Raw genomic sequence first — 123359 nt, 5'->3', positions numbered from 1 at the left:
AAAAGATAAGAAATAACAAGTGTTGAGAAATTGCTGGAGAAATTGGAATGTTCAGACATCTCTGGTAGGAATGTAAAATGATATAGCACCTATGAAAAACACTTTGGTGAGTCCTCAAAAATTTAAACAGAACCACCATGCTGCTGCTGCTGCTAAGTCGCTTTAGTCGTGTCTGACTCTGTGCAACCCCATGGACAGCAGCCCACCAGGCTCCCCTGTCCCTGGGATTCTCCAGGCAAGAACACTGGAGTGGGTTGCCATTTCCTTCTCCAATGCATGAAAGTGAAAAGTGGAAGTGAAGTCGCTCAGTCGTGTCCGACTCTTAGCGACCCCATGGACTGCAGCCCACCAGGCTCCTCCATCCACCATATGACCCAGCAGTTCCACTCTTGTTACTGAAAGGTGTGGGGTCTAGCTGCTCGCTACTCAAAAGCCAAAAATCAGGCCAGGTTGGTGGAAAGGAAAGTTGGCTTTGTTTCAGATGCCTGCAACTGGGGAGGAAGGCGGAATCTGTCCAAAGGCCTACTCCCCTTCCCCTCAACAAGCAGGGGGTGAGAGCTTTTATACATGGAGTTGTCAGGGGGGTGGGGGGGTATTACATGCAGAAACAGCACAGTCAGCCCTGACAGTCATTTTCAGATTGGTCATCGGTGGTTTGACCAGCGTCATCTTGATTCTTCTAGGTGCAGTTAATCATCAGTTCCAGGGTCCATTTGTTCCCATTTTTTTTTTTGAGGCCAATTCTTGGAATTGTGGCAGCTCATGTCTAGGGTCCCTTGGACTGCAAGGAGATCCAACCAGTCCGTTCATTCTAAAGGAGATCAGCCCTGGGATTTCTTTGGAAGGAATGATGCTAAAGCTGAAACTCCAGTACTTTGGCCACCTCATGTGAAGAGTTGACTCATTGGAAAAGACTCTGATGCTGGGAGGGATTGGGGGCAGGAGGAGAAGGGGACAACAGAGGATGAGATGGCTGGATGGTATCACCGACTCGATGGATGTGAGTTTGAGTGAACTCCGGGAGATGGTGATGGACAGGGAGGCCTGGCATGCTTCAATTCATGTGGTCGCAAAGAGTCGGACACGAATGATCGACTGAACTGAACTGAACTGATGTCTAGGGTACAGTCTGGTCATCAAGTAGTTAACTTGTTCCACCTGGTGTTTCAGCATCTATAAGACAGTTCACAGGACATGGCTCAGAATATTATGCATAGCCCTTGAGAAGGAGCTAAAGGTCCTTGACTATACTTAATGAGTACTCGACTGTTTTCCTTTTATTTCCACATATTCTCATTTCTCTGATTAAACTTAGTCTTTGACTAAAGTTTTTCACAGACAAAAGGCAAGGCAGAGGGCGTGGGGGGAGGACCTCATGGTCCTGTCCTGTGTCACTCTTCTGTAAATACCAGAAAGAGCTGAAAACAGACTCACACAGACACTTGTATGCCAGTACTCGCAGAGTATCATTCACAGAAGCCAAAAGGTAGAGACAGTCTGCGAGTCCATCAACAGGAAGCCATGACAAAGCTCGGCATACACATACCGTGGAGCGATACTCATACCGTGGAGCGATACTCATACCGTGGAGCGATACTCAGAATAAGAGTGAAGCTCTGGTGCTACAGCATGCACGAACCTTAACAGAAGCTGGGGAAGATAACCCAGACCCCAAATGGCATATATTATCACACGGATATGAAATACCCAGAAGAAGCAAATTCATAGAGACAGAAAGTAGATTAGAGTTTACTGGAGGCTGGGCGTGGAGAAAATGAGAAACTGCTGCTTAATGGATCCAGAGCTTCTGTTGGGGGTGGGGAAAGTTTGGAACTGGGTAATGGTGATGGTTGGGAGAAGGCAGTGGCGCCCCACTCCAGCACTCTTGCCTGGAAAACCCCGTGGACGGGGGAGCCTGGTGGGCTGCAGTCCATGGGGTCGCTAAGAGTCGGACACGACTGAGCGCCTTCACTTTCACTTTTCACTTTCACGCATTGGAGAAGGAAATGGCAACCCACTCCAGTGTTCTTGCCTGGAGAATCCCAGGGACGGGGGAGCCTGGTGGGCTGCCGTCTCTGGGGTCGCACAGAGTCGGACACGACTGAAGCGACTTAGCAGCAGCAGCGATGGTAATGGTTACACAACACTGCAAATGTGCTGAATGCCACCAAACTATATAATGTGGTTAAAATGGCAGATTATCTTATGTACATTTTACCATCATAAGAAAAAGTACCAAAACAGTAAGTTAGCATCACATATAATTGCAAATCTGATTTTAGAGCTCAGCAGTAAAAGCATTTAACTCTTTTATTAATTTTTTTAAAAAAGAAATGCTGCATGAACAGTGCTTTCGATAACATAGAGAAAGAGTTTCTGTGAGAAGTCACAGACATGGACAATCTTGATTTGATTAGTGATTTAGAAGTGGACTCAAGGTGCCAGAGTTTTAGGATTATCTTCACCAGTGTATTTTACTGTTTTTAAATGGGTAAAGAGATTGAGGTATATCCACATGGTGGAATACTGCTCAGTCATAAAAAGGAAGAACTATCAACACATATAATAATGTGGATGAACTTCAGAATTATTATGCTGAGTGAAATAAGCAAAACATGAAAAGAATGTAAACTCTATGATTCTATTTACACAAAATTCTCTATGGAAAACTAACCTGGAAAGACAGAAAGCTGATCAGCAGTTGTCTGGGGATGCAAGTAGAGGGAAGAATGGACTACAAGGGGCAGGAGGAAACTCTGAGGGGAGGGAATGGAGATCTTTATTATGTTAAGTCTACAGTGGTGGTTTCACAGATATATATTTATGTCAAACCTCATCAAATGGAATACTTTCAGCATGTGTACAAGTTAATTATACATCATTAAAGTTGTAAAAAATCATTTCCTGTTTTTGCTTTATGCTTTCCAATGCCTTGTTTTCCTAAGTATTTTTACCAAGCTTATTCTTGGCCAGTCTCTTCCAATCATCTCACTTCAGATAGTAGATGTTTATCTTCGTTTGACCGAGGTTCGTTTCTCAGGTGGCTCATTAGTTTGGTCTAGAAGCTCCCGGTCCCCTGGGGCAGCAGCTCCTTTGTACAGCAGTGCTTTTAGCGGGAAAGGCTGAAGAGCAGGCTGTAGTCCATGTCTGTCCCTTCGGGTTTAAGGAGAGAGGAGGGGACACGCCTCAGATCACAGAACGCCAGGACCCGCCGAATCAGTCCCGATCTCTCTGGTCTAATCCCACCTCTTCTGGTATGGGATTTGCCCTTACATAGTAAGACTGGGCGGAGGCGGCCTCTCTGGGACATGGAATCTCTGGTTCCATTGTTCTCCTTGGGACATGGACTCTCTGGTCCCATTGTTCTCCTCGCTGAGGCTCTCTGCTGCCCTGATACGCTACCCGTGCTGCAGGTTCCTAATGGGAGGGGCAGGCAGTGTTTATCCAAGATGACCCCTAAGGGAGGCAATATTCGACCTCAAAGGCCTTTCCTCTGGCTTGTCCTTTCTCTGCACCCTGCGTCAGCCTTTCCTCCAGGCTGCAGGTGCCCACTCCGCACGCCCGGCTACTCACACCAGGTCCAGACAGACTCTGTCTCCCCACAGCCTTCTTCTTATGTTTTATAAGTTCCTCAGCTCCATCTTTCCATTTTGTTTAAATAATTTCTCCAGAATGGATTTTGAGAGAGAGGAAGAGAAAACCTAGTGTGAGTTTACGACCTTAATAGGGACCCCATCTTTATTTGATTTGATTTAAAACCAGAGGAGGACAGAGGAGCCTGGCAGGCTATCGACCATGGGGTTGCAAAGAGTGGGACACGACTTGGTGACAACAAAAACGACAACAAATACCACTTAATATTCTTTGAACGGGTAGTCCAGATTTGAAAATCACGTTCTGAACATCATAAGAGAACACTACAGGTAATAAGAACTATGGAAAAGTGGAAAGGAGTTTGCTGATGCAGAAGCCAGGAAAACAAAGAACTTTTACACATCTTTTGACAAATTCTTGAGAACTATATCCATTGGAGTTAATATTTTGTGAATGTGAGTGACTGACATCACCCTGTTCTGAGTGATGGGAAAACTTAAATACAAAGCATTCTGCTGCTGCTGCTGCTGCTAAGTCGCTTCAGTCGTGTTCGACTCTGTGTGACCCCATAGATGGCAGCCCACCAGGCTCCCCCATCCCTGGGATTCTCCAGGCAAGAACACTGGAGTGGGTTGCCATTGCCTTCAACAAAGCATTCTACACAAGCTAAAATCAACCAATCCCACTGGCCTCCAGGCTGTATTCTGAGGGTACCTGGTTTTTTGTCCTTTGGAGTCTTTGTTCTGATGGTTCCATTTACCTAAAACGCACTTTCCAGATCTGTATTGTTTCTGCTCCTTCTCAGTACTTAGGACTGTTCTCAAATTTCACTTTTCTAGACAGTTTTATGACCACTCTGTCTCTTAAACCCCCATGCATGCATGCTGAGTCACTTCAGTCGTGTTTGACTCTCTTTGTGACCCATGGACTGTGGCCCACCAGGCTCCTCTGTCCATGGACTTCTCCAGGCAAGAATACTGGAGTGAGTTGCCATGCCCTGCTCCAGGGGATCTTCCCGACCAGGGATCGAACCTGAGTCTCTCCCATGTCCTGCACTGGCAGGCGCGTTCTTGGCCACTGACCACCTGGGAAGCCCCTGACTCCCATGTCCAGCCCCCATTGCAGTTGAACTCCTCATATACAATTTTTTTTTCTTTTTGGTGCTTGAAAGTGAAAGTGTTAGTTGCTCAGTTGTGTCCAACTCTCTGCAACCCCATGGACTGTGGCCTGCCAGGCTCCTCTGTGGAATTCTCTAGGCAAGAGTACTGGAGTGGTTTGCCATTCCCTTCTCCAGGGGATCTTCCCTACCCAGGGATCGAACCCAGGTCTCCTGCCTTACAGGCAGGTTCTTTACCATCTGAGCCACTAGGGCCTGGGGATAATTCCTTTCCTTGGAAGGTTGAAACATAGTTTTCCAGGCTGGAAGCATGGGTTTCCAGACAGTGGTCCTGAGCTTTGGCGTAGATACGAAGTATATACAGACTTGCCAGGTGATGCAGTGATAAAAGAATCTGCCTGAAAATGCAGGAGACGTGGGTTCGATTCCGGGATTGGGAAGGGCCCCTAGAGTAGGAAATGGCAACCCACTCCAGTATTCTTGCCTGGAAAATTCCGCGGACAGAGGAGGCTGGAGGGCTGTATAGTCCATGGGGTTGCAATGAGTTGGACATGACTGAGCAGGCATTCAGTTACAAAGTATATAAAGATCTTATTAAGAACAGAAGATTCTGACAACTAATTTCAAGATAAACCTGACAACTGATTAAAAAAAAAAAGCAACAGAAGACTCCTGGGCCTCATCCCACTAAAATCAGTAAGTCTGGTTAGGTACAAACTTCTCGAGTCCTGGGCTTTTATTTAGGCTTTGGAATGAATGGGTGTTGGAGGGTGAAGCTCTGAGTAGGATACAGGACTCTAGGCTTAAGGGCAGAGAGACATGCATTGGAAAGCAGCTCTGCTACTAATTATCTGTGTAATCTTGGGAAATCCACTTAATCTCTCTGCTTCTCAGTTGTCTCATCTATAAAATGGGGTCAGCCATAGCTATCTCATAGTATTGCAGTAAGACTATGAATTGTGCCTAGTTACCATGCATAGCAGTTGGGAGCTCACTCAATAAGTGCGGGTTAATACTATTGCAATAACTTGGCAGACTGCTGGCTGTGAAAACGTACAGTGTATAACAGACTCTCGGCAGTAGTTAGTGGCCTTTAAACACTGCGAGACCAGAAGAGGAAGCATCCTATCTGTTCCCTATTGATTACTAGTAATCCCTATTGATGACTGTAGCCTGCCAGGCTCCAGTAATTGGTATGTTGAAAATGTCACAGCAGGTACTCACAAATAGCTCTTTGTCCTATTTTTAAATATTTATTGATTTATTTGGCTATGCTGGGGCTCAACTGGGACACATGAGATCTTCAAGCTTTGTTGTGGCGTCTTTTATTTGCAGCATGCGGGATCCCATTCCCTGACCAGGAATCGAACCCAGGCCTCCTGCATTGAGAGCGTGCAGTCTTAACCACTGGGCCACCTGGAAAGTCTTGACCAACAGCTTTTAAATGGACGAATGAAGCGCTCATCTCGCATCTCTGCCAATGTCAGTGTTTGTCTTCCCAGTGCTTATTTCCCTGTCAGCACTGGTTGTGTTGGAAGTTTGGGGTGTGAGTGTGTGTGTATGTGTGTGTTTTATGTTACTTTGAGTCCTCCAGACACCTTTTGTTATGTAGTCACCTCAACATGGAATAAGTTGTTAGAGATCAAATTGTTTTTAAAAACGTGAGGGAGTTGTTGCTGAGGATCCATCCTGCTCTGATGTGTTAGGATTCTCTATGGCTAAGAATTGATGCTTTCAAATTGTGGTGCTAGAGAAGATTCTTGAGAGTCCCTTGGACTGCAGGGGATCAAACCTGTCAATCCTAAAGGAAATCAACCCTGAATATTCATTGGAAGGACTGATGCTGAAGCTGAAGCTCCTATACTTTGGCCACCTGATGCTAAGAGCTGACTCATTGGAAAAGACCCCGATGCTGGGAAAGATTGAGGGCAAGAGGAGAAGACAGTGGCAGAGCATGAGATGGTTAGATAGCATCACGGACTCCATGAACATGAATTTTAGCAAATTCCAGGAGATAGTAAAGGACAGGGAAGCCTGGAGTGCTGCAGTCCATGGCGTTGCAAAGAGTTAGACTGAACAACAACATCTGATTCAATGTTTTAAGTAACACCTTAATTAGACATAACATATGTGCATGTGTACTGAGTCACTTCAGTGGTGTCTGACTCTTTGCAACCCTATGAACCATAGCCCGCCAGGCTCCTCCGTCCATGGGATTCTCCAGGCAAGAATACTGGGGTGGGTTGCCATTTCCTCTTCCAGGGGATTTTCCCGACCCAGGGATCGAACCCACATCTCTTATGTCTCTTACATTGGCAATCAGGTTCTTTACCCTAACACCACCTGGGAAGCCCAACATAACATACATTCATTGCAAAAATTTGAAAAATACTAAAGAGAAGAAATAAGGATGTGAAAATCACAGCTTACACCACTCACCCACAAGAAACACTGTTAACATTTTGGTGAATATTCTTCAAGCCCTTTTTTATATCTCTGGATAATTTTAAGTCAAAAAAATTAGAATTAGATACTAAAAGAAATTTTCATATATTGCACTGTGGGGAAATAATTCTGGTTTATTCATGAGTTAACTTGAATTTTATGCTAACTGAAAGAGCCTATAGGTGGCCTATCAAACATATATTGTACATCTGCTTTAATTATTAAAGAAAAGGACACAGTGACCAGAAGGAAAGAATGTCACTTTCAAAATAAAAGACTAAATGCCTCTTCCTGGGACATCAGTGCTGGTGCTTCCCTGATGATGAGACTCCCTTCCCAGGTGCCAAGACCGTGCTGAGTCAGTGTGTGTGTGTTGATCTGCTCTTTTTGAAACCTTGAGAGAAATATTTCCCTCACGTATTTGATGTCCTTTGGTTTTGACAAGACATAAAACTCTGCTGACAACCATGTTTCTCCAGCACAATTCCTTGGAGTAATCTGAGAGATGGTCTTCCAGGCTATAGTTCTCGCTTTGGCTTAAGTAAAACTCTTCTATTATAGATTATTTATTTGTTATTTTCATCAACACAGACTGTATACACTCTTTTGCAATGTGTTTCTCTCAGTATTGTTATATTATCTGAATTTTCATATTATTAATGTTCTACAAAAGCATGATGTTTTTAGATATCTCATAGCTTTTTTAAATTAATTTTTTATTGAAGCATAGTTGACTTACAATGCTGTTAATTGCTGCTGTACAGCATAGTGATTCGGAGAAGGCAATGGCACCCCACTCCAGCACCCTTGCCTGGAAAATCCTATGGATGGAGAAGCCTGGTAGGCTGCAGTCCATGGGGTCGCTAAGAGTCGGATACGACTGAGCAACTTGACTTTCACTTTTCACTTTCATGCATTGGAGAAGGAAATGGCAACCCACTCCAGTGTTCTTGCCTGGAGACTCCCAGGGACGGGGGAGCCTGGTGGGCTGCCGTCTATGGGGTCGCACAGAGTCGGACACGACTGAAGTGACTTAGCAGCAGCAGCAGCAGCATAGTGATTCAGTTATACACACATATATATTCTTTTTCGTATTCTTTTCCCTTATGGGTCATCCCAAGATATTTGAGTATAGTTCCCTGTGCTATTCAGTATGACTTTGTTGTTTATCCACATAAATCTATATCCACATCTCTGAATTTTCCTCCTTAAATGTGAATAGCCTTTGAGATGGATCACCAAACTGCCCTCCAGAAAAATTGCACACATTTACATTCTCATCAGTAACATTTGAGAGTGTGACTCTCCACTGATTCCCCATTGTTGGCTACCTTGGTTTAAGAAAAATCTTTGCCTGTGTTTCAGATGAAAAATAGTATATCATTTATTTTAATTGTGTTGTTTTATTCCGGTAGAGTGTAAAATTGTATAGACATTATTTTCACAACTGTGCAAAAAGATGTGTACATATCAAATGTGAAAGAAACCTTGGAGAAATGGCAGCAGCAGTGTTATGGGATTATGATATCATTCCATTGTTATAGGTTTTTTTAATTTAAAAAAGCTCTCTAGCTGATCACTATTTCTTTCCCCAAATCCCTCCTCTGCCTCTTCCTGGGCAGAGCAGAGACTCCGTTTCTGAGCCTTGCACCTGGAGGTGGCCATGATTCAGTTCAGACTAGTAGGATATAAAAGGAAGTGATGTGCAAGTTTTCTGAGTCATCTCCACTTAAGCTCCTCATTTTAGATGTTGGCTCCTTCCTCTTTCCCAAGAGTAGCAACCCAGCTTTGATTAAGCAAATGATGACCCCCTAGGGGACGGCGGAGGAGCAGGGGACCCGGTACTATTCATAGCAGAGTCACCTCATCAACCCAGCCTGTCTCACCTGCTTTTGTTTTTTTTATATATATAATTTTATTTATGTCTTTATTTTCGGTTGTGCTGGGCCTTCCTTGCTGTGCGGGCGTTTCTTTAGCTGAGGCGAGCCGGGCTGCTCCGCCTGTGGCGCGCGCTTCCCGCGGCCGGGGCTGCTCTCGTGGCGCCGGGCTCCGGGCGCACGCGCGTCTGTCCTGGGCGCACGCGCGTCTGTCCTGGCCGCACGTGGCCTCGGTAATCACCGCGCCGGGGCTCCATCCTGTGCCGCACAGGTTAGTTGCTCTGGGGCATGTGGGATCTTCCCAGCTCAGCGACCGAGCACGCGTCCCCTGCCTTGGCCGGTGGATTCTTCGCCGCAGAGCCACCAGGGAAGCCCTGTCTGATCTGTTTTTAAGAGAAATGAATTTCATCATGTTTAGGCCACTCTGGAGTCTCTTTGCTGTAGCAGCTTAGCTGTGACCCTAACAAACACAACTTCACCCCCGCCACACACAAAAAAGACTGGGGACAGTTTAGAGGTCAGTTCACAGTTCATGGAGGAGGCAATGGCACCCCACTCCAGTACTCCTGCCTGGCAAATCCCATGGACGGAGGGGCCTGGTGGGCTGCAGTCCATGGGGTCGCTAAGAGTCGGACACGACTGAGCGACTTCATTTTATTTTTTCACTTTCATGCATTGGAGAAGGAAATGGCAAGCCACTCCAGTGTTCTTGCCTGGAGAATCCCAGGGTCGGGGGAGCCTGGTGGGCTGCCGTCTATAGGGCCGCACAGAGTCGGACACGACTGAAGTGACTTAGCAGCAGCAGCAGCATCACAGTTCATGGAGCTGATTGGAAGCTACCGTGCATTGTACAGAATACCATAAAGTATTGGTCTTTTCTATTCCTTCATATAAACTTTGACTTCTCAAAAATTATCTATTTAGTATATCTTAAGCTTAAGATGTTTAGAAATAATACCTATAATCTGTTGTTACTTATTATTACTTATAACCTAAGATATCATAGATAATAAATATAATCTAAGTGTGTTGATAGAACTCAAAAATAACATTTACAGGGAAGGAATGGAGACTTAAAGAACAGACTTGTGAACACAGTGGGGGAAGGAGAGAGTGGGATGAATGGAGAAAGCTGCAAAGACATATACACTACCCTGTGTAAGTAGATAGCTGCTGAGAGGTTGCTGTGTAACACAGGCAGCCCAGCCAGGCACTCTGATGATCTAGCAGGGCGGGGTGGGGGCAGGGCAGGGGGGCTCAGAAGGGATGCGGTATATGTATAATTACAGCTGATTTCTGTTGTAGTACAGCAGAAACCATCACAGCATTGTAAAGCAATTTTCCTCCAATTGAAAAATAAATTTTAAAAAAGTCACAACTAAAGAGACACTGATGTATAGAACAGTCTTATGGACTCTGTGGGAGAGGGAGAGGGTGGGAAGATTTGGGAGAATGGCATTGAAACATGTAAAATATCATGTATGAAACGAGTTGCCAGTCCAGGTTCAATGCATGATACTGGATGCTTGGGGCTGGTGCACTGGGACGACCCAGAGGGATGGAATGGGGAGGGGGGAGGGAGGAGGGTTCAGGATGGAGAACACATGTATACCTGTGGCGGATTCATTTTGATATTTGGCAAAACTAATACAATTATGTAAAGTTTAAAAATAAAATAAAATTTAAAATAAAATAAAATAAAATAAATTAAAAAAAATAAATAAATAAAAAAAGAAAAAAAAAGTCACAACTACACACATACAGCCAACATCCTCTATAGGGGCTAAATTTTTTCCCATGAATATTTTGAAGGCTGCATATTCATCATTGGTTTTGCAGCATTGTGTATTCTTTTTTAAAAAACTTTATTTCACTGAAGTATAGTTGACTTACAATGTTGTCTTAATTTCTATGATTCAGTTATATTGGGCTGTATTGAGGTATATTGGTTAGACTGGGTTTTTCCATAACATGTTGTGGAAAAACCGGAATGAACCTTTTGTCCAATCCAATATATGTATATATATTCTTGTCCATATTCTTTTCCTTTATGGTTTATCCCTGGATACTGAATAGAGTTCCCTGTGCCATACAGTAGGACTTGTTGCCTATCCCTTCTATATAGAGTAGTTTGTATCTGCTGATCCCATCCCTCCCCCCTGCTCCTCCCCCTTGCAGTCTGTTCTGTAGCTCCATTGTGTGTTCTTAACGGCGATGATTGCGGGGTGCGCGATTTGACAGTGGAAAGCATACATTGGAAGAGTCACGTGGTGGGTTGGGCTGAATGCACACAGTTGCTGCCGCTGAGTGTCTGTGCAGCCACTGCTCTGGACGCACAGTGTCAGGCAGCACAGGGCCAGCGTTGTCCCAGACACTGAGGGCGAGCAAGGGGCTCCAGCACAGCACAGAGGTTCACAGGGTCACATGTCGCCATCGCAGTGCGTCACCCACTGCCACAGCACAGACGTTCACAGGGTCACATGTCGCCATCGCAGTGCGTCACCCACTGCGTCCACAAACGACTGGTCCCAGAGCCCCAGGGAGACCTGTATCCATGATTCTCATCACGGTTTTATAGCCAGCTATGGCCCACCCTCTGACAACCCCGTATCTAGGGAGGCAATGTGACTGCTGCTCCCTTGTCACTTGGGAGGAAAGCCCTCCCTCCGCCCGTGAGTGCTCCTCGCAGGGCAGCTGCAGTGAGACGGCAGTGGTCCACAGCCTGCTCCTACTGGAAGCAGCCCGGATCCTGTTCATCTCGGTGATGTGGCAGAAAGGGGACTCTTGTGGCCAGAGGGCTTGGGTATGCTTCCCAGCACCATGTCTTGCTATTTGAGAACCAGTGTGGGCAAGGGATGCAGTTCTGCATTTTGTTGTACTTATTTTAACTGAAGGTCATCATTAGCAATTCACTTGGGGCTCCATTGCCTTCATAATTAGCATTTTTGCTGACTGTATACTATTTCATCAGATAAAAGAATCTGTCAAAATAGCTCCTTATTATGGACTCTTTAAGAAGTTCCATTTTGTGTTACTGTAAAAGTTGCTTCAATCAATATCTTTGTCAATGTAACCTTTTGCTTCAGTTGAATAATTTCCTTAGGAAATGGGGTAAGTTTTGACTACCTCTTATGGAAGACCAGAAGGATGTTGTGATGACATTTTTTTTGTATTACCATTTTGTACTAGCCAAAAATGGGAATAACCAGACCTATTGTTTTTTTAAAAAAAAATTCTTTCTTTATTGCCATGCTGTGTAACATGCAGTATCTTAGTTCCCCAACCAGGGACTGAACCCATGCCCCCTGCATTGGAAGAGCAGAGTCTTAACCACTAGGCCACCAGAGAAGTTCCAAGACTAGAACTATTCTTAAGTAATAAGTGCTTAAATAAATTATGTTACATCCAATCAGTAGAATACTATGCATTAAAAAGAATGGGGATTATTCATAATAGACAAAAAGTAGAAACAATCCAAATGCCCATCAAATAATGAATAGATAAACAAAATGTAGTCTGCTGCTGCTGCTGCTAAGTCGCTTCAGTCGTGTCCGACTCTGTGCGACCCCAGAGACGGCAGCCCACCAGGCTCCCCCGTCCCTGGCATTCTCCAGGCAAGAACACTGGAGTGGGTTGCCATTTCCTTCTCCAACGCATGAAAGTGAAAAGTGAAAGTGAAGCCGCTCAGTCGTGTCCGACTCTTAGCGACCCCACGGACTGCAGCCCACCAGGCTCCTCTGTCCATGGGATTTTCCAGGCAAGAGTACTGGAGTGGGGTGCCATGGGATCGCAAAGAGTTGGACATGACTGGGTGACTGAACAACAACAACAATTAAACAAAATGTGGTATAACATCCATACCAGGGGATCTCATTCAACCACAAAAAGGAGTGGAGTTCTGATCCACGCTGCAACACAGGTGAATCTTGAAAATAGCATGCTAAGTGAAAGAAGGCGGCACAGAGGCCTCAGGTGATCCCATTCATAGGAAATGCCTAGAATAGGCAAGTCCACAGAGACAGGAAGAGGCTAAGTAGTTAACTGGGGGTGGTGAGAGGGGAGAACGGGAATGATTGCAAATGGGCGCGGGTTTCTTTGGGGGATGATAAAGTTGTCTTGGCATTAGATAGTAACGATGGTTGTACAATCTTGTGAATATACTAAAACCCATTGAATTGTACACTTTAAAAGAGTAAACTTGGAAATTCCCTGGCGGTCCAATGGTTAGGACTCTGGGCTTCCATCGCAGGTGGCACAGGTTCAATCCCTGGTCAGGGAACTCAGGTCTCACATGTCATGGGGCAGGACCAAAAAAAGCAACTTGCAAGGGAGGTTGGAGGGAAGCTTAAGAAGGAGGTGGTATATGTAAACTTAGGGCTGATTCACGTTGGTTTATGGCAGAAAACAACACAACATTGCATAGCAATTATCCTCCAGTTAAAAATTAAAAAAAACAAACAAGAAAGAGTGAACTTTATGGGATGCGAATTCTGTCTGAACTAAAAAAAGAATGAGGACGATCTCTATTGACTTTGATGTATTATTCTTTGAAGAAACTTGCAGAACACTGTCTAAAATATACCATTTGGGGGCTTCCCTGGTGGTCCAGTGGTTAAGACTTTACTTTCCAATGCAGAGGGTGCAGGTTCAACCCCTGGTCAGGAAGCTAAGGTTCTAATGCCTCTTGGCCAAAAATCCAAAACAGAAAACAGAAGCAATATTGTAACAAATTTAATAAGGACTTTTCAAATGGTCCACGTCAAAAAAAAAATCTTTAAAAAAATAAAATATACCATTTCGGTGAAAGTCTTTTTCTCTATAACGGAGGAGTATGTCCATGCTGCCTGATCCTATAATAAGTTCTTGTCCCAGAGCAGCCCCTTTCTCTTAGAAGCAGGGCACCTGCTGTGTGTCCAGAGCTGAGATGGTGTGTAAGGACTTCTATATAGTGTATCATTATTCCCACTGAATAATAGGAAAAATAATATTTTTTTCAGATAACAAAACTGAGAGGGTAGAGAGACAAGTGGACTGCCAAGGTTGAACAGTGAGGAAATTGGCTCCCAAGCCTGTGTAACTCCAGAGAAGGTGGACCGGAGGCTCGGACACCTGGGGGCCGTCCTCAGCTTCATTTATTCTCTGTAGACTGGCCAGCCAGAGGCACGGAGGCTGCTCCACTTCACATAGCACAGATTGTTAGAACGCGGGTTTATGAATTTACACGAAGTCAATTAGGGTCCTTTATTTGAGGACAGTAGAAAGGGGATTTCAGAGTGTCATCTTGCCCCAGCCAGTTCGCTTATTTCTGAATGGGAATATTTCAGTAGTTCCTGACTGGTCCTCTCATGCTCCCTGAACATCCATTGCTCCTTCACAAAGCTGCCCTGACTGTTGTTTCTAACTAGAAAACCCTTCCTGCCCACCAGTCATTCAACAAACGCCTACTTACATGTCAAAACCCAGCTTAAAAGTCCCTTCTGTTGTTTTCTGCTTAAAAACACCACTTATAATTGCCACTCCTAGAACCTTTACAATAATACTCATAATATTAACATTAGTCATTATCGTGCAGTGAGCCCCACTGTGTGCTAGGCAATTTTAACTATTGATGTACTTTGTCCTTTTCATCCTCCCAGGAATTATGCAATACAAATACCATTGTTCATATTTCTTTCAGATGAAGAAACAACCTAGCCACGTTAGGAAAGTTACCTGAAGTCGCACAACCAGGATGTGAGGAAACAGATCTTTCCAACTTCAGAGTTCACACTTTTCTCCTTTCCCCACACCCCCTGTCTTGACCAGTCACTGAGAATTGCAGATGCTGCTTGTCGCTGTCCCCATCATTGCATGTGAGCTCTAGAAGGAAGCTGGTAGCTTTGATTTCAGGACTGTGACCCCACTGCAAAAAGTACGGGGTCTGCTCCCAAGTGCCCTGTCCTAAAAATGTAGTTAGGAGGGAATTGTTCCACTTGGAGAAACCCAGCCTAGAGAGTAAAAGCAGTGCGTCTCTCCAATCACTGCAGATGGGCCCGTTCCACTATCTCCCCTGGAAAGGCGATAAAGTCACAGGTCTTGCCTCCTTGAGGACTTGCAGATGTTTCCTGAGGCCATGAGAGCAGTTTTGCTTCTTGCCAGCTCTTGTGGCTGATGGGAATCTAGCGCCAGGGTTCTGCTCTTGGGAATGTCAGCAGCCACCTCAAGCCCAATTTCTGGAAATTGCTTTGAAGTAGAAAGGCCGGTGGAGGCCCACAGAGGATGGAGGCCCCACTGCCCAGTCTGCTGGCTTCTTGCTGAAGCCCAGAAGGAGCTTCGAAATCAAGAGGGTAGGCCCTGGCGATGGAGGCCTCCAGCTTCACAGTCTGTCTAGCTTTGAAAACCATCTTCATCTCTTACTAAGTGTGTGGCCCAGGGGCAAACTTCTCAACTTTTCTAAAGCCCGATTACTTCATTTTTACCAGGGAGGAATTGCCTCCTTTTCAAAGTTATAAGTAAAAAGAAATAATGTGAGCTTCCCTGGTGGCTCAGGGCTTCCCTGGTAGCTCAGTTGGTAAAGAATCCGCCTGCAATGCAGGAGACCCTGGTTCAATGCCTGGGTTGGGAAGATCCCCTGGAGAAGGGATAGGCTACCCACTCCAGTATTCTTGGGCTTCCCTTATGGCTCAGCTGGTAAAGAATCTGCCTGCAATGTGGGAGACCTGGGTTCACTCCCTGGGTTGGGAAGATCCCCTGGAGGAGGGAAAGGCTACCCACTCCTGTACTGTGGCCTGGAAAATTCCATGGACTGTATGGTCCATGGGGTCGCAGAGTCAGACACGACTGAGCATCTTTCACTTTCCCTGGTGGCTCAGTGTTTCCAATGCAGGAGACAAGGGTTTGATCCCTGGTTCCTGGAAGATCCCATATGCCACAGAGCAGCTAAGCCCATGTGCCACAACAGGTGAGCCTGGGCTCTGAAGCCCGTGCTCCGCAGCAAGAGAAGCCACTGCGATGAGAAGCCCCCTCACTGCAACTAGAGAGAAGCCCGAACAGCCACAAAGACCCAGCACAGCCAAAAATAAATAAAATAGAGAAAAATTTTAAACCACAAAAAACCATGCATGGAAACCCTTACCACCAGACCTAGCACAGTGTCCTCAAGTAACAACCATGACACTAATGATGAAAATAACGATGGTTATTATTAAATGATCTGCAGTAGACGTTTGCTGTTTGTGGCTAACTCTAACTGATACAGTTAAGGCTCTTACTTGGGGTGCAGGGCCGTGTTCAGGAGGACAGGTCACTTGAGCCAGAGGGGCAGTTTCCCCTGGTCCAGGACAAGCTTGCCTGAGAAAGTGATCGCCCATCCTTTGCATGTGAGCATGTGCTATTCCTTCTTTGCATCCCAACTCCCAGAGTAATCTGAGAAGGGAAAGACCAGGTCAAGGTTCCATCCCCACTCTTCTGACTCCCAGGTAGCAAACACTCACTTTTCTATCCCAGCCACCTAATGCAGGATCGAGCAATTAGCAGTTATTAAATGATGTTTTACTTTTTCAAGAAAGGGAATCAAAATTTTATATTGAAACATACTTAAAAGTCAGAAAACATTTTCACAGGGATTATTTTATCTATCAATCCATTATCCAAGGACACAGTTCAGTTCAGTCTCTCAGTCATGTCCAGTTCTTTGCCATCCCATGGACTGCAGCATGCGAGGCTTCCCTGTCCATCAGCAACTCCCGGAGCGTGCACAAACTCATATCCATTGAGTCAGTGATGCCTTTCAACCATCTCATCCTCTGTCATCCCCTTTTCCTCCTGTCAAGAATCTTTCCCAGCATCAGGGTCTTTTCTAAGGACATAAATACCCATAAAAAAGAAGACAGGCTTTATTTCAATTCTTAAAAAATCTTTCTTCCAGTTTTCATCTACAGGCCTCCAGTCACCTCCATATCCGAGGATGGGGAACTTGCAGATTCAGAGAGCCAAGTGTACATTGAGATTGGAAGTGGCTGTTTTTTATTCATCCTTGCTGTGAGGCCCAGTTCACATGGGGAAATGTCTCTCTGAATTCAGTCATTAACAAGAAGAAACTAGGGACTTCCCTGGTGGCCCAGTGGCTATAACTCCAAGCTCCCAGTAAAGGGGACCTGGGTTCTATCCCTGGCCAGGGAACTAGATCCCCCATGCCACAGCTAAGACTTTGCATGCCACAATTAAAAGAGAAGAATATTGCAGTGGAGACCTGGTGCAGCCAAATACGTTTTAAAAATAAAATAAATATTAAAAAAGAAACTAGCACATTGGGCAGTCTCAAATCCAGGAGGTGGCCTTTCTAGAGCACAGTGAGGAGGTTTAAAAAAAAAAAATTTGATAGACGTATACAGTTTGAATTTCAAGCATGTTCCCTGGATGTTCCCTCATGTATACTTTCCTATGGCTGGACAAGGTTTACGCTTGTCATTTGTAAGCTTCTTGTTGTATTCCTTCCAGTGGATGGGCCAGAGTTTGTTCGTCCAGCTGTCGTTTGGTGCCTATGTAGCTCTACCTGCTATTATATATACAATCAACCTTTATTAAAGCAAGACTTTTAAACCGTCTTTAGAAGTACTTCTTTGGGATAAATTCCTGGAAGCAGATTGAGAGCACAAAGGCAGGAATAGAGTTTCTTGGCCTTTCCTGAAGGTTAGATCATTCTGATAAAAACCCATTCTGATAAAAAAAGACTGCCCATGTGTCCTTCCTGGTCTGAAATGGAAAAGAAATACAGAGGCAGTGCCAATAAGGTAACACGACAATTTGCTGAGCCAGGCAGAACTTTCTGGAAGGGGCTGGACTTTTCTTTTCCATGAGAACATCCTCCACTGATATCCCAGTCCTCAGTTTTTTGTTGTTGTCATTCAGTCACTAAGTTGTATCTGAGTCTTTGTGACCCCGTGGACTGCAGCACACCAGGCTTCCTTGTCCTTCACTGTCTCCCGGAGTTTGTCCAAATTCATGTCCATAGGGTAGGTGATGGTCCTCAGACCATCAGGCTATTCAGGACCACTCCCCTTCACAACTACCTCTGCTAGAATCGTACCTCAGCAGTTAGCACAGAACCGGGCGCTCTCTGGAATCTCCCGTCAATTTCCAAGAGTCAAAGGCCTGTGTTGAGCGGGAATCAGCATCTTCCTGGAACAAGGCAACACGGTGGAGGCAGCAAGACACGCGCTCCCTCCACCATGGAGTGGAGGAGGACTGGAGCGTGGGTGAGGAGCCCGTGCTCCAGGCAGGGCCCGGCCATCCGCCTGCTGACTCAACAGGCACTCCACCCCCTGGAGAACCCAGGACTGCAGTTAGACAACTGCAAGAGCGTTCCTTTAGCTCGGGACTTTGACTCTTGATAAAACACAGGAGAGGTCACACCCCGTTTACACCCCAGGGTGACTGATGTCATCATCTGTGGATCTGAGCGCAGACCTGATGGGAAGGGAGGTGAAGAGTCCTGCCCCAGGAAAAGGATTCAGAGTCCAGCCTTTCACAAAAGCTCTTAAAACTAAGCTTCCTTCTCTGCTGCCTCTGACCTGTGGGGCTCCCGCAGGAGCGCAGTGCCCCCAGGACAGTAGCAGACCAGGCCCCCTCTGGGTTGCTGGGCTCACACAGAAATCGGGAAGTTTCCTGTTGGATTTGAAAACACAGCCGCGGGTGCTGGTGGAGTTGCCTGGGGCCCCAGCCCAGCCACACCGCACAGTTCTCCTCACAGCGGTGCCGTGATTCCTACTGTGTCGGGCTCTGGTACTCTGGCCGTGGACTCAGCACCCTGATTTAATCTTTTTTAGAAAAATTTTATTTATTTTTTGGCTGTGCTTGGTCTTCATTGCTGCTTGCGGGCTTGTCTAGTTGCAGAGAGCGGCAGCTGCGCTCCAGCTGCAGAGGAGCCGGGCTGCTCGTTGCCGTGGCTTTCCTCATCAGGGGGTGCAGCGTGCACAGGCTTCAGTAGTTGAGGTGCACGGTCTTAATTGCCCCTCGGCATGTAGGATCTTCCCGACCCAGGGATCGAACCTGTGTCCCCTGCATTGGCAGGCAGATCCGTAACCACTGGACCACTAGGGAAGTCCTCCATGATCTAATCTTAACCCCAGGGCAATACGCTGCGGCTCAGATCACAGTCACCTCTCTGATTTTATCTCTGCTCCCTCTCCCCCTCATTCTTGGCGTCCTGCCCGTCTGGCTTTTCTCTTCCTCAACCACACTAAGCTTGCTCCTGCCCCAGCAACCTTGCATGCACTGTTCCCTCTCCTCAGATCTTTCCCTGTCCCCTCTGTGTCCTCATTCAGCCTTCAGCTCAACGGGCACCTTTTCCAAGGGGTCATGCTGCCCCCGGTCCTGCCTCTATTTTCTTCTTAACAGTGTCATTTTGGAGAAGGGAATGGCACCCCCACTCCAGTATTCTTGCCTGGGAAATCCCATGGACAGAGGAGCCTGGCAGGCTACAGTCCATGAGGTCACAGAGTCAGACATGACTGAGCGACTATCACTTTCTCAAACTATCTTCTTTGTTTATTTAGCCACAGACTGTCTAACTCCCTAACCAGAACATCAGCTCCACGAGGGCAGGGTCAAAGGCCGTTCTGTCCTCTGCTCAGACCTGACAGCGACAGGGGGATCCGCCCAAGAGTCCCAGACGGAGCCGCCCTCGCTCTTCCTTATCCGGCTTTCTCCTTCTTCTAAGTGGGGTAAGGCAGGGGAGAGGGCCCTGGATGGGCAGCATGCAGAGCAGGCTTCCTGTCTAACTCAGCAATTTCATTTACCGGGTTAATTAGGCTTCCTCCTCTCTCCAAGTCTGCAGAAGGAACAGACTGGACCCATTGAGCAGAAACTCACAGAGACAGACTTGAGATGGATGTAAATACTTCTGAAGCCTTTTGGAAGGACTCATTGGAAGGACTGATGCTGAAGCTGAAGCTCCTGTACTTTGACCACCTGATGCAAAGAGCAGACTCATTGGAAAAGACCCTGATGCTGGGAAAGATTGAAGGCAAATGAAGAAGAGGGTGGCAGAGGATGAGATGGTTAGATAGCATCATCAACTCAATGGACATGAATCTGAGCAAACTCCAGGAGACAGTGAAGGACTGGGAAGCCTGGCATGCTACAGTCCGCGGGGTCGCAAGAGTCAGACACGACTGAGTGACTGGACAACAACACAACAGCACAACAACACATCAACACAACAGCACAACAACACAACAGCAGTACTTCCGAGCAGAGCTGTCAGCGACCGGAAGATAATGCTGCTGCTTACCCGGGCCAGCTTTACACTTGGTTCATCCTTTCTCGGCCCATTCACCTCCCTCTGCCTCTGTGGGGCCTGACTGCCAACCTGCAAACCCACTGGGCTCACAGGTTCTTGGAACTGGTCCCAGGATGGATGCTAGGGACTTTGCATGGCTGAAGGAACTAGATCAGACTGTCTTTGTGAGCCATTTCATCTCCCATTTCAGGGCCTTGTCGGATAGGAATTTATTTCTAATCCTCAGCCGGTGGCCTGCAGGGCCTTCAGGGAGTGACAGACTGGATTAAGATGCTAATTGTGTGCCAGGGTTAACGCTCGGTGACCCAGAGTGCCAGCACACCGGTGACTCACGGCGTCCCTGACACCTGCTGTTTGCTTTGCGCTGAAACCTGATCGTCTGAATCAGGAATGCAGAGCCTGGGGAAAACACAGGCCTGGTCCTCTTGCCAGCTTACTGCTTGAGCTTGACTAAGTTCTTTCCTTCTCTGAGCCTTGGTGTGTATTTGTGGAAAAATGAGACTGTTTGGATTCGACTTAGATGCTTTTAAGGGCCTCTCTTGGCACCCTAACATTCCAGGAGTGAACCGCAGACCTGTGGTCAGGGCTTGTGCCAGCCTACAGTTCTTCAGCAGGACATCTTTCTTGGTGGACAGCCTGGCGGGGAATCAAGATTCCTGACCTCCATCATCGGAAGGTCAAGTCTTTTTGGCGTGTCTAGGTTTAGTCACAGCTCTGGCTGGGCAGAGGACGTTGGTATGGGAGCTGTCACTGGGCAGAGCCCAGGATGTCCGTCAGGAGAGAGATGAGCTGAATCTGGTCCAGAATCACCCTGGAGGTTGTCCCACCATCACCCCTGACCGGGCTGCTCATCCAGAGGGCAGGCAAGGGACTTTTTCTTTTAACTGAAGTATAATTGAGTTGGGCTTCTCTGGTAGCTCAGCAGTAAAGAATCTGCCTGCGATGCAAGAGACCCCAGTTTGACGCCTGGATCCAGCAGATCCCCTAGAGAAGGGATAGGCTACCTATTCCAGTATTCTTGGGCTTCCCTGGTGGCTCAGACAGTAAAGAATCTGCCTGTAATGTGGGAGACCTGGGTTTGATCCCTGGCTAGGGAAGATCCCCTGGAGGAGGGCATGGCAACCCACTCCAATATTCTTGCCTGGAGAATTCCATGGACAGAGGAGCCTGGTGGACTACAGTCCAGGGGGTCACAAAGAGTCAGGCACAACTGAACGATTAAGCACAGCAGCATAATTGATTTACAATGTTTTGTTAATTTCTGCTCTACAGCCAAGTGACTCAGTTATACACGCACACATATATATATATACACTTTCTTTTTAAATGTTCTTTTCTATTATGGTTTATCCCAGGAGATTGGAGACAGTTCCTTGTGCTGTGCAGTAGGACCTTGTCATTGGTCCACCCTGGTAACAGTTTGCATCTGCTAACCCCAAACTCCCGATGCAGCCCTCTCCCTGCTCCTTCCCCCGGCACCCACAAGTGTGTTCTCTAGGCCTATGAGTTTGTTTCTGTTTTTCAGGTAAGTTCACTTTTTTAGAGTCCCCATTTAAGTGATAACATGTGATATTTGTCTTTTTCTGACTCACTTCCCTTGGTATGATAATCTCTAGTTGCATCTGTGTTGCTGCAAATGGCATTATTTTGTTCTTTTTTATGGCTGAGTAGTATTCCATCGTATATATGTACCACATCTTCTTTTTCCATTCCTCTGTCCATGGACGTTTATGCTGCCTTCCTGTCTTGGCTACGGTGAAAACTACTGCTATGAACACAGGGGTGCGGTACACATACCTCTACAATCGCAGAGCATAGATTCTCAGAGGACTAGACTGTTCATGATACAAAAATCTTTCAGATCACTACTGAAAGAACTGATACACTGGCTGTAAGAGAATACACCTCTCCTGTTTACAAAATTAACAAATACTAAAATTTAACAAATGAAGAAGACACAGTCGGTGCTCTCAGAGAGTTTGGATAAATTCGTTTACGTCCTTTAAGTCCCAGTCCTGCAAAAAGGGGTTTATATTCCCTGTCCACCTTTTTTTGGTAAGCAGATGAATGTGACCTCTGAAAAAATGGCACACTATTCACTTGACCCAGAAAACCCCACAAAATCATGCAAATCAGGAGGTTCGGAACTTCATGTTCACTTTAAGAACACTCATGAAATTGGCCAGGCCATTAAGGGTATGCATACCCGAAAAGCCGCCAAGTACCTGAAGGAAGTCGCTATAAAGAAGCAAAGGTATACAGAGGCCAAACAGTAGGGGTTGCACCCTGGGTTGATGGCCCCAAAAGATGCTGGATGTTCACTGCACGTGCTCCAAGAGGCAGGGAGTGATGCTGAATTTAAGGGCTTAGACGTAGGTTCTCTGATCACTGAGCACATCGAGGTGAACAAAGCCCCCGAGATGCAGGCGCAGGACTTAGCAGAGCTCGCGGTCGGATCATCCCGCACCTGAACTCTCCTTGGCACATTGAGAGGCTCTTGACTGGAAAAGAACAGATTGTTCCTAAACCAGAAGAGGAGGTTGCACAAAAGGAAAAGATACCCCAGAAGAAACTGAAGAAGCAAAAACTTATGGCCCAGGAAGAAATGCCTCAAAAAATAAATGCAAATAAAAGTAAAAAAAAAAAAAAAAATCCCTGTCCAGCATTGTTAGACTTAGCAGCAATCTCAATTTCAGATAAACAATGAATAATATTTTAGCATAGATATGTCCTATGCAATATGTGGGATATACTTACTATAAAAAAGAAACTATTTATTATTGTTTATCAGAAATTCAAAATTGACTAGCATCTTGTATTTTATCTTGCAATCTTACCTCTGTCCAAGGTTGTTCAGAAATTTTATGAGGTGCAAAAAATAGTATGTGAATTAACAACGTATAGAAGTACTTTACAGTTTACAAAATTCTGTGTCAGCAGGATGACTTGGGGTTGTACTGCTTTGATGGAAAAGCTTCTCTTGCAGGCCCGTGAATCTGTTCTCAGAAGATGTGGGGAGAAAGATTCTGTCTGCATTCAGATGAACACTTTTTATTCCAGGGTGTGTCCATGCCAAGTCACTTCAGTCGCATCCAACTCTTTGCGACCCTCTGGACTGTAGCCTGCCAGGCTCCTCTGTCCGTGAGATTCTCCAGGTAAGAATACTGGAGAAGGTTGTCATTCCCTTCTCCAGGAGATCTTCCCAACCCAGGGATCAAACCTGAGTCTCTTGCATTGGCAGGCAGATTCTTCACCACTGAGCCCCCAGGGAAGCCCTTTCTAGGGTGAGTGAGTGTGAGTGTTAGTTGCTCAGTCGTGTCCAACTCTTTGAGAGCCTATGGACGATAGCTCATCAGGCTCCTTTGTCCATGGGATTCTCTGGGCAAGAATACTAGAGTGGATGGCCATGCCCTCCTCCATGGGATCTTCCCAACCCAGGAATTGAACCTGCATCTCTTATGTCTCCTGCCTTGGCAGGAGGGTTCTTTACCACTACTGCCACCTGGGAAGCCCTTCTTCCAGAGCAGTGGACCCAAACCAGTAGCACAGATGGAGCCTGGAGCAGCACATGCGAAAAGGTCCCAAGAATTTGCTTCACAGAAAACTCAGAGCAAGACCGACTCGGATACAAGAGCACCTTCTGGCTGCATCCCCAGAAGTGTGCTTTCTAAGAGGGTGCCACTGCTTCTCAGCCCCCCGGCAGATGAAAAGGGGTAGGAATGGCTGCATTGGAGGAGGGGGAGGGTAGAAACCATTGTCCTGGCTGGAGGGGGGCGTGGTGACGAGAAGGGTTTAACTCAGAGGTCTGTGGACTCGGGAGACAGCAGCCATGGCTTCTCATCCAGCATGGGTCCTGCTTTCTGGAAGTGCCACGGCCATCCGAGGTGGCATTTTTGCTTCAGTCAAGGGCTCCAAGCAGACATTCCTTTTGTGTCAAGAAGCAGGGCACCAACAGTGCCAGCAATTGTGGAAAATGTGAAGGCTGGGCAAGCCCGCGGGACCTCCCACCGCTCCCTCCTCCCGTCTTCCAGACGGGGACCCTGAAGACGGGCTGAGAAGTGACTCGAAACCACGGAGCAAGTCAGGGCCAGACCTGGGACTGGAGTCCGAACCTGTGCCTCCCGACTGAGGGTCAGATGTAGTATCTGTCCCATGGAGTTCCCCTCTGTTGGGGCAACCCCCCCGCCCACAAGGAGCCACTGTCCCCCAAGACCAATAATCCAGAGACACTGCTGAGAAACCCTGGTCTCTCAAACCGTTTCACCATAGTGGTGATCTTCCGCTGCAGGATGGTACGTACCAGTCTGCAAAATACTTTCATGCCATCTACCTCCCCTTCCACTGACTTCTGCCTTCCTATGTCCTGTCCTCTCTGCACTTGTCAACTCTTTAATGTGCCCGACTCTCCCAGGGAGAGGCAGTCCGTGTCACGGTTGGGACATGGTCTCTGGAGCCAACCTGCATGACCTGGAGCTTGGTGTGAGATGCTGTGGCCTTGGGCAAGCGATGGAAGAGGCGTTCACTGTGCCTCAGTCTCCTCATTCATGACGTGGAGATGATTATCACAATGCCTACCCCGCAGAGTTCTCATGTGAGGATTAAAGAAATTAACTGGTACTTTTTATTATTACTTTATCATTTTGGCCATGCCCCTCGGCCTGTGGGACCTTAGTTCCCTCACCAGGGATTGAACCTGGGGCCTCGGCAGTGAAAAGCTTGGAGTCCTAACCATTGGACCACCAGGGAATTCCCTTTACTTGCACTTACAACAGTTCCTAGCACACTGTTAAGGGAAGAACTGGTGGCTCAGTGGTAAAAAATCTACCAATGCAGGAAGCCTGGGTTCAATTCCTGGGTTGGGAAGATCCTCTGGAGGAGGGCATGACAACCCACTGCAGTATTCTTGCCTGAAAAATTCCTTGGACAGAAGAACCTGGCAGGCTACAATCCATGGGGCTGCAAAGAGTTGGATACGACTGAGTGAATAAACGACAACAAACCTTGCTGTTAAGGCTTCACAAATATCACTTATTGTTGCTGTTATTGCTGCTGCCCTGTTAACTTCAGAACTCTCTTCCATGACTCCGCCTCAGTCCTGGTCCTTCTCCAAGACTCAGCTCAAATTCCCTTCCTCCAGGAAGACCTCTTTGATCCTTTTCCCTTAGCAGAGTTAGATGTTCCCTAACATCTTCCAAACTCATTTAAATGCCTACATTTGCCTGTTTTCTGGTCTGCCTGCCTGACTAAGCATGCTCTTCATCCCTGTCTTTATCAGCAACAACAAGGCACATCTATGTGCTTCATGGATGCTTGTTCAATGACTGACTGCATTGATCTCCCATCTAGGAATCATCTTTTTTTTTTAACCTCATTCGCTCACTTCTGGCTTTATTCTTTTTTAAAAATTTTATTTTTAATTGGAGGGTAATTGCTTTACAATGTCTTGTTGGTTTCTGCTATACAGCAACATGAATCAGCCACAGGTATACACATACCCCTTCCCTCTTGAACCTCCCTCCCACCTCCTGGAATCATTCTTGTTTTCTTTCTTTCCCCCACCCCACACCCAATCTAATAGCAAGTCTTGACATCCCATATCTAAGATCAATCGTGAATCGCCTTTAGGCCAATGCAGGCTGCCGCCTTCTCACCTCCGAACCACTCAGTCTTCTCACTGTGCTCTTGCCCTTGTTGCTTCTGATTTCACCTCCATCCCCTCCGTAAAAGGCTCCCGGGACTTCACATTTCTCTTAGAAGAAAATCCCGTCTACTTACACGGCTACGTCTGTGCATGCTAAGTCTCTTTTTCAGTCGTGTCTGACTCTTTGCGACCCTATGGACTCTAGCCTGCCAGGCTCCTCTGTCCATGAGATTCTCCAGGCAAGAATACTGGAGTGGGTTGGCACGCCCTCCTCCAGGGGATCTTCCCCACCCAGGGATGGAACCCGCATCTCCTTTGGCTCCTGCGCTACAGGTGTATTCTTTACTGCTGAGCCATGGGGGAAGCCCTACGTGGCTACAGAGCTCTGCATTTCCATCACCCACCTCGTTTTGGACCACTTCATGTGCTCTCCCTCACTTAATACACTCTGCCTATTCTGCTTCCTTTCAGACCCTTTCCCACCTCATGAGTGCACTTGCTGCTCCTTGCAGTTTTTGCAGAACTAGCTTCTTCTTTTGATTTCAGACTGAATGCTACGTCCTCAGAGAGGCTTTCCTTGACCACCCCAAGGAAATGTTTCCCAGTTTCTCTTTGTCACAGAACCCTTTCTTCTGCTTTGTACTATTTATCGTAGGCTGTAAATACCTTGCTTACTTACATGCTCATTAACAGGTGTTAATTGGCTATCTCACTCGAGATATTGTAAGCACCACAAGGGCGAAGTACTCGCCCTTTTTTAAAATCTATTCACTAGGATATCTCTTAATAAGTATTTAATACGTTTCTGCTGAATGAATGAATGATTTAATCCTCCTAGAAGCAGAATGTATAAACCAGGCATTATATACTCACTTTACAGATGTCCAAACTGAAGCTTAGAGGGGTGGATTCTTGCCCTAATGACATAGGCTGGAAGTAGTATAGCCAGGCCCTAGATCATGTACTTTTCCTGCTAGACCCTTTCACCCTGAAGGGAGATAGACTCTGGGTGGGGAACCCAGCTTGTCTGATTCATAATCTAATTCCCATGAGACCAGAGAGCCAAGATTCCAAAGTTCCTGTCTGTAAAGAGGTGTCTGTATGTGGCTAAGGATTGCAATCAATTCCAAATTCCAGGCTGCATTGATGCATACACCCAATACAGTCAATGATCACAAGAAAAGTGCAGAGACTGAGGAAGAAAATCAGACCCACAGGCCTGAGAGCTGGCCTAATGTCCCAGGATCCTCTTCAGAGCTGTTCTAATTTAGGCCTGATGGAATGGGAAAGATGTTGTTTCTAGTTCCTTTAGTTTAATGTGGCCTAATTTGGAAGATTTTGCCATTTTGAGGTCTCAACTACCGCCTTAGAGCAGCCCTTGGTTATTTATCATCTAAAAGAATACTTTGGCTGTCGGTAGAGAGCTAGCAGCATTTCTTTGATTCCAGGAGGAAAGTTCCTGGTGAGGGAGCCTGGTGACATAAAAGGCCCTGGACCAGACACCAGAAGGGCGGTGCTGTGGGCGGGAAGGCCCTGGGCTCCCACCGGCAGACTGTTGGCCCCTCGCCGGCTCCCAGCTTCCTCCTCTGTAAGGAATGATGCAGGTCTGATTGTGGCCTGAGAGTCAGGGGGTTTGGATCTGACCCCGGCTCTGTCACTAACGTGGAGCATGGGATCCAGTTAAGGCCCTTTCCTTCTCTGGGTTATCGGTGGATCATTGTTATGAGTTCAGGTTTGGCAGGGTGGATTCTTAAGTTCTCTTCCAGCTCTGATATTTACTCATTCTGTGGCTTTTTCAGGGAAACATATTCTCCCCCAAGAACTGGGTTTCCTTATTTTCCAGCCTTTAGAAATCAGCATGAGATCTACATGGCCACCTCAAAATAGTTCAACCAAGAGTCTTAGTCCCAAAGGCCTGGGTTTCTTAAAAGTACCTGAGGAATCAAGTGCCCACTCCTGCCACTCTCCCAGCCCTAAACACCAATCCAGTGACAGGTACCCACTCCAATGAAGGAAGCCCTTCAAGAAGGCCAAGGTCATGGAACAGGTTGGGGAGTATGAATCCACTGAGAGCCTAGAAGCTCTGGGCATTAACCCCCAAGGTCATTGTATTCACTTGGTCTTGACCCACTGTGTGAAAAGACAAGGTTCAGGAAAGTCAGATATGTTCCAGCGTCTTCTGAGTGTTTACTGTGGGGCAGGCCTCGGCTCAACACTTGTACACACTGCTTTGTTCAACCTTGACTTGGGAGATAGATATTATGATCCTCATTCTACAGGAGATGATGTTGAAACATGGAGCTAAAGTGAGTTGTCCAAAGTTATACAGCTAGAAAGACCAGGGCTGAGCCTGGTACTCTTTACTGCTGCGCTTGTTTCTCTCCTAACAACAGAAATCAAAAGTAAAGTTGAGGAAGCTCAGTAAACTGTTGTGGAAATCACTCTGGACTTGAGGACTGAAAAACTGGTTATGAACCCTAGTTCTTCTATTTACTATCTGGACTTCCCTGGAGGCTCAGGTGTAAAGCATCTGCCTACAATGCGGGAGACCTGGGTTCAATGCCTGGGTTGGGAAGATCTCCTGGAGAAGGAAACGGCACCCCACTCCAGTACTCTTGCCTGGAAAAATCCCATGGACAGAGGAGCCTGGTGGGCTACAGTCCATGGGGTCGCAAAGAATTGGACACGACTGAGCAACTTCACTTTCACTTTCTTCCATTTACTAGTTTGGTGGTCCTGGGTAAGTCATTTGACTTTTTTAAGCAGCAGTATACTGATCTATGGGCTTCCCTGGTGGCTCAGATGGTAAAGAGTCTGCCTACGATGAGAGAGACCCAGGTTTGATCCGCGGGTCTTGAAGATCCCTCGGAGAAGGGAAAGGCACTCCACTCCAGTATTCTAGTACTCTTGCCTGGAGGATCTCATGGACAGAGGAGCCTGGCGGGCCACAGTCCATGGGTCGAAAAGAGTCAGACACGACTGAGCAACTAACACTTTAACTATATGGACCTAGAAAGTGGGGATAATCACTTCTATCTCACAGTATAAGGTTAAAAGGGAAAATGTGCATGAAGGGTTTCAGCATGATGTCTGGCGTATAATAGGTGGTCAGTAAACGGTAGTCACTACTACGATTAGTATACTGCTGCTCTGACTATTCCTAGTGCAATATACTCCTACTGTCCCTGCTAATATCACGGCCACCTTCTCTCCAGAGTGGTCCCAAAGCTCAAACGAGACAATGACTGGGAAAGCCGTGTGTGTTCTGCACCTGTCAGTAATCCCCTGTATTATAATTATAGCAAGCTAAGGGAAAGAGTTATTTGTGAAGCCCTGACCCCATTCCTCTCCCAAATGGTTCAGATTCTTTGCTCTGCAGCCAGCGGTGATGACGAGCGAGGGTTTGACTCGGTGCCCACTGTGAATGACGTCCTTCAGTGGATCGCGGAGAAGGACAGCAAATGCTTTTCTGAGCTTATTTTAGCATCAGAAGGACTTTCAGGCAGGATTTCAGCATTTCGTTTCATTGGGGAAGGCGCTTTGTCATTAATGTGAATTTACAACTTAAAATGTTCTCCTCTTCATCAACTTAAGAAGAGATAATATGGAAGCAGATCTAGGATATGGCTGGCAGACATATCCCCAGATCCAAATGAGTTCTAATGTGGGTTATTCCTGATTATTTAAGTAACGTGTGTTTATTGTAAAAAAAAAAAAAAGGAAAAATGTGTAAAAGTATGAAGAAGAAACAATCTAAATACCCATAATGCAATCATTCAGAGACTAAAAGTGTTAATATTTTGTTATATTCCCTTTTAGACTTTTATTTTGTGTCTATATAAAATGTTATATTCATATAGATAGCATATAGAATTAGTAATATATGCATATATTATTTATACTATGTAAAACAATACATGAATATAGGACTTCCCTGGTGGCTCAGACGGTAAAGTGTCTGTCTACAATGTGGGAGACCCGGGTTCAATCCCTGGGTCGGGAAGATCCCCTGGAGAAGGAAGTGGCAATCCCCTCCAGTACTCTTGCCTGGAAAATCCCATGGACAGAGGAACCTGGTAGGCTACAGTTCATGGGGTCGCAAAGAGTCGGACACAACTCAGCGACTTCACTTCTTCACTTCAATAATATATGAATATATTCATATATTTACATAATTGAGATCATAGTCTAAATAGCCATATAAACTATTTTTTAATAAAGCTATTTTTTATTGGAGATTTTGGGTTCACAGCAAAATGGAGCAAATGGTATAGAGATTTCCCATCTATCCCCTGCCCCTCACGTGCAGTGATAAAGAAACTGCCTGCCAATGCAGGGGACATGGGAGATGCGGGTTCGGTCCCTGGGTTGGGAAGATCCCCTGGAGGAGGGCATGGGAACCCACTCCAGTATTCTAGCCTGAAAAATTTCTTGGACAGAAGAACCTGGCGGGGTATAGTCCATGGAGTCACAGAGAGTTGGACACAACTGAGCGAACACACAAAGCTCACTCTTAACTTCCCCCACCAGGGTGGTACCCTTGTTACACTTAATGAATCTACTTTGACACATCCTATTCATTCAGCCTGTTACGGGTCACTCTTGGTGGGGTGCGTTCTGTGCGTTTGGATAAATGGATAATGCCATGTAGCCATCATTGTAGTATCATTCAGGGTATTTTTGTTTGCCCTAAAAATGCTCTGTGCTCCACCTGCTGCTGCTAAGTCACTTCAGTCATGTCTGACTCTGTGTGACCCCATAGACGGCAGCCCACCAGGCTCCCCTGTCCCTGGGATTCTCCAGGCAAGAACACTGGAGGGGGTTGCCATTTCCTTCTCCAATGCAGGAAAGTGAAAAGTGAAAGTGAAGTTGCTCAGTCGTGTCCAACTCAGCGACCCCACGGACTGCACCCCACCAGACTCCTCCGCCCATGGGATTTTCCAGGCAAGAGTACTGGAGTGGGGTGCCATTGCCTTCTCCGCTTACTCATCCCTCATCCCCCTACCACACCCTGGCTACTATAGTCTTTTAACTGTCTCCATCGTTTAGCCTTTTCCAGAATGTCGTACAGTGTATGAACTTTTCAGATTGGCTTCTTTTCTCTGTAATATGTATTTGTTTCCTCCATGTCTTTCCATGACTTGATAGCTCATTTCTTTTTAGTGCTGAATAATGCTGTTGTCCGGATACGGACCGGGTTTATCCATTCACCTGCAGAAGGGCATCTGGCTGCTTCCAGGTTCTGGCAGTTATGAATAAAGCTGCTGTGAACATCCTTGCGCAGGCTGTGGGATGAACAAAGGTGCTCAACTCCCTTGAGTAAATACCAAAGGACACACTTGCTGGATCATGTGGTAAGAGTATGTTTAGTTTTGTAAGAAACCACCAAACTGCCTTCCAAATGGCTGTTACATCTTGCCTTCCCACCAGCAGTGAATAAGAGTTCTCTTGCTCCAGATCCTCTCCCACATTTAATATTGTCAGCATTTTGGATTTTTGGCTATTCTAAGAGGTATGTAACCTATTTTTCCATAATTTTATATTGCAAGAATTTCCTTCATGAATATTGTTTTTTAAAGATGTATAGGGTTGCAACATAGGGATGGCATAGAGCACAAAGTGTGTAATCCCTCCCTATTGTTATCTGTTTGTTTATTTTTTTGGCTGAGTCACGTGGTTTGTGGGATCTTGGTTCCCTGACCAGGGATTAAACCAGGGCCTTTAGCAGTGAGAACTTGGAGTCCTAACTACTGGACCACCAGGGAATTCCCTGTTATCTGTTTAGACTTTTCTAATTCTCAGTATTATCCATAACATTCTGATGAACATTTTTGTATATAAAGCTTTATTTACGTCATTGTTTATTTTCTCTAGGGCTGATTCTTAAAAGCGAAAGTAATAAGTTAGAGGACAAACACTTCACATTCTCATCAATTCTGTGAGGCGTTCCCTAGCCAGCAGCAAGTATTACCATTTTTAAAAGATTCTTGCCAAATCAATAGGCTAAAAAAAAAAGTAAATTACTGTTTCAGTTCGCAAACCTTTGATTACTTAAGTTGAATACACAATATTTCATGTATCTTGGCCATTTGTATTTTCCTTTCCGTGAGTTGCTAGTGTCCTTTGCTGAGCAGACTTTGTTCATAGTGGCCCCAATCACTAAAGTTGTCTGCAGATGATGCCAAACTTTGCATCTGGCCACATCTGATAGGAGCCTAGGCTCCGGCAGGATTAGAAATAGTCCATGTCAGCATTGCTGCTTCAATGAAACCAGAAAGGGGAAAGTTTCTATGTTTTATTGGAATCCGAGAAATGAAGTTATTTTTGCTGATTGTATTATTATGCCTTCTTTTCTTACTCCCAAAGCTTCTCTTTTTTAAAATGCTGCTCTAGCAGGAAGGTTAGATTTAGTGTATACCTACTCTTTCTTTCAGTGTGTGTTCACTGACCGCCTACTATGTGCAAGGGCCAGTGCCCACAAGGATGGCTGTGGAGTCTGAGAACAGTCTGGGTTTTGGAGCTGGGCAGGGGTTGGGCAGGGGCTTCCCAGGTGGTGCTAATGGTCAGGAACCTGCCTGCCAATGCAGGAGACATAAGGATGCAGGCTTGATCCCTGGGTTGGGAAGATCCCCTGGAGGAGGGCATGGCAACCCACTCCAGTATTCTTGCCTGGAGAGTCCCATGGACAGAGGAGCCTGGCTGGCTACAGCCCATGGGGTCACAAAGAGTCAGACATGACTGAAACAACTTAGTGCGCATGCACACACACACACACACACACCCACACGCACACACAGGTGTTGGGCAAGTCCTTTACCCTCTCTGAGGCTCTCTTTTGCCTTCTTTCAAGCACAGGTGATAACCCTACCTTTGGGGAATAAATGGGTTACAAATGCAAAACTCCTGGAACGGTGTCTGCCACATCACAAGGCCTCATTTAGCTCAACAGAAAATTCTTGAGCTATTTCTTGTTATTTGCCACTGTGCTAGGTGCTGGAGAAGGCGATGGCACCCCACTCCAGTACTCTTGCCTGGAAAAATCCCATGGACGGAGGAGCCTGGAAGGCTGCAGTTCATGGGGTCGCTGAGGGTCGGACACGACTGAGCGACTTCACTTTCAGTTTTCACTTTCTTGCATTGGAGAAGGAAATGGCAACCCACTCCGGTGTTCTTGCCTGGAGAATCCCAGGGACGGGGCAGCCTGGTGGGCTGCCGTCTCTGGGGTTGCACAGAGTCGGACACGACTGAAGCGACTTAGCAGCAGCAGCGGCAGTGCTAGGTGCTGAGGATCCGAAGAGGGGTCAGCTCTCGCTGCCCTCTGCTGCTCTGTTCATCCCTCCCCCCAGTTAAGTCCAGTGGCCCCGGATGCCAAGGATGGGTTGACAGCTCTCTTTAGAGCCCTGGGCCTTAGCTGCAGTTCTGGAGCCACAGGAAAAGTACCAAACAACATTGTGAGACACAGAGAGTCATAGCCATGATTTTTATCTTCTCTTTTCTTAACATATTATCAGCATTTTCCATTGAGAGCCGAGTTGTTAAGGGTGCCGGCTAGAGTGAGCCAGCCTTAGTTTGAATTCTGGCTCTATCGCTAAGTAACCTTGCAAGCTGTTTAACACTTCTATGGTCTAGTTTTCTTATCTGTAAAGCGGGGATATTAATAGATGGTTAGATAGCATCACTGACTCAATGGACATGAATCTGAGCAAACTCCAGGAGATATGAAGGACAGGGCAGCCTGGCGTGCTGCACTCCGTGGCATGGCAAGGAGTCAGAGATGACTTAGTGACTGAACTATAACCAAACAACAATAGTATCAATACCTACTTCCTGGGGTCTTTCTTAGGATTAAACAAAAGAAGCTGTATGTAGCTTTTCGGGTAACATGCAGCGCACAGTAAGAGCTCAATGGTCGGTTATTAATATTTCCATAATGTCTTCATAGCCACCATTACAATGACTTTTTATGATTAAAAGAGATACAACACCTGTCTCTGATGTTGGTATTTGGAGCGCTCCTAATTTTTAAACACAAACGTAAAATATCATTCCTAAGAAACCAACAAAAAGTCATCTTGCAGTTTAGAGATAAAGGCAGGACAAGAAATTTAAGTATTCAGTGGGGAGTGAATCCACATCAAGACACTTACATCACTTTTCCAGAAAATGCAACACTTACTATACATGTCAACAGGGAAATTAACTCATTTTAGAACCTGCAGTGGGGGTGACCCCTGTCCGAGGCAGGGAGCTAGCCTGGATTACTTTGGCAAAGCCTTCTAGTCTTTTCTCTGTGATTCTCCAGGCAAAGAAGCTGTATCAGCTTTTCTCTTGTAGTGCCAGAGAATCTCTGATATAACACAGCTCAGGGCCAAACCAGAATTTTTCAGCTATCACTTGGGATATCTGGTAGGGTGGCTGTCAGGCCATGTCACCCGATGGAGAAGTTGTTTCTGGTTGTGGTCCTTCAGCCAGCCAACAAGTCTCAACGTTAGCACTGGCATAAATGAGACTGAGCACCTTCTGCATGCCAGGCTCTGTAAAAACATTCCCTTCAGGCCTCAGCTTAACTGAGGCAGAATTCACTGGTCCCATTTTATAGATGAGGAAACTGAGGCTCAGGGAGGTCAAAGGTTTTTCCTCCAAGGTCACACAGCTGGTAGAGTCATGACCCGGCTCTGTCTGACTTTAAAGATACAAACTCTTCCCAGGGCACCACAGGGTCTCTTTGCAATGTAATTCAAACTAACCAGCACGGATTGGTGCTCGCATGGGTTCCCCCTGCTAAGCACTGAGAACAGAGAGAGCAGCCTAATAGAGGAGAGCCAGACACAGAAATCCCAAGTTCTAGTATCCCACTGATGCATGCCTGTGAGAAGTAATAAAGCCACGGGGGCAGTTCAATTTACCCTGTTGTATACATTTCTGAAAGCCGTCCTTAATCCTTTCAGGAAGAGGCAGGGAATAGATAGATTGAGGCAGGGAATAGATAGATTGATAGATCAGGGCTATAATCAATGAACAAAGGGCAGTGGGAAAATAGGGAGAGAGAGATGCATTCCCACTCAGAGATCCAGAAAATTCTCTTAGAGGATATGGCATTTGGGCTGGGGTTTGAAGGGTTCGAGTCAGCAAAAGACTATGGGGGAGGGGCTTGACCTATCCCCTCCCTTCCCTAAGAGAAGTAAAAACAGAATCTTGATTTGTGCTTCTTAAATATTGGTCTGAAACCAGAACCCACACACACCCCTCCCATTTCACTCCCTCCCCTTACATACATAGAGGGACCTATTAAGATGCATTCATGTTGCTGTTGTTTAATTACTAAGTCCAGTCCAAACCTTTGTCATCCCATGGACAGTAGCCCACCAGGCTCCCCTGTCCATGGAATTCTCCAGGCAAAAATACTGGAGTTGGTTGCCATTTCCTCCTCCAGGGGATCTTCCCAACCCAGTGATGGAACCGGTCTCCTGTATTGTAGGCAGATTCTTTACCATGTGAACCACACATAGGTACAAATGTAAAAATACACAGAAAATACACATAAAACACACACCAGTGCACGTGCAGATACTTAAAAACATACAATATGCAAAAATAGATACCAGCTCCCATACTTATAAGATCATACAAATATACACTTATATACATAGACTCACAAACGTGTTTATGTTTCATCACACAAGCACATACATGCCCTCTCCCCACCCACTCCTCATTCAGGTAAACAAGTGCATTTTTAATTACATATAACAGGTTCGCACGCAAATGTGATCGCCCAGTTCTGGTTGGAGGCCGGTGACTAATGGGAAGCCATGCACAAAGGAAGTATCACTCAGGGGAGGCCAGGAATGGGCTGGCGGTGGGGCTGGGATTAAGCCCTGTCAGATGACAAGCGCTCCGGCCCGGCTGCAGCGCCTATGCGAGCTCTGAATCCTGGGTGACGGTGCGAGGCTGCGCATCGGAATTCCAGCCTTGCACAGGGTTTAGTGTCGCCCAGGGTCAAGCTCTGTGGTCAGACCCACCCCTAGCCCGGCAATAGGCAGGCGGCTCTGAGGACACGCAGGTCTGCGGCGTGGGGCTTGTCCTAACACAGTACGCTGAGTGTAGGCAGCATTAATGAGGATTTACTGTGGGCCGGGCACTGCGTTAAGCCCTTTCAGGGCATTACTTAATTCTCACATCAGCTCTGTGAGAGAGGGGTGGGCGGTGGGGATGTTAGCTGCCATCAACCCCATTTTAGAGATGAGAAAACGGCACTCAGTTTTCCCACAAAACCACTCAGCAGGAAGCTTGGAGCTGAGGTTCAACCCTGTCCGATCTCACTCTCCCGGGGGTATAAGGTGAGCGTGCGTGTGAGCCTGTCACCTTCACGCAGGAAGCTTGCACCTTCGACTTCTGACGGTCTCTAGAACCCCCGTCCTGCCAGGTACAGCGCCTGACCCAAAGCAGGTGCCTGGTGAGGGCGTGGGTCTTGGCTCAGTAAGGGCCTCAACAAGGGCCTCAGTTTCCCCATCTCTGAAATGGGAATGCAGCGAAGACCTCGCAGGGCAGGGCTGAGGCCGTGCACTCTCGGGCTGCAGAGGAGGTGCTGCGCTCTACATCCTCGCTGCAGCCACCCTCGCCTATCGCGGGGGTTCCAGCTCCGTCCCCACCCGAGCCCGGGAGAGGCGCTGGCGCCCCATTGTTTAAGAGAGCGGGGAAGCTCCCAAGAGCCGAGTCCCCGTCCCGGGGTCGCGCTCGCCGCCCAGTGGAGCAGACGACTTGGCCCGGCGTCTGCCTCGCCGGGCACGTCCTTTGTCTGCTCCCCGGGGCCCGGGGCCCGGGGCCCGCGCCCCGCTTCTAGGGCAGACAAAGCCGGGGCTGCCGCTAGTCTGACCGGCTGGAGCGGCGCTCGCTCCACCCACCTCCCACTTTAGTACCGCCCCCTCTCCTCAGCGCCCTCTGATTGGCTCGTGGAGCCACAAAGAGGCCGGGAAGCGGGCAGGTCACGTGAGACGGCGTGGCCTCCCATAGGCCTGGCCAAGCTGCCAATCAGGGAGGGCGGGCCGTCCGCGCTCGGCCCGGTCGCTCCCTCCGCTCCGGGGCCCGCCCGCGGGGCCGGCCGCCTGTCAGAGGGAGGTGGTGATGGTGCGCCCGGTGGCGGCGGCGGCTGCGGCGGCTTCCCTGGTCCGAGTGCAGCGAGAAGATGACTGACCGACCGGCTGACTGACTGAATGAATGAATGGCGAAGCCGAGCGCGCCATGAGGAGCCTGCCGAGCCTGGGCGGCCTCGCCCTGTTGTGCGCCGCCGCCGCCGCCGCCGCCTCAGCCACCTCGGCGGGGAATGTCACCGGTGGCGGCGGGGCCGCGGGGCAGGTGGACGCATCGCCGGGCCCCGGGCTGGGGGGCGAGCCCAGCCACCCTTTCTCTAAGGCCACGGCTCCCACAGCCCAGGCCCCGAGGACCGGATCCCCGCGCGCCACCCTCCACCGACCCCAGGCTGCGTCTTCCTCAGCCCAGCCCCCGGAGACCACCCCTCCTCCGACCACCGCCGGGCCGGCTCCGACCACCGCCGCCGGGCCCGCGCGGACCACCTCTCAGGCACCGCTCGTTCCCTCGCGAGTCACACCTCCTGCGGTGGAACGTACTCCGACTACCCCTTGGGTGACAACCAGACCCGCGCCGACCACCCTCTCGACGACCACTGGCCCGGCGCCGACCACCCCTGTAGCGACCACGGTGCGGGCGCCCACCGCTCGCCCGAACCCGACCTCGGCTGTCCCCGGCGGCGGCGGCGGCGGCGGCGGCGGCAGCAGCAGCAGCAGCGTCCCGCCCACCCCACCTGCCACCGAAGCCCCCTCTCCGCCTCCCCCAGGTGAGTCCCATCGCCTCCTCGGCCGCCGGACCCTCCCCGCGGCTGCCCGTCCTTCTAGCGTTGGGCTTCTTGGCTGGAATGGAGCATTTCTGGCCCCCGAAAGGTTCCCCAGATTTCGACTTCCAAGGGGAGGTCCAAGCTCTAGATAGCCTGCCCCACCCCCCTCCCCAGTCCCCAATCTGGAAAGCCTTTTGTCCCCCACTTGGGCTGTGCTGAGTGCGCTCCCACTTGGGAGCGACTGCTGCGTGGATAGCATCGCACCTCCTTCCAAACAGCGCTCTCTTGGCCTTTGTCAGACGCGCTGGATGGGCGCAAACTTTTGGGTTCGGTTCGCTCACCGTGCCCCTCCGCCTGGGTGATCTGGGGAAGTTTGAAAACCAGCACAGTACCTCCTGCGACCAATAGATCAGAAATTGAAGGGATTCCTCCTAAGGCTCCACTTGCCTTGTTCATGTAAATATCAGACGTGCATGTGACAGGTGGAGAAGATATTGAGAGGATTTTGTTTACAAACAGTAGTACAGACCACTTGAGGCCAAAAGCAAAAAGAAACTGTAATCCATGTTTTCCCTGCAAATGAATGGATTCAGTAGTCATTTGGGACAGGTGTATATCTAGGCTGAGCACATTTATAAATTAGGTTAAATCCCTTCCTTGCACCGTTTTTTTTTTTTTTTCTTTTTTCCTTCCTCAGTTACAAGTCAGTATGTTTGGGCAAATACACAATTTAAGCAGGGAGGCCCATTTTTTCCTCCTTAAGGGGAATGTTCAGTTTTGCTGGTGTTGATAAAAGCCAATTTCTGTCTGAGTCCTGGTAAAAAATAAAGCTCTTCTTCCTGCTGATTGAAAGTCTTCAAGCAAAGTTAGAGACAACTTCTGTTCTTTTTCCTCTTGAGATCTAAAGTGGGCCTGGAACTAAACAAATAAAACCTGCCTTGTCAAGATGTTAGACAAGAGTTTCTGAATTCCTTTGCTTTGAGTTGGGGTTTGATTTGTCCAAACCATTTTGCCTTTAGCTGGATTTATATTAATGGATCTCTGACCTAATTCTTAGGCTCAGTGATTTACTGTGGGGTCAGGTATGGACTTTGGACTATAATTGAATTTGTAGAGAGTTTTCCCACATGATTATGAGTCTTAATACAGTCCAGTCTTGGGTTGGAGCTTGGCATTGACATAAGTAGGAATGCAGATTATTCACCCATAAAAAGCCAAGTTGGTATTTCTTCCAGCTTCAAGGAGTGTGCTATCTAGCTGGATTTTGACTGTAACCTCTCTTGGCCTCCCTATGGAGAGACCGACATGATACTGAGAGACGGGAATCGTAGTGTTTGAGTGTATGGACTCGAGTCCATTCTTGGTTTGAATCCTAGCTCTGCTGCCTTTTATTAACTGTGTAATTTGGGCAGGTCAATTAACCTCTCTTCATCTGAGAAATGAAGATAATAATAGTGTTTAGCTCATAGGATTGCTGTGAATCCTATGAAATTTGCTGTGAAGTCCTGTGAAAATTAACTAAGTTAGTGCATTTATTAGCACTTAGAACAATAGTTCTGGGTGCAGAGTAAATTAGCTCAGTATGTATGTTAGCTATCAGTATGATAGTTTTTTTTTTTTATTTTAATGGGACAGAAAGCATTTGAGAAACCTGATAGAGACTTGTGATGATTTTTATTTGTTTTAGTAAAGTGTAATGGTAGTATGTGTGGTCAGTCATGTCTGACTCCTTGCGACCTTATGGGCAGTAGCTTGCCAGGCTCCTCTGTTCATGGGATTTTTTCAGGCAAGAATACTGGAGTGAATTGCCATTTCCTCCTCCAGGTAAAATGTAATAGAAAAGGATAAATTAGATTTTCCAAAGTTCGAAGCACACAGTAGTGTGTATGTAGGAAGATTCCTTCTTTTGAAAGGTTAGTATATCATAAGTCTGTGTAATTGATGTTATTTTACCTTAATAATTTTTGCATTGTTATTTTTAAATCACAAAGGTAAACTTTTTTCCTTTTATGTTGCTTTTTCTTTGTGATAAAATATACATAACATAAAATTTACCATTTTAACCATTTTTAAGTGTACAGTTTAGTGGCATTAAGCACATTCAAATTGTATAACCATCACTACCATCCATCTTCAGGACTCATTTTTTATTTTCCCCAACTGAAACTGTATCCAGTAAACAGCAACTCCTCAATGGCCAGCCATCCACCTTATTCCTAGCAACCACCATTCTACTTCCTGTCTCTGTGAATTTGCTTATTCCAGGTTCCTCATGTGGGGAACTCATAGCATTTGTCCACAAAGATAACCTTTACCTGCAAAAATTACCAAGAACCAGAAGTCCACAAGTAAAGAGTGAAAGTCCCCCCCCACCCACTCTACTACTTCCCAGCTCAGTCAGTCCTTAAATGTTACTACTATTAGCAGTTTGGTCTTTTCTCAGAGGCAAGTTGTGGCGTGCAGGATGCGTTCCCTCACCAGGGATCGAACCCGTGGCCCCTGCATTGGGAGCACAGAGTCTTAGCCACTGGACCACTAGGGAAGTCCCTAAACACAGGATTATTAAAAATAGTTTTTAAAAGCTCAAGATGAAATACTATATAAATTATATATATTAAATATATTAATTATGTATATATACTGCAAGCCATAGAGTTTTGCAACTTGCTATATCCACTTAACTGTGTATCATGGTCTTTTTTTTTCATGTCAGTACCTAAAGAGTACCTTATTCTTTTCAGCAGTTGTATTTTTCATCATAAGAATATATCATAATCTATTTAACCAATCTCTTGTTTATGGATACTTAGATTGCTTCTTGGCTTCACTTTAAAAAGCACAGAGAAGAATGTGTTCTTGTTTAATCCATCATATTATATTATTAGTCCATCATATTATATTCTCTAGTACCTTGTCTGGAGTTTTGTAGACTCCAAATCGATTGTAAGTAAAGCAAAGATGGATTGAGTAATATTTGCCATTGGAACTGTTCGAGGCCTTTAGTAACTTCCATGGACTACCATATACCTATGTCTATGATGGTCTTCGGGCAACAGAAATTTTAAGATGCTCAATTTTGGTAGCTCTGCTGTGTTTTAGATTTTCTGCAGCATGTAGTTTTCTGTGAATTCACTATGGACTGCCTCTGTCTAGTTCTCAGCAGCTGAACTGCCTTTGTGGGCTTACTGCTTTACTGGGCAATTTTAGCTTTACAATAATGTGATTGAGTATGGTCTTTCTATCTGAACATGGGTTCTAGTCTACTTTAAACAGTAAATACATCTGCTTGACAGAGGAAAGAGATTTGAAAGACCTGGTACTAACTGAATTTGAAAGACCTAGTTAGGTTGGCAAAATTGGATTCTCTGGCTTTTGGGAAGATGAGTACAGGGTGTTTTATTTTAATGTTTGTATAAAACTGAACACCATTGATAATATATTATGTGTCTAGATGGATCTTCCGGCTGCTCTTTGAATTAATAAGAATTTCTTCCATGCAGATCTAGTTGAGAGCTCTTGCCTACCCCTCAGTAAGGGCCCTCTTTTGTTTACAGGGACACTGATCTGCAAACTGAAACTAATTGCCCAGCAAGCAAGCATTTTCCTCCCACGGTCTTGGCAAAACATTTGACTGATTGGTTGGCTGGGTAGGACATTTTACGAAGGGTGAAGGGGAGGCTGTGATACTAGAGTATAACAGTTATCGATAGTAAGAGACTGAAGTGATGATAAATGTTTGATTTTTAAAATTATGGACCTTCAGGGCTAGATAGGACTTTAGAAGCCAGTATCTCCTAACGTGGCTCTTCATTGCAAGAAATGCTTCCATGGACTTAGCCGAAATATTTCTCTCTGTGGTTAACACCAGCCGGTTCTGACTCTGCCCTTCGGGGCCACGCAGAACAAGTCAGCTCTCTCTGTACCCTGACAGTTCAGGGATCTGTGGGCAGTGATCGTGTTCCCTCGGAGTCTGGACTAAATAACTTCAGCTCCCTCAACTGTTCTTTATGTGAAATGGTTTCAGATTCCCTTAGACTCTGCTGGTTGCCCCTCTTAGGGAATTTTTCAGTTTTTCTGTGTCTCTCCCGGAGTGTGGAGCACAGAACTGAACACATCGCCCCGATGTGCTCTGGCCTGCTCGTGGTAGAGAGGGCAATTGCCTCGTTCTTTCTGGATGCTGTACTCCTGTGGATGCACTTAGCTCCCGATCACAGGAGCTTTTCTGGCAGCCGCGCTACGTTGTTGACTCATTGAGTCCATTAAGATTCTTAAGTCTTTTTTTTTTTTTAAACACATACTAGATGAGTCTTTCTTCATTCTGGACTTAGAAACTCTTTGTTATCCTCTAAAGTGTAAACTGAGACAGTTGCCAAGCATGTAAGATGTACTGTGTTAGGTTTAAGCCATCACTTTGGGCCTGCGGTCTGTCAGCGTACCCCACCTAGTCTCTTCACGCTCACCTGCAGGGTGTTCCTGTGCACAGAGTCCAAGGACACGTTGAGGCAGGCCTTCTTACCTCACAGGAGAGAGTACATTTAGGGATGATAAAACAGTTTGGAAGGGGAGAGATCGTGGTTTAGATTAGTTCTTGAGGGTCTCTTCCAGCTCTACAGTTCGGTGATGAGTTGGTACCCATGATTCAGGGCACATGACTGCCCCCCAAGGAGCCTTAATCATTTATTTGTGATCTAAGTTAAGAGACGAGGCTTTTTTTTTTTTCCCAAGCAAACCTTAGAGTTTGAAAGCTCTGACTACTGTGGCGTGTAAATAAAATATTATGAATGGATTTTATTTGAAAGGAACATTCTGGAAATCAGGGCCCTCCTGTCTGTACTGGGAAATGTTTTCTTCATCCTAAAATTCTGTACAGCTAAGTTCAGGGTGTTAATTTGCTTATGGTTATTCAAGAAGATACCATTCATTTTAAGGACACAGAAATTGTTCAGATGTCAAAGATAATGTCTGTTCATAAACTTTTATTGAAAATCTGTGGGGCTGGGTGTGTTTCAGAATTTAGAATTTTTCTGATTTTTAGGAAGTTAATAAGTACACCCCAGTGAAGTCTAGGACAGCATCCTGTGTAATCAAACACGTGAAGGTATTTGTAGCAAAAATGTGTGTATATTCACACTGAATGGGTTTTTAAAAAGGCTATACATAACCTTGTGTTGGTTCAGGTCAGGTTTTGCTGCCAAATGAATAACAGAAAAGCTTTCGGTTTTTTGGATCTTCTGGTATTTACATCAGCTCTGAGTGACTGTGGACCACTGAAATAGTGCTTACACTCACATGTAGTACTCCCTGTGCTGCAGATACTGTTTTAAGAGCCTTGCATATATTACTCTACTCAATCCTCACAACAGTTAGGTGTAATCGAGTTAGGTGTTATTATTATCTTCATTTTATAGATAAGGAAACTGAGGCTCAGAGAAGCCCAGCTGTGAGGGAGCCTGCATTCAAACCCAGCCTTTCTGGTTCCGGAATCCATACTATTGGCATTTAAAGAAAGAGTTACATAGAAGATGAGAGAAGGAAACTATTTTGCTAAAAATATTTGTCCTTGAATACCAGTCTGAAAGATTTTCTTCATTCTCTTATGTGCTATTTATTCACCTCAAATCTTCTGTTTTACAATGTTTTACAATTAGAGCTCCAGTTCTTCCTTTGATTAGGTTCTAATATGGTCTGTGATAGAGAGGATTGTCTGTAGTCTTTAGGGCTAGGCCCAGGAACTTCTGAAGTTTACTGTCTTATTCCTGACCCAAATGCCTAGATTTCTGCAGAAATTCCTTAGTGTGATTAGTTTCTGGAACAGCATAGTTAAACTCCAGAGCATTAGTTTCAAATCTACTGAATTCTGTCTCCAGGAAGCCTTCTGGCTAGTTGAAATTTACACACTGAAATAATCTGATTATGTCTTTTTATCTTGTTTTTTTTTTTAAAGACTCATAAAATTAAAGTGAGCATTACTTTTCATCTCAGAATTTCTAAACATGTATATATTAACTTCCAGACATCTTGGCACCCTTATAAACAGAATGGAAGAAAAACATCATGGTACTGTTTTTACTGATGGGTAAATTATGGGTAGAGCGATTCCTGCTCTAGGGCACTTAATAGATCAGAGGAGAATAGAAGTGTAAGATCTTGTTTGGGAGAAAGACTGTTAGATGATAGTTTTAGTTAAAAATAGCTTCAATTCATGCTTTTTGCCTTGATCTTTATTTTTGTGTGTTTTCTTTAGATATAATATAAATATCCTTAATAATAATGTTGAGATTATGTTTCAGGTATCTCTTCTGTAGTCACTTAGCCTTTTTCTTAAGTATGTGTTTTGGTTTATCTGCTTTTCACTAGAAACAACTACCCTAACTGCATTAGTAACTTTGAGGGGAGATTTTTTTTTTTTAATTGTCATGAAAAAGATAAAAATTATGTCTGGATACATATGTGTTTGAATCACAGTAAAGGTTTACTCAAATCTTTTTACCTGTATCTATTCAAGTACATGTGATAAATGTGTGTCAAAATAATCCCTCTAGTAATGCCACTGTTCCACAATAAATATTATTGTCAGAAAAATCTTTTCCTGTTACTTTTTCTTCACTAAGATAAAATCTTTCCTCTATACTCCTTGCTCATTTTTTTTTTTTTCACTTGAAACTCCTCTGTACGTCCCACTTTCTCTTCTCGCTTCTTCTTAGACCCATCCATTCTTTCATGTTCTTTAAGGAACCAAATTATCGTCTCTACTTAACAGATTCCCGCTTTGTCCTCCTTCAGTGCCTCCTCAAAGCCTAATTCTTCTAAGAAGTGTTTGCCGGGGAACAAAAGGTCCTTGAAGATGTCCTGGTAACAGGGTGCACAAGGCTGAACACTTTGCACTCAGAACAAAACCTGTCTTTCTCTGTGACTTTGACTTTTTTCCTATGGATCTGCTTTTAAAGTCTGTTTAACTTAGATTATTAAGCCCACTTGTAAGAAAATGTCCTAGTTCATACAATATTCAGGATATGGTATTAATTCTTTCTTTTTTAAAAAAATGAAGGAAGAGATTTTATTTTTGTTCTGTATCTTCTTTATTGCCCAGCTTTCCCCCCGCTTCTCCTGAGGAATAATACAGAAAAAACAATTATCATAGCAGACGTTATCTGCCTCCAAAAAAAAAGCAAAACCAAAATTCCAGTACTTTAAATAAGTAGCAGATTTCTTTTTTTGTTTATGAGTAATATGAGTTGTTTTTGTTAGGTAGATGGATTTGGGCTAAATAGCAATGTAAATGGTTTAATTTGGTTGAGAAACAAATGTTTGATTTTTTTGAATGACAGAATTAATTAATCAGCTTCTCTCTCATCTAATTTATACATTGGATTTGTTTTTTCAGTAGAGATTTTTGAAATAGGAATTTTCCTACTCTAAAATTCTATAATAGATCAGATCAGTCGCTCAGTCGTGTCCGACTCTTTGTGACCCCATCTATAATAAATAAGTTATGGTAATCTCCAAACCATTATGCATCTATTAAAATGCTTACATTATGTTAAAAGCAGTATACATAGGAGGAGGGAAATATACCAAAATAATTAGGTGGCAGAAGCTAAGTAATGCGAGTATGGGTCGTTTTCATCTCTTTGTATTCTTCTGGATTTTCCAAGTTTTTTTTTTTTAATCAGTGTACCCAGTTTTATAGTAATAAAAATAAATGAATAAAATATAAAAAATGAGTAAAAAGTTATGATACACTTGATGAGCCTTCAGTTATATGTGATCAAGTCAAGCGATGTTACCCTGGGCCGCTTAATTATAATTTCTGTGATGGATTCATCAGCTTTGATCTACCTGAGACGTTTTCTTGGCCTCAGTGAGTTGTGGTTCTGAAGAAAGGAGACTGCTGAAGACGGTACCCAAGAAAGGAAGCTGCTCCTGACACCCGCCAAGTCAGGGTCGTGATGACACAGCCAAGGTCTGGTACCTTCAGGGAAAGTTTAACTGAAATCTTAACAAAGCCTGAAAACAGCTGATTCTTTATCCATTTCACTCTGTCTAGGGAATTTAAAGCACAAACTTAAAATTAATTAAAGCAGCTTATGGAAATAGCTTTTGTTTAAATTGTGCAGAATTTGAATTCATGACATTGTCCACAGCCTTTACCAGGAGAAGATCTTCGGTTATCTCTTCCTCTAGAGATACAGAGCTCCCAAAAGTTTGGTTTCAGTCTGTGCATATGTTTTTCAGTCAGATCAGATGGGATTGCTTTTATACTGGTAATACAACAGCTGCTCTGTATGATATCCTTGCCAGGGAGACGGCACTGAGGGAAGGGGAAATTTATTCAGTTGGAAAAAGGAATGTATCCTGCCCAGTCACAGGGCAAATGATCAGGCATAGGTATGTTTTCAGCCTGGCTGGAGAATGTTCAATAACCTTTCTTTAGTAAATTTTAGACTCTTTAGATAACTGATTTTGGAAATTTTTGTTTCAGTCTTGCATGCTTAGAAACTGACATATTACCAAGGATCTTATTAGATTTTTATTTTTAAAAATCTGTAGTTTTTATTTGATGTGTGTGAGCAAAAAGAAGAGGTTAGGAGTTAATCACAAGGAGAACAGCATGTTCTCTAGTTCCTCTAGTTCCTTTTTGGAAATGATCTTTTAAAGTGAAATTCCACATGGAAGCAACCTAGATGTCCATCAGCAGATGAATGGATAAGAAAGCTATGGTACATATACATGATGGAGTATTACTCAGCCATTAAAAAGAATACATTTGAATCAGTTCTAATGAGGTGGATGAAACTGGAGCCTATTATACAGAGTGAAGTAAGCCAGAAAGAAAAACACCCAATACAGTATACTAATGCATATATATGGAATTTAGAAAGATGGTAACGATAACCCTGTGTATGAGACAGCAAAAGAGACACTGGTGTATAGAACAGTCTTATGGACTCTGTGGGAGAGGGAGAGGGTGGGAAGATTTGGGAGAATGGCATTGAAACATGTAAAATATCATGTATGAAACGAGTTGCCAGTCCAGGTTCAATGCACCATACTGGATGCTTGGGGCTGGTGCACTGGGACGACCCAGAGGGGATGGTATGGGGAGGGAGGAGGGAGGAGGGTTCAGGATGGGGAACACATGTATACCTGTGGCGGATTCATTTTGATATTTGGCAAAACTAATACAATTTTGTAAAGTTTAAAAATAAAATTAAAAAAAAAATTAAGTGAAATTCCTTTAAACATTCTAGGGAAAGCTGTCTTCTCTGAAGGAAACTGCATGAACTGAGTAGCTTTTCCATTCTCTTCGGTCCTGTCCATTGTGTATAGAGATGAAATGGCAGTTTGGGAAGGGTTATTAAAGGTAACAATGAGGGGAAAGATGGAATGCTTCATATTCCAAGGTACTTACTCAGTTTTGCATCTGTATTGAGGATGATTAGAAGAAGGCATTGGGCATCTTTTTTTTTTTGCTGTAGATTTCTCATGTGACTTCATATTCCTTATAAGTCTACAGTGTTTTTTGAGTTATCCGTTCTATATGAACTGCTATAACAGCTTAGGCCCACCATCCCTTGATGTTGTGTGGGTTAATGAATAGTTATAAAGTGTACCAAAACCACAAAGCAAACTAGCTGTTGGGTATTATTATACTGGATTGTTGGTGTGTTGCCTGCAAACCCATCCTGTTCAACTGGTTTTACTTTTTAAGTTAGTTTGTTGCTTCAACTTGTCCACAGAGGCAGGGCTGGATGGTCCAGCTAATCAGGGGAGCAGCAGTCAGAAGAGCTCATTCGTCTTCCTTTCCACTCGCTCTGTAAGTTCCCGAGCACGTTTTCTTTTTTGTTTTTCGTAAATGGGTCTGTGCCTTAGTTTCTCTAATGGTAAAAGGAAGCCTGTTGCGTGCACAGATACAGTGCACGTCACGTGTCTGTACCATTGGCCTCTAGACCATCATCTGTAAGATGAGTATGGTAGTACCAACCTAATAGGGTTCTTGAGTGTTGACCTAGAATTCAAACCCAGCTTTGTCTGACTTAAAAGTCTGTTTTTTTTTTTTTCTTTCCCTTTTGACTAAACTGTGCTGCAGTGCCAAAGCAGATGGGAGAAGCAGAAGAGGAAATAAAGCATTCCGTGGTTGCAGAGCACATTTTGGGTTCCATTTTTGTCACCTCCCTAGCCTCCTCCCCCAGCAAGCCCATGCATTGCCCTCCTCAGCACTTGTTCTGAATTACACAGTTCGATTCAGGTTTGATTGCAGGAACTGCTGTGAAAATCAAAATTAGATCAAAGAGTGTTTCTCAGAGGTAGATACGGGTGTGGAGTGGAGGTGGCAGAGGGATGATGGTAGAAATCAGATGAAAGGAAGCGGGCAGACTCAATGTGGATGTAAAGCAGAACTGAACAGTAGCTATGAGATGGTCTACTCAGCGCCAGAAGGATTAGGACAGAGACAATGTAATGCTTATTAGCATTTGTGAAGACATACCACACACTGCAAAATGATAGTATTGATTGTTGTCAACTTGACAATGAAACCTTTCATCTTCAACTTCATATGGATTCTAGATCAAGATGCTGATGCCAAACAATGTGTTGCAGAAAGTAGCAGGTGATATTTGACGATATGAAAGTCATGGAAGAATCTCAGACTTGTGACTTCTGCAGTCAGCCGAGGATGCATTTCCCCATCCCATTTTATAAACTTCCCTCCTCACTGGAGGGCAGGTTGTCTCTCAGATGAGACAAGGAGAAGCTATTATTTCAAGTCAGAACCATCCATTTCTGAACCAGTTGCAAATATACTGATGGATGATATACAGAGTGTTAGAGGATTTGATTTGGAAGCAAATAGCTTCATAAGTGGGAAACAGAAAAACCAATATGGCACAGTAATGCATACATGTATATATATGTGGAATCTAGAAAAATGGTGCAGCTGCACCCATTTGCAGAGCAGGAATGGAGACGCGGATGTAGAGAAAGGACACATGGGCACAGCGGGGGAAGGAAAGGGTGGGCTGCACCGAGAGAGCAGCGTGACGCACATACAGCGCGTGTGTAAAAGAGCCAGCCAGTGGGCAGCTGCTGTGTGGCGCCCGAACTCGGTCTGGCACTCTGTGACTGCCTAGTGCAGTGGGGCGGGGAGGTGGGGGGCGGCTCAGGAGGGTGGGGACATGTGTGTGCGTAAAGCTGATTCATGTTGTCGTATGCCAGAGACCGACACCACACTGTAAAGCAGTTATCTGCCAATTAAAAAAATATGTATCTCCCCCCCCCAAAAAAAGAAATAGCTTCAGTTTGTATGGCATTACTCAACAGTAATTATGTATATTATTACCTCCTGGAGTGCTCAAGTGTTACACTGTGGTCAAGTCGAACTATGTAACTATACTTGTGGCGAGTATGTAGACGGTGCAAAACCTGGTCATGTCAGTCTTCTGGTTAGTAATTTAAGATGACATGTCTGCTGCTGCTGCTGCTAAGTCGCTTCAGTCGTGTCCGACTCTGTGCGACCCCATAGACGGCAGCCCACCAGGCTCCCCCGTCCCTGGGATTCTCCAGGCAAGAACACTGGAGTGGGTTGCCATTGCCTTCTCCAATGCGTGAAAGTGAAAAGTGAAAGTGAAGTCGCTCAGTTGTGTCCAACTCCCAGCGACCCCATGGACTGCGGTCTACCAGGCTCCTCCGTCCATGGGATTTTCCAGGCAAGAGTACTGGAGTGGGGTGCCATCGCCTTCTCTGAGATGACATGTATACTTCAGTATAATTCTCCTCTGTATTCACCATGAGTGACCATTAATGTTTAGGTTTCCTAATACGTCTTAAAACTTCTCTATAGTCTGTGTCTGTCCTCATTTCTTACCACCCTTCACCTTGTGCTTTAAACTCCAACAGATTCGAGTTGCTTCTGTTTCCCCCCAAATGCCATGCTTATTGTTGTCATCATTATTACTAATAAGACACTCATCTTTGGAGGTTTTCCTCTGTGTCAGATGCTAAAGAGCTTTAAAGGAATTATAATGACCTTGTCTAATCATCTCCATTTTACTAAGCAAGAGTGGTGGCTTTGAGAGTTGAAATCCATTGAACAAGGCCTCACAGCTAGTAAATGTAGAACCTTGGTTTAAATTTAGATCTGTGTAGCCTCAAAGCCTCCTCTCTTAATCGCTAAGCTAACTGGCCTCTTGTTACTTTGCTTCTGCTGTTCCCTCAGCCTGGAATGGCCCTTCTCTTCAGTTTTAATACAGGCCTTAAAACAGAAGCAAATGCTCATTGATTTAATCAGAAACGGACTTTACTAAACGATTAGTAAAGAGTTCACAGAATCTCCAGGGGAACGAAATTCAGGACATGGAGCTAGAGATAATACCTAGGGAAAACAATAATCTGTCATTGAGAACATTTGTGGTGGAATAGCAAGCCTTAAAAATTGGAAATTGGAGAATTCCCCCAAATAGGAAGGAATTAGTAGCAATTATACTATGATACGGGCTTCCCTGGTAGCTCAGAGGTTAAAGCGTCTGCCTGCAATGCGGGAGACCTGGGTTCGATCCCTGGGTTGGGAAGATCCCCTGGAGAAGGAAATGGCAACCCACTCCAGTATTCTTGCCTGGAGAATCCCATGGACGGAGGAGCCTGGCGGGCTACAGTCCATGGGGTCGCAAAGAGTCAGACACGACTGAGCGACTTCACTACGACTTCACTATATACTATGATACTAGGCTGCCCCCCCACCCCCAAAAAAAGACAGAGGTCCGCCACATCCCTTTTTTCACCTAATAAACTTACTTGTCCTTGAGAAACATGCAACCTCCTATACTGTTTTACCTTATATATTCTAGTATTACTGTACATATTTTTTTTGATTACTTGCTTTTTAAGGATTCTTAGTTTAAGTATTACTTGTTCATGTAATTGATTCCTCTATACCTTATTCTTTAGTGGCTATGTCTTAGTGATGTTTGTACTCTTTAAGATATCCCTGAGATAGTGTTCAGCATTCAGTACATAGTAAGTACTCAATAAATAGTTGAGCTGAATTAAGGCATAAATCCTCCTTGCCCACCACCGCTAGAATGTAAGTTCCAGAAGGGCAGGGATTTTTGTCTTTGTCTCTCTGTCTCTCTTTTTTTAAACCACTGTCTCCCCAGCACCTAGATTCATTCCTAACATATGTTGAGACCTCAGAAAATACTTAAAGAATAAATGAATATTCCTAAATAAAAATTCTTTATTTCTGGAAATGACACTGTCATAAAACCCTTGGATGTGACCACTGGGAAGACCATAGCCTTGACTGTACATACCTTTAGCAGCAGAGTAACGTCTCTGCTTTTCAGCACGCTGTCTGGGTTTGTCACAGCTTTCCTGCCCAGAAGCACTCGTCTTCTGGTTTCATGGCTGCAGTCACCGTGCACAGTGACCTTAGAGCCCAAGAAGGGGAGATCTGTCACTACTTCTGCCATTTCTTTTTTATTTTTTTTTTTTTGCCGTGAAGTAATGGGGTCAACCTTCTAAATATTTGCTGTTCATTTCATTTTTATATTTTGAATACCTATTTACTTATTGGAATACTACTTATAATCATTTTAACTCTACTGCTGATCCTTTCAATTCCAATTTAGTAGTAATACCCCATTTTACAAAGAGCCTGAGTGTGAGATGAGGTTAAGTTGTTTGCTCAATAGTCACGTAGCTCGGAAGTACTAGTGAGCTGGAATTCAAACCCAGATCCCTCTTTTTTTGGAAGTGCTTTCTGTCATGGCAGAACAATGTGCTAAAAGCAGGGTGTGCTCTATTCTACCCTCCCAACCCGTGCTAGTTTTTGTTTGTTTGGCCACAGCGTTGCAGGCAGGATCTTAGTCCCCCCTCCTGCAGTGGAAGCACAGCGTCCTAACCCATGGACCCCCAGGGAACTTCCCATAATGCCTGTTAGTTTTAACACATCTTTTTGCCCCCGCCATCGTCACTCTTTCCTGATTTATAGTCATTGTTTTTCCTTGCATACCATAGACCTGTTTCCCATCCTCTTTGGCGTTCCTCTTGATTCTTTTTTGTAGTAGGAAATATGTATTTTATTTGAGAGATCAAAGCACATCCTCACATATTACTATGCCTGTTTATTTTCATTTCACTTTCATTTTTTTGTTAGCTTTATTGATCTGTACAGTGGATCATTTCCAGAAAAGAAGACGCAGATACCTGTTATGAGTCAGATGAGTAATATTATGTACATTAATCAGGATGGCATGTAAGGACAGATAGCATACACCCAACCAAGGGCCATTCCAGCTGGTAGGACAGGTGAAACGCAAGATTGTCAGAAACAGATACAGTAACAAATAACGATACCGAGTTACTATAAAAGCTTTTCTGTGCCTTTATCATTGTTTCACTTGTGAATTGAACTTCTATTGAGAAATTAGAAATGGATGCCAGACATTTGTAGCCAAAAAAAAGTTTTATTTAAAATTAGTTTCGGAAAATTCTTTTTCTTAGCATATGATCTTTCTTGTTAACAATAGTCCTTTTTTAAACAATTGATGAGAAAGTAAACATTTCTCTTTGCTATATTTCTTTCGGTTGATAATAGATCACTCATTTAGAAATAAACAACTTAAAGCCAGTGATTGTCTTCAGGGAGTAAAGCACAGGCGCCACAAGCTGCTGCTCTGCGCTTCCTTACTCTTAATCAGTCTGAAGTGGTACCTTCCTCTTTCTTTTCTTTGCTTCCTTTCTCTTTCCTCTCTCCCTTCTCTGTCTCTCTCTCTTTCTACTGTTAATCAGACAAGATTTCAGATCCTTTTTCACGTGTTTTTTTCCCTAGGTGGGGGTTCTCATTATGTTAAAACTGGTCTTTCAACTATGTTTCATTAGATGGTTCAGCTTAAGACTTTACATTCACTTCTATTTAAGTAATAGAGAAAAGGGTATGCTTTGTCAATAAGTTTACACTGGGCTTTCTGTGTCAACAAAATTAAGTTTTTTTTATTCATTTATCAGATCATTGTTGGTTACCTGCTGTGTACCTAGTGCTGGGCTGGAGACATGCTCGAGAGACAAGTGAGACGTGTTTGTTTTCTGTCCTGATCCAGAAAATCAGACTACAGGTGGATAAGTTCCACCACAGTGGTACGCACATGCATCAGGAGCAAAGAGGGGACTCCTCACTCAGACTTGAAGCGGGAGGCGTGAAAGACAGTGTCCTTTCTGAAGGAACTCTTCTCTGAGCGGAGTCTTGAGAACAGATAGGAATTAGCCAAGTGGAGGAGGGAGAAAGTGTGGCAGTAAGAAAGCACACGCTAGGCCTGTTGAGGGACGTGGAGTGCTGGGCGGCTCGTAGGAGAGGGGAGCGTGTGTGCGGCTGGAACAGGGCTGGTGGAGTCTGAGGCTGGAACAGCCGGTGCTTGCCAAATCAGGCAGTACTTCGTATGTCGTGCTCAGAAACCGATTCTGAAAGCAATGAGGAACTGTAAGCCCTGAAGGGACATGGTGGGGTTTGAGTTTTACGTCAGTCTGGAAACTGCAGGATACTCCTAAAAGTGATCCCCAGCAAAGATAATTAGAGGCCACTGACTGCCTCTCTAAATCTTTCCCAGCATTAATTTTGGATTAAAGGGTTTAAATGCTAAGATAATGTAATAATAGGAGGGGGACGTGAATTGGCTTCCTATCCTCTCTTATTAAGCAAACATTTGAAACCTGTTTTGCTTGTTGGTATAACACACGGACTTGGACGACTGAAATTAGAGGCCCGACAAATGAGCCAGCAATGGTGCTCGGCCTCGTAACGCATCTGGTGTTAGACTGAGCGAACCCAAGTGTTTCCTCTTAACGCATCTGGTGTTAGACTGGACAAACCCAAGTGTTTCCTCTTAACGCATCTGGTGTTAGACTGGACAAACCCAAGTGTTTCCTGTGCGCCAGGCGCTGCGGGGCTGAGCACAGAAAGGTGGGCGACTTAGGTGTTTCCAGTCTGCTGGAGGGACGGACTTGTACACACGTGCTTTATTTAGCAGGCTTAGGTGTTAGATTCCTTTACTTAAATTTTCATTTTCTATCCTTATCTCAAACCTTAAAAGTGTGCATGAGGAAATCAAGGATAAGAGAGAGATCCGCCCCCCAGATTTATTAAGATATAATTAGTGTGTAACATCATATAAGTTTAAGGTACAGAATGTGATGGTTTGATGCACATTTATATTGTAAAACATTTATCACAATAAGGTGAGTTAACATATTTCATACCATTTTGTTGTTGTTATGATGGGAATATTAAAGTTCTACTAAGAGAGGTATTTGTGTAATAATGAATGATAAATAGCTACAATTCAGCATCCGTTTACCTAGCTCCAGAGTTTTCCCTTTTTCCCCCCATCATGTATTTAGCTTCCTCTGACAAGGTGTGCATGCCTGCTGAGTCACTCGGTCATGTCAGATTCTTTGTGACCCCATAGACTTCAGCCAGTCAGGCTCCTCTGAGCGTGGGATTCTCCAGGCGAGAATACTGGAGTGGGTTGCTATTTCCTTCTCCAGGGAATCTTCCCGATACAGGGATCGAACCTGAGTCTCTGGCATCTCTTGCACTGCGGATTCTTGACCACTGAGCCATGTGGGAAGCCCTCTGTGACAAAGCAATGCATATATATTTTCAAGCCTGAAAGTAGTTTTCTTCCCATATTCTCTTAATTCTTTCCAACACTACCCAAACTAGGTGAGCCTCAAAGGATCCAGCCATTAGGGGTTAAAAATGCAGGCTCTAAAGTCATATTGTCTGGATTCAAATCCTGCTTCTATCACTTACCCTCAGTCTGTCAGCCTGCTTCATAGAATTGTGAGTTCTGTTACGAGGTAATGTTAAAACAGTGGAAGCATAAGGAAAGAATTCCCTACGTGTTAGTTGTTAAAATTGTTTTATAGCAACTCATATTTTTCCAAACATTCGGGAAATTTTGTTAAACTGTGTTTGAATCAATCTACCTTACTCAAATTAATCTTGGTGAAGAGCTTTTGCCTAGCATGCATGTTTGAAATCTGACCTCTTGAACAATAAGGGGTCAGTGAGTGACCTTGGTATCACAAGCATCTATGAAAATATGCCTGTGAAAGTAGCATAAAGACACTTTAAACTTTTTTTATTATGTAATATTTTGAAAATAAAAGATGACAGACCAGTGTAATGACCTCTTTCACACCTATGTCCCACACCGGGAGAACCATCCAGGCCAATCCTGCCTCATCCATACCCCCACCCATTTACCCCTCTCCTATTTGATTTTGAAACAAATCCTAAACATCACATCATTTTGTCTATGAATATTTCAGACAGTATTTCTAAAATGTAAAACTTCTCCTATTTTTCTTAAGTATCTAAGTGAGAATATGAACAATTTTTTAATATCATCAAAATGCTTTCTTTGTGACTGGGGAGAGGAATCCTTCCTTTTTTCTGGCCATAGCGCGTGGCTTGTGGGATCTTAGTTGGCCCTGCGGTGAAAGCACCAGTCCTAACCACTGGACTGCCAGGGAATTCCCCTTTCCCTTTTTAGAGCTAAAGCTAGAGACATGATTGATCAGTCTGGGGGAGTAGTAATGAACACTGGTTATTTTTTGTTGTCATTTCTGACATTGCTAAACACCTCATGTAGCCCAACTGTTAGCTGAAAACTAACAGTGTAAGGACTCCCTTGATTGGGTGGAATAAGGTACAGAAATTTTACTTTGGGTCGTGCTGGGTCTGTGTTGGGCACCCGGGCTTTCTCTAGCTGCGATGGGCGAGGATGCCGCTTCACTGCGGAGCATGCGCTTCTCACTGCGGCGGCTTCTCGCTGCGGAGCAGAGGCTGTAGGCGCGGGTCAGTAATGGTGGCATGCGGCTTAGCTGCTCCGAGGCCTGTGGTGTCTTCCCAGACCAGGGGCGGAACCTGTGTACCCTGCACTGGCAGGAGGATTCTCATCCACTGTACCACCTGGGAAGTTCATAAGTATTTGCTGAGTTCAAGAAACTTTCCTATTTATATTCCTTTTAAAATGTCTGTGGCCCACATTATTTTTGTAACAAAGATATTCTTCCTTTTGATCACCTAATTTCTTTTATCGCCTTAGAATTTTAAAGTACTTTCCCCCTCCTATCTCCTAGCCTAACTTTTAGCTGGTTGGAGTGACTTTAGGGCTAATACAGGGGAAGTTTTGGTCTCCAGCAGAGGGTCAGTTGCAACTATGAAAACAACTCGAGCAAATGGTCTATTGATAGAAGAACATTTCATTATAAAAAGTTCTTTTCAAATTCTAGGATATGGGTTGCTTGGTCACTGAAGAGTCTGTTTTCCATTCACTAGCACCCTGGGTGTCTCAGTAGACCTGGTTAGGAATGTACTGCTCATTTTGAATGAGGAAAAAGGATAGAGAAGCTGCCCAAATGCTGCATCACTCAAGTCAAACATATACATTCTGCTACATAGGTGATACAAAACCTTAGGCTTTTAGAATTTACTCAAACATACAGTAACTTCCATTTTGAGTGGTGCCAATTTTGATTACAAAATGCCCCAGTGTACCAACCTCTAAATTCCCATTCTTTAATTTTTAAGCCCTTGGACCTCATAATTTCCCCAAAATTATACGTACTGCCAACTCAACAATTAGCAGAAGTGGTCGTGCTGATGAAACAGGTCTTTGATATTGGTTCAGTTATAGATCTGGAATGTTTATTCCCCTGGGCTTTCCAACTGAGGGATTCCCAGCATGAACTCCTACTTTGGAAAATATCTGAGTGGGCAGCCTTGTTTGCCACATTGCCCTCATTGTCTCTTTGTTTATTCAGCTGAAAAGCTGCGCTTGTCTCTTATACAGTCAGGCATGAATCTCTAGGTCTCAGAAGCTGTTAAAATGGGTGGAAAGATGGGGAAGGGAAAGGATGCAAATTGTTATCGGATACTGACAGGGTGTGCCGTGAACATGCTCGCTTAGGGAAGAGCATTATGACTTTAAGGTTATTACCAAGCACAACTCTGATCACATTTTTATAGCCCTGTTCTATTAGGGTCTAGGATTCAATGCAGTTTTCCTACCTTCTGGGTAAGGGACATTGATAATTCATTGGCACATGTGATTTTTTTTTTTTTTTGCTGCAATAGAGAAATAGGTTTTGAGAACATGAACATACCATCTGGCCCAAGCAGTGATAAATTTTCTCTGATTATAATAGCGTGCACATGCTCTTGCCATTGACTTTTCTGGCTATCTGTCAACTGGATTATTTTATTTTAGCAGGTTACTAAAAGGTCTCTTTGCCTTCATTCTTTCCCAATGCATTTTCTACATACAGTCAGAGTTATAGTTCTAAACTGAAGGTATGATCATGACATGCTTTTTTGTATAAAACTTTCCATGGCTACCCAGTTCCCTCAAGAAAGCCCTGAACCTATCACTATACCTGCTTTCTATTCTGGGTCAGAGCTAAAATGAACTTTTCTTGGTTCTCTGCCCTGTTTTACCCCCGGTCACTACACATGCTACCCATTGCCATTCGGGATAGTCTTCCTTTCTTAGCATGGCCACACCTTCTCATTCCTCGTGTCCCAGTCTAGATTTCTTCCTCTGGGAAGTCTTACATAGGCGTCTTTCCCTGTGAAAACACATACCATGCTTTCGCATCCGCTGTGGCGTGGCTCCACCTCAGCACTTTTCATACTGTATCACTGCTTTTTTTTTGTCTCTGCTGTAAGACCGTAAGCTGCATAAAAGCAGGAACCGTGTCTTTTTTCCACATCGTTGTGTCTTTAGCATCTAGAAATTACATTACTCATTTCTGATTCAAAACTACTTTGTTGATAATTGAATTAATAAATTATGTGCTTTGCCAAGGGTCGTTTCTCTAACAACATCAGAGTCTGTTTTCATGTTCTTGATATTTTTCTTTTCATCTTCTAGTCATATACATTCATTCGCTTACTCACTCATTTAATTATTCAACAGAATATTGCTTTGAACCTTTTCAGCCTCCATTCCTTGCCCGGAGCATGTGGAAACAACAGGCAGAAGGCAGACTGCTGCACATACATGCGCTCCTGTTGGCCAGACTGTGGAAACGGGGCTCTTCAGCACCCACATGCACAGCCCTTCCTCACCTCCTGCACAGCTGCTGCATTTTTCTTTCCTGCACTGCTTTTCCTTCTTACTATTTAGCTACCTTCTAATATACTAGATATTTAAGCTGCTTATTGTATGTCTCCCTCTGCTAAGAGGTGAGGGCCACACGGGCATGAATTTTGGTTTGTTTTATTGACTGCTGCATCCCCAGCCTTTAATGCTATGTCTGGCACAGAGTAAGTCAATGTCTATTAATATTTGCTGGATGAAGTAACAAATTCAAGCCCTTAGGTGTGCTTCTCATTCTTTTTCACTCTTTCGGTGCGCCTGACTCAGTCCTGCTTCCAGTACTGAGCTGTTTGCTTTCTTTTACTTTTAGGACTTTGCATTTAGTCCTTCTCTTGAGGCCATAGTCTTAGCCGCCCCAGGCAAAGATTCTGTTTATCCATTTATTGCCTTGGGTGACCATGACTTAACTTCAATCTGACGTCCGCATCTCCTAACCTGGTGTCTGAAGCCCGGAGAGCCATGGATGTGTGTGTTGGGGAGGGGTGAGTATGCACTCAGAGATGGATCAGATGTGAAACCTGTTTTTCTAGAACCCAAATAGGACAGGTAGATTAGTAACTATAGTACAAGGTCAAGTAAGATAGTGTTAATAATGAGGAATATTAATCATTGGGGAGTATGTCTTGTAAAAAATTATGAAATACATCAAGCTTCCCAAAAAGTGTAGAAAGTAAGATAGTGAACATCCCCTCTGTACCTAGCTTTCGGCTTTGTAATATCTGAACTGTCTCCCACATTTGCTTCAATTTTTTTGTTTTGTTTTGAAATAAAATACTAGATATGACTAAAGTCTCCAGTGTTCCTCTTTTATCCAGTTTTCTTCTTCCCTCAAGTGTAACCGCTGTTCTGAATTTGGTTCTGTGTGTGCACATGCGTGCATGCACACGTGCACACACACACAGTATAGTGTGTGGTTTTATGTTTTAAACTGCATGATGACGTCGTCCCATGCTCTTTCCACTCAGCATTTTTTTTGAGATTTATCTCGCTGGCTCATGTAACTCCAGTTGTCTAAGTTGTTGTGTGGTTTCCTACTGTATGAATACACCACGGTGTGTTGATTTTCTTATTGATCAGATCAGATCAGTCACTCAGTCGTGTCCAACTCTTTGCGACCCCATGAATCGCAGCACACCAGGCCTCCCTGTCCATCACCAACTCCCGGAGTTCACTCAGACTCACGTCCATCGAGTCAGTGATGCCATCCAGCCATCTCATCCTCTGGCGTCCCCTTCTCCTCCTGCCCCCAATCCCTCCCAGCATCAGAGTCTTTTCCAATGAGTCAACTCTTCACATGAGGTGGCCAAAGTACTGGAGTTTCAGCTTTAGCATCATTCCTTCCAAAGAAATCCCAGGGCTGATCTCCTTCAGAATGGACTGGTTGGATCTCCTTGCAGTCCAAGGGACTCTCGAGAGTCTTCTCCAACCCCACAGTTAAAAAGCATCAATTCTTCGGCACTCAGCCTTCTTCACAGTCCAACTCTCACATCCATACATGACCACAGGAAAAACCATAGCCTTGACTAGCCGGACCTTTGTTGGCAAAGTAATGTCTCTGCTATTGAATATGCTCTCTAGGTTGGTCATAACTTTCCTTCCAAGGAGTAAGCGTCTTTTAATTTCATGGCTGCGGTCACCATCTGCAGTGATTTTGGAGCCCCCAAAAATAAAGTCTGACACTGTTTCCACTGTTTCCCCCTCTATTTCCCATGAAGTGATGGGACTGGATGCCATGATCTTTGTTTTCTGAATGTTGAGCTTTAAGCCAACTTTTTCACTCTCCACTTTCACTTTCATCAAGAGGCTCTTCAGTTCCTCTTCACTTTCTGCCATAAGGGTGGTGTCATCTGCATATCTGAGGTTATTGATAATTTCTCCCGGCAATCTTGATTCCAGCTTGTTTTTCTTCCAGTCCAGCGTTTCTCATGATGTACTCTGCATATAAGTTAAATAAGCAGGGTGACAATATACAGCCTTGACATACTCCTTTTCCTATTTGGAACCAGTCTGTTGTTCCATGTCCAGTTCTAACTGTTGCTTCCTGACCTGCATACAGATTTCTCAAGAGGCAGGTCAGGTGGTCTGGTATTCCCATCTCTTCCAGAATTTTCCACAGTTTATTGTGATCCACACAGTCAAAGGCTTTGGCATAGTCAATAAAACAGAAATAGATGTTTTTCTGGAACTCTCTTGCTTTTTCCATGATCCAGCGGATGTAAGCTGTTTCAAGTAATGCGTTTCTTTACTGTTTCAAATAAAGCTACAGTGAATTTTGCCCATGTCTCTTCACAAAGAGGAGACTTTCTCTGGGACAATGCATTGCAGTTGGTGTGCATGGAAATCACCTGGGAGTCTTGTTACATCGTAGGTTCTGGCTCAGTTGGTGTGAAGTGGGCCTGAGCACCTGCCTTTCTCACAGGTTCCCAGGTGATGCAGACCCGTGGACCACACTTTGAGTTGCAAGGCGGCGGTAGGTGGCTGTGCAGCGTTGTCTTTCTAGATGTTGCCGTACGGTTCTCTGACGACGTACAAGCTTATGTTCCCCTCAGGAGTGTATGAGAGATTTGGTTGTTCCAGGAGTAGCCCCTTATTCATAGTATTGAAATGTAATCTGTAGCCATTCTTTGCTTAAAATTAGAAAGATTTTTGGGTGAGAAAACATGAATAAAACAATAATTTCAGTGGATAGTTAGCTTAACTACAATATTTCTTAGGAATTGACCTAAATTAGATATATGGATCCTAATTAAATAATTTTTAAAAAAATCCACTTGTCTCTTTTCAGATTGTCACTCCATTTACCATTGTCAGCCCGGACAGGGCTCTGGCTATTAGATGAACTATCCCAGATGCTCAGAGGGAAGGGGAACTGTGTGGCAGGCTCTGTGCTGCACTTTCACTTAATCCCCACTTTTGTACACGCTCCCAGCTAAGTATTACAGTGAATGTTGCATCGCATCTGTTTGGCTTCAAGGTTTATATGCGAATTTAGTTTACTCCTCTTAGCTTCAGTTATCTGTAAAAAGGGAAGTAGACCACATAATTAGATCCTTAAGTCCCAGCACTTAATGTTTCCCAGCTTCTCTGATAAATTAAGAAGTTCACACACATACATATGATGATAGCTTCCACCCACCTATATTTTTAATTATTAAAAAACACACTTAAAACTCACCACTTTAGCCATTTTTAGTGTACAGTTAAGCATTAAGTGTATTTACACTGTTGTGAAACAGAGCTTCAGAACTTATCATCTGCAGATTTGAAACTCTCTCCTCATTAAATAGAACTCTTCCTTCCCTCCTCCTCTCCCTGAACCCCTGGTAACTGTCACTGGACTCTGTTTCTCTGAACTTGGCTACATTTAATACTTCTTATAAATGGAATCATGCAGTAGTCATCTTTTTGTGACTGATTTCATTTAATATAATGATTTCATTCCATCCATTTACAGCATGTGACAGGATTTCCTTGCTTTTCAAGACCAAATACTATTTTGTGGTATGTGTATTCCACACTTTGTTTATTCACACCTGTAGCTGGACATTTGGGTTGCTTCCACATCTTGGCTATTATGAATAATGCTGATAGTGAACAGGGGTGTGGCAATATCTTTTCAAGACCCTTCTTTCAGTTTTTTTGGATATATATTCAGAAGTGGGATTACTGGATTATATGATAATGCTACTTTTAATGTTTTGAGGAATGTCTATATTGTTTTCCATAGCAGTTGCACCAGGTTACAATTCTGCCAACAGTGTGGTGACATCTTCTAATGGCACAGAAAGTAGCGAATGGGATGTGTGAAATCAGAAGTGAAGTAGGGAGAATAGGCAAGTCCACCGGTGTGAAGGTAAATTTCACTTTGCTAGTATCTGTTTCCCTTAGATATTTTAGCTAACATCGCTGGCTTCTCTGAGACTATTACTTTAGGAGTGGAGGAGGAAGCCAAATTATTTCTTCGTTGATTTCTTATTGACCAAGGGTCCCTGAGAGTTTCTGAGACAGTTAATTTCCAGCAGTGCTTTAGCAATGATCAAAGGAAGCTAGAAGGTTGTGTTTTGTATTGTTTGCAAAGTTGAACAAGGTCCTTGACATCACGGTGCTCCCAAATTCTCATTTAAGAAAAAAGAAAAAGGAGCCTTCCAGTCCATGTTTTATTGATAGAATTGTGACTGCTGACCATTTCAGTTTTCTTTTGAGGATTCTGTGAGTGTTTATATGTGTGTTTTCAAGAGGAGAGATAATTGGATTCCACTTACTGTGTGTATAGGAAGAGCTGGAGTGAGCAGTGGTATTGCAACAGGAATTTCTTCTCTCTTGTGCCCTTATTTTTGAATCTGAAGTGTTACCCAAATGCTTAGTCATGATGATAAGGCAAAGAACTTCACAGCTTGCAGTGTGAAACAATGTTTATACTGTATAAGTGTTTGATAATAGTGAAGTGTGGCAGGAGAGTGGGAAGAATTTGTCAACATGTTTTGAGGAGTAAGAGGATTAGATAGGGAACACAGAGTAAGATAGCCTACATCTACTTTCAAAAGAAAAAAGTTCTTTCAAATGTCTTTTGAAATAACTCAAGGCTCAGCTATTTTCACTTGGCTCTTAACTCCAAACCATTTAAACTTTTAGCCCTGCAGACAGCTGCAGACAGGTATATTTTCCGCCTTGCCATGTTTGTTGATGAAAGCAAGCAGACTTAATTTCACTGTATAACATACATACAGGTATCTGTATGTTTGCAAAAGCAATTCTTACTCGTGATGCTCCCCGATTTCAGATTTTCCTGTTCGACTGTTACAGTATTTATCAGTAAATCCATCATCTCAACTCTCCCGCCTCAAATCCTTCCTTCACATGCTGCTAAGGATAATCTAGTCCCAGGTGGACTCCTTGAGGCCATCTGACCTTGAGGACCCTCCATTTCCTTATCTTATCCCTTATATTACCCGTACTTACTTACTGATTCCTTGAAAGTTTTACATGTCAGTGTGTGTGAAGTACATAAAACAGGGCCTGGTATGTAACAAGGAAATAAGTAAACAAATAATGAATAGTAGTAGACATGGTTACTGTTGTTCCTGTTGTTGTTGCTATTTTGTTCTTGTTTTTGTATCTTTTATTTATCTGTTTGTTTCTGGTTGAGCTGGCTTTGTCAGCCTCTCTCCGGCTGTGTGAGCAGGGGCTGCTCTTCCTCGCGGTGCTTGGGTCTCTCACCGCAGCAGCTTCTCTTGTGGAGCATGGGCTCTAGGTGCCTGGGCTTCAGGAGCTGTGACACAGGGGCTCGTTAGTTGTGGTTCGAGGGCTGTAGAGTGCAGGCTCAGCAGTTGTGGTGCCCAACTTTAGATGCCCGAGGCGTGTGGGATCCTCCCAGACCAGGAATGGGACCGTGTCGCTTGTGTTGGCAGGCGGACTCCCACCCACTGTGCCACCGGGGCAGTCCTGCTGTTGCTACTTCTGAAGCCCAATTCTGGCCATATCATTACTCTGCTCAAGAGTTTTCCATATTCTTTTTTGCCTGCAGCAAACTTTTTGTGGACATCAGAACCATTTTTGAAGCCTGTAAAAAAAATGCATATCTCTGAGTCCCTGCCTCCTGCAGATAGAAATAGAGATTTCTATTCAGGAGGCCTAAGATGGGACCCGGGGAATCAGAATATGAGTGTGCTCCCCAGGGGATTCTGAAGCAGGTGGTATGGGACCTTATTTGGAGAATCATACCATGTAGGATGAAGTGCAAACTCCCGAGTCTAGAGTTCAGAGCCTCAGTAAACCCTTTTGGTGTATATTTTCTCCTTCTATTACTTCCTGTTAGTCTGTTGCAACCGTAGGTAGATTTCCTCTCTACTCTTGCTTCCCTGTGTACCCCAGGTGCTTTCCCAGGATGGTATGGTGTAATTTTGTGATCAAATATTTCTAATAATCCACAAACTATCTATTTAATAATATGATTAAAACTTGGCTTGGAGTGAATATTAAACTGTAATATGTGAGACCAACCTTCTCTTTTTCGAAAATTAGGAAACAGTTCCTAGGTAACATCACTGGGTACCTTAGGATAATATTTTAAAACTGACCTTTCCTCTTGCTCTCTTTGCACTACTCTTCTCTGAACTCATTTTACTGAGCAAATTAGTATTATACTGAGCAAATAGTTCTAGCCTTTAAGTTGCTCAGCTGTGCTCTGTAAATAGAGACACTCAGACAAATCTAGTCCCAACCTCAGAAGCCGTCGGCAGTACTTGAATTTCTTTTATGTTTCTTACCTTTTGTGTTCTGTTGCTACAAAATTAAGGTGTTAATGAAATTGTTTAGGGTAATTTGAGCGTTTTCTGAGATCGCTGATGATCCCTTTTAGTTCTCAATACTTGCAATTTTTAGTAACATCTAAGAATGCTGTTTTGCTAAAAAGGTTACTTATAATAAAATATTATATGGGGAAGAGAAGGCCCTGTCATAGGTATTTTCTTTGCCTTGTCTCCTCTTATTTTTATTTTTTTAATTAATTTATTTAAATTGGAGGCTAATTAGTTTACAGTATTGTAGTGGTTTTTGCCATACATTGACATGAATCAGCCATGGGTGTACATGTGTCCCCCATCCTGAACCCCCCTCCCGCCTCCCTCCCCATCCCATCCCTCAGGGTCATCCCAGTGCCCCAGCCCTGAGCACCCTGTCTCATGCAGCGAACCTGGACTGGCGATCTATTTTAAAACACTCTTATAAGTTAGGTATCATTATCCCAGTTTTATGAAAAGTCTTTACAAAGAGGGTGTGAAATTTAATATCGTATAGTTTATAAGCAATGATTACAATATCTGAACCCAGATCCCTTCATCTCATGGACTCATCTCTTCCTACTATGGCCTGGAGCCAGATTTCAAGTGTTCAAGTTTGTTTACTGTATTTGCTCTCCTCCCCCCTTCTCATTTTCCCTTAAACTCAAGGAAGCTGTGAAAATGCTGTAAATAATAAAGCTCACCAAAATTCAGAGTTTGATAGAATAGTCATTCTTCCAAGCCATAGGGGCAGTATTTGGTTAATTCTTTCAGTGCATTTTGAATTTGATGGTGGCCTGAAGGAATAACATGCACTTTTAAAAAGTAAATAATTGACTCTTATTAAATGGCAAAATTAGTTTGTTTTTTTTTTAGCCTTGAAAAATGCAAACAAATGGAAGAATAGTGGACATGAAGAAAATGTTTTGCCTAGGTAGCAATTTAGCATATTCCATATCCATGACCTTTGGCTTCTAAATCATTACGATTCTTTTAGAGAGATACCGGAAATACTAATTAGCAGTATTCTCTTAGCTGTGAGAATGCACTTAAATAAACGGATCCCAAATACCAAATCATGAGCATGCATGTTTGCCTTTGAGCAATATATTGACTCACCAGCCCAGAGCAAGTGCAGCTCTCTAAGTCGCCAGTTGGGGATTATTTCTGTAGCTGGAGCAATTGTTTCACTCTACCCTACTGTTTGACATTCATTTGACTTGTTACTTTCTCACACGAAAAGCAGGTTGAAGAAACCTCTAGACACACACCCAAAGCGAAAATCCTTAAAAATTTATAAATTGGACTTAATTAAAATAAAATTAAGACTTTTGCTCTTTGGAATACTACTAAACAGAATGAAAACTCAGCCGTTGATGGGAGAATGTCTGCCAAATCACGCTTCTGTCAAAGGACTTGTATCAAGAATATACAAAAACTCTCAAAACTCGAAAAGCAAACAGTGTGATTTAAAAATAGGGGAAAGGTTGGGACAGACCCTTCACCAAAGAAGACGTGTGTGTGGCAAATAAGCACTTGAAAAGATGTTTGCTTTTGGTGTGTGTCTAAGAGTTTCTTCCTAACCCAAGGTGAATCAGATTTTCTCGCTTTCTTCTACAGGTATTATAGTTTTACATTTTACTTGTAGAGCTATGCTGTATTTTGACTTTTTACAAGGTGTGAGGTTAACTCAACGTTCAGTTTTTTTGCATATGAGTGTCCAGTGGTTCCAACTCCATTTGTTGAAAAAAACTATTTTTTTCTCTATTGAATTGACTCTGCACTTTGTCAGAAATTAGCTGATATTTGTGAAGGTCTGTTCCTGGACTCTGTTCTGTTCCATTGGTCTTCGTGTTTTTCTTTCCCCAATAACACATTGTCTTGATTGCTGCAGCTTTAGACTGTCTTGAAATCAGTTATTGAGACTCCTCAGCTTTGTCTTTGGCTATTCACGTTTCTTTGCTTTATCATATTTAGAGTCAGCTTTTGACTATCAACCAAAAAATCCTGCTGAGATGTTGATCAGGTTTCATTGACTCTGTAGATCTAATTGTTACAGTATGTCTCTCCGTTTATTTAGGTCTTTTTGGTTTCCTTAATCAGTGTTTTATAGTAAAAGCACAAAGACCATACATATAGTATTTTCCTTTGTACCTAAGTATTTCATATAGACAGATGGCAAGAATTATCCGTACTGTATAGATTGAGACACTGAGAGGCAGAGCAGGTAGACTTACTGAAGGTCACAGAGCTGGTTAAGTAGCAGCAGATTCTGGTTTTCAGATGTCTTGCATCTGTCTAGTGTTTTTGCTACTCATTTTCATAGCAGAAGCTTCTCATAGTGAAAAGACGTGTACTTTGGAGTTATTTAGTTTGAGTTCCAGTCTTTTCTCTGGTACTGGTTGGTTTAATGATTTGTTTCATCTGTCTCAGGTTCAATTTCCTCATTCAAAAAACCTTCCTCATAGGATTGTGAAGACTCAGGGAAGTCATATGTGTAAGTTCCTGATGTGATGTTTGATATACATGCAGCACGTGCTCAGTAACTAGCAATGTTAATATCATCTTTGTTACCATTCATAGTAGAAGGTAGTTGTTACAGCCTTTCCCAGAACTTGCTGTCTTGTCTCATTAATTAGATGAATTGTCTCTGGATTGTGGAAAACTGGCGGTGAGCCAGGGACAGGCACTAACAACATGGTCCTTAAAGCGTGAGACAGAAGAATTTCCAGAAAACCTACATCATGCTGCTGCTGCTGCTGCGTCACTTCAGTCGTGTCTGACTGTGCGACCCGATAGACGGCAGCCCACCAGGCTCCCCCGTCCCTGGGATTCATGCTAGCCTTTTATTTTTCATATGTCTGCCGTAAAGTGGAAGAAATGCTCTGCAATAGTGAATTGTGATTGGGAATTTTGATGGATATATTTTTAGTTTAAAAGGTAAAGCTTTCTTTAAAAGTGGTGGCTTTAAAACTTTCCACATTTGTACAAAGCCTGGTTTAACTCAAAAACTCATCAACTTTAATATTAAGTTTCCCAGCTTTGCAAAGATTTGTGACCCTACGCTGGCATAACATAAATGTGAAATGTAATTTGAGTATCAGTGTTATGCTAGAGTAAGACCTTTTATAAAAATAAGAGCTGTATGTTGATAATTCCTTTTCCTGAGAACGAGGCCTTTCCGAACTTTCTTTAAACCTACAAAGATGAAATATGGGCCTAATAAAAACTACATTTTGAAATAACATAGTTATTGTATGATTTCCTATACATTTAGGAAATCAGGTCTGTAGTCAATACACTGTAATTTGTTTCAGTTGTTGTTATTTTGTGTTCTTTCAATGTGCAGGTGAGGTTTGAATTAAGTATTCTTATTCTTGTTTCTGACGATTATTTTTCCTTTTCTTTTGTTTAAAAATCAGGAAAGATGTTATTTTTGTAGATGCTATCGTAGGTTTGTGAAAAAGGTGAAGTTTTTTGTTGGATAGATTCAAAGTTGTTTTCCCAGTCTTTGTTTAAATAGAGTAGGGTTTTAAATGATGAATTTCAAAGCAAAATAGGCAATTGTGTATGAAAAGGGGATGGGAATCCTATATATCTTTATCTTTCCATTTTTTCCTTTTCTCCCTCATTCTACACAGAAGCAATTACAATCCAAGACTTAAGATGAAGCCAAAAGAAAAAAGAGAGAGGGAAAAGGGAAATCCTACCTTCTTTTAGTTAAACAACATTTTGAATCAGAAAATGTTCCACAATCCGGTAATGTTCCTAATGTAGTAATCAGCTGAAGCTTTAACCAGTTCTTGCTGTTTTAATGGTAACATTAGCTTTGAAAAAGACTGAGCTGTTAGTTGGGTGCTGTGTTGACTTAGCCCCGCAGCTCAGCTGAAGTCGCTGCGTGGCACACCGAAGCCCCCGGCAAAACGGACGGATCTGGGCTAGAAAAGCTTCATTGCTCTTAAAAATGTTTTTTAAGTTTACATCCAATAAAATTTACTCATTTGGTACTTAGTTCTATTAGTTTTGAGAAATGCAAAACTCAAGATACAAAATGATTTCATTACACCCTCAAAATTGCCTTGAGCTGTTCCTTTGTATAGTCTTCCTCTTACCTCTGATTCCTGAAAATCCTCTGGTCTTTTCTGTGCTGTTGCAGTTTTGCCTTTTCCAGAACATCTTGTAAATGGAATCATATAACAAGTAGCTTTTGAGTCTGCCTTTATTCTTTAGCGTAATGCATTGAAGTCCGTCATATCCTTGCATGTCAAGGCTTCCTTCTTTTCAATTGCTGAGTAGCATTTCTCACAAGGAAGTACCACAGTTTATCCAGTTCAGTCATTGAAGGACATTGGGTTGTTTCCAGATTTGGGTGATTATGAATATGTAATTGTGCTTAGTCTCAGTCGTGTCTCTTTGCGACCCCATGGACTGTAGCCTTCCAGGGTCCTCTGTCCGTGGAATTTTCCAGGCAAGAATACTGGAGTGGGTTGCCATTTCCTCCTCCAGGGGATCTTCCTGACCACAGGATCCAACCCTTGTCTCTTGTATCTCCTGCATTGGCAGGTGGATTCTTTACTACTGCACCACCTTAATCTATCCTAAAGATTTTAATACAAGTTTTTGTGTGAACATAGGTTTTCATTTTCAGATAAATACCTAGGAGTGGAATTGCTAAATCATATGATGAAGCTATATTTAATTTATAGGAAATTATCAAACTATTTTTCAAGGTCTCTGTACTATTTTTGTGTTCCCAGCAATAATTTTTGAAAGTTTCAATTGGTCTGCATCCTTCGCAGCAAATGATATTGTCACTTTAAAAATTTTTGTTTACTTAACTTGAGCCATTCTAACAGGCTTGTGGCCTCTTATTGTGCAGTTTGCTCTTTGATTTCATTCAGTAGATGTTGTTACGATTGCATTGTGTATGTAGAGAATAGAAGTACTTTTAAACATTAGAATACACTCAATAGAAAAAAGAAGGAAAAGGAGAAGATGGAGGACTAGGAGATTGTCCCCTGGGAAGTTGGGAAGATGTATTTTTTCTTTGACTTCAGGGTATGAAGCAGGACATGGTGACAGTCCCGCTTGTCAGGGGACCTCAGTTCATGAAGCTCCCCAAGTAGTTTATGTCCTGGAATCAGCCTAGTCCCATCTGATAATAAGCCTGAGACACTAAATCTCTCCGTAATTATAAGTGACCTACAGATAGTGCCTTACAAAATAATTATATTTTCCTGAAGGAGATACTAAAGTGTATTTATTTTTTACTTAGGTATAAATTTTCAGATAATTTTAAACTTACTAAGCTTGAATTCTTAATGCTTTACATTTTCATTGTAAGATTAAGTGCTGAGTTTTAAGTGCTTTGAAATAGTTTTAAATACTTCTAGTTTTTGCTGCTTTGAGATTGAGCGGAAGATGCTGCCAATATTATAGTATGTTTGGTATATCGACTGAATATGGGGAAGAATGAAAAGTTTTGAAATATCGCAAAGCAGTTTCCTTTCTTTCTCTCTTTGGTATTCTTAATAGATATATTTTTTATATTCTTTCAGTATCTGAAGATTTAAAAAGCAGGAGTGGAATCATTGTTGAAGGAATGAGTTAGAGACTGAGTTTGGCGAAGATATTTCCATAGTTTTACAAGAGGCTATAGAGAGAATTTCAGGTATATTTCCGAACTAGGTTCCTGTGAGTGCGCTGTGTGTATTTTTTCGGTATCTATGCTTAAGTGTAGAAGTTGTTTTATAATCATTTTAGTTCAGCAACAGTGCTGCTAGCAACATTTCTTTGTGAGATTTGCATCATGAATTGACCGAGGACGCAATATTTTCACTTTTTTGTTCAAATCTTTCACTTCTTTTATAGTTCTTTTTTAACTGCAAAAGGCTAACACACTATTATTAATGTATCAAACTGCCTTAATCTCCAGACATCCTAGTTAATATCAGCACTCAAAAAGGGCTTCAAAAACAGGCACAGAGAAGCAAAGTACACATTAATTAGGCCATATTATTACAATGAATATTTTTCTAAAACTCCCATTAAAGTAGCTGCAGATAGCAAAGCATTATTAAAATTCTGTAGATGATATCATGGACTTTTTACTGAGCTGAGGACATGAGTTGGTTAAAAGTTGGATGCAAAGAGAAACTTACCAGGTGTATGAAAAGCCTGGAAAAGGTCTTTATTATGTTCAAGGAGATAATCTTTTACCAGGACAGGTGTTTGTGCACAAAGAGGGGACTTCTAAACAAAATTACTAATTTTTTATTTTTTCTTTGGTGCTAAAATTTTCATCTCTTGGCCTTGGTAAGGGATGTTTGAAAAAGTGCAGTGTTTAAATGTAATGATTGCTTTGGGTACTTTTACATCAAAAGCATACCATAAGTTTAAGGTTTCAGAGAAAAGTGCCCATTTATTGTCTCTTCTCTCTTCCTGTTTCTATTTTTAAACAGTTTGAAGTCCAGATTTGAGTTTCTTATTCTTCTTTCAGGTTCAAGTCACCATATTTCATTGTTATTCAGAAGCGCAACAAAAAGAAAATGTCTCCCTGCTAATACATGTGTTACTCTTCTCTTATTATCTCTGTACAGTTTTCCTAAGAATTATAGGGCATTGAAAGGAAACCTGCCATTCAAATGATGTTGAGTTATTCCTCCGTATATACTCTCAGGCAGCCCAGTGAGTCTTTGGCATTTTATTCAGACTTGTCTGTGATGAGCTTTTAGAGTCCTCTTCGTGTTTTTTATTTCCCAGTAACATACACACTAGTGACTCGCCATCAGTCATGCCACAGACTCCTCTGTGCTGTTCCGGTGTCTAAGAGTCCACTTCACTAAAAGAGCAGCACTTCATCTCTTGCCTTTGACTGTAGGTCCTTCCCACTGCTTTTATCAATTGACATGTCTTTTTTTTATTTTTTCACATTGCTAGGTCTCCTGTAAAGTGCATTGTTTCAGCATTAGCTCCTATCTGGTTCTCTATGAATGTCTAGAACTGTGAGGGCTCTGAGAGTTTACTCTACGTACAAGCTAACAAGTTATCCTACACAATTTAGTGAATATTTGTAGTCCTTTGTATTTGTTACCGTTGCTCATACTATTCATTTAATTTGGGTCATTTCATTTGAGGTTAGACATTGAGAAAGGGCCTCAAATTCTGAGCTCCAAACAGAAGAGATGCATATTTTTTTGGCCCGTGGTATGCCTCACTTCAGCTTCCTTCCCTTTAGATCTGGGGAGGAATGTTAATGGGATAGTGTATTTTTGTCTTGATATATCGCCTTCGTGGCAATAGAACTTTATCCTGGCACTAGGGTGATCTCCCTTGCTGAAATATTTGCAGTTCCCTTGCAGCCCAGCTGGTAAAGAATCCACCTACAATGCGGGAGACCTGGGTTTGATCCCTGGGTTGGGAATATCCCCTGGAGAAGGGAAAGGCTACCCACTCCAGTATTCTGGCCTGGAGAATTCCATGGACTATATAGTCCATGGGGTTGCAAAGAGTCGGAAATGACTGAGCGACTTTCACTCACTCACTCACTTTACTACTGTTAGGATGATCAGTACCGAGGGTTTAAAATCAATGATGCTGTTTTACTTCTCCCTGAAACCATGAGCTGTGCCCTTCTGGTTTCATCATATTTGTAAACATCTTTATTGATAGTGTGCGGAGCCCAGGATATAAAGGATACCATCTTCTTCCCCATCTTGCTGACTCACAACTTGAACTCCTCAATGTCAGGACACTAATTCTGCTTCATGAACATTGTCCAAAAGTGCCATGGTAATAAACCCAAACTCGGCTTTCAGATCTCGTCACAAAGCTGTAGTCTGTGACTATGGCCTGAGATGGTTGGATGGCGTCATCGACTCTATGGACATGAGTTTGAGCAAACTCCAGGAGGTAGTGCAGGGCAGGGGAGCCTGGCGTGGTACAGTTCATGAGGTTGCAAAGAGCTGGACACGACTGATGGAGAGAACAGCAATAGTAGTCCATTTCTTCCAGCTATTATAGTTACTATTTTGGCACTCCAAACCACTTCCAGTTTATGTGTTGGGTCTGAGTGTTATAAATACTTAATTATGCCCTGTTTACAGATGAGAAAAAGAAGGCACAAGGAGGTTAACTAAGTTCAGTTCGGTTGCCCAGTCGTGTCTGACTCTTTGCAACTCCATGGACAGCAGCACGCCAGGCTTCCCTGTCCATCACCAACTCCCAGAGCTTGCTCAAATTGATGTCCATCAAGTCGGTGATGCCATGCAACCATCTCATCCTCTGTCGTCCCCTTCTCCTCCCACCTGCAATCTTTCCCAGCATCAGGGTCTTTTTCAATGAGTCAGCTCTTTACATCAGGTGGCTGAAATATTGGAGCTTCAGCTTCAGTGTCAGTCCTTCCAGTGAATATTCAGTGTTTATATCCTTTTGGATTTGACTGGTTTGATCTCCTTGCAGTCCAAGGGACTCTCAAGAGTCTTCTCCAACACCACAGTTCAAAAGCATCAATTCTTTGGCTAAATTGCCTTGGTCATAACTAACTTTGGCTAACTAACTTGCCTAAGGTCTTGAAGTTAGTAAGTGATAGAGCTGGATTTAAACCTGTAGCTGTCTGCTTCTATAGCCCATGCTCATATCTGCTTCACTTACTTTCTCTTTAAATTACTGTCATATGAGAGTTATAGGTGGTAGATGTTATGGATTCAAACTATGGGTGATAGAATTATAGTATGTGGAGGAGTAAGTTTCAGCTGATTTTTTAAATAAAGGATAGATTTAAATGTGTGGACAGGAGAGAGAGTTTCATGGAGTACAGAATGAGTAAAGTTTCAAAGATGGGTCTGAAGAGTCTGTTCAGGGGATTACAAAGAGATCAAATCAGCTGTATAGAAATAATAAATAACCAATGAACTGAAGGTTTATCCATAAGACTTTATTGAAAAAATACTTAGTTTTTTTTCTCAAAGTTCTTAGATTAATTGGGTTCTTCTAGAACACCTCTTGGAGAAGGCAGTGGCACCCCACTCCAGTACTCTTGCCTGGAAAATCCCCTGCCCTGCACTACCTCCTGGAGTTTGCTCAAACTCATGTCCATAGAGTCGATGACGCCATCCAACCATCTCATCCTCTGTCCATAGTCACAGACTACAGCTTTGTGACGAGATCTGAAAGCCGAGTTTGGGTTTATTACCATGGCAGTTTTGGACAATGTCCATGAAGCAGAATTAGTGTCCTGACATTGAGGAGTTCAAGTTGTGAGTCAGCAAGATGGGAAAGAAGATGGTATCCTTCATATCCTGGGCTCCGCACACTGTCAATAAAGATGTTTACAAATATGATGAAAACATGGATGGAGGAGCCTGGTAGGCTGCAGTCCATGGGGTCGTGAAGAGTCGGACACGACTGAAGCGGCTTAGCAGCAGCAGCAGCAGCAGAACACCTCTACTAAAAATTTTATCTCATTTGCTGGGAATACTGATTCAGGTTTCAGTTGGAAGTACGTTAGTAAGGAAATAATAGATAAAATTCTCAGTCTTTGTTATAGAGCTTTTTAGTTCATTTATTTTTCTTGAGCTACTTCTGCCCACACCAGCATAATTTGGTTGGTTTAACTTGTGATGAAATTGGTCCAGCAGGAGGAATTAAATGTATATTGGAAATGTTCCAGATATTGGGAGAAAATGTTATTTTTAACATTCTGGTCATTTTGGTAGAGTGATCTCGCCATGAAGTTGCTATTGGAAGGTTTATAGACCACTAAACATGGCTTTCTAATTTACAAAAACCACACACACACACAGAAACTAGAAATGATGTGAAAACATGTAACTTTGTCAAAAAATGTCACGCTTACATAGCCTAGTGAAAATAAGAATCCCAATTGAGATGGAAAGCTTATTGCTGCCCTAAGCTTCGGGGATGAAGAAATTTGAATTCTCCTCTGGGTTTTGTAACTAATTCCCCACTGAAGCATAAAATATACATAAAATAAACCACTTTTCTATTCATTCATTTGGTATATTTACAATTTAGAAGAGGTGTGAAGAGCAGGGAGATGAGCTGACACCAAAGGTCAGGAACTGAGGAAACATGGGCCGAGAGCGGACCAGGTGAGAATATCTCTGTGGAGCCTTTGGTTCTGATGGAGGTGGATGAGCAGCTTGGGATGACATAAAGAATTTTGAAGGTTAATTTCCTTATCTAGAACAGAGGAGTAACTTTTTTATAACTTCTAGATTTGCAGTTTATCCAGTATCTTTTTAAAAATCATCAAACCTTACATTAGTTTTTTCCAAGCTAAACTTTTGTCTAAAATTATAATGTTATTTTATATAGTTCCTTACCTATTCAGAAATATAATTTGTGCCATAGATTTCTCTGGGCTTTTTGAACCCAGGTCCATAGCTACTTTGGAATAGGGGCTATTCTTAAAATATGTACAAGGTTTTATTTTATCTGCAGTAGATTCTAACCACATGTTTTTGTGCATGCTTAAAAAGTCCTGTGTTGATATTTTGTCAAACTATGTTGAAAATACTTTCTTCTTAATAAAATGAGGATTCATTGTTGCTCAGTTGCTAAGCTGTGTCCAACTCTTTGCAGCCCCATGGACTGTAGCACACCTGGTGTAGCACACCAGGCTTCCCTGTCTTTCACCATCTCCTAGAGTTTGCTCAGACTCATGTCAGTTGAGTTGATAGTGCCATCCAGTCATCTCATCCTCGATTTTCCCCTTCTCCTGCTCTCAGTCTTTCCCAGCATCAGGGTCTTTTCCAGTGAATCAGCTCTTTGCATCAGGTGGCCAAAGTATTGGAGCTTCAGCTTCAGCATCAGTCCTTCCAATGAATATTCAGTGTTTATATCCATTTGGATTGACTGGTTTGATCTCCTTGCAGTCCAAAGGACTCTAGAGTCTTCTCCAGCACCACAATTTGAAAGTATCAGTTCATCGGCACTCAACCTTCTTTATGGTCCAATTCTCACATCCATACATGACTACTGGAAAAACCATAGCTTTGACTATATGGACCTTTGTCGGCAAAGTGATGTCTCTGCTTTTTAATACACTCTCTAGGTTTGTCGTAGCTTTCCTTCCAAGAAGCAAGTGTCTTTAATTTCATGTCTGCAATCACTGTTTGCAGTGATTTTGGAGCCCAGGAAAATAGAATGTCACTATTTCTGTGGATGGAGGTCCATAACACTGTACAGGAAACAGTTACCAAAACCATCCCAAAGACAATGAATATAAGTAAGAGCAGAAGTAAATCTTAATTGACCTTTAAATGAATCTGCATTAAAAAGCTAAAGCCAACTAGTTCTAAATATTTTCATTCAAAGACTATTTGAAATATACCTAAAGACAATGTTTATTTTCTAAATCTTTTAATTTGGGAAAGATTTCAAATTGTTATTTGATTTTAATCCACTGATCAGGATGCCCCTGTAGACATTCTCATCTGGGATTTATTGTTCATAATTTCCTCATATTAAAGTTTAAATTCTCCATTAATTTCTTCCTGGGAAGAATATTTTGTTCATGGTTCCAGCTGTAGCATAATCCTGTCTGACCTGTTTAAGTTGCTAGTCAACCATCTGAGCTGTAGGCTTCTGCTGCGTACAATGGAACTGTTTATTATTTAGCATGTTGTCATTTCCAGTATGTGCCCTCAGTTCCATGTAGATTAGCACAGGCCCTGCCTTTGGAGAGGTCTAATCGAGTGAAACTAACGTATATAGATCCATCCACACTTTGGAGTATGGCGTAAGAGGGTTAGAAGATGAAGAGTGTTGAAAAGGAAATTGAGAATGTTACTTTTATTATCAGTTTATGTGCTTTACTGTGTATGATTCCCAATTTGTGCTGTGCTCATTCGCAAGGTTGTGTTCATCTCTTTGCCACCCCATGGACTGTAGCCTGCCAGGCTCCTCTGTCCATGGAATTCTCCAGGCAAAAATACTGGAGTGGGTTGCCATTTCCTTCTCCAGGAGATCTTCCCAACCCAGGGATCAAACCTGTGTCTCCTGCATTGGCAGGCAGGTTCTTTACTGCTGAGCCACCAGGGAAGCCCATAATTTCCTATTTAAACAAACTAAATAGGATAGAAAGTGAATTTGTACTAGAATTTATTCTACCCATCCTTACAAAATTATCATGAATGTTTACCAAGAAAAGTAAAAGAGTTTATTAAGAAAGCATTAACTCTTGATTGATAATATCTTTTTCTGTCTTCTCTTTGCAGAGTATGTGTGTAACTGCTCTGCGGTCGGAAGCCTGGATGTGAATCGCTGCAACCAGACCACAGGGCAGTGTGAGTGTCAGCCGGGTTATCAGGGTCTTCGCTGTGAAACCTGCATGGAGGGTTTTTACCTGAATGGTACTTCCGGGCGCTGTCTGCCCTGTGACTGTAATCCACGTGGAGCCCTCAGCACAGTCTGCAGCAGGTAAGCAGCAGAGGTTGAAGGTAAACTTAACTTTGTTTTATCACACTCAGAAGGCGGCCCCTGCTCTCAAGGACCAGACTGGCGGAGAGTCATCAAACATTTCATATTCTTTGTTATCATTTTGACTTGGGGTCCACATTATATTTAATGTCTAGATTTAAAAGGTTCTATTGACACAGCATTGTAAATTAACTATACTACAATAGAATTATTTTTTTAAAAAGCTTCTAATTTACTGATTTAGTTCTTCAGATTACTTGGGTAACCAGTTTTGCTTTATAAGGTGCAGTGCTTAACTAAGTTCATTCGTGCCCGACTCTCTGCAACCCCACAGACTGCAGCCCCCCAGGCCCCTCTGTCCGTGGGGACTCTCCAGGCCAGGATACTGGAGTGGGCGCCGTGGCCTCCCCCAGGGGATCTTCCCAACCCAGGGATCCAGCCCAGGTCTCCTGCTGTGCCGGCAAAGCCTTTGAGCCACCGCTAGTCTCTCTGACTCTCATAGAGCAAAAGTATCGAGAACGTAGCCTGCTTTCTGGAAGCCCTTCCAGTGAGAATGAGTGTTGGGTGCTCAGTCATGTCCAACTCTTTGTGACCCCATGGACTGAAGCCCGCCAGGCTCCTCTTGTCCATGGCGTTCTCCAGGCAAGAATTCTGGATTGGGGTGCCATTTCCTTCTCCAACCTGGGGCTTGAACCCACGTCTCTTGCACTGGTAAGGCAGTTTCTTTACCACTGAGCCACACGGGAAGCCATATGGGTGCTTTTCTGTGTTTTAATTGCAATTTAGGAAGTTGGTTGGTAGTTTTGTGTTAACATGTAATGCATTGCAAGTTTTTTCACTTAAAATATTGGAAAATGGCTTCCTTGTTAGCATTTATGCAGAATATCTGATTTTCAGTAATGGATGATGCTAGGCAGGTAGAAGATGTTATTCTTACCTCTTCCACGTGAACTGTCTTTTATGTGTACTTGACAGGTTCTGTCATCCTTAGAGGTCTTTTAGAAATAAGTAGCACATGATTTTTTATTATCTGCATAATGGCGAAGTATGTTGATTTTCCATTCCCTTTCCTTAGTCTTTTCCTTAGTCTTCTAAGGAAAGGCCTTGCTTCTCCTGCAGCCCTTACAAGTAGTGGCTGTCCTCACTCTCCTGCTTCTCTTGTCTCTAGACCTGGAGCTGGAGTTAGGGTTAGGCCTTCCTTGTCTCTCGCTGCTGCTCCTAGAATGCCTTCCCTCTGGCTCACTGACACCTCCCTGACCCTATGCCTGTCACGGTTCTGGTTTTTCAGTGTCTCTAAATAGTCCTAGTGACGCATTGGCCGAGTCATGACAATGTATGGCAAAAACCATCACAATGTTGTAAAGTATTCATCCTCCAATTAAAATAAATTAATTAATTTAAAAAATGCAGGGGCCTCTCTGTTTCTTGCCCTGTCTTCCAGTAAGTTTTCCTCCATCCTCCTTCCAATCTGTATTTCTTTTACTTGTCCTATTTCTTGATTGTTTTAGTCCCCAAGAATAAGCTTATTAAAGTTTTTAGATAAATCCATAATTCTTTTCTATGAGTTAGTGCAGAGTAATACTTAATTTAAAATTTTAAAACATTATTATTTCAGAATGTCAGGTAATTTGTCAGAGCAAGCACTGCATCCCAAAAGTCATTTGAAAACCTGTAAGTCATTAGAAGGAAGGCATGGGAGCTCTAAATCCAGCCTTAAGCGTCGCATGTCTTCCCCCAGAAAGGAAGTTACATGGACATGAGACTGGAGGAACAGAAACAGGAAGTTGCAGGGCTGTGCACTTCAGCAAGGCCACATGGGTGATCCCTGAGGAAGCACCTCTGTGTTCTGTTCTGCTTTAAGGTATATGTGGGTGACTTAAGCGGAAAAGGAATTGTAGGCAAGTAGTGTGACATTTGGCAGAAAGGAGATGGAGTCTGAAATTAGTAGACTTTGAGTCCATTCTTGATTCAGCCACTTAATAACTGTATAATCTTATATTTCACCTCACCTCAGTGTTTTCATCTGTAAAGTAGGATTAATGCATATAACATGAAGAATTTTTATGAGAATTAAGTTGTGTGTGTACACCCATTTACAATGTAACTGGCACGTAGATTCAGCTCAGTAACACTCCAGCAGTTGAATATGGTTTTTTTTTTAAGTGAGGAATAGAATTGTTGACTCACAAAAGAGGAGAATTAAATCACCAAGTTTGCATATGAGTAGGGATTGAAGTATCTGTTTCTGTTGGTAGTCTAAAGAAGAAATTGTTCACTGTGAAAGAAAAAGAAGTTTAGCTTATTTTCTTCCATTTTCATGGGGAAACCTATTAATGCTTTTTAAAATTTTCAGTTTAAAATAATAGTAGTGAAAATTAATTGCAGACACACTAGGTATGATCCTGGGCCCTTTGCATGTAGCAATTCATGTAATCCTTGCAGCAACCGTATCAGTTAGGCACTATTATTATTATTCTCATTTGTACAGGAAAAGAGCTACAAGTTAGGTACTTTGCCTAACTTACAACATCAGTTCAGCTCAGTCGCTTAGTCGTGTCGGACTCCTCGAGACCCCATGGGCTGCAGCACGCCAGGTTTCCCTGTCCATCACCAACTCCTGGAGCTTGCCCAAACTCATGTCCATTGAGTCAGTGATGCCATCCAACCATCTCGTCCTCTGTCATCCCCTTCTCCTGCCTTCAATCTTTCCCAGCATCAGGGTCTTTTCCATAGTAGCCAGTAAATAAGAGTTGGAAATGACATGTATGCAATCTGAATCTAGAGTGTATATTCCTATCTACTATGTTGCTACAGCACTTTTCAAAATCTCAAATATTGAGCAGAGTGAGTGAGTATTATGAGAAACTTTGATGCAGTCGTGCCCACTACTTGATGTTTTATAGGAATGTCTTTTTAAAATACGTTTATTCATTGGCTGCGCTGGGCCTCCGTTGCGGCGCGTGGGACCTTCACTGTGGTGCACAGACCCCCTGGGTTGCGTGTGGCTCTGGAGCGTGTGGGCTCAGTGGTGGCTCAGGCTTGGTTGCTCTGCGGTGTGTGGGATCTTAGTTCCCCAATCACAGATCAAACCCACATCTCCCACATTGCAGGGCGAATTCTCAACCCTTGGATGACCAGGGAAGTCCCTATAGGAATTTCTTCTGATTATATAATTCACGCTATATAAATAACTCTATCGGGAAAGAGTAATCCCAGTTTTAGCTTAGGAGACATTGAGAACATTAGCGGAAGTTTATAAATAGATGCTAAATTTCTAAATAGAACAGGTTAGAGTAGGAAACAAGCAGAAATAATAAGGAGAAAGGATTCCCAGATGAGCTAGGAACTGAGTTGTGCCTTATAGATTATGGTTTGGGAAGGCAAGAGACAAGAGAATACCTTACATGGTTTTTTTCTCCTGGAAAAAAGCTTCACATGTTTTTTTTCAGGAGAAAAAAACCATATAAATTCAGGAGAATTTCCTAAGGTTATACAGGATGAGAAATCTGATCTGCTAGAAGTGAAGTGAAGTGAAGTCGCTCAGTCGTGTCCGACTCTTTGCGACCCCATGGACTGTAGCCTACCAGGATTCTCCATCCATGGGATTCTCCAGGCAAGAATACTGGAACGGGTTGCCATTTCCTCCTCCAGGGGATCTTCCCAACCCAGGGATTGAACCTGGGTCTCCTGCATTATATGCAGACGCTTTACTGTCTGAGCCACCAGGAAAGTTTGCAATACCAATGCAAATACCAATGCGAATTCTGTCATGGCCTCCTTGTTCTCTTTTTAAAAAGAAATAAAAGGAGAAAAGTACACTCAATTCTATCCTGATTCATGTATCTAGTGTTCATGAATCAACAGCTGGCTTTTAAAAGATTCATTCGCCTGTTCCTTATGCCCATATATTTCAGTGGGAGTTGCCCCAGTGAGGGTAGAGTTTGGCTGCAGGAACCAGATGTGGGTTGAGCAATGTCTTTGTGTGCAAACACAAGGTCCTTTATGTACTGACAGATGGCCGCCCCTCACATCGCCACTGCTGTTCCAACCTGTTTAACTGGGAAAGAGTTAGTCAACAGTATCTTTTCATTTCTGCTTTTGGAATGCATTTCTAATATTTCCCTGACTTACATTTAGATATATTGAATTTAATAAATGGAGAAATCAGATTGCATTTTATCTCAATAAAGGAGTATGCCTAGTAAGAGCCTGACTGTTAATATAGCCTTAGAACGTTGTCAGGGTTGACTTATATGTAGACAGTCATATACAGATTTGAGATTTTTTAATGTATCTGTAGTAGGGTAGTGTACGAGGTGCATCATTTTAAAACTGTCTCTATGAGATAATGAAGTTCTGTTGTGTAATATCCTTTCCCGTAAAACCTGTGGTTGCTGCTGTATGGTGTGTGTTGAAATATTTACTACTTTGCATTTTTAATTATGGGAATATGCCGCAGGGCAGAAGACAAAATTTTACTCATGAAATAAACTTATGCTGAAATAAATGTCAAATAGAAAGATGACAAAATCTCCAAGACTCATATTCATATGGGGCTCTGAAAATCACCTGTTGTGTAATAATCAGGAGTAACAGTTGCTTGTGTAAACTCTTATTTATTACTTTTCCTATAATTCTGGGACATAGAAAAGTTATTTCATCACCAGAAATAATTTAAAATTGAGGAAACCTTTGTCATTTTATCCACACATTTCATTTAATAGAGATTGCATTTGCCAACTGTATATCAAAAGATATTATTCCTATGCTCATGGAGCTTGAAATGGAAAGATAGAAATATAAACGAAATAGCATTTATAAAGCACACAGGAGATTCAGGAGGTCTTGAGAGAGGAGATTACATTTAAATTAAAATTTGAATGATGAGTAGACGTTTATGTGAAAGAACAAGCCATCTTCAGTAGACTGCAAGGGGCTCACTGTTTCCTGAGAGCGGGAACACTTGAGGCAGAGAGGGAGGTTTGAAAAGATGAGGTTGTGTTTGTCTGCTTCCTGTTGTGTGTCTAATGCCTAGAGTAGTGCCTGGTACGAAGTGGACAGTGAATACGTGGTGAGTGAACAGTTGGAGAAGAAATAGGGCCGGACCACGAAGGGCCTGAAACGCTGTGTCCATTAGCTTGTCCACTGAAGAATGCTGAGTGTGTAGTAACATTGGATTTGCTCTCTAGAATATTTACTCTTTCAGAAGTCTGCTGGATGGAGAGAGTGAGCTCAGACAGAGAGATCTGGGAGAAGGCTATTGTGTAACTGTTCAAGCAAGAAGAGTTAAAAGGCTGATCTAAGCCATCGGCCTTGGCAGTGGTGCTGGAGAGGAGGGAACCAGTGTACACGAGAAAAATCTACAGAACTGGGTGGTTGATTTTATTTATGGAGTGAGAGAGAGAGATGACTTCCATGTTTCTTTCTGACCGTAGGCTTTCACGTGCTCATTTACTATGGGACGTTCAGATAGAGATGTCTGGGAGACAGTTGTGCACATATTGGGTGCCAAGCTCAAGAAGCCTTATAAACTAGCATATTGTAAGGAAAACAAAGCTTCGTAGCTTTAATTTTATTTTAAAATAACTTTACTCTTTACCCCAATTATTTTTCTTGAAATTATACCAATCTTTAGTTTACATCACCTTTTTCTGTTATACTTCAGTGTTTCTTTCCTTGAAGGTAGAATTTTAAAAGGTAGCCATCGTGGTCAGAAGCAGGTAGCTGATGTCAGGCTTTATCCTGTCATGGCTCGTTTGTTTCAGGAAATGTTTCTACAGTGCCAAATGGTTTATGTCTTAGAAAATAAATCATGTAAAGTTCATGGTAAAACCGATTAGACTAAAAGTTGAATGTTAATAAATGGCCAGACCGGGGCTTATTCAGCAAAGGCACTGAGTGCGTTGAGGTTTTAGTGTAAATAATGCATGTCTGTTACAGCTTGGAAAGCTCTGTGTCATTCAGTGTGTTTTTGTCTTAAATCCTCCTTTCAATACAGAGCATGGTCTGCCCTCCTGGTCTTCTAATTATTAACTAAATATCATCTGTACTCAAACAAATGGGAAAAAAAAAAAACAAAAGAAAATGCTTTTTCCTCCCAGCTATTGGTGACCCTTGTGAACATTAACATAACATGTCACAGTGAATTGATGTAGTTGCTGTTGATCAAACGTGTAATTTTCCCTAAACCGTATTGCAGACTCTACTACTTGTTTCATTTTATTAAGTCACTTTTAGGTCAGTTGGAAATTTTTTAAAGAAAAAATTTAAGTTTTATTGTTTATAATACTAAAAGACTATTATTTTGCTTCTTCTGAGAAACTCCCCCAAATCTATAGTTATGTATATGCTAATAATATTAATATGAATAATCAAGTTCATATAAATGTATGAACCATTTGGTACCAAAGTATTTATTTGTTTAACAAGTTTATTTGTATTTGGTACCAAAGTGTTTATTTGTTTAACAAATTATGTACAGGGTACTTTCATAGACCTTGTGGGAAGTAAATAAGACAATGGGAAAACAAACGGAGCTTCTGGCCTGGTAAGGTTATAAAGAAGCAGGCTTCCTTGGTGGCTCAGTGAAGAATCTGCCTGCCAAGTCAGGAGACTCAAGAGACGCAGGTTCAGTTCCTGGGTTGGGAAGACCCCCTGGAGAAGGCAATGGCAACCTACTCTGATACTCTTGCCTGGAGAATCCCATGGACAGAGAAACCTGGCAGGTTAACAGTCCATGGGGTCTCACAGAGTCGGACATGACTGAGCAACTAAACAGCAACCACAAATATATATGTAATATATTTATATATATATATATAATTATAGTACAAAGTACAACAACCACAAATATATATATATATAATTATAGTACAAAGTAAAAACTGACCCACATCATAAAATAGAAAGATAAAATGTTAAGGAGATTAAGAAACTGGGAGATGTCACTTACAGCTGGAAAAATCAGAGATGATGTCATTGAGGAGCTAGCTTTTGACCTCAGTTTTGAAGGAAGGAAAGGATTTAGACATACGGAAGTGGAAAAGGTGCAAAAGAATGCTACAGAGCAGGAAGCAGCAAGATGAACATCTCAGAGATGTGCTTACACAGGATTTAAGGTGAAGGGGGAGTCGGGGCAGAGGAGATACATCTGGCAAGCCCTGCCGGGGTCAGGTCCCAGATGGGACAGACGCGTTAAGGGCCAGATGCGCGATTTGGATTTTACTCACAAAGCACTTTTTAAGCAGATGAAAGACCAGCCGTGCATGCCAGCAGTGGTAGAATGGACGGCTGTAAGCAGGCGGAGAGCCAAGGCAGGGTGAAAGCTAGGGAGGCCGGGGCGACAACGACCGAGAGGAAGGAGAGGAGTGAGAATGGCCATTGCCCAAGGAGAGCGCTGTTTCTGTGCATAGTTGTCTAGAAAGTTTATGACTCTGTGCTTTAATGCATGTATACAAATCGAGAGGCAGTTTGTGTTTCCAAGTTGAATTTAGCGAATTGCTCAGTCCTAGGGTTTCTTCTTCGGTCCATACCTGTGTGCTCGCCGCCCTTCCTCTGTCGCCCGCTGCCCGTCCTCTGCTTCTGTAGCTGCCGCCACCCGCTGCATCCTATGGGGCCTTTATTCCCCACAAGCCTTGCTGCTGAGTGTCAAGCAGTGTCCCCATACCCATGTTCTTTCTGTGTTGCTAGAAATAAACCCAAGGGCCCTGTACCTTTGAAGATTTTTAAAAACTATTCATCTTTATAGAGAGCTCTGTGGCGGTAGCAAATATAATAGATACGGGGAAGTTGAGCGCTTATATAACTGTCAAGCTTTCCACACACAGGGTTCAAATGTAGGCATACCTCTTTTATTTTTCCAGTTAATTACTCTGACACTCATATGCCTCAGTAGCACAAACCCAGTGCCCTCTTTTTGAGTCAGTCCATTCCCCAACAATTACTTACTAACTTTCCAGTAGCTCTAGCAGTTAGTCCTCCTCTAATGCTGAGTATCAGCTGGACGTGATTCTGATCAGTTCACTGACGTTGTTGTTTCTCACTCATATATTGAATTTGGGGTTTAGGCCTGGCCCTCAACCTGATATGATCAGTGATGCTCAATCACTACTGGCGGTTGATTTTCCTGGACCAGGATGATTGGCAGCAACAGTTATCTGAGGGAAGATGAACCCACTCCCTTGGTTCCAAGTTCCTTCAATGATGCTCTAAACTGGGGCTCTAAAGTTACAGAAATTTAACAATTGACTCCTTTAGTGTATATGTGCAGTTCCATCTAGTGTACAAGCCAGTTCCAAGAGTACTGGTTGAGGACATTTTGTAGCATCTTTTACCTAACAAATCCCAAATATCCCTCCTTCCCCAATACAGAAGGTCTTGTTAAACACCTCTCTCAGACAGTGGGACTTGTTCACTCTAAACTTACTAAGGGAACCGTAACTTAAATGATTCTTCTCCCACCAGTAGGATCTGCTCGAAGGTTATTTTCCAGCAAATAACCCCTGCCCAAATGGCAAAGCAGTTGCAAACTTCTCTTGCAAAGAAGAAAAAATGCGCGTATTTAATCTCTAGTTCAACATCTCTCTGATAGGACATTTTACTATACTTAAAAAGTTAAAAAATCTTACAAACTGGGCTGTACTTTGGCTTCTTTCTGAGATGAAACTAGCACACAACACAACTTGGGAAATACTACTGACGTTATCGTAGTTCAGTCGCTCATCGGGTCCAACTCTTTGCGACCCCATTGACTGCGTGTAGCCCAACAGGTTCCTCTGTCCATGGAATTTCCCAGTTAAGAATACTGAAGTGGGATGCCATTTCCTACTCCAGGGGATCTTCCCAACCCAGGGATCTCCTACATTGGCAGGCAGATCCTTCTACCACTGAGTCACATTATTACTACAACCATCAGCCCCAGAATGTACAGCATTAACATTTATTGACTGTTTACTATGCGCCAAGCTAAGTGCTTTATATGTACTATCTTGTAAAGATAAATAACAGCTGACTGAAGTGGAATTATTCTCATTTTACAGATGAAGAAACTGAGACTTGAGTAATTTGCCCCCTAACAGGCAACTAGTAAGTGTCAGAACAGGGCCGCGCCGACACCTGTCTGGCCGCACTGCCTTCAGGAGTCCCTGGGCCTTGTGTGTGTGGCTGAGCCTCTGCTGCTTTTCCAGATAAGCATGGTGACCATCCTAGTTTAGCTACTGTACAGACAGACTCCTAGCACGAAAAGTTACCATTTGAGTGGCAAAGATAATACTGTTAGTGGTAAGTCCTGTGAGTATCCTGTCCTCCCTGATATGATAAAAGGAGGAGGGCATGTTACTTCTGTGATATCCTTACCTCAAATTCATAACCTCAGTCTAATCCTGACAAGACAACAGACAAATCCAAATTGAGGGACATTTTACAAAATGCCTGACCGGTGCTCTTCAAAAGCTTCAAGGTAGTAAAAGACAAGGGAAGACCAAGACACGATCAGATTGGAAGAGGCTGGGGATGAGCAATGTAAGGTGATGTCCTGGACTGGACCCTGGAACAGGAAAAGAACCTTGGTGTAAAAATTAGGAGAATCTGACAAAATCCATAGTTAGTAGCGATATAGCGAAGTTCTTTTTCAGTTTTTATGAATACACCAGGAGTACATGAGAAGTTTACAGGAGGATAACTAGTACACGGGAGCCCTCTGTACTACCTTTACAACTTTTCTTTACTATTATTTCAAAATAAAAAGTTAATAGAATAGTTATTTGGAACAGTCCATCAAGGGAATATGGATAGTATTACTGTCTTATTATGAGGGAAGAATTGGTCCTGGTGACAATTCTTAGCCTTTAGGTTCAGAAGAAGAATCAGGATAAGGAAATAAACTTATTGTGAAAATCTGCCATTTTAAATGTATGACCTTCTGGTTAGAATATACAATCAAATTCATAGCCTATTTTAATGTTTTAAATGTATTTTTTTTCCTCTAAAGTTTTAAAAGAAGAGCTTCTTAAGTAGACTTGGGCTGAAATAGTAGGACCCTTGTTCCCGAAGAGAGCTTGTCTTCCCGTGTCCCTTGAAGAAAAATTGAATCAGCATGACTTTTTCCATCTCAGATCGTTTTTTTTCATAGCAAGAAATATGTTTCCTACAGGGTAGAGAGAAATATGGGACTACTCATCTTTTTTTCTCTTTGATTTGATTTCCACTAAAAATATCTAAATTCCTCAATCTCAGAGAGAGAGATGTGGACTCGAAGTCTCTGTAGATCTCCTTTAAAAAGGAGTATGAGTGCTTCAGCCATGATTATTTTGACATTCAAAGTGTACGGGACTAGTTTAAAATTAGTCCCATAAAAATTTCATTATTATTAAAGTCACTATCATGATATTTTATTTATTAATTCTCTGGTATGATATAGTCCATGAATTTCAATAATTTGAGATTTTCGAGTTTGTTCCTATGTTTATAAACTCAGTAGGTTTCTGGGGAATAAAGTCGTTTACAAACAATATTCTTTTCTCCTGTACATTTTCTCATTTCATTCTAACAACAACCCTGAGGGGTAGGTAACAATTATTTATCCACCAAATTATAGATGAAAAGTAGTATTTGAAAGTTCCAAGAGAAGCCCAAAGCTGGAGATCTATTAATTACCAGAGTGAGAAGGAGTCATTTCAGGGTCTTCTGACACCATATCCCATGTTCTTTCTGTTGCATTAAACTTCCATGGCATGCAGTTCTGGGTTTGGTCAGGAGTTCTTAACCTAAGATGGGGAAGTACACGAAATGCAATGGTGATCTGGGCATTTTTCTGTGGAGAAGATCTGCAGCATTCAGTAGATTCTCAAAGAGATCTGAGATACCATCGAGTTTAAGGAATTTTCTGAATACTATACAGGAAGAACATAAGATGTTCTTCTCACATTGCCAAAAGCAGTGATGAAAATATGGCTTATGCTATCCATAACAGAATCCCTTCGTCTCTTCTGCCCATTCCTAACATACACTACACTACAACGCCATCTCTTTAATTTTTATTTTTCTTGGTCTTGAGTTGATTTTTTTTAAAGAGTTCTACAGTTAAATAGGATGTCCAATAAAATAGATATTATAGATGTTTGAAAGCTTTTTGCAGGGAAATAGTTTTAGCTTTCTGGACTAAGCTGTTCACCTAAGGAAATTATGTAATTCAGTAGGAGGACCAGAAGGAAATGAACACCTAACGAACACTGTTAAACCTCGATGCTTGATGCTTTACACGTATAATGTCTCTGATTTCTCAGAACAGTGTAGCTATCTTGCTCTTAGAGGCTAAGTTTCTCAGCCGTATGGCCTAACTAATAGATTTGAGTCTAGGTCTATCTATCTTCAAGGCTTTCCCCACTGTATAGAAATGTCCCCTAAAGTAGAATGAGCAAGATTAGATATGGCAGTGTCTCAGGAGAAGTGCAGATCTGGGTGTGGGTTAGCATGACTCATCCACCTAAGAACTGGCCCATAGAGACATAAAGCTATTAATAGAAGTTACATCTGGGCACTGTGAAGATAAATATTTCATGCGTGCGTGTGTGCTCCGTCACGCAGTCGTGCCTGACTCTTTGAGACCCCATGGACTATAGCCCGTCAGGATCCTCTGTCCATGGCATTTTCCAGGCAAGAACACCGAAGCAGGTTGCCATTTCCTACTCCAGGAGATCTTTCTGACCCAGGGATCAAACTCACATCTCCTCTGTCTCCTGCACTGACAGGCTGATTCTTTACCACTGAGCCACCTCAGAAGCCCAGATATTGCATAGAAGGAAACAATTTGAAATAATGAGAGTATCTGTAGAGAATCCATATCTATAGAGACTCATTTGAAAGGCAGAAATTAGCACATTAATAGATATCAAAGCTGTGTCCACCTGACTTGCTGGCAGGCATTTGACATGTTGAAGATCTGAAAACAAGTGTCACGGACCTAGCCACTGAGGCGAAAAGTGGGCAGACAGAGCAACTAGGACCCCGAGCCAGGCGTTGAGAAATTAGTTATAATTCATCTATTCAGATAATAATTGTAATTCAGTCATTGAGAATATAGGGGACTGAGGTTAGCTGAGCCAGTAAGCGAATGGAACTTAATGACAGGCAGATCACTGAGGTTGATGCTTATGTCGGAAATGATACCAAATAACGGGTTCAGCACTAAGCCTAGAAGTAGAAATTAAGCAGCTTTACCAGTCAGGGCTAGGAGTATTAAAAGTATTAATAGGTAGTAAAATAAGAATAATCTTATTAACCTAGTGCAGGGGTTCTCTAAGTAGGGTCTCCAGACCAGTATCAGCATAACCTAGGAATTAGAAATGAAAATTCCTGGGGCCAACCCTAGACCTATTGGATCCAAAATCCTGGGATAGGGCCGAGCAGCCTTCCAGATGCATGCTTAGATTTGAGCACCATTGATCTAGTGGACAATATTGCCCCCTAAAACCTAATATCAACTTATATGTAGGAGAAAAGTGAAAGAAAATTAAGTCACTCAGTCATGTCCGACTCTTTGGGACCCTGTGAACTGTAGCCCACCAGTCTCCTGCATCCATGGGATTCTCCAGGGAAATGGGTCGCCATTTCCTTCTCCAGGGGATCTTCCCAACCCAGGGATCAAACCCAGGTCTCCCACATTACAGGCAGACGCTTTAACCTCTGAGCCACCAGGGAAGCAGCATGTAGGAGAAAACCAGAAGGCCTTCTAGCCTCTGTTCTTTGTTTATATGAGGACTGTGTCCATTAAAGAGGCCCTTTTAGCAGAGTCAGGATATTGAGGTTAAGCAAAATAACATTTTCGTTGAGAGCTAGTACTTATTTTTGGAAAACAGTTATTGCCTAGGAAAGTTGATCATGCACAAACTCAATGACCTTGCAGTACCATTCCTTGGTAAAGTACCCTAGAGAAATGCATGCTGTTGTGTACAGAAGGGACATATAAGAAGGCTCACAGAAGCCTTTGGTATCCAAAATAACAAATGAAAACAGCCTATATGTTTAGAAGAGTGAATAAATAAATAGGATTATATTTATGTGATGAAATACAGCACAGCAGAGAAGAATGAATGACTGTAGCTATAACAGTTTACTGTGATGAATTTCAAAACATAATATTCTATGGACCAAGAAAAAAGTGAATTGGAGAGTACATAATTAGTTTTATTAACAAAGGTTAAGAGCAGGCAAAACTATGTGATAAATGATTTAGTAATACATACAGAGATGGTAGGGTTTCCCAGATGGCCCTAGTGGTAAAGAACCCACCTGCCAATACAGGAGACATAAGAGATGTGGGTTCGATCCCTGGGTTGGGAAGATCCCCTGGAGGAGGATACGGCAACCCACTCCAGTGTTCTTGCCTGGAGAATCCCATGGACAGAGAGCCTGGCGGGCTACAGTCCACAGGGTCACAAAGAGACAGACATGACTGAAGTGATTTAGCGTGCACACACGCACAGAGATGTTAAAACTCTTAAAAAGCTCGAGAATGATTAAAACTTAATTGCTTCTGTGGTAAGAGAAGGGGATGCAGTTGAGGAGGGCTACATAAGGGGCTTCAAATGTCTCTCTGGTAGATATCAAAGTTTTGAATGTATTGTTCTTTCAGTTGTATTATCTTTAAATTTGTTTACTTTTGAATGAATAAAAAGTTTAATAATTTAAAAATGAAAATTGAAGTACTTTCCAAAGTTATAACAATAAACTTGCTAGGGGGTAAAAGAAAGCTTTGCAAGGAAACTGGCTGAAATCGGGCATTTGCAAACAGTGCTGGATACAAGTAGGAAACTAGCGCTCCCAAGTCTTGGAATCGTACTGAGACAGATTGGAAGCAATATCTCATTTCTTGGGCAATTATTTTAAAGTCTCATTCAATTGGAGATATTTAAATGACTGATGACTGAGCCAGCAGAAGATCGACACAAAAAGCATCTTCTAGGAGTTTTGCAAGTCTATGAAGATGAGCGCATTAAATCCTTCTGAATTGCTTTCATATGTGTATAGAAGTAACCTAGAATATAGGAGAAAAGCATTGTGTTTGTAGGCGGGAAACTTAGGCTGTAATTCTGATTACCCTCTGGCTGTGTGACCTTGAGAACTAAGTCATTCATATTACTATTTTCTAACAATTGGGGGTATTGAGAATATTATTATTTTACCATATAAGGAGCTACTAAAATTTGGAAGACACTTAAATATGTAAACTGAGACCATTTTTGAAACAAGGATTATTATTTTTCAGATGTGGAAATTTAACATGCCCAGTAATCAAACAACAAGAAACTGACAAAACTGAGGCTAATGAACATAATATTGTAAGAACAACAACAAAAGAACAAAATTAAGTAATGCATAGATAAATATTGCTCTATGCACTTTCTTTATAACCCTATAGTAGGAATTAAGATTCATATTGTCCCCTGACCACTCCACCCCTTAGAGGGTTCGGAACTCAAAGGCTTAGTTAGGTATAGAGGACTTGGTCCTCAGTACGGTTAATATCAACATTTTGAGCTAAACAGGTTTTTGTTTGCTCATCTGGAAACTAAACTACCACTTACGCTGTCATTTCTGTGAGAAAATGAGTTCTAAATTCTAAGAACTACAAGTTAATTTTTAGAACACAGCATGTACACAAATTAAGTATTAATAATTGTCCTTTTACTAAGCAAACCTTTTACAGTGGTTACAAAAGACTACAAATGTTAACATATGTGAGAAGCATAATCTTTTCAAGAACATGACACTGGGACTTCATGCTTTTTCTCTTTTCAAAATGGCTTTTGAGATGCAGAAATCTCCATCAAATAACGGAGTAATTGTGTGGGTTTGAGAATTCCTATGGCTGTATTTCTTCCACTTAAAAAAAATGAAGGAAATAAGAAATAACTTTCTTAGTTTAAGTTTGCTTTCCCAAGTTGTGGCTCTGGAAATATGATACTTTTATTTTTTTTGCCATTAAGTTTTACTTCTGACTTTTCAAATAAACTTTTAAATTTGATTTTGGTAAGATCAGCTATCAGAAATGTTTTTACACTTAGGCAATGCCCTTTTTGAGTATTAAGAATTTCTGCCTGAATATGAATTTCCTCTAAAAATATTTTAGACTATTTGCCCTCAAAAAAATAAGGAATGTTTAGCATAATAGCCCAATGTTTTCAACAATAAAGCTATCTTTTTTCTTTCTTCCAGAAAAGAAGCTCTGGTCATTGCATAATAGTCTTTTCCATGATTGTAGAAAGACAGAGGAACACTAAATGCAAATTGTCTTTTGCCAAATTATTGAGTTTCTTTCATAAAAAGGTTTTTTCATTACCTTTACAAACCGCGAGTCAAACATGAAATTAAGGATTGTTAATTAACTTTTCATTTTGTTTATTTTCCCATGTAGAAGCTTTTTCTGGTTAGAAAAACTTTCACTAGCTGCCTTTTAATACTACTTTTAATATATTGGGAGAGCTTACAGTAAGCAATTTCCTCTTAATTTCAGATGCTATTTTGATTAACAGTTTAAGTCTCTTTCTAAACGAAATTGCTTTTAGTTATTGAAAGAGGCAGAAGAAAATTAATCCACTTAATTATTTATCTGTTTCTGTTTCTTGTTCTTTCCATGTCAGAGAGCCAACATGTAAGCTGTTTGAAAAAGGAGGAAGGAGAAAAAGCAAGGCTTCTGAATAAATTAATTTTCCCTAATTAGAACTATATCTTTATAGTGACTCTATGACTGTTTATTGATAACATGATATCTAAAGGTATGCCATCATGTAAGTTATAAATCTTAGGAAGAAAATAGATAATGTTTTTGATAATATAAAAAACATCAAGACATTTGGCAATTTAGAAAAAATTAGATCAATTTAGCTGGCTGGTACAAAAGCATATCAGGCCTCTCTGGCTTTGGTCCCACCTAATATAAGATTTTGCTGATTCTCAATTTTTAAATTTTCTTTCCAAAAACTGTTTCTACCATGTGTTCATAATGTTCTCTCTTTTCCGAGCCACATTTTGGCTCCAAACTAGTAGTTACCCCATAAAGTCTTGCCATTTTTCTAGGTTTGTTAACAGAATTTTAAACATAAATAAACTTGTCTGTCTTTGCCTACTCGAGATTCTAACTGATTTTCTTTACAATTCACAGAAAAAAATTAAAGATTTAGGACCCATTGTCTTCATCTTCATCATTCTTTCATTGTTTTAAGTACTGATTATGTGCCAAGCACTGTGTAAGTACCCTGCATATGTGACCTTTAATCCTCACAATAACTCTACAGAGTTTGGTCTAATTAACTTCATTTTACAAATGAGAATACTGAATCCAAGACAGAATAAGTACTCAGTCGTAGCTAGTTACTAGCAGAGATGGAATTTGAACCAAGCTCTCTGTGTCTCCTCAGGCTATGAATTTTCCATAGACTCTGATACCTCCCTTCCTGTGTCCCACCCTTCCTACCCTAGTAAAATATTGGAAATTCTGAGGATTCTCCACCCACTCATCTTAAACAAAACAGAACCCTTAAAATGATAGTTTCGCTAGTACTTGTGTGACATAAATATGTACTATATCTTGAGATGATATAGTACATAGTATATAGTATATTTGAATTTTCTTTTGAAAAATGAATCACTTCATGTCAGAAAATACATTCTTTGTTTACATTTTGAGAGAGATTTTTTTCAGTGTTTATAATAGTTGTTCACACCTGTGAATGTGATAAAATCTATGCTAAGCACTGACACCATAAGAAAATCTGATCATTCTGTCTGGGATAGTTTAAGAATGCATAGGATATACTTAGTTATACTTAGTGTAGCTAAGTTCCACAGTGTTTGTGCTTCCTTTATAAATGATTCCACATTCACCTTTCTGATATAGCTATCCGTACTTCATTAATTCTTTGTGCCGATGGTACTAAGTTGCTTTAGTTGTGTCTGACTCTGTGCATCCCTGTGGACTGTAGTTCACCAGGTGCCTCTGTCCATGGAATTCTCCAGACTAGAATAGTGGATGATTGGGTTGCCATTTTCTCGTCCAGGGGATCTTCCTGACCCAAGGGTTTAAACCCATGTCTCTTACGTCTCCTACTTTGGCCTGCGGGTTCTTTACCACTAGCACCACTTGAGAAACCCCAGTCCGTTCTTTACTAGCAAGTAACTCATGTCTATAAAAAGTGATGCCAGATGAGGAAATTCCATCGTAAATTCTTGGTTAGTTGATGTCAGTAGTATAGATTTCTAACTTTTCAAAATCTAGTTCTGTGCCCTTATTCTCCAGATATGAAGATGTGAATCTGCTTCTTTCATTTTAAATCTGTGGATAAGCATAAGTGGTCTATTAACAGGACTTTTTTTTTGGCTTTTTCTTTTTTAAAAATTTCATTGCATTTATATCATTGACCTTTGCTTCAAAAAGCATTCAACAGTCTTTAACAGAGGGAGACCATGAAAGGGGGTGTTGTAAAGGCTTTCTTCTATAAAGAAGGCATACAGGGAAAGCCTTATATTTGCTGAGTGATTTAATTCTTATATGTGCAGAAGTTGGCCGTGGGCCATGAGGGACATGGTGGGCAGGCACTGCTCGTTGCAGGCTCACAGCCACATCTCCCTACTTCAGTCTGTACTTTTTTAAAAAGAGAGAGAGAAAAAAGCACCTCCTCTCTTGTTGTTTTAAAATCTACCCAAGAAAAGTGATGCAGGGTATCTAGACTAGTCAATTGCCTTATTAAGATTCATAAAGTCACTTTAAAAAAAAAAATCAAGAACTGAGGAGCATATTCTCCAGGGAGAAAGATGCCTGCTTAAATCAGTCTTCTGAGTGCCTAGAGCAGAGTTATGAAGGGAAAGTTCACTTATAGGAATAACGACTACTTTGGGAGCATTGGCTGTATTATGCTTATGAGATATTATTAGGGGATTGGGTATTCCAAGGTAATACCTTTTTCTTATAGATGGTGAATTGATCAGACACTGTCATTAAGTAGCTGTTTATCCTTCTCTTTACCAAATAATCTAATATCTATAGAGAAATGGGGAGCAAATATATTTTGATTAACATTTTTAAAGGCTTAGAAACTGGCTAACGAAGTATTATTAGCCAGTCTCCAAAAGGTATATTATATCTTTTATAATTTTCTGACAGTATAGTGAGACTTAGCAGTTGACTGGTTCCTTCTTGTTGAGTCATAAGATAATCCTGAACTTCATATTTGAGGAATACAGGTTTACTTTGCTAGATCTTTAAGTATCTCAGGGTATTTTTATGTAAGACTGTGTATATGTATGTAGGTAGGGTTTTTTTTTTTTTTTTTTCCCAGTTGCTTTCTTTTTTGCAGAGTTACTTGAGAGACTTGCTTGGAAATGTAAATTTCTGTTGCAGTTTTAAAAAGAATAATCATCTTCTCTAGTCTGATTGGTACAGACTTTAATTAAGATTAACTAAAATCACTGTGGACACAGGCTGCAGCCATATTAAAAGATGCTTGCTCCTTGGAAGAAAAGCTATGACAAACCTAGATAGTGTATTGCAAAGCAGAGACTTTACTTTGCTGACAAAGTCTGTGTAGTTAAAGCTATGGTTTTTCCAGTAGTCATGTGTGGATGTGAAAGTTGGACCTTGAAGAAGGCTGAGCACCAAAGAATTCATGCTTTCGAACTGTGGTGCTAGAGAAGGCTCTTGAGAGTCCCTTGGACAGCAGGGAGATCCAAGTTAACCCTAAAGGAAATCAACCCTGAATATTCATTGAAGGACTGATGCTGAAGCTGAAGCGCCAATACTTTGGCCACATGATGCAAAGAGTTGACTCATTGGAGAAGACCCTGATGCTGGGATAGATTGAGGGCAAGAGGAGAAGGGGGTGACAGAGAATGAGATGGTTGATGGTGTCACTGATGCAATGGACATGAGTTTGAGCAAATTCCGGGAGATAGTGAAGAACGGGAATGATATGCTATAGTCCATGGGGTCACAAAGAGTCGGGTACGACTGAGTGACTAAATAACAACAAATACATCAAAATCTGGGTTGTGTCTCTGAGAACCTTGGGACTTTGCTAGGCTGCAGTGTCTTCAAGCAGAAAAAACTCTCAGATTTGTTAAGGGAGATCTGAAACTTACTGGCAATGAGAAGAGAGACTGGGTTTATTCTGGGCAAGGCAGAAACAGCTCACTGGGGTCAAGAACCTAAATAAATGGTGAATTGCGGTGCTTGGAATCTACAGAATGAAGCTTGATACCCAAGTGGATATCAGATTATTTGGCAGGCAAATTTATTGTACAAATTTAGAGTTAAACTGAGGAGAAGGTAGGTAGCATAGTGGGAAAGTCTGGCTTTGTATAAATAAACCTGTCTTTATTAGGTGTGGACAGTAACTTTAACCCTTTGAATTCCTGCAGTAGTAAAATGAGGGTTATGACTGCCACCTTGTAGAGTTCCTTTGAGGATTAGAAAGAATATGTATTTATTGACATAGGCCCCAAATAAATGATTACTTCCTGTTTTTATCATCATCACCACTTCTTTCAGATGTTTCCATTTTACATTTTCTGTAAATTTGTTAGTCAAGAAATTGCATAACCCAATATATTAAGCAGCTTTAAGATAGAAATATAGAGTTTGATAGGTAACTTCAGGATATAAGGCTTTAAGATATGTTAAGTATTTATTATTTACATAAGCATGGGTTTCTTTCCTTTCTTGACTGGCTTTGAGTAAAGCCCTAAAAATATACCATGTAGAACTATTTTTCTGCTCCTTTTTGGCACACCCTGGGATATTGCAAAGAACCATGAGTTAAGTGGGAGAGAGAAGTGAATTTCAACTATAACTGCTCAAAATAGTTTTTTAGGATGGAAGGCAAAAGCCTCGCTATTTAGCCCAGGGCATGCTCATAAACAGAGAGGCACATCTGAATTAAAAGAATCTTAGGTTTGTACACTACAAGTAGAATCCACACAGCTGAAAGTTACTTTAGTCCCATTCTGCAAATTTTGGCCCAAAGTCCCAATAATGCTCAAATTTAGAACTTCCATTTTTATTACAGAAATAGGAGTATGGGAAGCAGTAGGGGATTACTTTAACTGATATGTGTAAGAGCTGTGTGCTGCTGCTGCTGCTAAGTCACGTCAGTCGTGTCCGACTCTGTGTGACCCCATGGACTGCAGCCTACCAGGCTCCTCCGTCCATGGGATTTTCTAGGCAAAGTACTGGAGTGGGGTGCCATTGTAAGTATTAACAGTTTTAGCTTAGGCTCCTGAAGTAGAATGAACATCCCCATAGGGGCTCATTATTAGGAGCTGAGTCTCTAAAATAATTATATTGAGATGCAGTTCTACATTATATTGACTCCCGTCCAATATGACTGGTGCTGGAACTCGACTGATTGAATTCTAAAAATTTGATGTCCAGAATGAGCATATAAAGAAGAGTCACACTGTTGGAAAAGAGGGAAAAGTATTTTAGCTGTTTTGAGAGTCCTAGTAATTAGTGCAGCCTTTCATCTTTCTTTTTCCCTCCCAGTGCTTAACTCTAAAACTCAGTTTGTGTATTGAGCATTTATTTATCAAGCATATATTAATTGTCTACAACAAGCAAGGTACTATACTAGACTCTGAAGACAGCAAGATGGCTAGGATAGTGTCCCTGAACTCTGCAAACTTACCAAGTAACAAGTATGATGAAGACTGTTATATCACACTATTCCTCTGCTCATGCTTGGCTTGAAAGTGTTCATTGCTCAGTTATGTTTGACTCTACATCTTGAAGATAACTTGAAAAAAAGCTGCATGATATGGCCTTTGCTTTAGGCCTTTAACAGTCTAACTAGAGTTACATATATGAAAGAATGTAGCACAATCCATAATTAGGAATAAAGTGTACAGTATAGAGAATGTTCTGTCAGGAGGCCAAAGGATCTCTGTTGACCATTCAGGCAAGAGTCATGGGAAAAGATGAACCTGAACTTAGGAGAATTTTTAAGAGTTGAAGAAGAGGAAAGATATTGTAAGAGAGATGACTATAGAATAAATAACAAGAGATAATTTGGAAGAAAATCTGACCAAAACTGGTGGTATATTGAATTTGAATGAGTGATTGGAAGAGCATGGAGTCGAGAGAGAAGAGTTGAAAATTGAAACAAAAGTTTTAATTTCACTGATTGGAGACAGATGATATCACTGATGTAATGGACATCTAAGAAAAGAAAACAGGTTAATAGGAAGAAATGGGACACTAAATAAAATATTTTTCTTTAGATTTTTAGTCCTGTTTTTGGAGTTGACAAGCATGTTTACTTGGGTTTAATGCAGAAATGAATAGGGGTCCTCATTACAGTCATATCCGCTTAGTTGGGAATGCCAGTTAATTGCCAGAATTGTGTCAACACAGCACCGGCCTAAAGTAGAGAATCATATTGAGTTTCTAGCACATTCATTAGAGCCCTTATTTTTATGTTTTTCAACCGAAAGCTAGACTGAGTGAGAACTGGGTGGTTTTTCTTCTCCTCTTCAGATTGGGCAGTTTGGTGCTGGGGCAGCTGTGGATGATTTGGGGACGAGATGCAGCAGCAGTGCCCGTGCTGTACCCAGTGCTTTTCGTAAACAAAGATGTTGGAGGACCAGGCACTTGAACTCTCCGTGGTTCCTTTATCATTTATTCTAAACTATCCAAGTACAGAGGATTAAATTGTCAGAAATGATTAGTGTTATTACCATGCTAATTGAATTAATAGTCATGAAGTTGCTCAACTTATAATTCAAAATAAAAATCACTCAGTATGTATAGCAACTAGAATCTAGCTGACACTATTTCTGCATTAAGATCATCTATGATGAGATGTTAGGCAACAAAACCTTCAAACTGATTTATTTTGTTCACTGTCTCTGCTTTTATCTGCAGCTCTGGGAAATGTCCGTGCAAAGTGGGTGTCACCGGTTCTGCATGTGACAGATGCCAAGATGGGCATTACGACTTTAATGAGAAGGGCTGCTTGCCCTGCCAGTGCAACAATCGGTCTGCCAGTTGTGATGCCCTCACAGGTACACACTTTCCTTACTTTTTTATGTAATCAGTCCATTGTTCTTTTCATTTTGAAGTCCTTCTTCTCTGAGTTAATTCTTCCCAAAGAGTTTGTAAGGATCTTTCTCTTCTAAGTAGGATGTAATAGGTCATAGCAAGCCAAACTTCCTCATATAAATTTCAAAAATCATATTGGTTGGCAATCCACGGAAGCAATGAAAACTATATGAACCAAAATTCCCGAAAGGGTAGAACTCTTCTTAAGTAAGCTGATGCTCACCAGCCACTTTCCTTCCAAGGGACATTTGCCGATTCTGGGCACAGACTAAGGAGTGGGCTTGGTCCAAGTAAAAGGATTCTTCTTGAGGAAAGATACAAGAAGAACTTTTGGCAGTTATTTGGGGCTTCCATTATGAATTGGAAACTGCTGCTGCTAAGTCACTTCAGTCGTGTCGGACTCTGTGTGACCCCATAGACGGCAGCCCACCAGGCTCCCCTGTCCCTGGGATTCTCCAGGCAAGAACACTGGAGTGGGTTGCCATTTCCTTCTCCAATGCATGAAAGTAAAAAGTGAAAGTGAAGTCGCTCAGTTGTGTCCGACTCTTCGCCACCCCATGGACTGCAGCCCACCAGGCTCCTCCCTCCATGGGATTTTCCAGGCAAGAGGACTGGAGTGGGGTGCCATCGCCTTCTCTGAATTGGAAACTAGAGGAGCCCTAAACACAAGGCCAGTTTTCCCACAGGACGTTAAATGACTGCGCAGGAGATGGAAGGCTGGCTCAAAAGGTAGAAAGAAATTTCTCAGTCTTATGGTGCTTAGGAGACAAAATCTTTTTAGAAAGAAAGGGCCTGCGACAACATATGGCCATCTCTCTGAAAACATTGCCAGATTCAAAAGGTAGATTTTGTGGGATTTAGGCTCACATCCATTACTCACATTCTAGATCTATTGCAGTCTTTCATGGCTGAGGAGACACCTGCTGGGTTCTCAATCAAAAGCCTTAGAAGGCTGTGACCAAGAAGTAGTGATAAGCCATCGGTGAACTGCCTCATACTAAAATTGCCATTCATCCTCAACCTGTCTCAACTTCTGACTGAATTGGGGTGACCCTCTCATTACATCTGCCTAACAGAGGGAAATAGATGGGGAAACAGTGGAAACAGTGTCAGACTTTATTTTTTGGGGCTCCAAAATCACTGCAGATAGTGATTGCAGCCATGAAATTAAAAGACGCTTACTCCTTGGAAGGAAAGTTATTGCCAACCTAGATAGCATATTGAAAAGCAGAGACATTACTTTGCCAAGAAAGGTTCGTCTAGTCAAGGCTATGGTTTTTCCTGTGGTCATGTATGGATGTGAGAGTTGGACTGTGAAGAAGGCTGAGTGCCGAAGAATTGATGCTTTTGAACTGTGGTGTTGGAGAAGACTCTTGAGAGTCCCTTGGACTGCAAGGAGATCCAACCAGTCCATTCTGAAGGAGATCAGCCCTGGGATTTCTTTGGAGGGAACGATGCTGAAGCTGAAACTCCAGTACTTTGGCCACCTCATGCGAAGAGCTGATTCACTGGAAAAGACTCTGATGCTGGGAGGGATTGAGGGCAGGAGAAGAAGGGGACACCAGAGGATGAGATGGCTGGATGGCATCACTGACTCGATGGACTTGAGTCTGGGTGAACTCCAGGAGTTTGTGATGGATAGGGAGGCCTGGCGTGCTGCAGTTCATGGGGTCGCAAAGAGTCGGACATGACTGAGCGACTGAACTGAACTGAACAGAGGGAAGAGGAGTAATCTGTGGTTCTTTTGTACACTGCGTCTGGCAACTAAAACAGAGGGCATTCTGAGGTAGGAAAATGTGGCCAGTAATAAAGAGAAAAGCAAGGGAAGCAGATCCACAGATGACCCAGGTATTAGAGTTATCCTAAAGTGAATTTAAAATAGCTAAAGTTAATATTTTAAGAAAATAGAGGAGAAAACAGACAAAATAGGTGAAAATAGGCAAAATCTCAAGAGATTTGGAGTAAAAAAAATAATCAAAAGAACAATCTAGAATTGAAAAATACAACATCTGAAGTTAATACCTCATTGCATGGACTTAATAGCAGTCTACAGTATATACTGTGAAGACAAAGTTATATACTATTGTATACAGTGAAGACAAGGTTAGTAGATTCAAATACAGTTCAGTTTGAAATATCCAAACTGCAGCATAGAGAGAAAAAATGCAAAGGAAAGAGCAGAGCAGAAAAGACATGTGGGATACAGCCAGAAGGTCTCACATAAGTGTACTTGAAGGCTCAGAAAGAAAGGAGAGAGATACTGGGACAGAAGCAAATATCTAAAAAGATAATGGCCAAGAGTTTTCCAAATTAATGAAAGAGACCAACTCACAGATTCAAACAACTCAGCAAACCCTAGGCAGTACAGGAACAAAGAAAACCATATCTAGGCAAACTTAGTTAAACTGTTAAAAACTAGAGACAATTAACTTCTCTGGTCTTCAGTTCTTATTCTTTCCTAAATCTTATTTCCTAAACCTTTCTAAGAAATCTTTCCTAAATATTCCTAATCTTATTCTTTCCTAAATGTAAGGATTAGAGATACTTCCTTGGAAATCATTTTTCCCCCCAACAACAAAAATCAGAACATACTAGTCTGATAAGTAACAAGTGTTTTTATGAAATTAAGGTAGCAGAATATTTGAACAGAAAGTACTCTGGAAAAAAAATCTGTGTTGAAATCTTATTCTTCATTCTAATCCTCTAGTCTTCAGTTCAGTTCAGTTCAGTCGCTCAGCTGTGTCCGACTCTTTGCGACCCCATGAACCGCAGCACACCAGGCCTCCCTGTCCCTCACCAACTCCTGGAGTCCACCCAAACCCATGTCCATTGAGTCAGTGATGCCGTCCAACCATCTCATCCTCTGTTGTCCCCTTCTCCTCCTGCCCTCAATCTTTCCCAGCATCAGGGTATTTTCAAATGAGTCAGCTCTCTGCATCAGGTGGCCAAAGTATTGGAGTTTCAACTTCAACATCAGTCCCTGCAATGAACACCCAGGACTGATCTCCTTTAGCATAGACTGGTTGGATCTCCTTGCAGTCCAAGGGACTCTCGAGAGTCTTCTCCAACACCACAGTTCAAAAGCATCAATTCTTCGGCGCTCAGATTTCTTTATAGTCCAACTCTCACATCCATACATGACCACTGGAAAAACCATAGCCTTGACTGTGTTGAAATCTTATTCTTCATTCTAATCCTCTAGTCTAAGGAGAAACAAATTGATTTAGAAGGAACTGTGTTATTTTTTTCAATTACACGATCCAGTCCCTGCCTACTTGCCAGTTCTGTCTTGTGCTGTTCTTTTTCTTTACTGTTCGTGATCCAGTCACACTGGCTTCTATTTCTAAACTATGTTATGTTCCCCTGTCACAAATCTCTGGCACATAATCTCTCCTCTGCCTGGAATGGTCTTTCTACTATACTTGTACCCCCACTCCTGGCCGCTTTGCCTTGTTAAACCATGTCCTTCCTTCAGGCCTTCAGCTCAATGTTACTTTGACTAGAAAGCAGTCTATGCTCCAAGCTAAATGACAGTTTCCCAACTATACACTCTCATATACATGTATTTTTTCATAGCACATATCACAGTTTGTAATAATACCTTTTATTTGTGGTTGAGTCATATATGATTTGTTCACTACATTGTAAGTTTCACACTAGTTTTGTTCACCATTTTACACATTTAGCTTGGAAATTAGTCCACAGTAAGTATTTACTAGCTTTTTGTTGGATGAATGACCAAATGAATGGGAGAACTTACAGAGGAAAGATGAGTTCCAGTCCTGGATGACGGAAGCGCCTCATCATGTTGCGTAGGTTTAAGTCGCTCCCCGGTTCATCTGTGGCACCAGGCAGCAGTCTCCACTGCTGGTTCTCACTTGTGAGTGTCCTCATGGCGGTGGGGTGGCTCTCTCAAATGTCATGTAAATCCCAACCTGTTTTTGGTCAGGAGATAATTTAAGGCAAAAGAAGTCCTTTTCATGGTTATGATTTCTAAAGGCTAGTATTAAGAAATAAAGATTTCTCTGGAAGTATAATAAAAGTTGACTCTAACATGAGAGAGTATAGATACTCCATATGACACTGTCAGCTTAATACAAAATCAGTCTTTGCTTTTGTCTCAAATTTTGAAGACTCCCCTCCTCCCCCAACAGTGTCCTGGTACATAAGATTGCCCTCTGGTGGCCACTTACTGCATTTTCACAGGCCTTACTCCCCCCACGCCCCTCATCTCACCTATACCTTATATTTTAGATTGAATTAGATTTTTAAAGTAACCTTTTTGTGATAAAATATATTGAGAAAAATATTTTAGAAAGCAATGTGTATCAGAAGTCTTAAAAGTACTTCCCTGATGAAGTAGTTCTTTTTCCCAAAATCAATTCTAAGGAAATAATTCAAAATTCATAAAAAGCTTTATGTTCAAAGATGCTCACCACAGTGGCAGTTATAACTCTAAGACATTAGACAACTTTACTTCTAACAGCAGAAAATGAAGTAAATCAAGTTATCTAGGCAATACACTATAAGAGCACAGAAAATGAAATCTTGACTTACCTTGGACTAATTACTTAGTCTTTTCACTTAGGAATTTGGTATTATAGCAGTAACTGCCTAATGCTATGTTATGAAGATTCAGTGCAATATGTTTATCCAGAGCCTGGCTCATTACAAGCAACAATAAATAGGCTTCCCAGGTGGCTCAGTGGTGAAGAATCTGCTTGTGATTCAGGAGACTCGGGTTCAGTCCCTGGGTTGGAAAGATCCCCTGGTGAAGGAAATGGCAACACACTCAGTATTCTTGCCTGGAGAATCCCATGGACAGGGGAGCCTGGTGGGCCACAGTCCCTAGGGTCCCAGAGAGTCGGACACCAACATGGGAGAGAGAACGAAGCAGGACAATTACATGTGCCTGTATTTAGCCTGTCTAAGAAGCAAAACCCGAAACTTCTCTATATAAAAGAGAGATTCAGGGGAAAGTATTCAAGATCTTAATAACAGATTTCTTCGGTGATTTTTTTTTTCTTCTTTATGTTCTCCTGTATTTTTATAGATTTTCTTTCTTCAACACATATTTCCCTTAAAATGGAGGTAGGTGGACTGTTATTTTTGAGCTAAAATTTTATGTTCACATGGGCTTCCCTTGTGGCTCAGCTGGTAGAGAATCCTCCTGCAATATGGGAGACCTGGGTTCGATGCCTGGGTTGGGAAGATCCCCTGGAGAAGGGAAAGGCTACCCACTCCAATATTCTGGCCTGGAGAATTCCATGGACTGCACGGGGTTGCAAAGAGTCAGACACGACTGAGCGACTTTCACTTCGCTGTGTTCACATAGCGTGTACTTCTTTGTGAGGATTTAAGGTGCCTTCGTGCATTCATAGTGTCACATGGTGAATACCTTGCCCTCAGCAGCTTGACGGACTTGCCCACTCCTTCCTCACTCAGTGACTTTCTTCACTTTAGGATATCACCCATTTCCCCCTTTTTTTCATGATCAGTTCTACTAGATCTTTGCAGCTATAAGCCCTGGAGTGTCTGAGGTTTGTCTTGACACGTTTGTCTTCTGCATTTATACTTTTCCCAGCATGATCTCATTCAGTCCTTTGAATTTAAGTGCCATCTGCAAATGTTCTGATAACCAGATTTACATTTCTCCCTTGGTTGCTACACTCCGAGCTATAACAGTGCCCTTGACATCTTCACTTGAGCTCTCCATGTGGCACTGTAGCCCTGACACATCCAAAACAGCTCTTTATTTTACTCTATAAGCTAAGCCTACTTTGCCCCTAGTGTTCTTCATTTGGTGACTGGCACCACACGAGTCATATTTGCTTTTCCTTTTTGTAAATATCCGGGGCTTCCCAGGTGGCACTAGTGATAATAAAAAACCTATTTACCAATGCTGGAGACATAAGAGATGTGGGTTCAATCTCTTGAGTCAGGAAGATCCCCCAAAGGAGGGCATGGCAACCCACTTCAGTATTCTTGCCTGGAGAATGGACAGAGGCGCCTGGAGAGCTTCAGTCCATGGGATCGCAAAGCAGTGAACATGACCTGAGTGGCTCAGCACGTGTGCATGTGTTGTAAATATCCAGTCCGTCAGCGAGTTCTGCTCAGCCTGCCATTCAGCGTGACCTTCATTGCCATCCTCCTTGTCTAAGCAACTGTCACCTCTCGGAACTGTTTTCACCGTCTCTCATCTGATCATTCTGCCCCTTTTCTTGTCCCGATCCTCTGAGCCCCTCTCTACCACAGTCCAGTCTCCACATAACAACCAGAATGATCTTTTAAAAATGTAAAACCGGATCATGTCATTCCCATGCTCAAACCCTCCAAAGGCTTCCCATCCCTCTTCGAATAAAATTCAAACTGCCTCCCATAACTAGGTTTTCTTGGCCTCTGGCTTTATTTCGGACCTTATGGTGATTCTGTTATCCGCTGCCTTGTTTCCTTAGGCTGTCCTTCTTTCTGTTTAATAGGATAAAGTTTGCCTTCTGCTCAGTAGAGAAGATTAGGCATTTTTAAAAAAAAATAGCGAAGTAACTTGCTGCATTTCTGATAGGTTATATGTGAACTAGAGATAGTGAAATAAAGAAAGAAAATGCTTTTTACAGGTGGTGATTTATGTTTCCAAAACTTTGTTACTGAGTTTGGTTGGAAAGGAATCCTACATTCTTTCCTTTGACCAGTTATTTTCTTGGTCACCCCCACCAGACTTTTTTGATGCTTAGCCAAGGAGCATGAGATCATCTTCAGGAAACACTCGTTCCTTTTTTTGTTTTTTGTTTTTTTGCTCCTTTGGCCATCTTTCAGCAAAGAAAATGTGAATTTTAGGACAGTATTGTTATATTTTGGAGGTTCCAGGCAAAGCATAATGAACAAAGTTACACTCCAGCTAATTCTCATAGCATATCATTTATCATAATCAAAAGATTCTCAGGTTTCTGGTTTTACAAGGAATTTAGGTCTCATCCGGTTCAACTTTCCTAATTTATAGATGAGGAATTTGAAGCTTAAAGAGAAAACACTATATCCTATGGAGCAGTTTTTCACCCTCTGAAATATTTACATATATTAAATCATTGGGCAGGGAGTTATTATTCCATTTTACAGATTAAAAAAGTGAAACTCAGAGAAGCTATTTGCTGAAGGTCACTCAGAGAAGCTTCCCTGGTAGCTCAGCTGGTAAAGAATCCACCTGCACTGCAGGAGACCCTGGTTCAATACCTGGGTCGAGAAGACCCCCTGGTGAAGGCTACCCACTCCAGTATTCTTGAGCTTCCCTGGTGGCTCAGCTGGTAAAGAATCCGCCTGCAATGCAGAAGACCTGGGTTCGATCCCTGGGTTGGGAAGATTCCCTGGAGAAGGAAACAGCTACCCACTCCAGGATTCTGGCCTGGAGAATCCCATGGACTGTATAGTCCATTGTGTCACAAAGAGTTGGACACGACTGATCAACTTTCAGTTTCACTCAGAGAAGCTATTTGTTGAAGAGGTTCAGCTGAGAATAGAACTCATATCTGACATTAAATACATGATAATGATAAACACATATCATTTTTCTTATGCTATGTTGCCTCCCAAAGAGGATTTGTAAGATGGTAGAAAAGCAGATTCATATTATTAGTTCCTACTGTAAATGGATTTTAAAGTTATTTTTATTTTTATTATAAAAAATCAGTCTTTAATTTTGTACATGAAATGCTTTTTAAGTTGCACGCTGAAGTCTTTGACTGTGTGGATCACAACAAACTTCTTCAAGAGATGGGAAAATTCTTCAAGAGATGGGAATACCAGACCACCTTACCTGTCTCCTGAGAAATCTGTATGCAGGTCAAGAAGCAACAGTTAGAACCGGACATGGAACAACAGACTGGTTCCAAATTGGGAAAGGCTGTACGTCAAGGCTGCTTATTTAACATATGCAGAGCACATCATGAAAATGCCAGGCTGGATGAAGCACAAGCTGGAATCAAAATTACCAGGAGAAATACCAGTAACCTCAGATATGCAGATGACACCACCCTTATGACAGAAAGTTAAGAGGAACTAAAGAGCTTTGATGAAAGTGAAAGAGGAGAGTGAAAAAGCTGGCCTACAACTCAGCATTCAAAAAATGAAGATCACGGCATCTGGTCCCATCACTTCATGGCAAATAGATGGGGAAACAATGGAAACAGTGAGAGACTTTATTTTCTTGGGCTCCAAAATCACTGCAGATGGTGACTGCAGCCATGAAATTAAAAGATGCTTGCTCCTTGGAAGAAAAGCTATGACCAACCTAGACAGTGTACTAAAAAGCAAAGACATTACTTTGTCAACAAAGGTCCGTCTAGTCAAGGCTATGGTTTTTTCCAGTGGTCATGTATGGATGTGAGAGTTGGACCATAAAGAAAGCTGAGCGCCGAAGAATTGATGCTTTTGAACTGTGGTGTTGGAGAAGACTCTCGAGAGTCCCTTGGACTGCAAGGAGATCCAACCAGTCCATCCTAAAGGAAATCAGTCCTGAATATTCACTGGAAGGACTGATGGGGAAGCTGAAGCTCCAATACTTTGGACACCTGGTGTGAAGAACTGACTCACTGGAAAAGACCCTGATTTGCGGAAAGATTGAAGTCAGGAGGAAAAGGGGGCGACAGAGGATGAGATGGTTGGATGGCATCACCAACTTGATGTACTTGAGTTTGAGCAAGCTCTGGGAGTTGGTGATGGACAGGGAGGCCTGGCATACTGTAGTCCATGGGGTTGCAAAGAGTCGGACACAACTGAGTGACTGAATTGAACTCAGTTCTTGAAATATTTTACAGTATGCATGTGATATACTTTACAGTGTATTAATTTTATAATCAGAAAAATTTAAGATAGTAAAAATAATAGTGATAAATGCATAGTAGAAACAATTTGAAAGTTAAAGGGGAAAACACTTACCTGACAGATGCCCCTCATTTCTGTAGTGAGCATTCTGGTGTATTTATGTTTGGTCTGTCCGTATTAATCTTGTTTATTCTCTAGCTGTGTTCCAGGTGCATGTGATTTTTAAACAGTATAGAGTGATGAGTTTTCAAAAACCTGTGAATTCTATTGTTATACTTGTTTTCATCCTTACTTTTAAGATAACATACTCACCATGTAGAGTTATTTTTTTCTTATTGACTTCTCATTACAGCTTATGGCATAAAAAAATCAAAATTAAAAAATTTTCTGGAGAAAATGTAAAATGCTCTAAAATAAATGGTTTAGGAGAGTGAAACTGTATTGTGATAAGCAGAAAGACAGATGCTTGGGGTCTTTTCTAGAATAGTAGAAAGTCCCAAAATAAAAAGCATGTAGGTCCAATAACATTATAGGAGCAAAATCTTATATATACATAATTATTTCCATTGAACATTTTTAATATGGGGAGAGCAGGTAGACAGATTTTATACATAAAGCAAGTTTTGTATTTTCCAGCCTGCAGAACACTTTGACTTTTAACATTATTTTATTTTTACAACAAGAATGTACAGTTTCCTAGTATGTATTTTTCAGCTATTTTTATCATCACGAAGATACATAGCTAAAGAGGGATCAGGATATAATAGGATCTGGGAAGAAATCGGTACCTGAAGTGTTCATCACTATATGAGGATATACTACTTTGTTGCATATATGGAATATATCATTCGCAGTATCAGACCTTGAAAGTTATATGATTAAAAGTGACATTTACATGCAAATGTGATTTAAGGGTTAAGTGTTCTTATAAAAAAATTTTAAAATGTCTTTCTAAATAAGTTCATGAAGTTTCAAAGAACTTTGCTGTAATTAAGAGTTGAGAGTTGACATGTATGTTAATAATTGTATGTATATTAATCATTCTTTTAGTTTTTCAAATGTTATTCCAGTTGTCAGATCATTTTATTACACGATCTCATTCTGTCTCTTCTTTTTTGTAAATATTTCACTAGTGAGGAAGAGGAATCAAATAAAATTATTTATGATGGTTTTAGCATTGAACTGTAGTTAGCTTAGCATGTAAACGTTTTATTGTCTTCCTAGATTTCTATATAGACTTTACTCATTTCTGTGATAGTAGTTCTGAGTGTCTCTTTGAATGTAAATTATACTATATGGTTTCGTTCCGTTTGTAGACATTATGCTCCTTCAGTGCTCATCGAATGTCCTTTCTAATGGGACCAAAGGGTATTATTAAGACACAGAGAGCTTTGCTTGGCTCCTTCCTTTTCATTTCATTATTGTTTTCATTTTTATTTTAAATTTTAAAATATAAAGCCATATGGAGCATAATATGACAAATACTCATGTACCCACACCTAGAGAACTATTAACATTTTGGTATTTTGCTTAATAGAAAATTTCCAAATAGAGTTGGAGTCCTTCTCTTTGTTTTTCTTCCCTACTTTCATTTTCTTCCCTCCCTCTACAGAGATAAACAAAGCATAAAACTTGCCTATACCCTCTCAGTCTATGGTTAGTTTTTATTGTATTTGAATGTATCCCTCTGCCTAGAGTATTATGTACCCACTTGCTTAGTATTGTTTAGCATGGCTTTTAAATTTTTACTCCAGTCAGTGGATCAGGGGCCTTCCCTGGCAGTGCAGTGGTTGAGACTCCAGACTCGGGGCTCCCAGTGCGGGGGATGCAGATCTGACCCCGGGTTGGGGAGCGAAGATCCCACGTTCCTTGCAATTTGCCAAAAAAATTTTTATTTTTTAATTTTTTTTGCAGAGGAATAAATGTTCATTGAGTTGAGAGGAAAAATCTCTGAACATAGAATTAATTACAAAGCATAAATCACTCTTTTAAATGAGGGTAATATGGATATTTTAGATAAACGCAACTAAGAAAACTCAAGACATAAGAAGGAATTGTGAGAAATAAAGATAGAATTAATATATACTATTTTCATATATTTAGGTCAAGGGAGGAGTGATTATACTTCATATGCTCTGAGGTTCTTCCTGTGGGGGGTAAAGTTATTGGTTAATTTTGGACTTAGGTTATTTTATACATTTTTATTTTATTATTTGTTTAAATTTATTTTAATTGGAGGCTAATTACTTTACAGTATCACAGTGGTTTTGCCATACATTGACATGAATCCACCACGGGTGTACATGTGGTCCCCATCCTGACCCTCCCTCCCCATCACATCCCTCAGGGTCATCCCAGTGCACCAGCCCTGAGCACCCTGTCTCATGCAAAGAACCTGGACTGACAATCTATTTCACATATGATAATTTTTTAAATCAATTAATTTGTACAAAAGTTCCCCCCCAAATTTTAAAAATCAATTAATTTGTACAAAATAATTAAACACTCCCTTTTTATGTATTATTCTGCAGTTTGCTTTTTTCCATGCGATATTTGTAGGATTTATGTGTATTCATACATATAGGCCTAGTTTACTTATTTAGCTACAGAACCCAACCAAGGAAATAACACAGTTTATCTATTCTTCTTTTAATAGATCTTTAGGTTGTTTTTTTTTTTTCTTTGCAAATTGTTGGCCTGCTTTCGGTATGTAGTCAATCAATCAACAAGGGCTTATCACAACTCTAGCCATGTACCCAACCTCTCCCTAAAGCGCTTACAGGCTCGTAGGGACCGGAGCTGTAGGCCTGTTCAGTGCAGAAGTAAGATGGGAGAGAAACTGAACTCTGTGACCTGTGTTGGGTGACTTTTTCTGGTTTCCGCTTAAGGTTTTTTTGGTTTGTAGGTACATATAATTTATTTAAAGTTACCGTGCTTTTGCAGTAAATCTTTAACTTCTTAAAATGATTTGCTTCTTTTAGGTGCTTGTTTCAATTGCCAGGATAACAGCAAAGGGGATCACTGTGAAGAATGCACAGAAGGATTTTATCAGAGTCCTGATGGCTCGAAAGAATGTCTTCGCTGCCCTTGTTCAGCAGTGACATCTACAGGCAGTTGTATCATAAGTAAGGCCTTTCTCTAAATACTCGTTTTTAGAGGAAAAATCAGTGAGTCAGTGATCAGCAGGTAGAGAGTTCTAGATGCTGTAGATGAAAGGGAGTTATAAAAACAGTAAAGCTTTGCAGTAAATGCATTTGTGAAATGAGACGCAAAGGAGGGATGAGGAAGTTGTTGTTAAAACTGTATTTTATCCTGTCTTACGCGATTAAAGAGGAAGAAATAAAAGAATTACGAGTGCCTCTCCATCTCAATTACTCAGATTTTTTAGATGAGCATACTTCCTTTGTTCTCTACCTAAATAGGTTTTCTGGACAATTAATAAATAAGGTGTAAATTGTTACTTTGGATTCCATGTGTTTCTTAAGTTTGAGAGGAGATAATAGGCGGAGACTGTAAAAAGTTTTTTTGTATGTGTGGGGTGGGGCGGGGGGCGGGGTGCGGGGTTAGTAGCAGTTTTGCATTTTGAAGCAACTTGAAATTGTACTAAACCATGTTGGTGTTCTTGCTCTTTAGAGTTGGGTGAATGGGAACCTGAATGTGTGCAGTGTAAAGAGGGTTACACGGGCCAGAACTGCAACGACTGTAACCACGGCTACTATAGTTCTGACAGCATCTGTGTGGAGTGCCAGTGCCACGGCCACGTGGACCCAGTTCAGACTCCAAAGGTTTGTAAGCCCGAGAGCGGGGAGTGCATCAGCTGCCTCCACAACACCACTGGCTTTTGGTGTGAAAACTGCCTGGATGGTTACGATCGAGACCGCGAGGGAAATTGCATCACGAAAGGTAAAACTTCGCCTAAGGGTGTAAATTTAATATCCTAACCTAGCAAGGAAAATGTCAGGACAGCTACTTTTAGCTTTGTAAAAGCTTCCAGTCCCACCAGGGAAGTGTTTTTGGGAAATAGATTTCGATAGAGATTTGCGCAAAGAGATTCCCTTCTATTCCTGCTGCTCTGCTGAGACTCCAGAGTCAACTCCAGAAGTTTGAGGACCATGATGAAGTCATTGCGGCGTTCTCACATCTTCTCTTCATCTGTTTTTATTTTAATAATTTAAAGTCCTGTCATTTCTTTTATCTTTTGCTTCCTGTATTCTCATCACTTCCAGGGATCATCAAAGATCTTTTTAAGTAGAAACCTACAACCTGACTAGAAGTTAGCTGAGAAATAAGAATTTATTCCAGCTTCTGTCCTAACTTTGAGCCTAAGTTTTCCCACCTGATGGAGGAAATAGTAAAAATATTCCTTCATTTTTGAAAGAAGAAAGTTACTCATGTGGCAAAATGTTTCTTACAGGGAAGTTCAGTAAGGGTTCAGATAAAAATTAATGATTGGAAATTCTGGATGAGTTGGGGATATTCAGACTTTCTTAGGTCATAGAGATCAGACCATGCTCTTCTATAAACTGTTCTTTGATATTCTGACAGAAGCCGAATCCTGGGCTGATACAGTTGCCCTGTGGCAAGAGTTAGTCCTCTACCATTTTCTTGCTATCCTTATTCTGCTGTGATCAAGGCTCAAACACTCAGATTGAACCCTATCCCTAGTCCAGAGAACCTGTCACTCAATTTTCTTTCCCACTGGAGGCATACGCCTTGTCCGTATTTAGCTGACCGGGCTGTGATGACCTTTCTTATTAGCTATTAGGGAATGTAAGACACGCCTCTTTTTAGGGTGGATTGATGTGCCCGGCTGTGGTGATGAATTGTGATGATAATAGGGATCATTTTATCGAGTGCCTAGTATGTGCCACGCACTATGGACATTAAACGTAATGATGTTCTATACTTTATTTAATCCTTCTCAAAGACTCTGTAAAATAGATACCGTTATTCCCATTTCATAGGTGAGGAATCTCAGTTTTAAGAAGATTGGCTCACTTATTTATTGCTACACAGTTCTACTTGATCCCAAAGCTTTTGGTATTTCTACTGAGCTATGCTGCATTAGAAGTACACAGTATAGTACCTTAGTTGTAAAATAACTATAATCTATTTAAAGGAAAAATCACTATGCTGGCAATGGCTGTTTTCTCTCTCAGCTGTTGTCAACTATGGCCATTTAAATTGTGGTTTTCAGAAGCAACTAGAAATGCAATTTTCCCTATTTTGTTTTTGCCCCCATTAAAGAGAATTTTACCTTTATGAAGTGCCATCAGACATGCTGAACTTATTTTAGTTCAAACAAGTATTAGCTATCCCTTTCACTTTTAACAAAGTGCTTTAGAAGTCACTAGGGACATACTAACTGCCTTCTCAGGAACTTGTATGGATCTATTCAAGAGCACAGGAGGACAGAGAACTCCAACGTTAGAATTTTCCCAAAGATTTTAGTATGGATATTATATACATTTTGGATAACAGCCATGGATGTAATAATCTAGTTTTCTAGGCCCTGATTCTTTCCACTATATTTCTTGAGAAATTATTTTTTAACTTGCATTACTTTAAAGCAGAGTATCATGTCAACATCCCATATCAACTTCCACTCCCATGTGTATTTCTTTTATTGTTTCTTAAAACAAGATATTTTGTCTTTTACATTTCATTCTCTGTTTTTATTTTCAGAAGTTATTGTTCCAACACCTGAAGGTTCTACCATTTTGGTTTCCAATGCCTCTTTGACCACATCAGTGCCCACCCCTGTTATAAATAGTACCTTTACCCCTACAACCCCGCAGACTATCTTTTCAGTAAGCTCTGCAGAAAACAGCACGTCGGCCTTAGCTGACGTATCATGGACCCAATTTAACATCATCATTCTGACAGTCATCATCATTGTGGTGGTGCTGCTGATGGGGTTTGTGGGGGCTGTGTATATGTACCGGGAGTACCAAAACCGGAAACTCAACGCCCCCTTTTGGACCATTGAGCTGAAAGAAGACAATATCAGTTTCAGCAGCTACCACGACAGCATTCCCAACGCAGATGTGTCAGGATTGTTGGAAGATGATGGCAATGAAGTGGCTCCCAACGGGCAGCTGACCCTGACGACCCCAATGCATAACTATAAAGCCTGAGGAGGAGCCAGAGCTGTTCTCCTGGACTTGAAGGCCACAGTGCTTACTAAGACAGCATCATTCTCTGCGCCACAGCCTGGGTAGAGTCGCTGAGATGAGAAAGCAAAGGCATATACTGCATCGGAAATTTTCAGGTACAAATGTGTAATGTACTTAGCCTGTTACTCCTAGTTTTCCCATGAAGATCTGAAGCAGTCACTGACAATGAGGACTTGAAGTAAAGTATATTTTTGTACCGAACCACATGGAAGGGTAGAAGGCTGGGCCTCTCAGTGCAGCCCCAGTCTGCTTTGACCTCCAAACAGATTCCTGGGGGAATGTTCACCATCAGTGGAAACAGGATGATGGATGTGGAGGGGGAAAGGACTGCCAGAAGACTTGATCTCCATTCTTGATAAAGGAAGGCCAGGAAGGATATTCATTTTACTGCACTAAAAGACATCCTTGAGGAAAAGCTGATATTTGGGCTGTGTCATAATACACAATCTTGATTGTTTCTATAATAGGGGCAGTGAAGTCCCAAGAAGATCTTTAGAAGGGTTTGATTTTTCTTTCCAGAGTTTTTGCTCAATAATAAGATTAAAGCACAGGATAAGCTTCTAATGGTAGAGAGAGGAAGGCAATGTCTGGGAAAGCATAAAGCTGATGATTCTCCTTAGGGCCTCAGTGTAAATGATAAATTGTTTAAAAATAAGGAATATTCCTGCCTCTAGAGAAATAAGGTGTATATAGTTAATGTAGAATATCTGGTCAGCATTGTATTTGTATCTATTTGTAAAAAAAAAAAATCATGTCTTATTTTATCATCTAGAATTTATTTGTATAGCAGTTAATGGCATTGTAAAAAGAAAATATGGGGTTAAAATACTGTAAAATAGATGGCAATATTGCTAGAGCTGGGACTCTGGTGAGCATCAGTGATTTTTAGTCCCTCTTTTGACATTGTTGAAATTTATAAGAGGTTGGATGTTTCTAATTTTTCCCTTTTTCAGTCTAAAAGTAGAGTTCTATCGTCTTTGACATCCTATAGATTCAAGCAATAGATTTTGAAGACAATGATTGTTAAGCTGGGACACAAGGCTGCATTCTCCAAACTAGTTAAGCTGGGACACAAGGCTGCATTCTCCAAACTACTCACCTATTTAGACATTAGCTTCTCTATATTTTACATAGATTAAAGTAGAACAAACACATGCTTATTAAAAAAATTTTTTTAAGTAACAATAGTCTTCCAAAGGAAGAAATGTTTTAGCTCCAAAAGAAAAGCCATCATATCACTTGGGATCCGCTGTGAAATATCATACCTGTGAAATATTTATATCCTCTCCCGCCCCCAAATACTCCTGCATTCGAATGTAGCCGGTCACTCAGATGCCACGGGGTGTGGGCCGCGTCCTGCAGTGCTGCAGTTCTTGTATCTTCCTGTCTGGCTGGAGGGTGGCTCTGTGGTTGAGAGGGTATAGTCAGGCATTGCATTTAGACGCAGTTTTTTCTTCGAGGCCATCTCTGCCTTTGCTCTCCTCTAATTATGATGTTGACAGACTGTGGATTAAGCAAAGCCAGGAAAAACAACCAGAAGTCAAATGCAGATATTTATTAGGAGGAAGAACAAACTGTCAAGTAGTTAGGAAAAAAAAAAAAGCAAAAATTACACCTACGAAACCCTGCCAAGCTGATCACCCTGCCTGACTTCTCCAGAGAAAAACCTGGAATTTGGTCATCCCTCTGCAGTTGGAGATGATGCTCCGGAGGATGTACAGGCAGATAATCTACTTCTAGTAATGGAGAGGCTCTGGATATCTGGCCGTTGCTCATGAAAGTAGAGATTACATTAAAATTAGATAATGTTTCTGTAGCCCTCTGCAGTTTGCAAGGCGTCTTTCTGTACCTGTGTCCTTTGTTCCTCACTGTGGGCCTTTGAGGAAGTAATTGTTGTTCCCAGTGATCGGTGAGGTTAAATGTCGTGTTCAAGGCTACACCATATGTCATTAGGCTTGGAATCAGGACTCCTAACTCAGAAGCACTTGTTTTTTTCAGCTGTATGCTTGTGCAGAAATGACCCAGCTGCAGACATTGGAAGGCTGGGAGGAAGAATCCCATCTGTGAATGTTTCTGATTTTTGTAAATACAAGGTACAATCCAGGGCTATATAGCCACGAAGGACTTTGCAGAAAGAACATGGAGGATTACTCTCTGAAGCCAGTGTTGGTGATAAGAAAATAAAAATACAAGTCTGTGCTTCATAAAAGGAAACTGATCTTTCCAAGCAGGAAAAGAAAACCTGATTTCCCCAGCAGCTGCCACATATGCGTATAGAGACTGTTCCAAGGAATTGTGTAAAGTGACATATGCCTTTTTCCCAGATTATCACGCTGTCAAAGCCAGGGATTGAGGATAGTGGGAAATGAACGTTTGTTCAACAGAAGTTAACACAATAAAGAAAGAAAGAGTTTGTTGGGGTCTAAGAGCCAAAGCTGAACCAACAGTCCAGATTCTGGCTATGTAGACATTCCTTGAAACAGACGTTAAAAGGAATTGCAAAAATCGAATCACAAAGAACGTTTACATATTTATGAACAGAGCCTAGGTCATGTTCTTAATTTATCCTGGTGGAAAAAAATTAAGCTCTTAAAATCTATTTTAAATAATATTCTTTAGTGTTCTGTGTTTCTGCTGGTGGAAGTAATTTTGCTCTAAAGTAGAAATCCATCATGAAGTGATCTATCACCAAAATCACACTAGGAAAGTGGCCTGAAATGCTTCGCACAGCAGTCATTCCGCTAGAAGTGTGATCCCCACGCGCCAGGGTCCCGTACGTCCTTTACAAAGACTAAGAGTGTCTCAGAAGTAGGGATGTGTTTATTTTCAAATGCGGTGAGACTAGTGTGAGTCTGATTGATGAATGACGGATACTGCTGTGGGTGCCATTTTCATCCTCACTGATTCGTTGCACTGAGCTCTCTGCATTTCTGACAGTCAGATGTCCTGGGTGGTGTTGAGAAGTGTGTCTGTCCTCCTTTACTTTCCCCTTCCGACTGCTGTCCTCTAGCTCCCAGAGGTGTCTTACTAATAGAATTCCTCTAGTTACAGAGAAAAATGGTGATAAAACTAAACCTCATGTATACTAAGGTCCTGTGGACTTAATGTGTTACTCTTAGGGAACCTGAATTTTAAGAGCGAACAGAGCTGACACGGAATGGGAGGAGAGAGGTTTTGGGGGGAGAGGATTTGTGGAAGCATCGCGTTGTATGTCTGTGCTCTCGCCCCAGGATTCCCAGGAGGCTTTGACCGTTAAAGCAGCACTCAGTGACCTGCAGCTCGCTGTGGCCAGCTGAGTGCCTGGAGGACGTGTAGCCCTTCTCGTGCTGCTCTGGAGCCAGAGAGCTGAAGCGACAGCCCTTCCTGCTGACAGCCCTAGTTTGGACCGCATTATTAAATCATTCACTTTGGTCCTGTCTTTCTTTGTAGGACATACGGTCAACATAGCACCTCTGATTATGAACATTCCCTGGTTCTTATATTTTGAGGTGTGTGGGAAGGAGTTCAATTTATATATCACAAGGAAAGAAAGCTCCCACAAAAATTACCGAAAACTAAAAAGCAACCCAAGGTAACCCGTTAGAGCAAAGGAAGCATCTCTGGCCTCATTGACGAAGAGCCTTCGGTCTGTTATGATCGTCTCGGTAGGAGTTTGGGAGCTGAAGCGAGTTTGGTGTGTGCAGGGGAGTGACAGGAGGTTAGTGTAAGTTTTCCCTTCAACCTTGAGCCAGTGACTACGCCAAGGGAAGAAGCAGGAAGAGCACACTGGTTCACCTGAAGAAATCGAATGATACCACGTGAACTAAAAAGGTTACGGATGCCCAGAGTGTCAGTGGTCGAATGATGCTCTTTCAGAGGCCACCGGGAGCCGTCTGCAGTAACTGCAGCAGCGGCCCTGGAGCGCGAGAGCGGGCCTGAGGCGCCGGCCTGGGAGCCGGCCGATTGAAAGCGCCTGCGTGCTAGGCAGGCACTCGGTGATACGCTAAATGTCTGCCCAAGCAATTGGGACTGTTTCTGAAACATTAAAATCGTATTTATGTCACTAAAATTCTAACGCACATCTTAAAAACATGTCTCATACATATGCCGGACGAGGCTTCATGATGCATTTCTAAATTTGTGTATGATTTGAATATAAGAAAGAATTTATACAAGAGTGGTATTTAAAATTATTAAAAAATAAATGTATATAATTTGTACCTGTTGTAGATTTGCTGTTTTACTTTTTTATGTGGTCACAGTTGTTGGAAGTCTTTTAATATGTGTCACAGATCACTTACTTTCAAACTGCTTCGTGAAAATCTTTGTGTCCTGCGTTTATTGATCAAGCTTTCTGTTTTAAGAAGTTCCTTTAAAGAATGTTTTCCACTTAGGGGAAAAAAATGCCACACGAAGACAATTCCTCCTCTCAAAACACCCTGAAGCAAAAAGCATGTATTAACATATAATCTTGTTTAATACTCGTCCCCTATGAGATCCATTGGACTTCCCTGGTAGCTCAGATGTTAAAGCGTCTGCCTACAATGAGGGAGACTGGGTTCAGTTCCTGGGTCCGGAAGATCCTCTGGAGAAGGAAATGGCAAAGCACTCCAGTACTCTTGCCTGGAAAATTCCATGGACAGAGGAGCGTGGTAGGCTACAGTCCTTGGGGTCGCAAAGAGTCAGACACGACTGAGTAACGTCACTTTCTTTCTTTCTTTCTTTCTATGAGATCCATTGGGCATCCCTCATGGCTCAGTTGGCAAAGAATCCGCCTGCAGTGCAGGAGACCCCAGTTCAATTCCTGGGTTGAGAAGAACCACTGGAGAAAGGATAGGCTACCCACTCTACTATTCTTGGGTTTCCCTTGTGGCTCAGCTGCTAAAGAATCCGCCTGCCATGTTAGGGACCTGGATTCAATCCCTGGGTTGGGAAGATCCCCTGGAGAAGGGAAAGGCTATGCACCCTATTCTGGTCTGGAGAATTCCATGGACTGTATAGTCCATGGGATCACAAAGAGTCAGACACGACTGAGCGACTTTAACTTCGCTTCAATCTCTGCTCCAGTTAAGGAAGAGTCTTAACCCTTCCTTATGCTCACTACCAACCGTATTAAAATAATGTATAATTTCCTGTATTTGCCAGGTTATATGATGTCTTTTTCCCTTTGCTGGTACTGTCTCTTCTATCTATAACGTCCTGGAAAATGTTTATTCATTCTTTGCAACTGCTTGATAAAAGAGGATTGATAAGTCCTTAACATATACCCCCGTTGGCCTAAAGAAGAATTCTCCTATTGCACATATTTTATTAACAATACTTGTTATGTTGTGTCTTCCTTGGTAAACTGCAACCCTTGAAGCCAGGAGCACGTGCTCTTTCGCCTCTCGTATCTGGCACAGTGCTGGCATGCTGTGGGTACTCAGTAAATGGTGGTTTAAAACAAAAAGTACTTGACAGGTGCAGTAGTTGATCTGAACTTATTTGGTGAAGCAGTATAAGAAATTTTGTATTCAGTGGGTAAGACAGTAAGTCTTATTTAATAGAGATGTCAGCATACACGATTCAGAGGGTCTGAGAAACCCTTGAAATTGTGAACACGAGTGTGCAATGCTTACTTGTGAACAGAAACAGTGTGTATGTGCTTTTTTTTTTTTTCCTGGAGAAAAGGTCCATACTCTTAATCATAGTCTCTAGAGGATCTATGGTCCCAAAAAGATTGATGGCTCCTAGGATGCGGATTCCTTTCTATATTTCAGCCATAATCCTCTCGCTCATTGAATGTAAATCAGTTCAGCCTTGATTCAAGGAATCCACTTCCAGAAATCCCTCATAAGAAAATGACCTAAAAAGCAGAAATTTTTGTGTGGAAAAAAAAATCTTACCCCGAGTTGTATATAAAGTTTAAAAAGTGGAGACGAACTTTAGATGTTCAACCGTAGACATGGCTTAGTGCATACACTGTTAAATTAACATTTGGTCATTAAGAATAAGGAAGAATGATTAGAAACAGAATTAAAACAATAAAAAATAGAATATTTTGAAAATGTGCATGCAATTCTACTCCTGGTATATACCAGGTAAGTTTAGAGAAACTTACCTATGTGTACCAGGACCCACGTTTCAAACTCTTCATTGCAGCATCATTTGTCATAGCAAAATAACTGGAAACATCCCAATTGCCTATCAGTAGAAGGACGGATTAATTGTGGCCTATCCATATACTTGGGAGAAGGCAATGGCACCCCACTCCAGTACTCTTGCCTGGAGAGTCCCATGGACAGAGGAGCCTGGTGGGCTGCAGTCCATGGGTCGCTAAGAGTCAGACATGACTGAGCGACGTCACTTTCACTTTCCGCTTTCACGCATTGGAGAAGGAAATGGCAACCCACTCCAGTGTTCTTGCCTGGAGAATCCCAGGGACGGGGGAGCCTGGTGGGCTGCAGTCCATGGGGTCGCACAGAGTCGGACATGACTGAAGCGACTCAGCAGCAGCAGCAGCAGCAGCATCCATATACTTTGAATAGAATTTTATACAGTGGTCAAAAATGAATGAAAGAGTCGGACACGACTGAGTAACTGAACTGAACTGATCCATATACTTTGAATAGAATTTTATACGGTGGTCAAAAATGAATGAATTACAGCTATCTACATCAATATGGATGAGTCTCAAGACATAATGTCAAGCAAAAAAAGCTAGGCATAGAATACATACAATATGATTTCTTATATGTAATGACCAAAAATGGAAAATGTAATATATTGTTTAAAAAGAAAGACATTATACAGGAAAACTATAAAGAAACAGGAATGATGAGTACATGAGTATAAAGATAATGATGATGGATATCATTACATTATCTGTTCAATTTGAGGGCTGGGACTGTCTTCATTTTTTAATGCCATTGCCAAGCACAGTCCTGGCACCAGAAAGTGCTCAACAAACGTGAGTGAATGAGTGAATGATGGACTCTGCTATACTGCGGTGCTTACACTGGTAAATACAGTAAAGGCGTGTAAGAACTGCAAAGAAGGCTTTAAAGTGAAGCAGGTCTAAACCGGAAACCAAATAGACTGCGATTTGGGGCGGCACCAAGCCACTTGTAAACAGGGATGTTTCTGAGGGACGCTGGGAATGAACAGCGCAGAACCCCCTCCAGTGGAGCGGGGCCGGTGAAGCTCACTCCGCGCTGCACGGAGGTCCTGCCCACAGACAGGGCTGTGCACCTCACACATGCGCGACTGGGCAGGAAGCAAACTTAGTCTGCTATGTGGATGCTTTTGGCATCCTCCCCTTTCTGCCTTTGTTTTCAGAAGCTTGCAGAACCGAGAGGCTGTATCTCAGCTTTTTAATTCCCCCCAAATATTTCCCAAATGAGCCATTGTTATCTCTAATCATGGCCAGGGGATTCTCCAGGAGAGGCTACTTCTGGCAAGAGATGAGATTCTTCCAGACAAGGATAGGGACATTAATGATCGTCTGTGTAGATTCTGTTTTACTTGAGGTAATAATTTGGGGGCAGTTAGGCAACTTGTGTAGACTCCAATGGGCCATGAATCCCCAAAGGAATTGTCTGAAATGGAGAGGGCTTTGTATTCCAGAGCAAGGATCAGAGTTTGGTTAACAGTTATGTTTTGAATTTGCTCCAGTTAAAATGGAAAGGAAGCAGATATATTAACAGGTATTGGTCCCGGGTAAAGAATGAGCTTCATTTACTTATAATTTGTACCTCACCTTTTTATATTAAAAGACAGAGATCATTAAGCCACCAATTAAGGATGAAAGGACCAGTTTAGTATTTCAAAGAGGAGGAGGAGGTACACTAGCGAAGTTAGGCTAAGACTACATTAGCAACTATGCCAAAGCCTCTGACTGTGTGGATCACAATAAACTGTGGAAAATTCTGAAAGAGATGGGAATACCAGACCACCTGATCTGCCTCTTGAGAAACCTGTATGCAGGTCAGGAAGCAACAGTTAGAACTGGACATGGAACAACAGACTGGTTCCAAATAGGAAAAGGAGTATGTCAAGGCTGTATATTGTCACCCTGCTTATTTAACTTATATGCAGAGTACATCATGAGAAACGCTCGGCTGGAAGAAGCACAAGCTGGAATCAAGATTGCTGGGAGAAATATCAATAACCTCAGATATGCAGATGACACCACCCTTATGACAGAAAGGGAAGAACTAAAAAGCCTCTTGATGAAAGTGAAAGTGGAGAGTGAAAAAGTTGGCTTAAAGCTCAACATTCAGAAAACGAAGATCATGGCATCTGGTCCCATCACTTCATGGCAAATAGATGGGGAAACTGTCAGACTTTATTTTTCTGGGCTCCAAAGTCACTGCAAGTGGTGACTGCAGCCATGAAATTAAAAGATGCTTACTCCTTGGAAGGAAAGTTATGACTAACCTAGACAGCATATTAAAAATCAGAGACATTACTTTGTCAACAAAGGTCCGTCTAGTCAAGGCTATGGTTTTTCCAATAGTCATGTATGGATGTGAGAGTTGGACTATAAAGAAAGCCGAGAGCAGAAGAATTGATGCTTTTGAACTGTGGTGTTGGAGAAGACTCTTGAGAGTCCCTTGGACTGCAAGGAGATCCAACCAGTCCATCCTAAAGGAGATCAGTCCTGGGTGTTCATTGGAAGGACTGATGTTGAAGCTGAAACTCCAGTACTTTGGCCACCTGATGCCAAGAGCTGACTCATTTGAAAAGACCCTGATGCCGAGAAAGATCGAAGGCAGGAGGAGAAGGGGACCACAGAGGATGAGATGGCTGGATGGCATCACTGACTCAATGGACATGAGTTTGGGTGGACTCCGGGAGTTGGTGATGGACAGGGAGGCCCGGCGTGCTGCAGTCCATGGGGTCTCAAAGAGTCGGACATGACTGAGCAACTGAACTGAACTGAACTGAACATTAGCAACTGACACCTAATTTAGCTTACTTTCCCAGCAACCAACGACATAGATTACTTGTTGTTCAGTCGCTCAGTCATGTCCGACTCTTTGCGACCCCATGGACTGCAGCATGCCAGGTTTCTCTGTCCTCCACTGTCTCCTGGCGCTTGCTCAAATTCATGTCCATTAAATCAGTGATGCTATCAACTGTCTCATTTTCTGCCACCCCCTTCTCCTCCCACCCTCAATCTTCTGCAGCATCAGGGTCCTTTCCAATGAGTTGGCTCTTCGCATCAGGTGGCCCAAGTATTGGAGCTTCACCTTCAGCATTAGACCTTCCAGTGAATATTCAGGATTGATTTCCTTCTCCATGTACCAACTCTCACATCTGTACATGACTACATAGCTTTGACTATACAGACAGATTACTTAGCTATTACTAATGAATGGATACATCTTGGAACATCAACAGAAAAGCTCTTTAACAATACAAAAAGCAAATGAAAAGCTCTTTAACGATACAAAGAGCATCAGCTTTGGAAGAAGAGAGGATTCCAGTGCAGGCTCCAGTGTCATGCCTTGGGCAGGTTAACAGAGGGCCCCTAGTCCTTCTGTCCTCCCTGTAGAAGAGCAATGATGCTGACCCCTTAGAGCGCACTGAGGACGCATGGGAAGCACCCCAGCGCGTGCCACGTCTGTAG

General features: G+C 42.3%; 1 protein-coding gene across 2 annotated transcripts; it reads left to right on the top strand.

Moving 5' to 3' along the window:
• The first annotated feature begins 36961 nt into the window (after window positions 1-36961).
• MEGF9 (multiple EGF like domains 9) lies at window positions 36962-117966 on the top strand. Of its 2 annotated transcripts, none has more exons than XM_044940537.2 (6): window positions 36962-37809; window positions 76489-76690; window positions 98601-98740; window positions 110573-110716; window positions 111225-111494; window positions 117197-117966. In XM_044940537.2, exons 1-6 carry the CDS (start codon window positions 37173-37175, stop codon window positions 117340-117342), a joined length of 1539 nt encoding a protein of 512 aa, XP_044796472.2. In that variant the 5' UTR covers window positions 36962-37172; the 3' UTR covers window positions 117343-117966. The 2 variants fall into 2 exon arrangements, with proteins under 2 accessions (XP_044796472.2, XP_006054192.4); XM_006054130.4 differs by lacking the exon at window positions 117197-117966 and adding an exon at window positions 113277-116773 and having other exon boundaries at window positions 36965-37809.
• The last annotated feature ends 5393 nt before the right edge of the window (window positions 117967-123359 follow it).

This window comes from Bubalus bubalis, chromosome 3, assembly GCF_019923935.1.
Source record: "Bubalus bubalis isolate 160015118507 breed Murrah chromosome 3, NDDB_SH_1, whole genome shotgun sequence".
Lineage (NCBI taxonomy): Eukaryota > Metazoa > Chordata > Mammalia > Artiodactyla > Bovidae > Bubalus > Bubalus bubalis.
The sequence above is the reverse complement of the archived record's forward strand: the minus strand, read 5'-3'. Positions and strand labels throughout refer to the sequence as shown.

Coding starts and splice junctions, on each gene's coding strand:
- MEGF9 (XM_006054130.4), top strand. CDS start 37,173: ATGAATGGCGAAGCCGAGCGCGCCATGAGGAGCCTGCCGAGCCTGGGC. Junction 98,741..110,572: donor CAGTTGTGATGCCCTCACAG/GTACACACTTTC, acceptor TGCTTCTTTTAG/GTGCTTGTTTCAATTGCCAG. Junction 111,495..113,276: donor GGGAAATTGCATCACGAAAG/GTAAAACTTCGC, acceptor TTTTATTTTCAG/AAGTTATTGTTCCAACACCT.